At 51.6% G+C, this 136,349-nt stretch overlaps 18 protein-coding genes across 20 annotated transcripts; 7 read left to right on the forward strand and 11 right to left on the reverse strand.

Annotated features, from left to right (window-relative positions):
* The first annotated feature begins 2,481 nt into the window (after positions 1-2,481).
* Positions 2,482-8,096, forward strand: LOC131214047 (uncharacterized). The gene is made up of 4 exons (XM_058208396.1): positions 2,482-2,566; positions 5,641-5,906; positions 6,107-6,207; positions 7,956-8,096. Exons 2-4 carry the CDS (start codon positions 5,717-5,719, stop codon positions 8,094-8,096), a joined length of 432 nt encoding a protein of 143 aa, XP_058064379.1. The 5' UTR covers positions 2,482-2,566; positions 5,641-5,716.
* Positions 8,097-8,129: 33 nt separating this feature from the next.
* On the forward strand, positions 8,130-8,724 carry LOC131214056 (uncharacterized). The gene has a single exon (XM_058208408.1). The coding sequence runs from the start codon at positions 8,130-8,132 to the stop codon at positions 8,298-8,300; it is 171 nt and encodes a 56-aa protein (XP_058064391.1). The 3' UTR covers positions 8,301-8,724.
* Positions 8,725-8,785: 61 nt separating this feature from the next.
* On the reverse strand, positions 8,786-16,741 carry LOC131205465 (PAN2-PAN3 deadenylation complex subunit PAN3). The gene is made up of 16 exons (XM_058197572.1): positions 16,541-16,741; positions 15,319-15,398; positions 15,155-15,250; positions 14,781-15,069; positions 14,546-14,646; positions 13,979-14,117; positions 13,765-13,911; positions 13,551-13,694; positions 13,364-13,480; positions 13,177-13,297; positions 12,994-13,116; positions 12,794-12,923; positions 12,583-12,719; positions 12,328-12,519; positions 12,094-12,256; positions 8,786-12,025 (listed from the first exon to the last, which is right to left on the reverse strand). The coding sequence occupies exons 2-16, from the start codon at positions 15,382-15,384 to the stop codon at positions 11,909-11,911; spliced, it is 2,082 nt and encodes a 693-aa protein (XP_058053555.1). The 5' UTR covers positions 15,385-15,398; positions 16,541-16,741; the 3' UTR covers positions 8,786-11,908.
* Positions 16,742-19,692: 2,951 nt separating this feature from the next.
* Positions 19,693-21,524, reverse strand: LOC131215750 (glutaminyl-peptide cyclotransferase-like). The gene is made up of 3 exons (XM_058210145.1): positions 21,462-21,524; positions 19,952-20,741; positions 19,693-19,881 (listed from the first exon to the last, which is right to left on the reverse strand). Exons 1-3 carry the CDS (start codon positions 21,522-21,524, stop codon positions 19,694-19,696), a joined length of 1,041 nt encoding a protein of 346 aa, XP_058066128.1. The 3' UTR covers position 19,693.
* A 2,110-nt stretch (positions 21,525-23,634) lies between these two features.
* Positions 23,635-37,402, reverse strand: LOC131208471 (organic cation transporter protein). The gene is made up of 7 exons (XM_058201240.1): positions 36,559-37,402; positions 30,379-30,598; positions 30,022-30,280; positions 25,668-25,860; positions 25,157-25,590; positions 24,743-25,091; positions 23,635-24,672 (listed from the first exon to the last, which is right to left on the reverse strand). The coding sequence occupies exons 1-7, from the start codon at positions 37,074-37,076 to the stop codon at positions 24,468-24,470; spliced, it is 2,178 nt and encodes a 725-aa protein (XP_058057223.1). The 5' UTR covers positions 37,077-37,402; the 3' UTR covers positions 23,635-24,467.
* A 4,273-nt stretch (positions 37,403-41,675) lies between these two features.
* LOC131206685 (ankyrin-3) lies at positions 41,676-47,206 on the reverse strand. Of its 2 annotated transcripts, XM_058199348.1 has the most exons (9): positions 46,357-47,206; positions 45,279-45,442; positions 45,087-45,202; positions 44,662-45,024; positions 44,437-44,590; positions 44,194-44,372; positions 44,026-44,129; positions 43,470-43,853; positions 41,676-43,205 (listed from the first exon to the last, which is right to left on the reverse strand). In XM_058199348.1, exons 1-9 carry the CDS (start codon positions 46,531-46,533, stop codon positions 42,819-42,821), a joined length of 2,028 nt encoding a protein of 675 aa, XP_058055331.1. In that variant the 5' UTR covers positions 46,534-47,206; the 3' UTR covers positions 41,676-42,818. The 2 variants fall into 2 exon arrangements, with proteins under 2 accessions (XP_058055331.1, XP_058055330.1); XM_058199347.1 differs by having other exon boundaries at positions 41,676-43,853.
* A 678-nt stretch (positions 47,207-47,884) lies between these two features.
* On the forward strand, positions 47,885-49,666 carry LOC131209092 (eukaryotic translation initiation factor 3 subunit I). Its single transcript, XM_058202082.1, has 3 exons — positions 47,885-47,982; positions 48,163-48,389; positions 48,450-49,666. The coding sequence occupies exons 1-3, from the start codon at positions 47,980-47,982 to the stop codon at positions 49,201-49,203; spliced, it is 984 nt and encodes a 327-aa protein (XP_058058065.1). The 5' UTR covers positions 47,885-47,979; the 3' UTR covers positions 49,204-49,666.
* A 480-nt stretch (positions 49,667-50,146) lies between these two features.
* LOC131216118 (uncharacterized) lies at positions 50,147-52,757 on the forward strand. The gene is made up of 2 exons (XM_058210530.1): positions 50,147-50,282; positions 50,358-52,757. The coding sequence occupies exon 2, from the start codon at positions 50,510-50,512 to the stop codon at positions 51,524-51,526; it is 1,017 nt and encodes a 338-aa protein (XP_058066513.1). The 5' UTR covers positions 50,147-50,282; positions 50,358-50,509; the 3' UTR covers positions 51,527-52,757.
* Positions 52,758-53,076: 319 nt separating this feature from the next.
* LOC131213275 (uncharacterized) lies at positions 53,077-58,955 on the reverse strand. Its single transcript, XM_058207289.1, has 5 exons — positions 58,689-58,955; positions 56,024-56,374; positions 55,643-55,954; positions 54,962-55,573; positions 53,077-54,625 (listed from the first exon to the last, which is right to left on the reverse strand). The coding sequence occupies exons 1-5, from the start codon at positions 58,764-58,766 to the stop codon at positions 53,621-53,623; spliced, it is 2,358 nt and encodes a 785-aa protein (XP_058063272.1). The 5' UTR covers positions 58,767-58,955; the 3' UTR covers positions 53,077-53,620.
* A 660-nt stretch (positions 58,956-59,615) lies between these two features.
* LOC131215751 (chromosome-associated kinesin KIF4A-like) lies at positions 59,616-64,228 on the reverse strand. The gene is made up of 3 exons (XM_058210146.1): positions 61,046-64,228; positions 60,392-60,747; positions 59,616-59,685 (listed from the first exon to the last, which is right to left on the reverse strand). The coding sequence occupies exons 1-3, from the start codon at positions 64,226-64,228 to the stop codon at positions 59,616-59,618; spliced, it is 3,609 nt and encodes a 1,202-aa protein (XP_058066129.1).
* A 481-nt stretch (positions 64,229-64,709) lies between these two features.
* On the forward strand, positions 64,710-65,324 carry LOC131216088 (U6 snRNA-associated Sm-like protein LSm5). Its single transcript, XM_058210491.1, has 3 exons — positions 64,710-64,840; positions 64,919-65,115; positions 65,192-65,324. Exons 1-3 carry the CDS (start codon positions 64,795-64,797, stop codon positions 65,231-65,233), a joined length of 285 nt encoding a protein of 94 aa, XP_058066474.1. The 5' UTR covers positions 64,710-64,794; the 3' UTR covers positions 65,234-65,324.
* LOC131216087 (uncharacterized) lies at positions 65,317-66,108 on the reverse strand. The gene is made up of 2 exons (XM_058210490.1): positions 66,008-66,108; positions 65,317-65,932 (listed from the first exon to the last, which is right to left on the reverse strand). Exons 1-2 carry the CDS (start codon positions 66,038-66,040, stop codon positions 65,348-65,350), a joined length of 618 nt encoding a protein of 205 aa, XP_058066473.1. The 5' UTR covers positions 66,041-66,108; the 3' UTR covers positions 65,317-65,347.
* A 1,133-nt stretch (positions 66,109-67,241) lies between these two features.
* On the forward strand, positions 67,242-68,456 carry LOC131216556 (uncharacterized). The gene is made up of 3 exons (XM_058211071.1): positions 67,242-67,607; positions 67,683-67,769; positions 67,846-68,456. Exons 1-3 carry the CDS (start codon positions 67,351-67,353, stop codon positions 68,252-68,254), a joined length of 753 nt encoding a protein of 250 aa, XP_058067054.1. The 5' UTR covers positions 67,242-67,350; the 3' UTR covers positions 68,255-68,456.
* Positions 68,457-70,286: 1,830 nt separating this feature from the next.
* On the reverse strand, positions 70,287-74,577 carry LOC131214051 (MOG interacting and ectopic P-granules protein 1). 2 transcript variants are annotated; one of them, XM_058208438.1, is made up of 7 exons: positions 73,334-74,577; positions 72,818-73,258; positions 71,935-71,994; positions 71,519-71,785; positions 71,268-71,447; positions 70,791-71,193; positions 70,287-70,711 (listed from the first exon to the last, which is right to left on the reverse strand). In XM_058208438.1, the coding sequence occupies exons 1-7, from the start codon at positions 74,570-74,572 to the stop codon at positions 70,707-70,709; spliced, it is 2,595 nt and encodes an 864-aa protein (XP_058064421.1). In that variant the 5' UTR covers positions 74,573-74,577; the 3' UTR covers positions 70,287-70,706. The 2 variants fall into 2 exon arrangements, with proteins under 2 accessions (XP_058064421.1, XP_058064484.1); XM_058208501.1 differs by lacking the exon at positions 71,935-71,994.
* A 24-nt stretch (positions 74,578-74,601) lies between these two features.
* On the reverse strand, positions 74,602-76,774 carry LOC131215752 (protein qua-1-like). Its single transcript, XM_058210147.1, has 2 exons — positions 74,680-76,774; positions 74,602-74,609 (listed from the first exon to the last, which is right to left on the reverse strand). Exons 1-2 carry the CDS (start codon positions 76,772-76,774, stop codon positions 74,602-74,604), a joined length of 2,103 nt encoding a protein of 700 aa, XP_058066130.1.
* Positions 76,775-92,986: 16,212 nt separating this feature from the next.
* LOC131216795 (uncharacterized protein KIAA1143 homolog) lies at positions 92,987-94,165 on the reverse strand. Its single transcript, XM_058211375.1, has 4 exons — positions 94,017-94,165; positions 93,549-93,670; positions 93,367-93,490; positions 92,987-93,298 (listed from the first exon to the last, which is right to left on the reverse strand). The coding sequence occupies exons 2-4, from the start codon at positions 93,654-93,656 to the stop codon at positions 93,129-93,131; spliced, it is 402 nt and encodes a 133-aa protein (XP_058067358.1). The 5' UTR covers positions 93,657-93,670; positions 94,017-94,165; the 3' UTR covers positions 92,987-93,128.
* Positions 94,166-94,741: 576 nt separating this feature from the next.
* On the forward strand, positions 94,742-99,589 carry LOC131207237 (dosage compensation regulator). Its single transcript, XM_058199850.1, has 5 exons — positions 94,742-95,340; positions 95,832-96,005; positions 96,095-97,659; positions 97,792-98,288; positions 98,372-99,589. The coding sequence occupies exons 1-5, from the start codon at positions 94,742-94,744 to the stop codon at positions 99,383-99,385; spliced, it is 3,849 nt and encodes a 1,282-aa protein (XP_058055833.1). The 3' UTR covers positions 99,386-99,589.
* A 146-nt stretch (positions 99,590-99,735) lies between these two features.
* On the reverse strand, positions 99,736-110,127 carry LOC131207215 (uncharacterized). The gene is made up of 7 exons (XM_058199828.1): positions 109,993-110,127; positions 105,674-105,869; positions 103,305-103,449; positions 103,122-103,235; positions 102,527-103,047; positions 102,286-102,464; positions 99,736-102,219 (listed from the first exon to the last, which is right to left on the reverse strand). The coding sequence occupies exons 1-7, from the start codon at positions 110,125-110,127 to the stop codon at positions 100,234-100,236; spliced, it is 3,276 nt and encodes a 1,091-aa protein (XP_058055811.1). The 3' UTR covers positions 99,736-100,233.
* Positions 110,128-136,349: the final 26,222 nt, after the last annotated feature.

The following is a 136,349-nucleotide window of genomic DNA, read 5'->3' on the forward strand; positions in this document are numbered from 1 at the left end:
ACCCAAAGGCCTAGGATGCAAGTGGGTCACCCGAGAGGAATCAGTTTCCCGTTCACTGGTTCCGATCCGGCAGATTCGTGTTAACTGAGGTGTGCTCCCGATGCTGCGAAATTACTACCTTTTTAGATGAGACTATAATTTGTAGATGGGTCGTCGGCGATTGCTGTCCTAGTCCTGTTTCGATTGCGCAAAGTTTGTGATAACCCGAGGGGATATTTTCAAAACTTTCCGTTAACTTCGAGTAGAGCAGCCTTCAGTATTCATTCGCTTCCGTGCAACTCGAGCGTTCCAAAGAGACCACGGCATCAAGAAATGAGAGTTACCTAATCGTAGCAATAATAGACGTAATGAACCAAACGAGGCGCTCCGGAGCACGGCGAGCAGCCTATTAGCAGGATTGCCCCATGAGTGCACCGGAATGCATTCGGAGTATGTCTTGTGGCTGGCCTTGTTTGCAAGCCGCGCAGATTCCGGGAATTACCGAGAGCACCAAGAGCCCGAGCAAGGGTTGTAAAATATCCGCATGAGCTTCTCATCGTGCGACAATCCACGTTGTGTGATACCGCACAGCCGCCGGTTGGGCTTTGGCGATGCTGCCGAGGATTACGGCTTACCGAGGCGCTGTAAGCCGCGATCAGACGCAAACAATGAAATCTAATTAAACGCACAACGCTCGTCGAGTGGCTTTCGGTGAAGGAATTCAGTGGGAAGGCAGACTCTACTAGAAGGGGACTGATAAACGCTGAGCCGCCCTTTCAAATCAATAAAATGGAAGTGGAGTATTATTAAATGTTTCGCGGTGGAAGTTGACTAACGGCCAAGGCTTGTGGTGGGCACCTTGAACCTTGAGGTATTCGTATTTATTTTGAGAAGTTTTTACTCTTACTATATGGCTGTTTTCTCAATTTTAAACAAACTTTTCGATTGCACTATAGTTTAATAAACCTTTGCACTAACTTAAGCTGTCCTGTAACTTCTTTTGTGTCTCGAAACGCCACAGTTAACTAGATGGTGAATTGTGCCTCACGTCAATCGAAGCAGGCGTCCGTAGGAAGTTTAGTTACCCAACCTCAATTAATCATTCGATGAACTTGATTTCGTTCATACGGTCAGGTTCAGCGAACCTGATGAGAACCTGTTGCTTTGAACAGTGGACATATATAAATAGAAAAGTATTCCTTTAAATAAATTAGTGAATTTCAACAAAAACTTCATTGTTTATGTTGTTTATTCAGAAATACTGACACTTTGGAGCGAGAAACCATTGTCTGTTTACAAACCGATCCAAAGCACATCGAACGAACGAAATAATGTTCAAGAGAATAATTGGTGAAACGGATGTGCAGAAGAATTATGGCGACAATTTTTGGCAAGCCGTGGACATTTACCTCTTCAAAGCACAGGTAACCAACAATAAACTCTTCGGTGTAAAAGTCGTATCGGTATCGTATTATCGCAATCAATCGCGCCCATCAATTGACGAAGCTGTGAAGAAACCAGAATCGAAGAAAACCTCTCCCAACTGGGTAATTAAACCAAAACACAACCAATCGGACCGCGAATTTGATTTGTCGAAAGGTTTTTGATTTTTGGTGGTGAAATTGCGAAGTTAAGATTCGATTGAAAAAGTGAACTTTATAAATAACTTTAAACTTTTTTAATGGCCGTTCACACATTGAAAACACTTTTCTGACAATTTGCTTCACCATTTCATTTCGAGTGCCACGATCCAATTCCTTGAAGGATGACCATTAAAACCATTTGAAAGCCCGATCCAACATCAAAGAAACTATTACGCTCAAATGTTTTTCCCTCCTCTCGGCGCATATGGAAATGTTTTGGAGCACAAAATCCCTCGAGGCCCATTGCCATCTCGTCGCCACTAACGACATTCTAATTCGTCCCACGGCGCCACAGACAGCGCCTCGGAAATGGTCGTTGATGGCCGCAGTCATTTGAAACAAATGTTGTATTATTCTTTTCGTCGCTCACCGGGTAAGGAAAGTAAAACAACACACTATTACTACCTCCCAGCATGATCAAAGCGTATTAGCCGGAGTTTGCATCCGCGGAACGCGGATGACTCCGTCCGAGAGACGCGCGGTGCGGGGCCTTGCCAACATCAAAGCATTAAATTAAGCGTTTTCTCGAAACTGTCGCCCACCTTTCCGGTACCAGTTCGCATGTCAGATACACACGCGAGCCAACCGAAGGTATATGTTGGGAGAAGAAGCATAAGGCAGAGCATAAGTCAGAAAAAGAAACCAGTTGTTGGCGGACTTAGAGCACCACACGCATACACTCGAACACGTGGGACGGGGACCTGGCAATTAAGTATTAACACCGCGTGGCGCGGTGGAAACGCATTCGAATGCGGTTCCCGTGGCGATGGTTGCGGTTGGTGGTGTTTGTGCCGGTGGCCCGGGTGTATCCACAGCCCTGCCGCGTTCGATCGGCGGCGTTTTCTTCATTCAGTCGTTTGGTTCGTGAAGTAAGTAACATATCCGCTGCGTGTGGCCCCCTTTGTTAGCGTTTTTCCGTTCCCATCGCAACCCGGAACCCGTGAGTGAGTATCCCAATATCCGTGAGTCGATTGCAGTGATTGCAGTGGGTGTGTTGTGTCCTTTAATTGCCGGAAAAGTTTTGAAAACACTGGGCCAGAGCGCCAGATTCCGATTCGGACCGAACCCCGCATGTGTCATCGCCGAGGTGGACGATCGATCGCGAGTACCACACCCAGATGGTTAACGCCCAACCCGGTCACGGGTTGTAGATAGATTTATCTGTTTATCGCTGTTTCCGCCAGCGCAAAACAACAAGCCAGTCTCAGTGTCGGACAGATCTAATTTTGAATTTTAATCACACCGATGACTAAAGGGCGTGCCCGTCTACAAAAAATGGCCATCGCCTGAGTGTGAGAGAGAGAGCGAGATAGAAGAATACTATTGTGAAACATGATCGTATATGATGTTGCTGGGCTGACCCCTGGGGGTCAAACGATCAGCATAAACTGGAAGTGATCCTGGGTCGAGGGATGCTCGAGGTCATCCGAAGCCTCAAAAGAATCGACGGTGGTTGTGAGACAACGGCACTTTCCAACGCATTCCGCAGTACCTTTAAGACGAAGGTGTTTGCGATGCGTACCCTCCCGCAGACGCAGGTGTGTGTCGGTGAGGTGTGCGCACCAACACACCCACAGCGGCGGCCGACTGACCGTTTTGTGCTTGTTTATGTTGAACGGCGGTTGCACTATGGGGAAAAGGCGGTCATAAATCGATTTCAAAGTTTCAGATTTCAGTAATATTTTCTTAAAATAGACAAGTTAACTAAGACCAATCCGAATTTTTAGCCTTCCAAGTTGCGTAGATTCCGAGAAATGATGCGTCAAAGTCAAAAAAGTGATGAAAAATGCTCTTTTTAGCCAACTTTTATTAACGTTACTTTTATTAACAAGGTACGTTAAAAATCTCATTTGAACGGATTTCGAACGACAAGGTACTTATATTATATATCATTGGAAAGGTTATACATCCTTCTTTGATATAAAAATATCAAATATTCATAGTTCGTATTTGTTGTTTATTTTTTCCGAGAATTGGTATAGAACATTACGAAAATAATACAGTTAAGCAACGTTGGTAGTGCAGCAAAAACATGCTTCCCTTTGCTTCCCTTAAACTAGGCATGGAAATTAAAGTTTAGGTAATTTTAAATGATTTCCAGCAAGTTTCACCACTTAGTTGTACTTAGTTTTACCGCTCCGGCCTTTTCAAGAAAACACTTCCAGGTACCAGAAACGCCTGGTCTCTTGTAAACTAGGTACAAATGGCTATACAAAACATATCGCCCTTTTAAACTTGTGCACTACCTGTGAAGCACCTGTTGCACGGGACCGTTTTCTGTCATGTCTTTTTTGTCAAAGTGTAGTCCATCCTATTTTTCTATCGTAGAGGGTAGATATTTATCCTTTATTCGAACAATCGAATGTGACTATTCGGGTCATAAGTATTTACCTGATACTGAATAGACGTTAGCATAGCATAGCGTTGCTCAATTGAAGGTATTTAAAACATGTTTGTACCTCTCGTGTCTGTCGATATGGAATATGGGTAATTTGACATGTATTTCCCTTAGGGTATATGCAATTCAAGGTAGTCGGTATAGTGAACGATTTCGTATATATACAACGATTTCTTTTTCTCAAAAGTAGTTCCAATTCTTTTACGGGATAGTTAACATGGTTGTGATCAAGATTAAACTAAGTTCACTTTCCCTAGGTTATAGACAGTCCAAAACCAAAAAGCCTAGTTTTCCTGATATAGTTAAGTCTTTTTTTATTACAGAGGAAAACATTTACGAGGATATCTCGATTGAGCATGTATCGGATCAAGTAGACAGTATCGATATGAGTTGGGATGAAGAAATCAACTAATTGATGATGCTTTGTATGTTCAGACAATTAAGTGATACTATTTTAATCAAAATTTGGATATTTGGAGATTAAATGTGGATTAGAAAATTTTGCTATGATTTCTACCGCAGTAGGTGCTATGCGGATTGCATAGCTTTAGGCGTTTAAATTTCGTAATATATCGAAAAATAGCTTATTTTGTATTCCTGAACGCGTGTTTTACAGTTAAAATCTTGAATATGATCAAACTACACCTAAAGCAAACAAAAAAGTTTGAAAAAACTGATAGATTCGTCTTAAAAACAATTAAGTCCGCCTGTCCCATACAAATTCCCCATAGTGGGTTGATGGTCGAAAGTTGCCGGTGTTGATTTTTAAACTATGATCACCCCGGGAAAGCAACAGGTGGTTCGCTTTGGGTGCGAGAGATCCCGGGTTCAAATCCTGCGCAGAGCAAGTGTCCTGGCTCGGTCATATTGACAATTTGAATTATCAAATTTAGCAATCCATATTCTCCATCGGGACCCGGCCAAAGAAGTCTCTACCAGCAAACCAATGCGCTCTATAGTTCGTAGCGGTTTCAGTGGCCGAAACGTGTCCAGCATTTCGTATCGGTCCCCTTGCCCACTCTACCGTCGTCCCCATCACTGAATGGGAACCATAATGTGAGGCATAAACCACCCGACACGCCCGACGGGGTCCACTCCGAGACTCTCGAAACTCTCTGGCCCACCACCAAAATCAAATCCAATTCAATCTTGATCAAATTAAACATTCCATTTGCGTTGAATTTTGTTATTGCCCGCCAACCTGCTGGCTGCGGTGCTCGAGGTGGGACGGCAGAGACCCCGGGACGAACCCAAGAAAACAAAGCATCCGCCCGGGCGGTGGTTCAATCAGGGCAGAGAATCAAGGATCGATTTGTTTGACAAAATCCAGGCACACACATGGCGGCCGTCGGTCCGACCGGCAGCGGCAAGAATGTGAGATATTTACTGTCCAGCTGGCAGGCAGGTCGACCGGGGACCAAACCTGGACCGCCAGTGTCCTTCAGGTTGAACAACAGCGCTCCGTTTCGCTGTTTACCACTCCGGCCGGCAGACAAACCGGATGAAAATTGTTCAATAATTGCGCCTGCAATTGCCATTGGCAAGCAACGGCGGCGGGCATCGCGGGTGAGGGTTTCGCGGAGGACTCTATTGTTTCGTTTCCATTTCGCATGCTTGCAGACAGACAGCACACGGGAGCCGAGCCCCCGAGTAAGGACACGCGCACCGGAAACCGGACCGGTGGGAATGGTGTATCATGTCCACCATCGAGGAGCGAACAGCATATCTGGATAACCCGTACTTCAAAGGGCACGTCTACGGCAACTTCAACCCGTTCTACGTCGCGATCGCCCTCTGCACCGTCTTCGGTGTGTTCGTTATTGTGCTGAACGTCATCTGCTGCTGCTGTTCCAAGTACAAACCGTACTGGCAGGACCGGAACACCGGTAGGCGAGACCAAATGATGTTTCCCGTGGGCCCGCTCTCGGCGCGATGCGTTCGAAGCGAAATCCCGTCCCGTCCGGTCCGGGGAGTCCTTTTCCGAGAGCCCTTGTTCCCGGGAATCGATGATGGTTTTGGCCCAAATTTTTCCACCCCGTCATGTTGCTCAAGCGGCTTTCCTTTTCTGTCCGTTTTTTTTTTGCAGGAAACCTTTGGTTAATGTCCATTTGGACCGCAACGCCCCACAAGCAGCCACCGCTCGACCTGACAGAGCTGAAGGACGCTAGCCATTTCCAGCCACATAACGTAAGCGTTCCGCACGGGTTTCAGTTCAGTAATTTAGTGATAATTCGTATTCGAACGCACGGTCCGACCGGAATCACGAATTGCGAATCACGTGGGTCGCATATTGGTGATAGCGTACCGCAAAATTACTCCCCGGATAGGTCACATACCAGAGTGGCCCCCGGGAGTCGGACTTTGTATCGGAAATTGTAATGCTATCACCGGAAACGGTTCCGATGGGAAATGCGACCTCGGCGGCGAGGGACGGTCCCGATGACAACCGAAAGCCCAGTAATGCCCAATTAAAAACCGACATGTTTATCATTACATTTCACCCACCCGCAACCGGTCGCACTCCCACGTGCTTTAATAAATTTGCCCTCTTTAAATGTCGGGCCGGCGATGGGTTTTCGGAATCGGTTAATTGGCGTTCGAAGGCCAACTAAATGTTCCCCCCACCGCGGAGCTTTTCGTGGAATCGAACAAGAAATAGTGTGCGCTTCCCGGAACGCTTCCCGAACCGTTTAATTTACGTTTAAGCATAACATTTGTGCCTCCAACCCGACCAGAACCGGACAAGGGGACGCACGAGGGGATAACCCCCGGTATAATCAGTTTTGAAAGTGACTCGGGCAGCGCGACCGCCGCGTCCGCCGGTGACCAATAATTGATGGGAAACATTATTTAATTAAACTTCTCATCTCCAGAGCCCGCGGGGGCGATAGGTTCGACGTCCATTTCAACCCCCGGATGGTGCCAACACTTTTCTCTCTGCTGCTGCATCCCGCCAGCCATCCGTTTGGTGATCAATATGGCCCAATTATTGTCTCTTTGCTGGCTATCCTGCTGGGGGTGGATAGCCACCCAACCCAACGCAGCATCGACCCGTGTGGTGGCCAATTTCAATTTTCGGGCTTCGGTTCACTGAACTATGCGAGGCTTCGCTCGCTCGCTGATGGCGTGCCTCGGAAGCGTGTCGAACTCGGTGGATGTAGGAGATAGATTGGAATTGCTGTGCCATGGCAGCTCTAGGGATTCTCTCGTGGTAGCTACACATGACCACACGCATCCCGTTTGATCGGCTATTTTATCCTTTCGCACCTGGGTCGCACCTGGGTGGTGTGACGAGTTTCTTCCGGAAAAGCTGCGGTGCGAGTGGTTCAATTATGCCAACACGTTTTTGCAGCGTTGATGCGTTTCCGCGTCCCCAACTGGGTCCCCTCGGTCCGTTAGCCAGCGGGCAGAAACAATCGAACCGAGTTTGGTCATACGCCCCGTTGTAAATGAAAACCCGTTTCCCGGGGGCCGGCTGGCCGTGCCATCGCTGGCACATAAATTGAAGTGCAAAAGTGTGCATAATTAAACGCATAAACCGAGCCCACGAGCTCAGTCCAGGCTAGTTTCAGATATGTGTCTAAGCCTTTTGCACCGTCTTTTGACATTTGAAATTCGAGTTCGAGTTAGAATATTTGAATTTAAATTTGAAATTAAAATTCACGAACCGGTTCGATCCGGTTCAAATTCAGTTCTCACAGAATATATCCTGTTTTGTGCGTTGAGGGTTCGAAGGAAAGAATCTGAAATCCTTCCTGGAATGGCTTTAATAACTAGAGGAAAGTTCGCTCCCTAGAGGACATCGCAACCCCATTAAACAGTGTCAATATTTTGTGGTGGTGGTTTATTTTGTGGTTTGTGGCGATGCGTTGAAACGTCTCTGCCAGCAATTGAAGGACATAATTCGATCATTCCTCTCTCCGTCCCTTCTGCAGCCCGACGTTGAGCGCCCGGTAGAGTATACCGTGTCGCACCACCGGCCCCAATACCAGCAGTCGTCGGCCTCCCGCGGACCACCGGCGGGCTACCATCGTGAGGAGTACGTTGAGTTGCAGAAGCGCGAAAGTGACATCTGAGGGGCCGAGCCGAGAGCAAGCCACAGCGCAGCCATGGTGTTTATAGTCGCGTTCCCGGCCGTGGCCATGCTGGCCATGTTTATCGTGCTGGTCATCATGCTGATCCTGCGCTTCGGTGCACGGTGTGGTCTACGCCACCACGCCCTGCCCGACGATCAGGAGCTGCGCGATAAGGCGTACGATCAGAAGGTCAGCTATGCATGACCCCTATGAATGCACCACTGGCCGGTGCATTCATGGGTGTATCGTATCGACCACAATCCTGCCTTCCAACCGTCGCTGTGCGGGGTCTTATTGCATTTTATACAATTTCTCGAATATTTTTCCACCAGATAGCATGTAAGAGACATTGTAGAATGGCCACCGAGGAGTGTTTTTTTAAAGCGTTCAAGGTAGAATAGTCCTTCCATATCCTCTCGCGAGCTCCATCCATTAGAGTAAGATTTTATTTTCTCTACTAAAACATGGAAACGTTTCCGTCCGACACGATAGGTAGGAGCTGCATTTTTGCACAACGATCGCCGCACAATCGTCACAATCTATACTCGACGCCGTAGTCTCTATTGAGGTCCTTTTAAGTAACCCTTCGAGCCCAATGTTAACCCAACACGCACAGCAATAAAAGTAAATGCCATTTTTCAGTAAATATAGTTGTTTTTTCATTTTTTATTTCAACGTCGTTTCGTGTTTGTATTTTTTTTTGTTACATTTTTCGTATTTTCGCCCTTTCGCGCCCTCCTCAAGTTTTCCTTTCAAATATAATTTAACCATATTTCCTCTCGTCTGCCCCAACTGTGGCGGATTTGCTCGCATTTCGAGACACGATAACGATTTCGATTGCGGAGAAAAATATGCGCACTAAGGGTAGTGTAATCCTGTCCCGAGTGTCCGATTCGGTTTATGTTTCTGTTTTTCATTTGTTCAGTTCCAACAGCAATTCACTGCAAAAGACGGTATCTGTTTTTGTTGTGTACCACGCGCGTGTGCGTGAATGAGGATTTGAGAGTGAAAGAGAAAGAGGAGGTAGGGGGGAGGGAAAAACAAAATATGGAAGGAAACAGAAAATGGGATCATCATCAAAGCATGCCGGGAAAGGAGAAGGTGAAAAAACCGATATTTAAAAACGCAAAATAAATTCATGAGATCGAATCGCTGTAAACGCATGCTAGTAAGTAACCCTGAATTATTGGCCCGATCCAAGGGCCCTATCACAAAGCCGAAGGTGTTTGACTCATTCGAATTTGTTGTTGTGCCCCACGGGGACATTTGTAAAGATTTTCCTGGTTTAAGTGTAGCAGGGGGCGCTTTCCCTACGCCGGACGATTGCAGGATTGAGGTGCGAGATGTGGGACCATTGTACATCGTAATTTGTGGAAGAAAACACAAACAAAATGTCTACTTTCTACACGGCCTGTTATGCGCTAAGTAAGTATGTGTAATGTATGCATAATATGTAAATAGTTTTCCAATAGTTGTCCGCAGCCGTCCGCAGCCGAACAAACTTTCACAAAACCTTACGCCAAAAAAGGGATAATACCTACACATAGTACAAAAATAATCTTATCTGGTAAAATATAGCGCTGCGGTGAGGATTGCGCAATCGCGACCCCCCAAACATCAGTAGTAGGAACCAATCGGGCGGGGATCCGTACGAGCGCGGCCTAGAATTTAGAAACTTGTTTCTCGCCAATCGGAAACGTAGGAATAATCGAAGCCGGGACCGGCGGCAAACTGAATGCCGCCGCGGCCACACGAAAGCTCTACCAAACGGACCCCGTGCTTTATTAAGCCCGGGGCGCACGGTAGTAAGGTTGCACAGAAGGTATTCTGGTAGTAAAAAATGTGTAATCAAACGAAAATCGTTGTACAACGTTCGTAACACACTTCTACTTTCGTTTCCTTCTCGAACGTGTTTTCTCTGTGTTGTCTGTCTGTTCCTCTCATTTATCGTATTTTTGTGCACATTTTCTCTTCGCCATTTTGTTTTTTACGCATTTTTTACAAATATATTTCACTTTCCTCACCACGCGCTCTTATCTCTCTAGGGTCCGGTCTCGATTTCTCTCTGTGTCGGTCGCTTCCGCCCGCGTGTCCAGCCCATAGAACGACCGGGAGGACGGCACGTACCTCAATAATGCTGCCTGCCGCCTCACGCACTCTTTCTCTCTCTCTGCCGGGATTTGTTGCACGTTTAAACATTATTTGTCACAATAAAAAGTCTTTTTCCTTTAAATCACCTGCACGGTTTTTAGTGGCTTGTTGGCCCGGATATATAGTAGGGGTGTCTGGCCTTACTGCTACTCTGTTCTGCACCCCTCCCCGATTTAGCTGCCGCTCTCCTTACGCCAGCATCGTCCACTCGTTTCCACACAAACACGGTATCTTAATGTTTTTCTCCACCATGCGCCGTTTGTTCACTTAAACGTTACTCAGGAAGTATATGAATTTTGCATGCAAAATTTGTTACCCTCAATAGTTTTCCCGGCCCACCGGCGTTTTGTGGGGGGGTTCGTTAAAAAATAACCTCCGTTTTGCTTCGCTTGATCCGTGTTGTTCATCTAAGCTGCAGTGTTGCTGATACTGCCACGTATGAGAGTCTTCTTACCTAACCTAGTCCCTCCTTCCGAGGGCTAACGGAGCTAGAGCTAATGTATGTGGTTTTGCTGTTTGTATCGTTTCTTAGTAGTACTTGTTAAAATGTTCAATTCAGAACGCTAAACCACGAACGGAACGAATGGCGCCGGGTACGGTGTAAAGGGGGGAAACTGTAAACGGAACAAACGGCACATAACGTGTGTCACCGTTGACCCACCCTCAGCGGCACCCAATACACAACCAAGCACAGTCAATTTAAATACCCACCATCGTAAGCAAAAACGCCTCTTGCAGCAATGCAGTCTTACACTCAATTGTACTAAACAATGTTCGCATGTTTGTTGATGTGAAATAAAGAGAATGGTATAGAAAACGCAGCCAAAATAAACAAAAATAATCATAAGGAAAGCTTATCAAAAGATGGGCTCTGAAAAAACAGTGAAACAGTCCACTCCCTGGTTCTCTCACAACTTCGCAAACGCTGCCGTATTAGCTTCCCTCTTGTTTTCTGCTCTTTGCATATCTTCTAACTGACATCTCTTAACCTACATCAAATCGATCTTTCGGCACGATCCTCTTCATTCTTGTGATATTTGTTTTATCGTCATCGTTATCATATGATCGTCGTCGATCGTATCGTAATTCGTGTGCACATTCACGTGCTGCCGTAGCATCGTTATTCCGGAGATCTATTGTATCAGAAGCATTCCCATCACAATACTAAGTCCCGCGCTATGCTGCTTTTGTGGCGCCAGGAACTAATTCGCTTGCACAAGAGGTCAAGCACGTCTCTACGTTTCGGTGGCGGTGGGCGGCATGTAACGATCGCCGGTTGTGTGTGCGTGTTCAGGTATGCTTTTCACGTCATTCTTTTAACACACTCCACTGGCACATAGCTGCCACTGCTGTTTGATCACAATTTTCGGTCGCAATTTTGCAACGATAATTCCCGATTGCGAATGGTAAGAAAAGAGGAACGCTTCAAAATCAAACGGTACTCCACCATCGCACCAGTGGTTGGGTTGCCTCTGCCGGTAAAAGGGGGTAACCATTGTAAATTAACCCGCATCTCGAAAGGTGACACTTTAAGGACATTTGGCCTTCACCGCCAAGGTACTGTTTAGACGCAGCAAACCGCCACCGAACGGCACGGCGAGAAGCGTGTTGGAGCCGCTCGTCAGTCACGATGCGCACCACACCTCAAACGATGGTTAGTTTTAAACGGAGCCCTCGCTAGCCGCGACCAGTTCCGAAAATGCTTGATCCAGACAGTGCTTCAGCTCGGCATAGGTCACCACTAATACTGATTGTTCGTCACGGGACATTAGTTGAACCTGCAACGAACGACCGATCGGTTGCTGTAGAGTCTGGACCGAACAGTCAGTTCCTCTTCCGGACTTACCTTTTCCAACGTGCCTGCGTCCAGCTTGTTGAGGCACTGCACTATGTGGGACTGGTTGAGCCAGGGACGCCCATCCTCGGTGACGGCGTGGAAGAGGTAGTCTCTAAATAGTTTTAGCATGTAGCGATCACCCGTCTCGGACCACGTGACATCCAGATTGAGTCTAGGGAAACGGGGTTCGCAATGTTAGGTAGGAACACATCTACAGGGTACAAACGCAACGCAAGGACATACTCTGGGCGTTCGTTGATGCAGCCCAGCTTCACGAGTAACCGGTACAGTCTACCATTTTCCATTTCCTTCGCCAGCTCGTCCTCCTGTATATCACATTGAGCTTGCAGGGCATCGAGTTGTACGTAAAATCGGGCACCGATCATCGGCATTATCTCCGTCACCGAGCGCCGTGCGGTAGGGTTTAGCAAACATCTGCCGAATGAAAAAAAAAGGGAATCGTGATGATCGATCGCGATGAAGCAGTCACCAGCTTACAGTATGATATTCCGGAGATCGGACGAATAGTGGCGCGATATTAGGTCGATGCTGCTCTGAATTTGGTCACGCTGGACCGATTGTAACGTGCGGCAGGCAAGGGCAAGTATCAGCTTGCCCAGGGCAGACAGGTCATCCTGTGGAACGAAATGGAAACGGGAATTAAACCCCAAGATCCAACGTCCACCAACAAACCCCACGCGTGTGTTACCTGCTGACGATGGTTAACCACCGTCAGGGGGTTGGGTTGGTTCGGATCGAACGTGGCAATGTCCGAGATGCCCACGCAACTGTAGCGTATCCGTTTACCCGTCACGATAATCTTGGTTGGGTCGAGCGTTCTGTGACACCGTAGAGACAGGGAGAGGATTAGCAACATGTAAAGGTGCCACATGCCGCAAAGAAACTTACCGACAGGCTAGACCCGCCTGATGCATTGCTCGCAGGCCGGCACTCAACTGAATGATAATTGACCATATTTCGTTTTCCGGCAGGAGCGATGTTGTAAGCGTACGGTGTAGCGAGCTTTTGTGACTGCAATATGAACATATTGATGAGCGCCGTCAACAGGGGAGCATTCGAAGGGGAACCTACCTAAAAGGTCGTGCCTCGCCAGCGAACGGATCGGTATAGCCGTTCGTTTCGGGAACGGCAGGAAAGTACTTCGTGAGCAGAGTCTGCGAACCGGGATGATAATCGTACACTATCACTAGTGCTGCAAACGAAGACAGAGACGTTAAAAAAATAGCTAAGCTTTGGGGTCCAACGGGATGAAACTCACAATTATCACCGAACGTTTTCGTGGTGAACACTTCGCGCAGCTGTACGATGTTGGTGTGCTGGAGCTTTTTCCACATGTCCACTACCTGCATGCACTTGGTAGACTGCAGGCGGAAGCCTACGGAACACAAGGGGAGAGTATTAGGAATTGGTCCCCTTGAGCACTGTTTCAATCGGTTGAAAAGTACCGTGAAGGCGTCTAAGGCAGTACTTCACACCACTAACGCTGTGCGTAGCTCGGTAGGTGGACGACGGTACGGGAAGCTTCGGATGAAGCGGTTGCGACTCGAGCAAACATAGTGAGTGGTAATTTTCCACCTCGAGAGGTATATCTGGGAACAGTGTTAAAAAGAGCGATGTTAGATGTACAGCGGCCCCGAGAGGACTATCAGGTCCCAGTACCTTGACTGTCGCTATCAATACTATTCACTAGCTCATTGCGTGATAAAATATCGTTTCTTAGTTCGTCCGGCATAAAGAACGCCATCGACACTTGCGCCTTCGATTGCATGTTGATAACATGCGATGCAGGTCCCGGGTAAACATGCCCTGTACCGGAAGGGAACGCACATTATAAAGCTGTACAGCAAGCCACAACGGCTAAGCGGTCCCTCACCTGGATGGGTATAATTTAGATTGATCTGTGAGCTCGCTATGTGGACAAAGGAGTTATCAGTCGTGTTAACTGTACTGCTCGGCGTTAATTGATGATTGGTTGCAGTTGGGTAGAAGTACGTGGTGCCACCGACGTTCTCCTGTGCGGAAGAAAGAAGTTAAGCGAAAGTGAAACCCAACACGCCGGGCGGAGGTCACGACGGATATGGTACGATCCACCTGGCACAGGGGATGGCGCTGGCGCTCAAAGCCAACGAACGATGCGTGTTCATGCAAAGCCAACATTGCTAAACCGTGAATGTGGTCGTGTACTTTGAAAAATAACTTAAAATAATCTTCATTTTAACGTAAATCGCTCTACTGGAAGAGTGTAAAGAAGACACACTCTGAACAGGGCCAAAGTGGAACTGAAGCATGTGGCCTCTGTCTTGAGTTCTCGTGTGAAATGTAAACAAACACCTAACGGCAAATCACACCACACTGCGCAGTGATGATGGTAAAACAAACAATCCAACACAAGGTGGTGTACGATATCTCAATTAGTTTGAGCTTAAAACGGATAGTTTACTTGATGAATGTTGGTGGTAATTGGCGGTGGTGATGGTTGGGGCGTAATACGGGGGGATGTATTAGTACTTTGCGGTGATTCGTTTCGCAGCAAGTTCCGACCTGCGTTCCGAAGGGAACAACACCCAAAGGGCAGAAAGAAAAGAGAAGAAAAACAAAACGCACACACATTAGACAACACTCGGTCTGGGCAGAAGACGGACGGCCGGACGGCCGGACGCGGACGCCGGACATACCCTTGATCGGAGTTACCGCGAAGGCGGACGTGCCGCCGGTAAGGGTGGCGGCCAGTATGTTGTTGCCGGTGACGTAGCTGGCGACACTGTTGACCGGCGCACCCTTGACCGTGGCCAGCTGAGGTGCCGTCGGTTGGGACGGTTGGGCGGCGGCCACGACCGTGCCATTGTTGCTGACCACGGGGCCACCATTGTTGCTGCTAAGTATCGAGTAGGACGAGTAGAAGTTCGGCGAGGACGATGTGCTTAACCGGTTGTTTGGAATGAATTCGGGCGACTGTGGGGTCACCTGCCAAAATCAGTGGGGGGAAGCCAAAAGAATGCAGAGTTAGCCATTAGCGAGTAGGCTGGCTGCCGGATGTGTATTGATTTACCTGAGTTTTTTTGAGCGCTATCGGAGAGTCCAGCGATATCTTCCCCGAAAGCCCCGACGCCAGTCCGTACGCGGGAGTCGTGCCATTTTGACGACTCTGGAAGAAGATCATGGAATTGTTTTAATATTTGTTTTTTTAGAGTGTAATGCATCGCAGTCACTTACCATGTACGTTGCCAGCTTGCTCTCGGATGGAACTCCATTGGAGGGCGGAAAGAACATTGGATCCATAGTATGTTGCGATCCTGAGGATGAAAAAACAAGCATTAATCTACTTCCGAGCTAATCATCACTCAATCATCATTGAATACGAAAAACAGAGCATCGAATCATTGTTGTGTTCCGCATTACCGTTTTGTTACCTCTAGAGCGGAAGAGACGCCTTAACACAGCCGGGGATACCATCTGTTCGATCCGTTATCGTTTTTTTTCCCACTCATTTACATTTCTCACCGCGTCGGGCATCGTTTCGTGTTCCTTTTCCGTGCGCTTTTTTCTAATCTGGACGCAAAGCGCTTGTATATGTGCGTCTCTGCCGAAGGGTTGACCGCCGACAGGAAGCTAGGCCAAAGGTGGGCGGGACACGGTGCCACAAGATCCCACGCAAACCAGCATAAACCGCGTGTGTGCGTTGACCGTATTGTGTTGTAAATAGAAGCTTAAAGGTCAAACGATGCGCTCCCCGCGGCTGTTTGGCGTTTTCGTTAGTGTGTTTTTCATCTCAATCCCCTTTTTGGGCACGGACCCTCCTCCCCGCAGCATTTTCTTCTGCGTCGCCTTGCGCTGCCGCACACAATGTCTGTGGTCCGGTTTACACAAACGGTTAGACAATCGTGAAACACAAGTCCGCATGAAATTGTACCAATTCACGTCGCGCCAGACACGCTACTCTAATTTCATTGTTTTTTTTCGCAGGAAAATGTTGCCCTGGATGGAACCAGCCGCTTCATCCCCAGACGATGGGATAAAAGTTTGTGTTTTCGTTGGTGGACGTAGCAAAAAAAAGAAATAAAACCAGTTCGCGCAACAACAACAACAATCGTCGCGCGTCAAGGATGGTTGGTTGATAATCGTTCCCCCCCCGCGCCGTACGCGTCCTACGCTGCCGCAACGCGCTGCTATCATAACATCACTTCGCGAGCGCGTCGTCCATCGGGGAACGCTAAAAACGCTGTCCTGTCCCCGCTGGTAAACGAACAAATGTAAACAACAAACAATTGTGTTCTAATCGCCAATGGCCTGGCGACGCATTCTCACGTGTCTCTCACGTTCAGCTCACCGTCAGCTCACGCTCACCCCGTTTGAGCGTGAGCGTGAGAAGGGGCCCGCGTATGACCCGCACGCACACGGTGAGCAATGGAAACAAGGTCAATGTACAAAAACATACCTCTCTGCGTTGCGGTCTTTCGCTTCGGTTCTGCGGTCACCAGCGCAATAGTAACACTGTCACAAGAAGATCACCCAGCAGCGCTCCGGTCCCAGCGCGGCTACTGCTCCGTGGTGTTCCAGTTCGTTCCGCTCTCTGCTCCGCTTTTCCTGCCCCGTCGGCCCGTTCCGAAAGAGTGTGGCTGCCGTCTGTGTATGTGTGGCGACGACGGTGGTGCCCGCTTCTGGCCACTTTCTCTCACGCACGGTGAACTTTCTTTCGCAACACGATCGTCCACAGCCACGGAACACCGGGGACGGTTGCGCACTGCTTCGCTCCTTGAGCACTCTTTTCTATCCCTTTGGGGGGGACGATTTTCGGGTTCCTTCCGTTTCTCGGTGGTGATCGCACGTCCTGCTGGCCGTCCTGTCAGCGTGCCGTGTACTTTCCAACCAACGGTCCGCGTCGTGCTCGCATTGCCCGCACCGCCGCCGTTCTCTGCTCTGCTGCTGGCGCTCCTTTCTGCCCTAGCAACCGACCGGAGAGAGACCTGTGTGTTACGCCGTCACGGTTCTCGTTGGGTCCTGCTCCGCAACCTCGCTCTGTCTCGCTTTTTCGCCGACGCGCGCGTACGGGTGATCTATTTGCGCACCACTAGAGCGCGGCTTGTTTGCGCCACTGTCCCCCAACACACGCGCAGGCTGGCTGATGCAAACACACGTCCGAATGCAGAGCCGCAGAAAGGCTTCGACACCTAGGCGACCCGACGGCCAAGCGAAAAAAAACAACCCCTTTCGGTGGCGTTTCGCGATCACGGTGTCATGGCTACGGGAGCGACCGAGAGCGCGCGATCGCGAGACGTTATTGTTTTTGTTTTAACAGTCCCAACGCCGTGACGGCGGGCGGCGGCGGCGGCGGCGGCGGCGGCTACGTATGACTCGCGCGAACGGAAATCATCTGTTCGCTCCGTTCGCTTCACTTCGGTCCGGTCCTCTCGTTTGCTCGCATTTGTTGCTTCACGCCAGAGAGGGAGCGAGACAGCCACTCACACATGTGCAGGACTCACCTCGAAACACTAGCTCAGCTCACACCACCGCCTCACTTGTTACTGGCTCACGCGTTCACCCGTTCGCCTTGGCTGCCCGCAATACCACCTACAACACACTGGCGCAAGGACAGAGCGGAGGTCCTTGAAAATTGTAGCTGCTCGGGTGAGCGCGTTACAGGTGTTCCTGACCGTCCTTTTCCGCGGTCACAAACGCCGCCCAAACGGTGACCAAATCTCCAACACAACGGCGGTGATTCCCTTTCACCCTTTTCTACGCACGAAACGCGTACGACGGCGACGACGGGGCAAGGACAACGGGGCAACTGCGCTGGCAAGGTTTCTGCTCACAAGGCCCTGACCGTTCGAAACAATTCCTCACGCACGCACACTACCGAAGGGAACCACTTGTTCTCCGTGCATCAACCAATAGGGCTGCCTTTTGGGGAGGAAAAGAAAGAAACATGTTATTCACTGTTACGCATCAGTCAGCATCAGCATCTTGGATCTGCCCGAAATGGGTCCTCCGATAGGCCTCCGTGTCATTTCGGGCTGATACGCAGTAGGCGATTTTTTTTCATCGTGCTCCTGTTCCCTCCGGTCGCGCTGCTGGCCGTGGGAAGCATTCTCAACAAACAACATTTGGTTGCACGGCACAACAACAAAAAACAGGCATCACCAGCAGCAGACCTCCTGCGTTGCAAAGCGTGGCGTTTTCTTTTCCGTCTCCCGGTTGGCCTATGTTGTTTTTCGCGTTTTCTCCAGCTTCTTATGTTTTATGCGACGTACTAACTACGAAATACACAACATCGCCACAGTGGCACACATCGACACGCACTTCTCGACGGACGACGCGGCGCTTGTAAACGAAGGCACCCTTTTCGCAAGACACCAACAATCGCTGCCACAACTACAACCGAACCGAGCAGGCAGGGCCAATAGAAGGACTCTTGTTTTCCTCCGTTTCGCACTAGGGGATTGTAACCCTTCACCGGGACGATGGGATTCGACGCCTTTTACTTACGGTTAGTATTTATTTTGATGATGTTAGTTATTTTGATGCTCGGCATTGTCGCAACGCAGCTGCTTCTTTACTGCCCCAACAACCTGAACTTTCAAACCTGACTTTCGACTTTCACTCGAAAGATATTTACACAAACTAAATGTACAAAGTTTCACGATCCTAGCAATCCTTTCCAAACTACTATTAATCACCTTTTCTTTTCAACGCATCCTAAAAACGAATTACCGGATCGAAATACACAGTGGCCGTGTACCAAATCGCACTAGCCGAAGGAGCACCGGGAAAACGTCAACATACACTGCTGTCAACTGTCAACTGTCAACGGCGCATTCGAATCGCGAACGGTCGTCGGTTGGCGTGTTTTGTGTTTTTGGCCCGAATTTCCAGCATGTCGGAGTTTTCGCAGTCGCTGCAGTTGGGAAGCAGCACACTGGAAGCGCTCGAAAGGCAATTTACACCGCCCGCTCCGGATCAACGGCGGCCTCTGACGAGAGCCGCGTGCGAAATATTTCCTAATCGCGTGCAACGTTCGAATAATTGTTAGCGAATAATAATTTAAATTACCAATTACATAACTAAAAATCGTTTGATGGTCCCGCGGATCCCAGAAATTGCTAATTGTTGTGCTTCCTTTTGAAAATGCCGTTACAGCATGTTTATTATAAAAAGATATTCTTCACATTTGGGAACACTACAAACTGGGGCGCATAAAGTAACGGTTCCTGATTAGCTTGTCATCGTCATCATCGCCGAAAGAGTTGACATCTGATGAATACAGGAACAGCGCTGCCTGGCGTCGGAAGGGGAATAGGGAGGTGATAATTTATGCGCCGGCATCACTGGCCAATATTCTAATTAACTGCTTTTTATGCTGGCTTTTAATGATATCGCAAAAAGACAAAAAGTACTCTGGTAATGAATGAAATCGATGCATTTACATAGGTGAGCTTACTTAAACCTGTCATCAGTCACACAGACGGAGAGTATATTTTCATAACTGAATTCTAATACTTGTATCTTAATACCTAATGAAATGATGAATCTACTACCTGAAAAGGTTCTGGAATCACAATTATAAAAGAAAACTCGAAATAATTAAGCCAACTCATTGCAGGCAACTTTGCAGCGGTCGTCCGTATTTGCTGCTACAGAACGTGAGGTACTCCATCACGAATACCCTCAGCACTGCGTTCACATTCTTGATCGTCGTGCGGCTCAGATTTGCTTCGTTGTCCTCCGGTTTGTGCCAATGCTTCGGAAACGGCACCGGTATGAGGTGCAGTATATGAATATCTAAACGCACGCAAGTATTGAAAAGGAGTTAGTTTAAAAGCCAGTCTGCCCCCCGATGGAACCCGCTTACTTCGCTTCAAAAACGGCAGGTGATCATCCTCGATGCGATTGTAGAGCGTCTGATCGAGAAACATGGGCCCGCTTTGCGCATCCTTCACCAGCAGCTTGTTGGACCGCAAACTGTGCTCAATCTTACTCAGCCTCCGGTGGTGATTGCGTGTGTTGGGGAAAAAGTTGTAGAACTTGGGATCCGGGGCTCCAATCAGATCCAGCAGCACCAGCAGCTGGACACGATCGATTTCGCGCATCGACTTGCTGAGCGTCTTAGAGGCGTACGGGGTCGTCGTCCACTTGGTGGCCAGGTGGCGAGATCCGTACAGCGAGTCTGTGGCCGACCACTTCCGGAACGCTTCTTCGCCGTCGAAAAACAGGAGCATCAAACTGAGGTCGGTGTTGTTGCGTAGCAGCTTCAGGGCCGCTTCGGTCGTTTGGGCCAAATTTAGCATCATCGCACACGGTACGGCCGAATCGACGGCTCCCACGAACGCGTGCTCCCGGAAGTACTTGCTATCGTAGTGGCAGCCCAACGTCAGATACTTGTCGGCGTCCGGGTTCAGCTTGCCGATGATGTTGGTAAATCTGAGCATTCCGAAGTGCGGTGTTTTCTGGTTAAACTCGTCTAGCTCCACGCTAAACCCGAGTGCCTTCAATTCCCCGATGATGCTGCGCTTCACTTCAACGTGCGTCGCGGTGCCCACAATCCGCGGCTTTAGAATGCTCTTGAGAACTGCATCGAAGTGCGATTCGTTCGTCCGGGTCGCAACTATGCGCATCTGATCGAGCGTCAACTGGCCATCGATCTGGAAAGAGTACGTTGGTGTGTAAAACGGGATCCCATTACGTGAAACATCCTTTCGATTTTACGCCAAGTGCTGAAAGCATATCGCACGCTGTTTCAAAACCTGTCACCAGGTTGTTGACCCGCAGCAAACGATTTCAGAAAAAATGGGAACCAGCGGGGCCGTTTATTCATGCAAAACTGCAAGCAACCCGATGCAACAATATGGGACCATTATTATCGAGTGCGCTGTCCCTATAGTCTTTCCGCTGCGATGCACACTATTGTTGCTGTACAGAACCAATTGTGACCGAATGGGATTTCTGGCCTCTATTATTGCTTTGAAAGTGCGTTTTAGTGCGTTTCCGTATCTGATGAATATTTAAAAAAATTATCTCACAGTAAATACCTTCATTAACATTTTTAATCCACGACCCAACGGTGGGATTTAAAATGGGCACACAAAAAACTGCATGCTGGTAACTGAACGCAGGACAAGGATCAACGACTCCAGCATGTGACTGAAAACGCAAGAACTTGAATCCCCGGCTTGATCGAGAAATTCCAGTTTCTGACCATAATTTTAACGATTGCCAACTCTTTTCGCAGTAAGGGTACCTCATTAATTAAACCGGTTAAATGGTCCTCTCTCAGCGCGACGATTGAATTTTGATTAGATCGACATAATTCTCGCTCTTTAAGACGGGGGATTAAAGTGCACAAAGTGCTGTGCTCTGCTTACCTGTCGTACTGGCCCCAACGTGAAGGTCATAAAGAGACAGGACAAGAAGTGTATGCTCCACATTCCGCCGCCTTGTGGGTCGTCACCTGGCGGACAAACACTTTGGCGGAACTGCTTACCGTAGCGCCAATCCCGACGGTAATCCCATACGGCACACACTTGTCGCGATAGTGCTCTCTTAGGTAACGGAGAGCCGCTCAGTTGGCCCGGTTTCTCGGGAAGGCTGGTTACTAAACTAGCGAACCCCGTGCTCCAGTATCCGGCTTCAACCCGAGAATCGGCTTCTACGTTCTGCACCGACACTCCGCTAAACACATTCACTATTCCGAACACGTCTGCACGACAGACGGCACGGCGAGGATTTCGCGGACAAGTGAAAGTTATCCAACGCGAGAGAGCTGCGGACTTGATGACGCGCAAACAACGAATGAACACACGGTGAGCCGTCTGTTTGTTAGGCCGCCGCTCAACAACGATCGACCTGTTGAATATGTGTGTGCCCACGGAGCATGCACAGTAGTGACAGTGGGGAGTCGGAGTGGGGAGTAGCTCGGGGGAGTGTGGGTTGCATACGCCAAGGAATTGACTCACACCGCATCGGCATCAACAGCCTCCGGCGACAGTGCTGGACTCGATTAGCGATCTTTATACTTTACGTACTCAATGCTGGCTGAAAAGCGGAAGTTTCCGAAACTTGCAAAAGCTCGCCTAGAAGATCCGCACATTTCAAAATTATTCACCATAAATTCCAAAATACAGTTAAAATGTCATCGAAGCAATAAAAATCGGAGCTCAGTTTGGGTGGCACCGTGGGGCACGTAGGCGTACGACCATGCATTTTCGCAGCTTTAGGACGAACCGAGAAACTGATAACCGAGCAGAGCGGTTTACACACCGTTTGAAGCTGCCAGAGTAGGACGGCGGACACTGCCGGAGCGGCAACGCAGATGAAGGATATCGGAAATCAAGAAACCAGCACCACTGTATGGGATCCGAGGGACTCGTCTTAAAATCGAATCGAAGACAGTTATCCCTCCCCACCCGGCGGTGGCGTGGCCGACAAACGACCTGTCCCCGGAGACCGTTGTTTTTCCGTTTCCGTGCGGGTGTCGATAATATAGGCGAAGAAAAATGACCCAAGGATCCAAATGACGACAACAAGCGGAATGCCGGAATGTGCGAAAGGAGCAGCGGCGGGAAGATAATGGCCTCGATGGGGGGGCGGGCCTGTTGGCTCGCTGTTGGAAATCCTTGCAAATCATCTCTGTTATTGATGGGATGGTTTGGGACGTGGTTGCCGTAGTTTTCCTGTCGCCATTGCGTCAAGTGCCTAGAGAGCAGCGAAATGGTCGTTGATCCTTTTGTATGCTTATTTTGAATAGGATAAAGTCCATAACATGGGCAATAATTCGTTCCGCAATTCAACTGCGGCAGGATAATTCTAGCCGTCAGCAACACGTGTAGCAAAGACCGACCGACTTTTATTGCCATCGCGGTTGTGCGGTAAGACCAATTGGCCACCAATGGCGAAACATGATGATGGAAAAAAGCACATAAAATTAAATGTCAAACCCATTAATGAGGGATTTGATTGGAAGCCACGGGAACGGTGATTTGCGATTTCCTGTGCCCCTGGTTATTCTGCCTGCCAGCAACCCATTGCCTCATAGTCTTTAAACGAGGCGTTAAAGGGTCAACCAAGCCCCAACCAGCGAGCGCACCATATATGTTAATTTAATTACCAAACCTCGCCCCAGATGTGCTCTCAAGCGGGGACAAATTCGGTGCTAATTGTCTGCCATGTGTGGAAAGCAAATGCACAAAAACTGATTTAAACAATCGTTCCGTCGTCATCCGGATGTTCTGATGACATGATGAAAGCGACGAGGGGAGTAACACCTATTCCAACAGGCGAATGAAACATGTTCAGCGAAGTGTAAAAATGAATTTGCATACCTTTCTCCCGATGCGTGGCCAACGGATCTGCGAAAAAAGGCCTAATTTCGATATCGACATGAAAGTATGAACCGGAACCTTCGCAACGACAACATGTTTCGGGGAGAACCGTTATTAACGCTTGAGGCAACCTACTTTCGGTTAAAATTATGTTAACATAGGTCATTGAAACAGACAAACGTGATTTTCTTTTTACATTCTTATTTCGTCGATAGGATGAGTATAAATTAACACAATGTTACCCTCACAACCATTGCTCGCATTCTCGGTATCACATTCTGACGAGCTATTTCGAGCTTAATGTTTTGTAGCGAATAAATAAAACTTTCTCGCCCTACATACACTACTGTTTCCTTCGCAATGCTTGTGAAATCTCCTGGTTTTCGGTAAAACATGGTTTCGTTTCTCGAAACCTGAACTGCGTTCTGCTCGCTGCTGTGCTGATCACGAAATCTTAAAACCATCAAGGAGAGGTCCTGACGGGCAGCGTACCCGGTCCCACTTGTCTCGCCAGTCTGATACAAAAAATAGTAAAACAACACAAAGTCTGTCGTCCGATGTCCGAACTCGGAGGAAATAATAATACTTTTCTCTCAAGTGTTTGGCCACTCCGATTGCTGCAATATGGCTGGTTTGCTGTAATGAAACGCGTTACGGTTCCCGCTCCTGGCTTCGATCGGTGGAAGGAAAGTTTGCGTTCCCGTTCACCCCCACTGCTGGGTGGCTGACTTGCTCACTAAATACTGCCGATCTGGTTGGCGCACTCGGGAGGATAATTTGGCGATTTGAATATTAACAGTTGGGTGCGGTTCACTGTGGTACTAATTCAAAAATCATCCGATACGGTTGACTAGAATCGGTACCACCAGTGTAACCCTTTCGCCCGAGTCGAGGAATTAAAGTTATCCGATTAAAATGATATTTAGACTCTGATAGCGCGTCGTCCTCGGCTCGGCATTCCCGGCCCCCGGTGGCCGGTGGTGCCGAGTGTTCGAAAACGTGCCCTAGTCTACTAGGAAGCATTACACAAATATAGAGCGTAATGGTGGCCTACACACCGGCCGACATCTGTTCCTCCTTGCACTGGGCCAGCGAGCGCACGGAAACGCGCGATCGCACCGATCGGTTCAGCATACTGGAGCGAAGTTCGCCACGTGTCGACGCCCTCAGCGATGCTCCGATCGAGGTCTTCGACGTGGACCGCGTGAACCGCTCGACCGGCAGATCGTCACAGGTGCCGAAGTCATCCACTTTCCTGTTGGGGTAAGAGCGTTGGAGAGTGAGCATTTCGGGTACCAACCGCCGGGGGGCGATAATGATCTTACTTCGTGAGACACGGGAAGTCCCAAATCTTTTGCCCACGTCCAAACTCTTCACCATCGGCAAGCGTTTGCGGCAGGTCGTGTCCAAGGGTTTCGGGCAGCATAAGGGACAGCAGTCCGCCGACGATGCCCATCACGCCGAGCACGATGAGTGGTAGCGAGGGCGACACGTTCGCCAGATAGACGACGAACGGTGCCACGATACTAGCCACGTAGCCCATGATGTGGATGAAGGCGACACCCTGCGCCCGGACCACGGTCGGTAGCAGTTCCGCCGCGTACTGTAGCCCAATGTTGTACGAAATGTTCACACTGAAGCGCCCCAGGATGGCGAGTGTCGCTGAGTAGGCACCTGGCGCGAAAGGAAACGATGGTTAGCGGTTGGCAAGAGAGATTGTCCGGGCACTCTCTACCTACCCATTGGCACCATGGTCGCGAAGAGACTGAACAACCCGCTGGCAACCATCGTGCCGCAGGCCAACCAACGACGACCCCAACGATCCAGCGTCAGAGTGAGGAAGGTGTCGGCCGGCAGCTCCGTGGCCGCGGCCACGGTGAACGTGAAGAACAAGTCCAGCCCGAGAGAGCCCACGTTCCGGACGTGCCCGTCGAACACGAGCGAGATCGCCATCCAGATCGTGATCAGCAGGATGGTGATTTTGCGCAGGCGTGGCGTCTTGAACAGATCCAGCACGGAGTAGTTGCTGTTAGCCGCCTCTTCCTCCTGGAGTCTCACGCAACTATCGCTAAACTCTTGATACACTTTGGCATCGATCGTCTTCCGGTTGATCTTCTCGAACTTCTTCAGGATTCCGATTGCTTTGTCAACCTTACCCTGCGAAACGAGCCATCTGCGAAGGAAGCAACGATGGTGGGGTGCGTTTAAAACAACGATGCCTCGTCTTCCGCCCGTCCGCCGCTAACTTACCTTGCCGATTCCGGTACCAACAGGGGGGTAAAAATGGCCAAAGCGAGCGGTGCCGAGGTGACGATGGCAAACACTTTCCAGTCCGCCAGATAGTACGCAATCCACGGTAGCGCGCAGGACGCCGTGGTAAAGAACAGCGCGATGGACATGTTCGCAACGAACGTGCGCCATTTCGGTCCAACGTATTCCAGAACTGAAAGGAAGAAAATGAATGAAGCACCGATTGCATAACAAGCAGGCGTAATCGAATTGAGAAAAAACATCGAATTAAAAACATCGACCGCAGTTTGAATTTTTGAATTAAACGTGTAATTTCGATAATGAATGCAAACGTTTGTTGAATGGCCAAAACGGCTTTCTAAATCACTTTTAATCGATCGCATGCAGATGTTCCTTACATGGACCGCTATTGCTCCACATCTCCTTTAAAAGAACTTGAATCGGCGACAGGCCCAGATGCAGGTGGAATACGCAATGCATGTAATATTCATTAGAAATGTCTTTTTAAATAAATGATTGATATAGGTCGAAGCGCTGCAACCAGTTTACAGGCACGCAACTCCACTCCTGGCAGTTGATGTCGAATCACCAACCGGCAATTCAAATGTGCCCAGTTGTTGCCAACGGTGGTCAACGCAATGCCACGGATTAATCGATAGTCGCCGTGCTAATGTGTGTTTCCCGCCGACGGAGCAGAGCAATGTCCCCGCATATTTACACACTTCGATTTGAGTTTAAGGAAAACGTGCCACCGATTCTACCTTACGCCCTCACGCGGGGACCCCCATTAGTATGTTTATTTATTCTGCCACCTCGTATTCCGCCCGCGCACCAGGATCTGTGTGTGTTATTTATTATTGGCATATTTTTTTGTATGTGCTCATTTTCCTAATTTCATGTCCGCGTTCCTTGGGCGCTCATCCAGCGTTAATAACTCGCCCTGACGGATGTGCTCCTGCGCCCTCGTCCTGAAGCTCACCGGAGCGCGGGGTATGCTAATGCACGTTACGCGTGTTAATCTAGACCGTGGCAGGTGGCGTTAGAAATCGAAGCAAATTGCATTCATGGCCCTGTGGACCTGGTGCACCGATCCGGTGACCACCTGGCATTACCGCCGTTGGAAGTGCTGATCATCTACCTAATAGCCGGGCTTTGCGACCAGACCGGGCTTTATAATTTTGCCGACGAGAACTTCAGCCGCCGGGTTGAGTAACGCACCTTACGATTTAATCGTCTCGGAAATGGAACTAAAACGATCGTTTCCTCTTAGAAACATTTCTTGGCCACCATGTCGTAGTTTATGAATGAAGTAAACTTTAACCACACAAAGGTGAGGCGAGTTGACATTTATTGAGTCGAACGGCTGTGCGCGTTCGGAATGGCACAATGTCACTAAAGTGACAAATTTTATATAAACACATCGACTGTCTGACAAACGTTTCTCCAGCTAATCGCAGGAGACTGTGAGCAAATGAATCATAGCAAACCGGTCAAGCTGCGTTACTGGTTTCGTTTCTGTGGCCATTTTCTCGTCCTGTTTCGGTCCTTGGCCGAATGTAAGTTTTTTGTGCGTGCCAACTTTGGCAGGCACACACTCTGTCTCCACAAAGCAGTATACGCAATCTGGGTTTTCAGCATTCGAAGGCTCACGTACAGTAATCATAAACGTAATGAAAAAAAGAAACAAAGTGCGAGTGCTCTTTGCCCAGAACAGTGCCGCCGCCCGGCTGGATGGCCTTCGGAGGAGCAAGAATTATTCTGCCTGTCAACTAGAAGTAGCCCCCGCCGACACCATTCCGAGTTAGAAGAGTGACTCCAAGGAGCGCTGCGTTGTGTCCTTTCGCAGCAACCTGCTCCTAGCGTCGCACCGTCAAGCCACTATACAGCTTTATTCGCGAATAGTGAAAGGCGACCAGCGAGAACGGGAAAACCGAACCGAGCAAAATTCAAATCAACCCAAAGTGACGCTGACGTCCTCAGCGGGGTGGGGTGGCCGGCGGACCGAAAATGAAGCCCCTCGTCTGCATGGCTGGGCGACCTTGAGCACCGCGCTTCGCCGCCACAAGGTTCGCGGCCACCTGATACATTCACTCGAAATTGGAACGGAAACCACGAAACCGGAACCGAAAATCAGACCTTAAGCAGTGCGTGCGCCCGCGAAGTCACTTTTCAGGGAGCCGAAATCATCCGCCACTGCTGAGGGCAATTACTTCCGGTGTGCCAGAATTGTCGGTAAGTAACGCGCCAGAATCGTAAACTTGTTTCCCAGGATATGACGCGGCCTCCTTGGGGCAGAATGGAGTTTCGCACTCACCGTCGACATTGACACCTTGATTTTGTCTGCCATTAATTGGGCCAACCGGATGTGGTGGATTTGTGAACGCACTTGAACCCGCACTTACTGAGGACCTGATTAACGATGGCGGTAGGGTAGTTCGTCACCAAGTCGAGCGCCCCGGTGGTTGACCCTACTAAGGTTTTAAAATTCGCCACCCGCAAGGTGAACTGGTCCGAAAAAATCTCAAATGAGTTGCAGTGGAGCTCATAACGTGTATTACACAACCGTAAGCGATCGGAAGCACTTCGATATCAATACGAGGGCTGTTCAAAAACTTCTGCCCATCGTCAATTTTTCTGTACTCCAAAACTAATTGACCACGAAGAGGTAATTTATGTTTTGAAAACAGGAAAATATCACCAGGAGGTAGATCTAGGGAACACGGTATCGGTCATTTGTGGGCCAAAAATTCGAAGTAAACTGTAGGCAAAACTGTTATCATTCTACCAAAAATTGTTTTGCGACGTTCACCTCTTCTAGGCCTTCTAAAAAAAATTTGAAACACCGATAAGCGCTGCTTTTTGTCTTAATAGCTTCACCATAAGCCACAGTCAACATTTCGGATGCGTCCGTGCTTCTAATTTTATTTTTCACAAAACATTTGAGAAAGATTCTGCGCCATCTTTTTTACGGAGTAGAGTAAAATCAACTATCAGCCAAGACACGTTCACAGTAAAAAATTGAGTGATTACTCAAAATGGTCGAACTTTTCACCATAAGTCACTGACATATGTAGCAACCTAATGCCATCATAAATTTTGAAAATCGGATATACGTAGCCCGCGGAAATACAAATGTCGCAAAAATTTTTGAACAGTCCTCGTACAATCAAAGTGCAGAACTTAGCTCCCGCTTCTGATTATGTTACTGCAATGAGTTCCGATGAAGTCGTAAACGGAACACTTTGAGCCTCGGACAACCCCATTAACAATAGTTGTCGCGAGTCAGCTCGGGCGTCCATTGTTTCGCCCGGACCGCAATGTGCCCTCGAGAGGCGACATATGAACCCCGGTGGAGATAAAGATTGTATCTAATTTTCATTCATTAGCATCACTTCTTGGGGCTATCGGGAACGCCAATTTGTCGCGTGCGGTGGCTACCTTCGGCGCGGTTCCCGCACAAAGGGAATTATCATAAATCTGTCAGATACTCAGACCTCAGACACGATTTGTTGCGGGAATAAAACATCGAATGGGACACGATAATTGCTGTGTGTCAGACTATTTATCAACAGTCAAGTGGTTAATTTTAGTTGCCACAACCGTGGTACCTACGATGCGGAGGTCAGATCCGCAATCCGCTAGGGAGCAAACGCTTCTTACCCTGAGACAATTGGGTTACGATTAAGTGAAGCATAAAATATATGTTAATCCGTGTTAAAACATGCCACGGAGGGTGTTCCACACGATCGGTGCAAGTCCGTGTGGCGGAGCAACGGATCACGATCCGCTGGCCGATCCTAGTTGGCCCGAGGGGCAATTAGGTGTAAAAATTGTAAAAAACCGTAACCGGCTACACAACTAATTACTGAACAAACACGACACGCCGCCGTGGTGCCTCAGGTAGCTCCTCAAGGCGCCCACAACCAGAGGAGCTAGATACTGAATGGGAGTCAAAGCAAACACCTTGCGGGGAGATCGAAGTGATAGAATCGCCGACTGGAAATGATCAACACTCAATCCGACACCGGACCGACACCGGGCCGACTCCGGCAGGTGTGCCTACGACATCAATCACTCAGGTCCATTTCAGGTTACATTACGTAGCAGTACGCACAGTGGTCAGGCGAACAGGACTGGAGGTGAAACCCACTTTTCCTGCAGCTCGACGCAGTGCCAAACGCAGATGATCACCTTCACCCCCGAACCCCAACGCCAGGGAACCGGCCAGAATCGGTTCACAAGAAGGACACCGTGAGCGTTTACTAAGTTGCGCTCCCAACTGTGGAACAACATGCCATATTTTGTATCGTGTGACTACGCGATTGTGGCGATCGTTTGGACTTTAGTAACTTACCCAAGATGTACATCATGGTGAAGCAGTTGTCGAAAGCGAATCCGACCAGAAACCGGCACAGGCTGAACTGCCAGAAGTTACCGACGAATGCGGTAGCGACGCCGGCCGCGAAGCCAATGATGTTGCAGCCGGCCAGGGCCGGGATGCGGCCGTACCGATCGGCAATCCAGCCGAACAGCAGCCCACCGACGATCGCGCCCAGAAAGAAGATAGACTGGGCCAGCGTCGGCAGATAGGCATGGTCACAGACCCACTCGAACTGGAATCGGCGAGCAGCGAGAAGCAGAGAAAGGATGGAAACGAGAACGGTTAGCTAGAACGTGTTCTAGAGATGACATCGGAGGGCGCTGGACGTACATCAGTGGCGGCCGTTGCATAGGGTACATCGGTGTAGTTGTACTCCCAGCCGTGCCGGCAAGGCTGCGTTGGCCAGGACGGATCCGGCTTGCGTATGTTGTTGGCAAGCACCTCGGTGAAGTTAACGGCATACATCGAACACTTGCTGTAGCTGGTGGCTTCACCCTCCAAAGTCGGGCCAAAGTCGAGCGACCCTTCGACAGGAATCGCCAGTGCCCGTCTGTGAAGAAAACGGAAGGATTGAAAATGTCACTACTCTACGATCTAGGCAGACACAATAAGGTAATAGATTTATTCTTGGGGTAAAACATAGTATTTAACAAATGACTAGTCCGAACCACCGCTATGCCATTCCAGGCGCTCGTGGAAACGATCTTCCTTTTTCTTCCACTGCTTCGTAGTGATCGTTATGCTCACCGATCGAAGGCTTCGAACGCAACATTCACTTCTATCGAAGGTCCAGAACAAAGGAAGGCCCAGAGCATCGGCCAGAGCATTGGCCACACAGAGCCCCTTCCCTGCCCTGAGCCGCGTATCCTTGAGATGCTCCGAGAGTCAATGCTCCTCCCCGGGACTGGTTCCCGTTGGGAGTCGCTGCAAAATAGTGCTGAATGGGCAAACACGGCCTGCACACACCTCCCGGACACAAAGGCTTCGCCAGGTGCCAATTCGGGGTGGCCATTAAGCACAGAAACAGAAGTTTGTTGTGTTTCGCCAGCTACCGTTAGCTCCTACATTGGCACGGAATTCACTTCGCGTGTGCTAAATTGGCAGCATTTTGGTTTATTTATAGCACAGCAGCAGCAGAAGCATTTGCACTCATAAGAATGCATGCGAATTAATGCTGCAAATTGCCGACTCACTGATCGCGGAACTTTAACGCCACAGCGAATCGCCTTGAGCACGTACAACGCATTCGCGGGGGCACCAGCATTAGCGGTGCCGTCACGTTAAGTAATAAGCCATCAGAGTGGATTGCGGATCTCAAGATCCTCGAGCCCGGCCTCTCGATCAATCCCACCACGGATCGTTAGATCAAGTTCCGTTTGGCAGAGAAAAGAACCATCATAGAAGCGATTGGACTGTGTTTTTTGTGCGGGTGGTCCTTCGCTGGTTCGCAACACGGAAGTCCGTAAAATGCTTTCAATCACTTCCAACGATCTGTGGTAGGTGTCATTGTGGACCTACTTTTTCTTCCAACTCGACAGCTCGCTTAGCAACGCTGCTGCGCGGAAATAATTAATGATCCTTTTGCTTGGTCCGTTAGAAGCGAAACGTGTTTTTGAAAGTTTTGACAGATTGACAAGAAGAACTCGTGAACCTGTTATTAGGGGACATATTTCTTGTTTGTTGGTTCGCCTCACTCGTTCCGATGGTTAATCATCGTCGCGATTGAAGCGGAACTCGAAAACCTTTGCCTAACCCACGAAATTGCCGCTTGACCGAGGGGGATCTCAAATTACAACCTCCAAACCACAGCGTCAATCCGGGAGCCTGTTCACTGCCTAATTACGTTCTACCGCAACGTGTTTGAAATTGATTCCTATGCCACTTCTTTCGAGGGCGCCCATCAGCGATCGTGATGTGCCATAATCGGTTTGGTTCCCCATATTACCCCAAACATTGATTCTTATCCTGCGGCGTGATCTCGGGCGATGATGGAAACAAACAAAACACTGGACAGCAAACTCATGCTCTCGCGATTTAAGAAGACGGAAATTGAATGTAGAACTACAAGTGGTTCGGTCGATTCTGTCGTGACGGAACCGTGGCAGGTGAACAAAGAACATAAACCAACGGCCCAAAGCCACCCCGAACACACCCATAGCATAATCGCAAAACACATGACTTCCGATTCGGCGCTCCACCTTGACGGCACGGAACCGTGACCATTCAGCCGGATCTGGCAGGAATAGATTTAAATCGATTTTCAAGGTTAGTTAGACAGAATCGATCGCGGCGTCGATCGGTAGCGTGCGGGAGTCGCTGGAGCCTTCGCAGCCGGGGGGTCGCGTGCTACAGCCGACCAGCGCGCAGGGCCAGCGATCCTCTGAAGGGAGACCCTTTTTCATGGTTACGGTCACTCCACGGCATCGCTTCGGCCGACCGGCGGGGGTTGTTCGGTGTTTCCGCATTGTGCCGGTTCACCAGCACCGGCCGTGGCGATCGTTTCCGCCGGGTTGGTGGAATTTTCGTTCTGTCAGATTAAGATTTCGCACGCCCCCGAGGACCGACACAAGTACAAAGGGTTCTGTTTCAATCATAAATCACTTGAATGAATTATGTTTGCTACGCGCGAGTTCTTGATGGTGATCTATGGAACTCTGGCCACGAGCCGATGGAAACGCCGATCTAGGCAATATTATCGACAAAGAACAACTTGTCATCTGACCAAGGACCAAGGACGTTAAAAAACTAGCATTTTAATCAACAGGTAGATGTGTTTTGTGGTAACGTTTCTGATGAGTGTTGGCTGCGGCCTAAGATAATGAACCACAGGGGATTTGCTTTCCTTGATGATTCGAGCCCCACAAATACAACTATACATTCTGTCAAATAAATACCGGGAATTTGTGATTTTTAAAAAAATGCTTTCTTTGATTTTCGATGTTTTTGTTGTGTAATGTTGCTACATATGTCACTCACTTATGTTGAAAATCGGCTATTCGGCTATTTTTAAAGCCCAGTTAATTTTTTACAGCTGTTTTGCTTGAACGTGTTTTGTCTTATCAGCGATTTCTGCCTTCTCCCAAATAAATTAACCACGAAGCGGTAATTTGAGTTTTTGAAACAAGAAAAGGCCACAGGGGGCCAGATTTGGGCAATACGGTAGCTTTGGCCATCCATTTTTTGGAAGAGCAAAAAAACCGCCGATGGGCCAAGACACGAGCACAGCAGAACAGCTGTCAAAGATTAAGTGATAATTTAAAGTGGCCGAACTTTTCACCATAAGTCACTGACATGTGTAGCAATCTAACGCCACAAAATAATCGAAAATCGAATAAAGCACATATTTTTTTAAATCACAAATTTCCGGATACTTTATTGTCACAATGTATTCTTCATTCATTTCTAAGCGGCTAAACTAAACCAAAAGTTTCTGACAGGCCACCGAACGATTCATCATTCTGTTTTCTGTTTTCGGGAAATGTCCGCAGCAATACGATGCTGGTTCCGGCAGACATGCGTCAGCCTGATCGCAATCCTCCCCGTTCGCAGCCCGGTCGAGTTCATGTCAGGAAGTCACGACTTCACTGACGCAAGCAAAGGTCCGGATCCGTCCGAAAATTAGATCACTCACTTGACCGATCGGGCACGGAGTTCAATGTGGGCCATTCTTCAGTTCGAGCGGTTCCAGCCTGGCAAACATTTCCATCAGCGTGTCAATTAAATGTGGACATGGCTTCCGACACGGGCGGCTTCTCCTATCAACAAGCGTCTGCCAGCGCTCCTTTCGCTTCCTGCGACCGACCGTGACTTGTTGCGCGAAATGGGTCGACTTCCTCATTACCGGCGGTGGCGGCGACCGGAACCCGATTATGTCATTCTCGATCACCCGCGCCGTTGGCCGTTGGAAGCCTCCAGTTCTAGAGTGGGGCTGATCGCACGCGTTCAGGACTTTCACCCGCTCGCCAGTGGACTGACCCTCGAATCAAACCGGTGCGATGAATTTCCACCGCACCGCAGCCGGTGGCCAGTTTTTCGCTACTCCATAAAACATTCGGCCAAGACGCAGACACACACCAACACACGTTTGTGCCGATGCTGCACACGCAAAACACACAGACACATGCTGCGCACAATTTAATTGCGACCTTCAATCGGGCGGGCGGACGTCAAGCCGTTCTCAATTTTTCCGCCGTATTCTACGCGAACACGCGCGCTCGCGCTTCAAAACGAGCGCATTTCTGTGGCGTGTGGCGGGGAAGGCTTCGGCCACTCCAGCAGCAGCAGTCCGGTGGCCACGAAAGCAGCTACGACCACCCCGGGGGCCGGATCACCTGTACGTGCGCGGTACCAATAGACCATGAGAACCGCGCTCTTCAGGGCTCTTGGAGCTCCTGCATTTTTGTGCGCCTCAACCTACGAGAACGCAATTCACCGTACTCCGAGGCTTTACACTTCGCTGCTGTTATGGGACGCGCTCGTGGCACGTGCCACGTACGGCGCATGGAGAATGATTGATTTTGACCAACAAAAAAAAAACGGCTTCAACAACTCAAGAAGGGCCAGTAATTGACCAGTAATTGAGCACTTAGGACGATCGGTGAGTGAGTCCAAAGTCTATCGCAAAGAAGACCCTTCAGTCGCTCGTGTTTTGGGTATCTATCGTCCACTTCTGTGGACAGTCCAAGTCCAGCAATTGGCACTGGAAACATCGAATGGGATTAAGGGGCCGATTTGTGTTGTGGAAACCATTTAGTAGCTCATCACGCCAGTGCACCTGAAAAAGGGTTGCACGGGATCAGGTTTGAGCCCCGACCCAACAAATCGATTTATGGTATTTACCCATGCCTTGCGGTACGTACAGTCGGTCGGTCCTGGAAATGAGGCCACCTCACCTAGCGTTCGTGCCGAATGGTGATCGCCACCGCGCCCGATCGAGTGGGCTCTCGAGGCATACATAATGTGATTGAACCACGTAAACGCGTTCGATTGCATGTTTGGTCGGCGGATTGGCCTTAACCCGTGCTGTGCTCCGCGGTTTACAATTACGACTACGCCCTCCCTAATCAACCGCCCGGTGTCCGTCCGGATGGGACCTTTTCTTCTGGCCACTGTCACCCCAGCCTGTGCCAGTTTCGTTTAATTGCCCGGCCAATCAAACCACTGTCTCAGGAGAAGTGCGGGCAGTATTTATGCGTCTTTGAACTTGGATGCAACTTGGAGGCAGCGCCAATTAGTGCGACACGGGCGGGGACATTGGACTAGCGGTGTATTTTGTCGCGTAACTCGCGGTGGACTCAAATTTAGGTCAAGTTGAAGTTGAAACTGTACGCTCTGACCGCGAGCTTGGGGTCTGCGGTTATTACCGCATCGCGCTCGGTTTCGGCTACCGGCCCGTGGCGCTGCTAATCGCCTCGCCTCTCTCGGTTCCACAAGTGCTCCATCCTCGAAGCATACTGGAGTTAATTATTGGGCCATCGGTAATGAACATTCCAAGGCCGGAGTCGGTTTCGGAGGCAGATCCTCACCCAAAACTCTTCGTTCGTTGGCATTTGAAGCCCCCGGGGCCGTACTGACGGTTGCCACAGCAGCAGCAGCAGGGTGGCAAGTGGTAAAGGCCACTGCCACACCGGCTGTCGGAATGTGCACGCATGTAACACGTTGCAGCATGACGCAGTTATTCGTAGAATGTACATTAACATGTAGGGGCCCCCAAGCGACGATGAATCAGTGCAGTTCGCGGCAAAGTGTTAGACCATACCGTAGGTCCGTAGTCCGACTAGGAAGTGTCTGGCCGGGCTGGGAAAGAACCTGCGCAGCGCGAACCACTCAATGCATCCGTTTGTTTAGTGTGCATTCTTCGTCGGTGTTTTTATGCCCCTTTCGGCTGAAATCGAGCTCGGGCTTTTCCGAGCGCAAGATCGCGCCGTGCCGTGCGCCGGAGACCTTCCGCGATCAGGAAGTGCACTGCGTGTATGCGCATACGCATTCGCAACATTAAAACGCGATTAAAGGAACCCATTCCCCGAGCATGGCCGAGGCCAGAGGCTCTACAATGTTGCGAGCCGCGAGGTCCGCGAGCCGGCGTCACATTGGGGCCCGATCGGACACGATTCGATTTGAATTCATCACACACCAAAATCTGCATCACCCACGATGCACCCGCTACCCGGGCCATGGCGCGAAAAACCTTGATAGAGCGCGACTCGTCGAAGGAGGCTTCGCTTTTTCTCTGCCTCAGCTTTATGGTCAAAACATCCGATCGCGCATCGAAGCGATCGCCAGCCAAAACCGGCACACACGAGTCGACGCCATGGCCACCATCACCACCAGCACCGCTAGGAATGGCGGCCCAACGCGGAGAGCTGAAGACACTTTCCGTCTCGGCTCCTGTCAAGCGTGTCCGGGGCGTTACCACTACGAACGAGGAGTGGAGCTTGACGTCCATTTTCTCCTTCAGCAGGCACTACTACCACTACTACTACTAGTGATCGAATCGGTGACGCCACTTACCGATCCTCCACGGACAGATGCTGCAGTTCCGGCACGTAGCACCAGTGCTCTTCCGGCACCAGGGTGATGAAGATCTGCGAGAAGTACACGAACGCCACGAAGAACGCGAACGGGATCATCAGCAGGAAGAGGATCTTCTGGTAGCGCCCGAACTCGCCCACGTGCGGCAGCAGATCATCGAAGTCGACGACCGGCTTCTCCACCACCGCCATTTTGCCCGGGCTGGCCGTGGCGCCGGCGCGCCCCGGAGCGTGGCCATCGCCCCCGGTTCCGCCGCCGCCACCACCTCCGGCGCGACTGCTGTTTTTCGTTCCCTTCCGGAGCGCATCCTTCGTGGTGGTGGTGTCTTCCCGCAGCTTCATCGGGCACTCGCTGACGAACGCGTTGTTGATGAAGGCGTTCAGCTTCAGGTTGCTGCCACTGAGACTGCCCAAACTGACGCTACTGTTGTTCAGCTCCCGTTCATCGACCGCATGGACGACCGGGATGCTGCTGGCTTCCTCTGGTTTGGGCGACATTTTGTGTCCGTTCCGATTCCCGGCGGGTGCAGCTATTGCCCAGGAGCAACACTTTCACCTTCAGTCCTACCGGTACCGGATCGAGTGCGGGGAAAAACTGGAACGATCGCACTTTTCTCACTCACGCGCGCACGGGTTCACAGGATTTTCACGAGCTCTTTTTCTAACTGCGTTGCATCTCGCGCGTCGGATCGTTTGCTAACAAGCCACGCACTTTTCGTGGGGTGTTTGAGACTGAGACCCTCCGTGTGCACCTAGGAAGCACACAAGGCCAAAGAATTTTAGTGTGACCACCACCACGCAAGTGTCGACGGGGCTCGAAAACTCAAACGCTCCTCAAACGGACTCGTCGACTTAGTGTCGCCTTAGCGGATCGGACGTACAATGGAGCTCCGATCGGTGACTGCGCGCCGATTTATAATGCCTTTTTTTCTCCGGCTTCTCTCCCTCTCACTCTCAGTGTCGCCGATCGACCGATCGACCGATCGCAAGAGAGGTTGTCGCGCGCCGGAGAGGTGCGTGAGAGAGGTGCGTTTGTCGCCTGCAGGTCACAAGGATACGCCCGCAGAGAGAGAGAGAGACTGTGAGAGACACCGGGCACGCGGGTACGGGACCGGACACTCTTCTTCGCTGCCTCGCCAACACACAACCGCTGCCGAGCACTCAAAGCCAGGTACTAAGCCCACCGAGTGGACCGCCGAGACCGAAGGCTCGGCCACCACCACCACCACCACCGACAGCCGACTTAGTGCGTGAGAACGAGGCCCGTCTCTGGCGGGCGATCGCTACCCGATCGTACCGCGCCGTAGACAGTGCACCGAAGTGCCCCGAAAGGGTCATAAACGCGGCCAGGCTCCGGCATCTTGCCCAGACACCCGGCTCAACCTGGGCTCGACTTTGTTGTGTTTCCTTCTTCAGTTCTCCGCCCGGTTCCTGTAGCTGTCGGGTTCAAGTGCCGCGCCAAACAGGAGGTTCATTAGGCAGGGGTAGAGTTTATCCGGAGCAGTGGGAATTTCCCGCCGTGGCCGAAGGCAGACACGCATGAAGTCGCATAATCGATCGTGAATCATCGCCCCCCCAGGATGTCCGACACCTTCGGTGGTGGCCTCGGGAAAATCACAACCTCACGGACTGGGAGACTGGGAAAGCATCCGCGGCGATCGTTGGCCGGATTGTTGTCCGAAAAATCCCCGATGCGTCAGTTAGTGCGCGCTACGTACACTACGCCGGCCATTCCAAGCAGCATGCATTTATTTCCATTTTTGTTACTGGCGGCGGTGATGAAGGTCAGGTCGGGCCCACTAGTTACTAATTAACTTCGGTCCCCTTTTACGGCGGGCCACCAGTACGAGGAAATTGTTTTCACTTAATGACATTATTTTGATTACAATTTTTAAGAATTAGCAACCTGATTGCTTGTTGCGAAAAAAGAAGGGATCAAACAGGATCTGGGTGGCGCAATTATTATTATGCTAATTCGAACGTAATTAAGATATTACGCACAATCGGCGTCGGGCAGGGTTCACAGAGGTCACAGAGAGTAACACACGGAAACGGTCGGTGGCGCTGTTCACACATGGAACAATGTTGTTCACAGCATAAGCGACTGGGGAACCGGGGGGCCCACGTGCGATTAATGTACGGCCGCCACGTGTGTAGTGATTGCGATGTAAAAAGGTTCGTTTGAAGGTGTTTTTTTCGCGCTAATCGAATATAAGCTTGCGAACAATTGTTCGGGTTCACGTGTCATAATCCTGCTCAACATCCACACTGGTTGAGGTTTAATTTAGCCAAATTGCGTATGGCTTTGTGCCAAAACTCGGACCCGTAGTTTGTCCGGCATGATCGCGTCACAAACAAGCCCCCCGGATCATTCGTTGGGCCATGAATAATGGGGGAGGCTATAAAGGCTTGTCGATTTGTTTCCTTCGCGAAGCACACCAGAGACATTCACCCAAAAAAACTGTTGGCCCCAAATGTTGGCCGGAGTTTTTCCACTTAAATCACCCCCGAGACAAAGGAGTTTGACGCACGCGTGTTAAGCTTGGCTGCGCGCAGATCGATCACGATTTCCTTGTTGGAGTAGCCGTCCAAAAGTGAACCAGCACGGACCCGTGCGTTACGGGTTTTCGCCGGTTTTCCCTACTCCGAATCATCGGGCTAGGGCGAGGTACATAAGCTAATCCTTTCTTTGTGGCTCTACGGGGATCCTCTTAACGGAACGGATTGGCAGAACTTCGACTAACAAACAACCAAAGCCCGTGCTTCCTGTGCGAGGATTTTCAGAAGCAATGGGTTATGCGGCGGTCCGCACCGGTCTGTACCGGTCCATGTAAGGTCTTTGCAAACTGACCGAAACAATCGCTCACAAACGGTCACAAAGCTTGCAGCTGCTCTAGAGTAATGTAGCCTCTGCCCATCACGCTCACTGCCCTGCCGGTCGAAGGTAAACTGCCCCTTTTATAGAAAGTGCCAATTTACGTGCCCGTGAATTCGGTGGTGCCACTTCTCTGGCTGCAGGTTCATTTCATGCTGCCTCCGCGGGGAGAAGCATAAGTCGCAAACGCTACCTTCTAAGCTGGCCCAAGTCGCACAGTCTATATGGTTAGGGTGCAGCAGGGGAAAAAAAAGGCCCCCCTTCGCGTGGACTTGGAAAGAATCAGATCATCGCATCTAACTAACTAATCCCATTGCCAGCTGCCTGAAAGCCACCTATAATGTCTCATTAAACGACCGAGCGCGTGCAACCGGATCACACCGGTGCCAAGAATCCAACCGCTGGACCGGTGGCGGTCTTGCTCGAGGACAGAACGAAATTGCCATTGCGGACCCTCCTCCTTCCTTCCGGTTTCCCGGCCGGTTGCGGCTGCGCTCCGTGGTTCCCGCAACCTTCTACGCTGTCGATCGTCAATCGCCGATCCTCTCACAACTCGCTCCCCCCACGAATTGCGGTGACCGTGTGGGAGGACAACGCTCACAGCATTATGCTTCTTGTTCTCGTTTCATGGCCCCTGGAGGGATGCTTTCGAACTTTTTAGTAATTTGTAAAAAAATATATCTAATTTTCAACTAAACGTAGTGAGTTTTCCATGCAGCAGCAAACCCAAATAAACTCAAGCATCGTGCTGTCCCAAGCTGTGTGAGTTTTGTGATCTTTTCCTTCACTCGTTTCTCGATTCGCCCGTCGGTTTTTCGATGACCTTGTTCCGATGAAGCTGTGGGAGCGAATCAACGTCAGCAGGGCACTTGAAAGTGGTGCAGCGCCCTGAACCTGACCGTGCCACATGGCTTGGCTGGCTTTGGCAAAAAAACGGTCGCCGCCATTGCCGAAACATAGCCATCCCTCCCATAGCCGTGCCGGTTGCAGTGCGCATTTCCTCCCAAAACGAACCGGTGTAGTCCACATTTAGCGAAGGTTTGCGTACTCACGCTTTTGGCTGGGTCGTAGATTTTCCAAGGATTTTTTACACGCGCGGTTCTGTACGCCGAGCAGAACCAGGAACTTTGTGTCAAGATTTTGTTTTACAAGGTCAGCTCGGCGGTGCAGCAGAACCTTGCAGAACCGACAGCACCGTAAATTCTTCCAATCACGAGGCATTTTTATTAACGCACACCTGACATTGAGAGGAGGAATAACAGTAAACTTAAGTTGCTTAGGAGGTCGCAGGTTCCAGCCAGTGGTGGTCAAATAAAATGATTAAATTTCTTTACATTTTCTAGTTGCTCGAAGCTGCTGGTGTCGTAGTAAACGATGCTATAAAGCTCTCCGTTAATGGCCGTTCCATGTTGAAGCAACTAGCTTCGTGGATTCGCTTTGTGGACTCAGTTTCGATACATTCATTTGGGTGTTTTGTTGTAAATGCCATAATCGGCTTTTTCGGTTGAGTGAGTACCTGACGTATGCTGGCCGCGTGATGCACGCGTGTCGTAACCCTTCTAGCAATTAAGCTGATTGATTCATTGTCACCGGTTCCACCGGTGTTTAAGAACTCTAATTAACGTCAATGGAAAGCAACCGAGTGTTCCATTAAATCAAAAATTACCAGCTGGCTCATTTTATAACCGAAGCAACAAAGCAACCCATATTCAACACCGACGAAAGCTATTCAAAGGGGTTTGAACGCGTACCTAAGGATAATTATATTAGTTTTGTTTCCATATCTGTTTCACGACGGTCCGATTTTAAGTTGTTTCCAATCTCTCCGTAAACCTTTCCTCTATTATTAAGTGGATTACAGAGAGAGAGAGAGAGGGTTCGTTTCGGGCTCGAAGGTGACCATTAGGCCAGGTACTGGAAAGTAGCAGCCCAAGCGCTTCCCTCATTCACTGCAAGCATCACATCGAAGCAGGCCGGCAGCTGTGGCATTGTTACATGAGAATGTATAATGCATTTTCCAATTACACAGCCAACTGATTCAAGACCAAAGTTCCAGACACCAAGCTGCGATAGCCGGTTCGCCGTCGTCACTCAGCGAAGAAGTGGGCAGTGTCCGTAAAAGCGTGTGGCCGTTGTGGGTTCATCATAGCGGAAGTACAACAGAACGAACTAGTAAAGACAAAACAAAGGCAGTTCACATTTTCAACAACTTTATTACTCTCTTACACCTCCTCCAGCACCAGACCCCGTTCGATACGGGCTCGACAGACGGGTTTTGCCGGATGATACGCTAACATTTTTACATTCGCACGCAAATACAACATTCTCTTACATCTTGTGGTTCGACGTCCGGTTACTACTTCTCAAAGGTTTGTTCGGTTCTCGGTTCAGTCGCGTTGGTAAATTGAAATTCGGGTTTAACATTTAGCAGCGGTGAATAGAAGAGCTTGTCTTTTACGGCCCTACGGATCACTGTCGGCCCTGCCCGGCGGTGGATCCGTTTGGTTGGGTTTTCTTCGTAGATAAATGGGTTCATACTTTGTTCGTTCCACAGCCCTCCGAGCCGGCTCCTCTCTGGCTGGCGGCGGTCGTTAGTTTGTATAAGATGCTTATTTCGTTATCATATCTAACTCAGTATCGCGCCACATTAAGAACCCCGCGCACCGCTCCGTACTAGCGATGTGTGGTGTTCTTACTGCAGCGCAATGCCGTATTTACAGTATGCACATAAACACGTGGGTTATGACTCAGTGAAGTTCAGTGCCATCCCCTTCGCAGTGGCCGCCTACCGGGGGTGCCGTTACCCTAAGCCGCTAGTTAGCAGTTAATTTTTATACGTTTCGTCGACGGCCTCGTAGCGCGGCCTTTGAATGTCGTACTGTTGTGGGACGCTTACGCACCACCGGCCGATACTTTGGGTAGATTTGTTGATGCCTTAGGCGGAAGCAAAGCCATTTGGTATCTAAATCAGTGGCAGAACTAAAACGGGATATTGTTTTATTGAGGAATGAGCTCCTGTAACTTAGATGCTAATAGCCACATCGTTCGTAAATGCCGCCATAGCCAATATGCATCAGCAAAACTGTGCTAAAAACAAAGCAAAATCAAACCATTAAATAATGAAACGATATTTTATAAAACACACAAAACACTGCAAACACACACACATATAAACACACGTGCGCAAAGTATAGGGTCAAGTACAGTAACGCTTAAGGGGTCTTAGTTGTCTATCTACTTAGCATCTGAAAACCGGACCTTCGTTCGCAACGGAACGCAACAGAGAAATGAGAAAGATCGCAACCCATTCGCAGGTGCACACTATGTTGGAGATCTTGGAGTGAGTGGCTGCTCGGTGACCCGTTTTACGTGTCAAAGTTCATGACGTACTCCTTGAGCGGGCCGGGCAGATTTAGGCGATTGATGTTCGGCGCAAGCTTCTTCCCGAGACTGTCGTAGATGCACACGCGGCACAGCTGCTTCAGGCTGCGTGGTTTCTTGTACAGGGTGATGATCAGATGACGCAGATTGTCGATCGATTTGTGGGGCACCTGGGCGATGAACAGGTTGTGCAGGGATTTCAGGCAGTTGAACAGCGTGTCGTGCTTCATCGAGTAGTAGAACAGATAGATGATGCGCTGATACGTTTGCTCGCTGTCGAGCAGTATGAACTCCTTGCGCGTGATCAGCATAATGTAGTAGAACAGCAGATAGTTGCGAGCGTTCTGGCGGAACGAATTGCGCAGATTTTCGTTGCCATTCGTGGCGCCACCCGACGACGTTCCGGGTCCGGCCGAACCGCCGTTAGACGATGAGCCACCCACCGTACCACTGCTGCTGCTTCCCGCTCCGCCGGAACTGCCGGCACCGGAATTGGCACCACCAGGACCTCCCGATGTGGTGCCAGCACCTCCGGAAGATGGCCCTGCGCCAACGACCTCTGCCACAACTCCACCAGCGGGCGGCCCGCCCCTAATGCCGCCGCCAAAGTTGATGAAATCGTTTACGAAAATGATCGACGAGTTGCTGCTGCTGGCACCGTTCATCATCAGCTTGAAGCTGAGCGATATGTTCGGATCGATGCCGTACTGCATCAGCAGCAGCAGCAGCTCGTAAACGCACAGGATGTCCGGACAGGTGCGCACGTTCACGATCATGTCGATCACCGACTGCAGAATGTGCTGCGAGGTGATGTTGCAGTCAAGCCCGTACTGCAGCAGCAGCAGGAGAATGTTTTTGATAAAATCGAAATTGGCCCGCTTCTGGCCATCACAGTTGAGCGTAAAGTTCTCCGACACGGTGAAGATCAGCACGTGCAGTGGCGTCAGATTGGAACGGTACGAGCAGTTTGGGTTCGCCCCGTTCTGCAGCAGTATCCGGATGCAATTCAGGTAGCAAACCTGCGGATGAATCGAAGGATTGGTTTCGTAATTAAAGCCATTGGCCAACGAGTTGTGGACGAAAAAAGAACCAAACCAACACCATACGTAACCCGAAGCCCAACAAATTCTCATCGATTGCATAACGTGGCGATAGAAAGTCGCAAGAACAAGGCTCTAATCCGACTCTTACCTTCATTGAGTGTGTAAAGTGGTGCAGCGGATCCTTGTTGATCAGCGGCACCAGGCATACCATAATCGGGACGGAACCATCTCTACCGACGATGTTTGGGTCACCTGTGGGGATAAAAAATCGTTTACATTTCAAATTCACGCCACATCATCACTGGGCAGTGCTTACCTCCTTCTTTGATAAGCATATTGAGCAACTCGTAGCAAACCTCCCAGTCACGGATGTGGCGGAAAACGCACGCCAGTGCACTGTTGCCACTCTGATTGATCGAGCTCTTTGCACCATTCTGCAGCAGGAAGCGCACCAGATGTAACACGTCCCACTTGTTCCACTTGTCGTAACCGTATCTGCAAAATCAAGACCAAGACACACGTTAGCTCCGGCATACAGGCACTGGAAAGTGGATGTTACCTCGCTTCCTCTAGCGCGTACCGTACGATGATGGCATGCAGTGGCGTGTTACCGAGCGAGTCAGGACTGTTGATGAGCTCTTTGCAGCCCCTCTCCAGGAGGATGCGGATAGTGTTTAGTGTATCTTCAGCCGACTTCCTCGCCGCCAGTATAACTGTTGAATTCGAAATCAAACTCCCTTTTAGGACGAAGCTCTCGTGCTACTCCGCGTGGTGCGTCACTTACCAACGTGCAACAAAGTCATCTGCTGGGTACAGGTCCGTACCGTTGTGATGGCTCCATGCTGTATCAGTAGCTCCAGGAACCGCCCGTCATGCAGGACAGCCTGGTGGATCGGGTAGTACTCATCCTTGATCAGATTGATCTCGTCCGATCGCGTCTGCACTAGATGCTGCACGCACTTCCACGCACCGCGCTCACAGGCAATGTGTAGCAGCGGTTTGCGCACCCGAAACAGCATCCACGGTTCCTCCAGTTTCTGTGCCAGCATGTTCAGCACACTGATCTGATCACCGTCGATCGCGTAGCACACCGCATTCTGGAGCTTTGTGTTGGGTCGCTCGCAAACCCCTACATTATCGCCTTGATCTGCCGCGGAAGAAGAAATGGTCACAACTAACGGCCAATTGTACACCTCCATCAGGACTTACTCTTATATTTTCCACTTTCTTCGCAGTTGTGCGAATGGGCACCGGGAAAGCACATTCTCGCCTCCGTGTCTATCCGGGCCCCGTGCTTCAGCAGCAGTTCGACACACTCCTCATAGCTGTGCGAGGCGACAAGAGTTGGGAATCGATTAGATATTGGAAAGAGAAAACTTTTACGCTCTGCCACCTGCTTACCCTTTGAGGCACGCGATGTGCAGTGGCAGCGAACACGAACTCCGGTTCACGTCTGGCCGATGTCTTTGCAGTAGCCACCTGGCTAGTTCGACGTGATTCAGTCCTACACTTTTCTGCAGCAGATTGTAGCCCGTTTCATCGTGAATGGCGAGGATGTTTTCGTACTGCACGTGGAAAAAAGAGAAACAAATCATTACATTTCGGACAATGTTGTTTATGCTTTAACGGGCCTTAAATTGCCTGAAACACATTACATAGGCCTAACAATTGGAATTCATTATTCTAGCCTTTCAAGTCAATTTTTGCTTTTCATGAGACTCTTTTTCCAAAGCAAAGAATCCACCGGAAGGATTTTGGGGATGGTTCGCAAGAAGATGACATGAATAGCATCCATTGATCAACCGTTTGGCATCGGTCAAACAAATCAAGACACCAACGGAACGCTCGTGCTTGCAGGGCGCGCAATAATGATGACGCAAAATTGTGCCACTACCACCCAGATGCAGCGTGTCCAGCGAAATAAAAAATCAACAGCGCATCGACAATACATCGAAGAACGGAAGCAAACTTCCCCGAGATATGGCGCACAACTCGTTTCGCAGAGGATCGGCTCTGGGTTGCGATCGCGCTCACGATAGATAATGAATGCTGGAAGAGGCCGTGTCATTAATGCGTGCGTCATATTCGTCTCGACAAGCGCCCAGCGCTAACAACGGGTCGTCCGTCCCCAGCATAAGCTGGAATTCAAATCACGCCTCACGCAACAACCGCGGGCTCGGCGATCGCGCGCGCACGACAGAGACCGACGATGAGAATAGAGGCAGCAAGGGACGTTCTTAAATGGGGAAGATCGCTTCGATAGGGGCGATTGACGCACGTACGAAAAGGCGCGAATCACATCGCCACGGTTCGAAGCGCTGGCCGAACGCTCGAACGCACAAACCGCTTTGCCGTCCATTGTAATCGATCGCCCGGTTTTTTGACTGTTTCGCGATCACGCTGTCCTTGAAGGAAGATGAGAATGAATGTCGAGCCGCGAGCAAACGCTCAAGAACCGGCGGACCGCGATTCCACCTACCTTCGGAATTTGAAGCAGTAGCGGTTCGAGCCGATTGATTGAGATCTTCGGGTTGGCTCGGAGCGCGTCGAAGATGGTGTTCACCTTGTCCACTGTCGCTTCGGAAACCTTGTGGCCATCGCGATTCGAGAGCAGTGCGCTTCCAGAACGGAACACCTGACTAACGGAGCCACCCATACTGCGCCACGCACCAACCCCACCGAGCCAACGTCTATCCTTGACGACACCAGGGAAGGCAGAAGGATTGCTCGCGTTCTATGCGATCTTTTCGGCAGTTGATGGGCTGATCAGATGCGAACTCTCTCGCATAGTAGGCAGTGCAAGGCAAGGAACGGCACGGAGGACACTGAGCTTTGTTTGCTTCTTTTTCTTAACAATTTCACTGAGCGGTAATACTTCACCAGGTAACCAGTTGCAGCACCTTCCGGGATATACGCGGCCCGAGCGCAGACACACGAGCCTTCCGATGTGCGATGCGATGTGATGTGATGCGATGTGATCCGAACACCGACAACACCTCTTCTTCAGTTCATCGCCGGCAAACAAAACATTTCGCGGACGCTACGATTTGTTCCCTCGCCCGACCGAACGCTTTATGACGCAAAACTGTGCACATCCGACGATTACCTCCGATTGCCGGACCCTTCGCCACGGTTACTACCACTATTGCTGCTGCCGCTTCTACTGCTACTACTACTTGCACTGCTAATACTATTATTGTGGCGACGATTGCGAGGACTGCGGGTGCGGGGCATGGCAGCTGATCGGGCCGCTTTCATTCTCGTTACGCGTTGCAGTGCGGAACCGCTGGGTGTTCCTGGCGGCCACTAATCCTTCCGCTCCATTTCCCGTGCCCCTACGGCGACTGCATTATGCAATTATGTCCGAGGTGATGCCACACAAAAACACTTCACGAAAACGGGGCCCACTTTAAGCTGCTCAGGTTTCGAAAGTGTCGCTTTCGACGTCCTATCCACTCCGCCGTTCATCAGTCTGTCTGACCTGCGACATTTCGAACGAAGGCTCCGGATGTTACGGCCGGGGGAAGGGAGATATTTTGGTTGGCTTCCGTAAGACCACCTTCTCGTCACCTGCACAGTGCACGAACCCGTTTTCCTGCGGTAGAAATGTCCTTTCACCAGGTTTTGTAGTTGGTGGAAGGAAAATCGATACCAAAGAGATTTGTAGCAAAACATCAACACACAATGGAATCGCGACTGTCAGAACTCCGTTTGCACGCGCGGCTTGGCTTCTGGGTCCGTTTATACCCGCGGCTTTGTGGCTCGATGACAAACGACCAACAGTGATCGTTCGCCAATAATTGTGAAATCATTCAATGTTTTTTAACCGACAAATTTCGATAGTAGTTCCGATAGTTTATGCCGAGCTACTCCGTTATGCTGCTGCAGCACAAAACAAGTTGCCTTGGAAATTTGCTGCAACGGGCCTTTTTTTGACACCAACAACAATGACAGCAAAAATGAGTGCCGCGGTGAGCGCCTGGTTTGACAGGAGCGCTGTTTGCCAGATCGGAATCCCTTTTTGCAGTTTGCGTTTCACGGATCGCCTCGCCGTTTGCGATTTATTCCATTTTTCGTCGAACGCACGGCGTGAGGAATCAAGATGGTAAGTTTCGTTCGGTCGCCGATCAAAGGCGAAAATTATTCCTGCTACGGGACCGGGTGGCTTGCAGCGTAGAAAAGCGTTCGCTCATTTGTGATATACACGTACCCTAACCTCACAAAGTGTTGTTGCAACAAGGAAACTGGATTGTGAATAACGAAAAGAACATCGCTTCCTTTCCAGAAACCGTTGATGCTGCAGGGACACGTGCGGGCGATCACGCAGATCAAGTACAACCGGGAGGGCGATCTGATTTTCTCCTCCGCCAAGGATAGCAGTCCCAGTGTTTGGTATTCACTGAACGGTGAGCGTCTCGGAACGTACAATGGGCACATCGGAGCGGTCTGGTGTGTTGACGTGGACTGGACGACGACTCGGCTCATTACCGGTGCCGGTGACATGAAAACATTGTATGTTGGTAACCACACTGAAATATGAAGTTGATGTTAATGCCTTTCATCTTGTTTTAGCTTGTGGGATGTGGAAACGGGAAAGTCCCTCGGAACGATCCCCTGCGTTTCGCCCGTGCGTACGTGCAACTTCAGCTACTCCGGCAACCAGGCCTCGTACTCGACCGATCGATCTATGCAGCAGCAGAGCGAGCTGTTCATTATCGACGTGCGGAATATTGACTCCAGCATCAGCAGCGCCGATCCGGTGCTGAAGCTGACGATGGGCGAGCAGCAGAGCAAAATTACGGCCATGCTGTGGGGTGCACTCGATGAAACCGTCATAACCGGGCACGAAAATGGTTCGATTCGCATCTGGGACTTGCGTGCGGTGAAAGAGCTGAACTCGGTCAACGATCACACGGCCAGCATCACCGATATGCAGATGGCGAGCGACGGTACGATGTTCATCTCCTCGTCCAAGGACACCACGGCGAAACTGTTCGACTCGGACTCGCTGATGTGCCTGAAGACGTACAAAACCGAACGGCCCGTGAACTCGGCCTCGATCAGCCCCCTGTACGAACACGTCGCACTCGGCGGTGGCCAAGATGCGATGGAAGTAACGACGACCTCGACGCAGGCCGGCAAGTTCGATACCCGCTTCTTCCATCTCGTGTACGAGGAGGAGTTTGCACGCGTCAAGGGCCACTTTGGGCCCATCAACAGTTTGGCCTTCCACCCGGATGGCAAGAGTTTCACCACCGGCGGAGAGGACGGATTCGTACGTGTTCAGGTATTTGATTCTTCGTACTACGAGTTCCAACTGGAGTAAATCGAAGCCAAAAGCCAATCGTCTGGAATCTGGTGGAACGAAACGTGTCCGTGTGTCGTGTGATCGAACTAACGGTGTGAGAAGGAAGAGGAGAAACTGAAAGCGAAACGAGAGAAAAACATCTACTCGATAAAGAACTTGCAACCGTAGGCCAACGGCAACAATGTCCCCCGTGGCTGTGTGTCTGCGGTTTATGAAAAGAAATAAATACAGGAGGGAAGAAAGGAGAGAAAACAGCTGCATCTAGTTTGATATTTATTGAATTCAGTTGTAATTTGGCAAGAAAATGCTTTACGATGATATCTGTCCCGTTTATGATCCGATTCGTCAAAAAACTATCTTTCATTACGGTGCTTTATTTCTAATATTTCAAGCTGTTTTGCAAGATAATTTTTAGAGACAAGGCGTCACAAATTGAGCAGCAACACAAATGTAACATCGTGTTATATATTGCAGAAGTAAACTTTCAGCAATTTCTTACATTTTCAGGAAAATTAATAGTTCAAACGAAATCAGTCTTCAGCAGTCTCTGTTTATTATGGTTTTCTGTCTCTTTCTTGCGCGAAACTGTCAATGAAAAGGAAACTGTCAATGAAGCGCTCAGAGTCACTCGCCGACCGTTGCGGTGCATCGCAGAGTTCAGTGGTTCCCAAAGTGCAACGGGTACACAATTCACTTGTTTCCATTCATTGAACTTTCTCGCATCATAAATTGTCGTCCTTTCATAAATTGTAACAACTACGGTTTAAGTAGGCCTTGAAGTTTGCTTGATCTCTTGCTATTTTAACAAAGTGCACTACCCAGTCTATTGGTAAAAACGGGCGGTTTGGGAACGAATGACGTACGTAATCCGTTCCGCGTTTTCAACCTCCGTGACTGCGCGCTGCAGTGAAATGTGTGGCGCAGAAAGAAAAGGAAGCATTCGCATTCTGTAGTTCGTTTGGTTGCTGTCGTTTGGTTTTTCCGTTCGAAATTGCTGTCCGTGTTTTCCATTCAGTTTTCGGCTCCTTCGAACGCCGTTATCCCGTCCACCAGCAATCCATGACACCGCGCACACCGCTTTAATGGTTGGTTCTCCGGTATGCTAAGGATCCTATGCTTTCTACCCGGTCAAGGCTAATCGTGCCGACGTTTGCTGTTTTGCCTAATTTCAGTGTTACACTTGAGCCCTGAGCCCGCACTTGGCACACTTTGATCGATTTCGTTGGCAGTTTGGCACCGTTGCTTTCGTTGTACCACTTTCTCTTCGAACGGTTCACCCGCGACGCCCGTAGTTCAGTCTCTGCGAAGAGTCCTGTGCGGTCAAATGGAGCACAAGCACCTGCTGGTAAAAAATATCGTAAAAATTCTGCTGACCACCTCCAAATACTTCCACTGCCCGTTCTGTGCCGACGAGTATCTGTTCGAGTTTACGCTGAAGCACCATCTGCTGAAGCAGCACGACCGGGATTTGGAGCGGATCGTCAAATCGCCCGACGCCAGCATACGGTTCTGCGAGAGCAACATCTGCCCGTATTGTGGTGCGCTGTTTTACTACATCTCGGCCCTTCCGAAGCACATCATGAACAGTCACAGCCGCGAATGTCTGCACAAGTGGCAGGCCATCGAAAAGGAGAACAGTTTGGCCCGGAAGATAGCGGCCGAACCGAGCATCCGTTGCGTTCCGTGTTCGCCCGGGTTGAGTGAGCTGTTCGATGAGCTCAGTACCAGCGGCACCAGATACGGTGGTGGCGGCGCCAGTGGCGGTAGTGTGATGTTGACGAAACCTTCGCCACTACTGAAGACGGCCTTACGCAACATGAACCGCATTACGTCGGGTCCGACGGCCAGTGGCTCGCAGCATAATCTGATCGAAGAAACCGCTCACCAGCAGCCCCCACACGCCCACGGAACGGCGTGGTCCAGTTTCGGTTTCGATAGCTCCATGCCTCGCCGCACCCAGCATTCATCCGTCCGCCGGGAGCTACAGTTTGACAATCATTTCGTGGGTCAGGCGACCGCATCCTCGCCGGACGCGAACTTTGTGCCCGGTTCGCTGGCCATCCGGCAGACAGAGCTCATCGGAAGTGGCTCATCGTCACCGTGCAGTGAGTCCATTTCTTCCGTGCGGAAGCCCAAATTCCAGCGCAAACGGTTCAACCTTCGGTCGATCAAACCGAAGCTCAACTTCCGGAAGTACGTGCTGTCAAAGTTTTCGAAAAAGTATCACTGCAAAATCGTAACGAGCACGCCGAACAATTTTCTGGACGACTCCGGCAGTCGCGACTCGGTGCGCTTCCTGGCGCACAATCAGGAGCGCTGGAACCGCATCCACTTCGAATGACGGCGGTACGGTTCGCCGTTTGCCTGCGTCGTCGAGTACCTGTGCGGACTGCTGTTTTGCTGCGTTTGAGGGCCAACTTTGTTTCGTGTCCGTTCGGTTAGTGTTTCAGTTGCCCGGTTCAAGCTGTATTTTTCTTCAAACTTCATAAATGCAAACGAATAGAATACTAGGATTACAACGATAAGCAGGCTGTGCAACGTTCCGTTCCCGTGACCAATAGGTCAATCTTGATGGAGCACATTTTACTTACAGATTTTGACCGTTCAAAGTATGTCGTCACTGTGCCACGAGAAGCACTCGGAACATGGGGCACGTCTGTCGTCTGTGATCTCGTTAGCATCCCGCTCGGAAGACGATCGCTATTTTATTGCTTAGTAGGCGCGTAGCAGCGACCCGTTTATGCGGAAGCCTTATTAAAAAACGGAGTGAGTAGACCCTTGCCACGGTGCCGGAAGTGAGCAGAAATTAGGCCAAAGGAACGACACTTTGTGCGTCATCATAATGATAATAACATAAACACCAAAACCTATTATAGATATACGCGAACACTTTGGACCAAACAACAAGAAAAAGCCTTTCAAATCTTCGGTCACTAACGATTGCTCCATCTCGATAAACCAGACCGCGCCCTCAGCTTGTGGGCCGCGATCGACTCATTAAGAAGCGTACGATATTTAAAAATCATTAACACAAACGAAGTGGGTGCGCCAAACAAGCGAATAGCACTGTGACCACGAACTCAGAATTAGAACCTAAAAAGGGACGCATTTTTCCACTCGTTAATTTATGAACCTAAAATAGATTTACCAAACGATTTAACGTAAAAACAGCGAATAGTTTGTAGGGAGTAACACAAAAATCAATCTCATTCTTGCCTTCCATCGAATCTAACAAGCGAAATGAAGCAAACGAAACACCAAACTTGTAGTTCTACGAAAAATGTTTCACTCGCAATCTCGTACAGCAACTAGCGTGTTAGGACACGAAAAGCAGACCCCGGCGATGGGACTCTGCGCGGAGTCTACTCTACGACTAAAGCAATTATCTCTCTAGCCTTAAAACCCAAGAGTACACTTTTTATCCTACGCAACCAGTTATTAGATATCAATCGATCGCTACCGACTCGTTTGCTCCTCGAAAAAAAAAACCGGCGAAACATTATGCTCAAAAGCATAACAGTGTGGTGGGAAATATAAAGTATTTACCATATAAATTGTGGTCGTTGACGCGTTGCAACCGAACCGTCAGCCGAAAGTGCGTAATTTATCATACCGTAACGAATGCGAATTGTAGCAAAAATACTTGTTAAACTATTTAAACGTAACTAATAAATTTAACTGTTTCTCATTCCGTTCATATCTTACACGCTGGCGAAGCTTTCGTTTTCTCTGTCGGGAAAGCAACAAAACGGAGCACCGGCGGAGTTTTGTCCTCAAGAAAATGCATGTATTTATAATCTCATTCTAAACACTTACACATCACGACAAACGCTTCCGTCGTCCCCGCGGAATGTCTTCCGGAATGTGAACCGGACCTTCTCAGCCGACGGATTGTGGCAGCTTTGGGCAACCAACCAAATGGACGCTAAGTAGAGCACGTTGCCAGTCAAAATTGTTATTTTTTCTTCCCCGGAGAGCCTTGTTTGCAACACTACATCTCTCCCTACGGAGCTGAGCAATAGCTTGTCGTGCCCTAGTGGTTCGCTTCGTGGTTTTGGCTTCAGTTTTTGGCTAGATCCATTCTCCGCTCCGTTACGTTTCCCGGAAGCTGGTGCGTATCCTTCTCTCCACATAAACGGTGCTGGTCTACAGTAATTAGAACATTGGAAGTATCATAAACGACGGAAGCACCATCCCCTTATCTGTGGGAACTGAGCATTGAGTGGAATTCATACTGTTAATATCGCGAGAGGGAGACTCGGTGGCCGAGTTGCAACCAGGAACCGTGAAAGCCTGTCACTAGGTAGGTGACACACCGAATCAGCCGCAAGCCAAATCGGCAGCCGTCGTGGTCTATGATCTAAGCATTTTTTTGGCTACGACAAGCTTACGGACTGCAACTGGGACGCTGCCTTCGCCTGTGCAGGACGCCGCTCTAGAGGCGGGCAATTTCCGTGAGACTAGAAATGGACTTTTTCCCTCCACTACCGGAAGCTCCGGAACTTCCGGAACCGCCGGCCGCGAGACTTGAGTAGTAGCCGGATTTATCGTGCACGATCTCGAGCGCACCTGCTGCTGCAGTGCCTTTGCCGGCCACCGAACAGCCGCCACCGCAGACACCGGTGACGGCAGCAGCAGCGGCTCCACTGGATCCGGCCACTAGTGGAACCGTTTCGAGACACTCGCACTGCGACAGGCTCGACTCGGACCGGTTGTACGCGGCCAGCAGGTTCTCGGTCGATTTGGTCGTGATTGTAGTCGTGGTCGTGGTGAGTGTTTCGTGCAGGAACTGCGTCGGAGGCGGTGCGTAGTTTTCCACGTCCAAAAACGCGGCCGAGTACCGCTCGTAACCGTTCTTCTTCGGGATCGAGTTGCGGTGCTGGATGGTGATCGTCGTTTGGGTGCGCGTTTGCGTCGGCGGTATGTGACCCGTCTTGGCCGGTCCTCCTACTCCTCCGACCTCCAGATAGCCGTACCCGTACCCATACCCACCGTATCCCTTCATGGCCAAATTGTCCCAGGACTTTGGTTTGTGTACCGGTGCCATCGGTGGCACCGAGTAGATGGCAAGCTGTTGCTGTTGCTGCTGCTGCTGCTGGGGCTGCTGCGGCTGCTGGTGTGGCTGGCCCAGAAGGTGCTGCGGGTGGACATACTTCTGGATGTAGTAGTGATGCTGATGGGTATGCGGCGGACGACCGACGGCACTAGCTCCGGTCCCACCACCGGCCGGAGGTTTTTTGTGCAGCGAACCGGAACCGGAAGCCGTCGTGGACTCACTGTGGGGCTCCCAGTAGAGCGTGTCGGTACTGATCGAGGTGCTGTACGAGGCGGGCGACGGGTTTTCGCCCGCCGCGTTGAACTCACTCGAGGTGCACGAATGAAGACTACAGTGGCTGGCGAGACTAGCGTTTAGGTCATACACCTTCGAATGGTGATGATCCTGTGGGGAAAAGGGGAGGCGTGCGACCGGCAGATGGCGGGGAAGCGAAAGGAACGGAACACGATGCGGGGCCGTGGTGGAAAATGGAAGCAAAAAACGAACATGAGCGAATTCGATTGGCTAGCTTCAAAATACAAACGTGTGTTATGGGAGTGTAGCGCCTAGCGCGAGCTGGCCGTAGAACGGAAACTCGAAGGAAGGGACTCGATTGAAAGGTCTGCCGTGACCCTTTAATCGCGAACTTCCCGCGAGTCCGCACGGTGCTCGAAATTGGTTCTGCTCGGGAAGCAGACGTACGAAGGGCGATGCGAGCTACGGATGGGGATCGAAACTTACGTGCTTATCTTTATGGCGATAGAGATAGCTAGGCTGGGACTGCGGTGAAATGTGAGGCTGGGACTTGGGGCGCGGGATGCGATCTTTGCCGCCATCCTTCGCGTCCCGGTCCCGGTCCCGGTGTTTGTGTTTGTGATGGTGATGATCTTTATGGTGTTTCGACTTGCGCCGCGACGGCACGCACTGCGGATCGCAGCACGGACTCGCGAGATCGTACGCATCGAGACTGGTGTTGTCCTTGTCGGCGCCCCGCTGCTTGTCGCCGCTGCTACCGCGCAGCAAATGCCCGATGCACGGGTTGCACGAGTGCCCGTGCAAATGGCCCCGCCGACCCGAGGAGCCCTTCGAGCCTTTGGTGTCGTAGTTGTGAAGACTTTTCGTTGGCGATGCTCCCGACTGTTGCTGCTGCTGCTGCTTGCAACCCGCCGCGCTGTCCAGCGATGATCCCCGCATCATGTGCTGGGCGTGATCCTTACACAGTTTGGTCGTCTGAGCATTTTGAGCACAGCCGGGGGGATTCGGATGCACGGTGGAATATTCGTTGCCGGCATCGCAACCGCTCCCGGCCGTTTGGGAAGGATGGATCACGTACCGATAGTTACTGTCCAGGCACTGCGAAGGGGATCGATTAGTTTCGCCGTTAGCGATCGGTTAGGAAAAGAGCCCTAATTCCCTCCTTACATGATAGGCCAACATGAACTGTGCCGGCGGTGGGACAATGTACGTCTTTTGGCGCAGCAATTTCTTCACATCCTCCGTCGATGAAGCCGGCCGACAGAACGAGGGCCCCGATCCGCTCTCAACGTCGGTGGTCGAACCCGGATCAGCGTCTCCGTCGCCGGCGGACACCGTGGCCTTCTTTCGCGCCGGCAAACTATGGGTTTTCCACTTGCCCTCGAGTAGTTCGCGCTCCCGCAAACAAACTCGCTCCAGGTCGGCCATCTTACACTTGAGCAGATCCTGCAGCTGAATGTATTTGAGGTGCAGCTCGACCTGAAAGTGGAGTGGAAAAAGAAAGGGGGTTCAGTACAGCAACCGGGACAAAAGACCGGGCGGTCAAACCTTGCGGCAGCAGTCCTCAAACAGCACCACCATTCGCATCCGATTATCACAGTTTTTGATAAAGTTGACCAGATCCTTGTGCTCGGTCTTTTCCATGTCGTAGCCGTTGATCGACAGGATCACGTCGCCCTCGCGCATCCCGGCCCGGTACGCCGGACCATCGTACTCGACGTAGTCCACGTACGTGATCACTTCCACCTCCTGCTCCTTCCGGTAGTGGATCCCGTAGCTCTGCAGCGTGAAGCCGTACGAACCGTTCTTCTTCTCGACGATGATCGTTCGCCGGCGCCGATCTTCATCGGGTTTTGTTGACGTTACCCTGTCCGGCTTGACCTTCTCCAGCACCTGCGACTTTGGAGAGCAAAAACATGCCGTTAAAATACCGCTGGCGAAAAATATGTCTCAGTGTGGTTCAAGTGGCCCAGTACGGAACACAGTGTAATAGCACAAAAAGCGGTTCTCCGTGGCTCTTGCGATTTTAATCAACTAATGTGTGGTGGGCTTTCCGGCCCGCCATTGTTTCACTCCACAGTTTAGTGTCACATTCCTACAGGTTGTAAGATACACCGAGTGCAACTTCAATGCACGACGCGACATCCATTGTGAAGAAGATTCTCATCTAAAACATGCTCGACTCGAGCGGGAAGAACAGCAGACAATGCTGGGGCTGGTTTTCCCCAGCGAATGGGGAACCACGGGTTTCGGCTTGTGAAAAGGCTAAGCAGAGGGCATTTTCTCCTTGTTGGTGCTCACTTTCTTTTGTGAGCAATGGGTGTCCGGGTCGCGTCCTTTTATGGTGGTTACCACTTCAAGTGTGAAGTGCCTTTGAGTAGTCTGAGGTCGCCGTCAGGATGAAGTTGTTTGAAGACGGTTTTTTTGTAACGCAGAACAAGTTCCTTCTTTTGCCATCTCCGTGGTTTGAAAAGTAGTGCAGCAGAAGAACAAGCGTGTTAGTGGCGAACTATTGGCCTCAGATAATCAAAACCGAGAACACGGGAGAATTCAATTCAAAAGAAACCCTAGAACAAGAATAGTTTGTCGTTTAAACGTACAGCGCTTTAATGTAGGCCATCTGGGGCCGCACGCTTTCGCGAGGGGCCCTAATTTACTGTCTCCCCTCCCCTTACTGTGTTGAGACCGTTTCATAATGGATCGATTTCCTTAATTCTTGTCTATGCAATCATCCTTTCAACGGATGAGGGAGAGCTTGAGCTCCGCCATATCGCCCCTCGTTCTTCACTGATCCGTTTTGGAACTAATCTCCCTAAACGACACAGAAGAACGACACACGAACGACACACGAACGACAATGTGCCACGTGAGCCCCTGCTGGTAATGCTTTCTGTCTATTGCTTCTTTCGGAACCGCCGATTCACGTGTCACGTGAAACGGACGCTCCGCGGCGCCCCTTCTGGCCCCTCCTGGCTTATTCTCACCTTTACCCGTAGAAGCCTTAGCCTCGGGAAAGAGGTCAATCCATACACTGGCTGGCTCGGGGAACGACTCAGACCGCAGAACGGCCACACTCTTGGCGCCTGTATTTGGCGACTGCAAACGCCGGTCTCGACAAGCTCTTGGAAAAATCAACAAACCAAAAAAGGAGCGTCTGATGGATGAGATGGGTACTTGCTTCATGTGCAAGACAAGTATCGAGGTGCGACTATACGAATACCGGGCCCACACGCTAAGACGCGGAAACCTTAATCCGAATGGCAAGAGGGCAACAAAACTACTCCCTTTTCAATCTCCGCCGTGCGCGAACATTTTCAATCTTCAGCGCACCATCGTGGGGTATGAAAGGCATTGACTGTCTGCCTTTATTAAAATGGGCACCCCCAATCTGGACCCCAGGTTTTTATGGTTTCATGAAGCGCACATGGCAGGTTTTATCGCTAACAGGTATTACGGGGGGAACGGCAATATGACTTCTTCGGCCTTAGCCCCCGGATCTAATCTGCTGATGGGGTGCGCCACACGACTCAACCAGCAATTTGCACTCTGGATTTTTTGTAATAAACCACGGTGTCACGATGCGCAGATCTTGCGAGGGCTTTGGGCCGTGCACCAACAGGGCGGCAGATAATGATGATGGAAAATCCGGATTCGGAATGCTGTCGATGGTGTGTACACAGGATCACGATTTTTGCCTTTCAGTGAATGGCCCTAAATTTGAACTTTCTTTATCTTTAAATCCCACAGTCTTCTACGAGCCAGAACACGGGTGATGAGTTCTCATTCCAAGAAGACTACTAAATTATTCCATTTTTTAATTACAGAGTGGTGAGCTTTCAAAAAAGAATGTTAGTAATGTTCGTCTCGATGCCCCCACTCGTGCGCTATTGTGTCGCATTTGGCCGTGTTACGGTGGCGGCATACTAATGGGCTGCCATTCCCCGGACAGTAGATACTAAAAAGTGGTGCATGACATCAGCGAAGAAAACGGCGTTACGAACGAACCGCGACTCGCACGACGCGCCGTCGTCTGAGACGCCTTTTCCGCGAACAAAGAAACCACGCGGCGTCAGCCCGGACGACGCGTGCCGCCGACGACGATTGGCAAATTGAGTTTTGATAATAACTGCCACTTCCCGTCCCGACTGGTCCGTCCGTATCGGTGGCATAAAATGGAGCTTCGGATCCACCGCTGGCCACCCCTTCAACTTACCGACGATAGTTCCAACTCGTCATCGCTGTACAGATTATTTCCGGAACGATACTTCCGGCTGTTCCGGTCGGGATTCATCTCGGCGGCTGTTCGCGACCCAAACGGCCAACGGTTGTCAGAGCTGCACCAATACTAGTACGCTGCCTCTAATGTGTCGCCGGCTGCTGCGACTGCTGATTTTTGCCTCTGTTCGCCAAGAATCGATTGGCTCTACGACGGCAGGAAGCGTAATCTGGCGCGTTGATTCCGCAGAGCATTTTCCTTTGTGTTTTCTTTGGCACTTGTTTACCGGCGGAAATGTTTGCTTTTTAAGCACGCAGAGACGCACACGGGCGGGCAGTAATATTTGCAGTAAAATGGAAACACAATTGGAGGATATGTTTAATACTAGAGTGGCGTTAGTGGCTCGCCATTTCTAAACTACCCACACCGCACTGCACTCACGAATACGGTCGACACTTTCGCTTATCGATTTTTAACCACCGACCAACATTGGGATGGCCTCTTCACGTGGCTAGACTACTTTTGTTGTCGCCACATCGCCGCGGACACAGCCCACATCCGGGCTGGCTGGCGGGGAGATAGAATTTCGTTCGCTGAAAGCTTTCCGGCCATCAGGTGATGATGCTTCTAGTGCAAGCGGTTGCGTTCACATCGTCGCCTCGTGCACACTACACCCCGCCATCGGCTGCACTATCAGACAACGCCATGACCGCGGGCACATTTTCTCCACTAGCGCACTGAAACACTGAAACAATAGCACACTGGGATCTCGGTGGCGGTCGCCATGTTTTTTTTTGCACAGCAACCAACACCATGCAACGTGCATGGTTTGTGGAGTGCTCAAATCGCGAACCTAGGGCCAACGATCGCGGTTGTGTTGTGATGACCCGGAGTGTGTAGCGGGCCGCGTGTGACCCATGATGTCTACGCGACACTACCGTGCGAGGATTGGTTCCAGGTGAGTGCGGCCTGCATCCTTTCCGGGATCGGACGACTGCAAACGGAAGACGGAAAGGAATAAAACTGCAAACGGCGGGCAAACCGCCCACGGGTTCCTAGAATGGTAACCCGTTCCCTACGAGCGATGCTTGGCCATTGGTGCCCTACGAGCGAGGGCTCGGTTGGCCATCGACCGAAACCAAGTGGGAACCGATGACCACACGAACAATGACATACCGAGCGAACGGGGGATTTGTAGCCGAAGTATGGCCGCACGTGCGAACGACGCATGTGCCAGCATTTGCATCGTTTGCGGAGCTTTCTCGCAAGTCCCACCATGGGCCCAGTGTGGCTGCCCGATTGGACAAAATTGGCGTTCAGAGGGTTTCGCTGCACCATTCAGCCGACTATAATTCAACAAAAGCTGCCCATTTGTCTTGGAATGGAACACATGGAGAATACCACGGTCTTGAATTGCACAATTAATTTGAGTAAAAATGGGTACATTTTATATTTGAATCGTATAAAACTATTGAAGCACGATAGTAAAATAATTATCAACAATATGTAAATATAACGCCAGTAAAATAATTATCAACGCCATCTCCCAGCATCGTTCCATTGTTCCGTCAGTCATTCAAAAGTGGCTTACGCTTGCGGTGGGTCGCTACGTGGGTTAAAATGTCCATTTCTTCCCCGCTGCAAACAAAAATTGTATAAAAACATCGCATCGCAAACAACATTGTCATCGTATTCCTTACTTTTGGGCACCCTGAGGAGTACTCAGCTTCTCCAGCAGCATCGTGTCCCGTGTGATTCTCTGCTGGATGGTGGTAGTGTTTGCCACGAACGTATTCTCTTTGTTATCCACCGCACCATCGTCCGGTGGATCCTGGCTCTCGTCGATCATATCCAGCGGCTTGTTAACGCACTTGGATGCCACGCACCTGCAGGATCCCGCCTGGCAGGAGATGCCCGTCTTTTTACATCCGCACCGCAGCGTGGAGCAGTTGCCTTGGCAGGAGCAGTGTGGCTGGCTGCTCGTGTTGACCGTTTCGTTGCTGCTACTCGTCGTATCGTTTGCAGAAAGCTTCGATTGCGGGAGCACCACGTTCGGCTGTAAGTTGGGTTCGGATTCGGATAAAGATTCGTTATTCATTAGGGTGCGACAGAGCGATAGTTTCTGGACGAGCACGATCAAGCTTTTCCTTTCCACTGTCCTTTTTCTAGCCGACCGTCTCTGTTCACTGTTCTGCTGTTTTACTCTACCTCTTCGCCCGGTGCTTAGCGAATCAAAGCGAACCTAATGGGGAATACAGGTTGGGCCGAAGACATGTATCTCTGAACATCTTTTACAACCCTTCTCCCGCCGTCTAACGCGCCCCTATTTACGCCCACGTGTCCGCTTACATTACCTTTCTTCGCTTACTGATCGGCGTCCCACGGAAGTCTGGATCTCGCTCACGATCGAAATCTTCCGCCCCGTCGTCCTCAAATTCCTCGTCGTCCTCCTCATAGTCAATGATGTCAGCAGCGTCAACGATCGGTTTCGGTTTGGGCTTCTGTCGCCCGCCACCCACCCGAGGTATGTTGTTCGCCGAAGCCATGTCCCGGGCGGCGATCAGTTGATTTTTCAGCTGCCGGTTGCTCTCCTTGTAGAGCTCGAGCTCATCGCGTAGCGTTTCGATGCGTTCTAGCATCTGGTCCACGATCACGTTGTTGGTGCTGCTACTGTCCGACGCCTCGCCCGAGGGCGGGTTCTGGGCAGCAGCCCGTAGTTTCTGCTGCTGCTGTAGTAACAGCAACGCCAGCTTGTCCTCGTACGTTCTCTCGAACTCGGCCAGCTCCACGGCGTACTGTTGCTCGACTTGCTGCCGATCGGCCCGTAGCTGGGCAAGCGTTTCTACCAAACAATCGTTGGCCGTTTGACACTCTTCCAGCTGGAAGCGCAAGCCGGTCAACTGTTTGCGATCGGCCACGCTTGCCGCCAGCACGCGCCGAAAGGCTTCCTTTTTCTCCGGCAGCGTTTCGATCGTTCCACTCAGCGCTTCCAGTTGCAGCTCAAAGTCGTGGCCCCGTTGCTGCAGGTCTTTGATCTGTGCGTTCCGGGAATCCAGCTCATCCTCACACTGACGAATTTCGTCGGCCTGGCTCGGATCACTGCCGGCGGTACGCCAGTGCGCTATTTTGGTCACCAGCTGCGTTCGGCGCTCCATGAGCACATCGAGCGTCACGGAGGCCTCGACCATACTGTGCAGCAGCTCCAGCTCCTGCTCGATCCATCGTGTTGCTTCCGGGCCGCGCAATATCGTCCGATCGCCACCAAGCTTGCTATTGTTCCGCTGCTTCCGACGATCGAGCGCTGCCTTCAGCCGCTTGTTGACCGCCACGGTTTCATCCAGCTTGCGCTTCATGATTTTTTGCTGCTTCTCATGCATCGTCTCCATCGATTGCAGCTCGTTCTGGCGCTTGCGATCCTTCGCCTTCAGCTGGCAGATTTCTTTTTCGTGCGTCATGCGCCACTTGCGGAAGTTTTCGCTCTCGGCCCGCATCGACTTTAGCAGCTTCACGCGCGTCCCCTTCATCGTTTGGATTTCGCTGCTCAGCGATTCGATTCGCTGCGCGTCCTTTTCCTTCAGCTTTAGCAGCTTCGCCTGCCGGACACTCTTGTTGCGCAGCTCGGTCAGTTCGGCCTCGAGTTGCTGCACTTTTTTGCGACGCTCCTCGGACAGCTTCGACTTCTTCTCGCTTGCCTTAGTGTTCTCGAGCTGCCCATTCAGTTCCGCCAGCTGTTGCTCCAGGTCGGCGATGGTTTGCTGGTAATCGGCCAGCACCTCGGTTAGTGGTTGGCCGCCCGCGTTAGAAACCGCAGCGCTGTTACCCATGCAGCGCCGGTGCAGCTCTTCCTTCAGCGCCAGCTCCATGTTTAGTTGTCGCAATTGGTTGTGGAAGTTGATCTGCTGTGTCGTGTGACTTTCCGAACGCTTATGGCCATCTTCGGTGAGAGGCAGGGCGGAGGTCTCGTGCGAAGCCGTACCGATCACCGATGGCGCTCTGCTTCGTGTATCGCCTTCCGTGGCCGATATCACGCCGAGGGCAATCATCTCGTCCCGGTAAGAGCTCAACACCGATCCGATATGCTGCCGAATGCCTTCTTCATCATCGATCTTTTCGTCAAGCATGTCCAGCGTTTTCTCTGCCGCCAGCGCCCGTATCTCGTTGGTGGCCAAATCCTGGGCCATAGCCTGCAGCTGTGCCTGCAGCAAACGGTTTTTATCCTGCAGCTCCTGGGTTGCCGATTTTCGGTTCCCGTTTTTTACTGCTGCCACATCGGCTCCACCGCCAGCAACAGAAAACAGGTTTCCTGAGGATGATGACCGTTGGATGGATCGCTTCGGTGGCACACCGGTAACATTCGATGGCCGCACCGCCGGTGGTGCTTTGGGTGCCCGAAACTCCGCACCTACTTCGCCGCCTTTCAGTGAGAGGATTTCAACCCGCAAATCCTGGATTATTCCTTCCAGCTGCTTGATTTTGGCTAGCTGCGGGTCCTGGTTGACGATCGGTTTGTTCTTAATCTTGCGCACCCGGTCCGCGTACCGAAGCGTGCTAATCGTTTCGTTCAGATTGTAATCCGCTGGCGACACGCACGCAATCATCAGCGTGTACGAATTGCCTCCAAGAGAGTCCTGCAGCAGGCGTGTTAGCTTCGAGTCCCGGTATGGTACGTGGCTGTTTGACCCGGCCGGCACCGATGTGCCGAGGGCCGAGATGACGTTGCCAAGGGCAAGTAGTCCCTGGTTTATTTTGACGCCTTCCCGAAAACCGTCGCCCGTTGTTTTGGTTTTTTTCGAACGCTCCGAACCTGCCAAATCGACCAACTGGAACTTGGACGTGAGGAGCGACTTGGGATCGTCGGCCGATGGTTGCTGTAGTGTGATGGTGAAGATCGAGTGGCTCCGACTCGAAACGGCATTCATTGCCGTTGCGCGCACAATCCGACCGGCCGCACCCCGGACGAGGCAATCGAATGTTTCGCTCACGGAGGTCACGCTGATTTCAGTCAGTCCCTGCAGTAGAACGACACCCCCGGGACCCTCGCGGATATCAAGGGTCTGTCTTTCTGGGCCATCCTTTACCGACAGCAGATCGTACACATTCTCCTGGTACAGCTCCACAAACGAGCAAGATGTCCTAACAGAGTGCTTCTGTGTTTCTTCCACTTTTTCAAAAATATCCACTATGGCGCGAGGGATTACGCCTGTCCGGTCTCCCATGTCTCCGCCGAAGTCCGTCCCCATTGTGTAGGTTTTTCCCGATCCCGTTTGACCGTAGGCGAGGATCGTCACATTGAAACCTTCGAACAGTTTAGAAAGCAATTGCGACACGACACTCTCGTACAGGTCCTCCTGGGACGCATCCGGAGCAAACGCGAAATTGTAGGTGAAAATATCTGAGGGTTTGTTTCCACCGCAAATGACGACCTGTGGCTGGTCGGGGGGTGAAATCTCCACCACGCTCTGGCATCCGCGTATCGCCTCCGACGAAGTCATCGGGCGGATGCGGACCGCCACCTTCACGCACTCGGGGTTTGACATTGTATTGAAAAACTACACACTATTCCGAAATAACTAACTTGATAACTGAACACGGGCGACGGACAAAACGAAAGTACGCGTTTGTGACGCTTGCTGAAAATGGCGGTTGGAAGCCGCTGCCAGTTCGAATTGGTTGCTTTGACCGGTCGAATGAAGAGACACAAGAAAAAGAAAAACAGGGATGTGCGAAAAAAATGACACCCGTTTCGGGTAATGTCAAACGTCAGCGTTCAGTCGGCGGTTTGATAGTAAATTTCTATTAAAAACATGTTGGTGCAGTATTGTAAAACAACAATAAAACTTCAGAATTCATCCTTAAAACATCTGAAGAACAACCATCGCCATCGAAGCCTTTAAAATATTCTGGGTCTTGTTTCGATCACCATCTCTTTGTGCTCTACGAACGTGCTCCGCTCGCGCTGTTCGAGATTTTGACATCGGCAACGGGTACAAATTGTAAACAAAACATTTCAACCGGCGTCTGTTCAGTTGTGCACGCGTGAAATTTTTACGGCCAAAGTTTTGCGGTGTATTATTTAATATCGTTCCTCACTCCAGTCTTCATTATGACGCAAACAAGTGTGGCAAACCAATCGACACTTCTACCACTCGGTAAGTACGGTGGCTTGGCCTCGTTCGTCGCTGTTCTTTTAATAATTTGCCTGCTTTTCCTCTGGTTCCCGGTCGCAGAACTGGTCGACAAGTGTATCGGCTCACGGATACATATTATCATGAAGAATGATAAAGAGATCGTGGGCACGCTGCTAGGATTCGATGACTTCGTTAACATGCTGTTGGAGGACGTTACGGAGTACGAGAATACGCCCGAAGGCAGAAGGATAACGAAGCTGGACCAGATACTGCTCAACGGTAACAACATCACGATGGTAAGCGTCACACGTAGCTCACCTTTAGGCCTGTAATGTTGTAATGGTTGTTATTTATGTGCCCTATCGTTTGTAGCTTGTACCCGGTTCTAGCGGGGACCTGCCCGATGCATCGTAGGACGGTGGATTGCTGCGAAGCTGGAAAATTCGTATCACTTTCCAAAATGCTAATTAAACTAATGAAAGACCGTGTTGGGAGCGGATAAAACTTAAAAATAGTGCCTTTATTTTGCTACACTCCTCCCGTCAGAATAACAGGCATTGCTTCCACTTCCTTGATGTTTTCCTTAATTTTCTCCTCCTTTTCTTGATCGCCCTGATCGCTGTGGATCACGGTGATCACCGTGACCGAGGTAGCGTTTTTGGGCACCTGCGTAGTAGCGACGGTGGTAAACATTTCCGTCTCCATTCCGGTGGTTGACTCATACTCCGTCGTTTCGGCGGTGACATCTTCGTGATCTTCTTCCTCATCATCATCATCTGCAACCGTGACGTTCGAATTGCTGGCCACTAACACAACAGTCAGCTTCACAACACCCGCGGCATCCGTTTCGTTGGAGTACACCGTGTTTTGTGTTTCAGCAACCACATTTTTTCCTTCCGGGTTGACCCAAATATGTGCCAGCGGATGGATGGCGTTTACCGATTGTAAATGTAGCTCAGAAACGTTGGCCGTTTCCAACGATCTATTGCTCGGGGTACTAGGCTCATCGTGAACGACAACCACACTGTTTGCCAAACTGTTGAGAGCAGCACCGAGACCGGTACCGTTCTGAGGGATAGGAATCGCTACGGTCACGGTGCACAGCACCCCAAACTGCAATTGCAAGCGGTAGAACTGTTAGGAAGGCAACAAGATGATCGAAACATTATCACAAACGACTCCACCTACGAGAAATAATGTTATTCCGGCGATTATCGACATTCTGCAATCGGTAAACCACTGGTTCTAGCTGGCCGTCGCTCCTGGTGGCTAGTATTGCACTAACTTCCGATGATAAGATCGTTCGCGGCGCACAGTGCCGCTGGTTTTATGCGATCCGAAGGCCGTTAATGGGTAGAGTACCCAAAGAAACAAAGCAACAAAAGTGGCCTCCAGTGAACCAGTTCCTGCGCCGGCCTGTTTCACGTTGACATTGATCCGTCGCTTCACTCAGTGGAGCCCGTGGTACGGTTAGCGACAAGCGGTGCGCTGTGCCGTGAAAATTAGCATCTGCCCCGCAGCATCACATGTCGTGACGGATTAATTCGTTGCTACGCCGTGGCAGCGCAAAATGTGCCATGGCTTTTGGAAAGGCACGGGTTGCATGTCTTCATTGTATTTATTCTTAACAAAATCCGATTACGAAATGTCTTAAATCTTACAACAAAATTGTTGTAAGAACATGCTTCTCGGTCGGTTTCTTGAATGCCTGCCGCCGGTTAACACAAGAGCCAACGAGGGCAGTGACCCATGCGGTTGGGCAATAACGTAAATTGTGTTGAAATAACAAACAGTATTTGTACCAGATGTAAAGCGTAACGTCGAGATTGCTAATTTCCCTGTTTCCTAACAGCCTGATGGCACGCTAATTGATCTTTAGCGCCGTTTAACCGGATGAAAGCCAACGTATAAACAGTTTAATATATTACCAACAAGTGCGTAAAGGAAGCATTTTTGTCCTCCACCGAGGAGACAGAGGAGGTCTGATCTGAGGAAAGAATGAGGAATTTTCCGGCTTATCCATTAGCACTTCGGAACAAACAAATTAGCTTCCCGGGGCGCTGTGGCTAACGAAAACAACACAATAAACGCACACCGATTGATTTTTCGGTGCGATAGAATTGCACCATTGCGATCGTATCACGAAGAGTTTGAGATCCATCTGACGACGGGCCGGTTCGATCTCGCCCATGTCACTTCCGTTGTGGATGATAATTAGTGCTCCGATTTGTGGCGCAAAGATCGGTTGAAGCCCATCTAGGCGTGATGGTGATGACGTCGAACAAAATGACGAACCTTCGGCACGGCCCACCACCGTTGAGGTGACATCCGTGTGCTAAACGATGCGAAATAAATACCCGTATAAATAGACCTGATGGGCCGCACGGGAGGATGGTGTCATTTGCCAGCGCACATCCGAAAGGATCAGTGATCATTAGCCGGGTTTGCTTTTTGTAACACGCTCCCCTCAAAATCGAACGAGACCACGGCTCTTCGAGTGCCATATTTTGTGAGAAACTACCTGTGAAACAATGGTGCCGATGGGAAAGCTGCTTGTGACACTGTGCTGCGTTTGCTGGGCCGGGCGGCTGTGTGTGGCGGTGCCAATCCCGGACAGTGATGGCGGCTCAGTGGATCCGTTGTCGTCATCGTCGGAAGATAGCGAGGGCTTCTCGCTCAAGAGCCTCTACAGCCCGGCGGAGTACGGGGCAGGTGGGGTGACGGTGAATGAGCTGGGCGATGCGGTGGTGGCCACCAATGATAGTGCTGCCAACACCACGAAGGAACTGTAAGCCAAGCTACGAGTCCACGAGCAGGATTTTTTTAATGATCGCGCATCATTCTTTCTTTTTCGTTTGTTTAGCTACGTGATCAAAGCGGTAGTATACGAAATTGGAATACTGGTCAATACGCCAGATAATGAAACCCTGGAAGACGACGAGCCAATCACGTATGTATCTTAGAACCACCAGGGGCGAAAAGAACTGTAGCGATTGTATTCTATCCTTTATCTTGTCTCTCACCAGCCATCAGCAGGTGGACCTGTCGTTCTTTAGTCACAGTGACAACGGAACGCACTTCGATCTGGGCGATATTCCGGTCCCAGTTCACACGAGCATACACGGCCAGGTATTCACGGGGATCGCACCCGTACACCTTGGCGCGGTACCAACAAACCTGACTGATCTGCTAACCGCCCTACCGATCGCCGGCACCGTCGTGAACATTACGCAAAGCAACAGCTCTTACGTGGAGCTCCACAGGCACAACATCAGCGATGCGCCTGTGCTGCTGTCCCACAACGATCTGGCCACTCTGTCGTTCGCAAACTCGGCCAGTGACCCGCTCGTTCCGAATGCCGTCGACGAAACGGTCCTTGGACTGGCGGCACCCGGCATGAAGCAACCGCCCGCTGCAGAGGACAAGCACGACTAGCGGCGGTGTGCCACGTGACTTGTAAATTAGTGTCTAAGGTTAAGCTTACTTTTAATCTGTATGACGCTTGCAACTGTGTGTGATCTTTGTGGGCAGCGATCTTGTCTGACTAGACTCTAATATCTTCGAGAGAAAGCCGATTATAGTTTGGCAAAGATAGCGCCCAATGTATGCCCGAGAGACTTTGTCACGTATTTAAATACACCTTTCTGTTTAAGATTTTAAATTTTTCTTCGTGTACTTTATTTGCTCGTCAGGGGCTTAATGCTGAAAGCATTTTTTTGTAAAGTCGATGCGGAATTATTGTAGACTTTGGTTGTACAGTCGAAGATCATTCCAGAGCATGAATCACGTTTTGCGCGCCTATTAACATAAAGCCATCATGATGGCGAGTGCCGAATGCTTTTTCGCACAATCGCACTCCAGTTTGGTCCAGCTCCTGGTCCAGCGGTGGTCAAGCTCCAGCTGTTGACTCACAGTTTCCTCGCATAATGTTGCCAAAGCAACCGAGGCGTATGATAAACAGCGTACTCACGCGTTTCTATAGTAACAGACGCAGTGCAGCAGTATGATCGCGAAGAGAACAAAACATTGCGTTTGATCATTTCCTCCAGACCTTCCAAGGCGACAGGAATTTTCCGTTCAATTTCCACGCTCCGGTCGATGGAGAAATTGTGTCTCGTTCATCAAAAGAGCACGATGATATTTAACAAACACCAATGATTCAATATTTGATATTTGTTGCTTAATGGCGTCTGGCGATCGTAGAGGTAAACAATTGGTGGTAGAGACATTCGAAAAATCGGTTCGCGGTGAGGAAGTGCGACTTCCGCAACGTCTCATGTGAGTCAGACGGATGACTTGCACTGAATGCGAAATTACTTCCCATTTCGAGAAGGTGATACAATTTCGGTATTCTTCCACTCGGAGCCGATGTCGCAAACTCTGTCGGCAGTGGCTAGATCATCGACGTACTGCGAAATTTCAGCTAACGTAAGATGCCCGTACTCCGGAAAAGAACCACGCAGCAGCGACGAGGATGCGCCGTAACGAGGATTCATAATCGACAGTCATCGTTTCGCGACATCGTCAGTGATTAGCATCTGACGGGGTGTAACGATCAGCAACTACGGCAAACAACTTGTTGACCGAGGGGTAAACGATAAAGAGTGAAGTGAACCGAATAGCGTAAGGTATGTTAGGCGTTTCGCAGATCAATTAGATCAACTAACGGAAGCACTTGTGCCGCGATATAGGGTCATCGTCAAATAGCTGCGCACGTTTACCAACGTTTATACCAACGGGAAGCGGGAAGGGAAGCCGATCAAGTACGTCACCGGGAATCGTGATTGTCTGACGGAGGAATAACGGGAAGCGGGAAGGGAAGCCGATCGGACGTCATCTGGAAGTCCGATCCTCTGAAACGCCGGGCAGTCGAGAAATGAGAATGAAATGGAGCGTGGCGAAGCTCGCCGGGACCTGCTAGTTCTGTATAAATCTTACTAATTAGCTGAATTCGCTGCACACAAAATCATCCTAGTGATGCAACCTCGCGCGAAGTTTATTTCTTTACAATAAATTATACAAAACTTAAACCACGAATTGAAGCAAAGTGTTACAGTGATATTCGTTTCGGAACACGTCGTTGTAAGAAATACACATTTTCTTATCAACTGCGAGAATAAAATGCACTCTCTGCAATCGCACAACCAAATGGAGAAAGGATTCCGAGAAAGAGGTTTGAAAGGAAGCTACATCTACAACCTCGCGGTCGAAGGTGCTAGCAATGTTTTTTCAAAGGGGCCGCGAAGAATTCAGATCATTACATATCACATATTTGATGCATAGGTATGACAATGAGAGAGTTTACAGAGGTAAAGAGAATGGCATTGCACCGCAATCTCTATCCAACGGACGCAACCGGAGTTTCTTTACGCTTCCACACACACGCTGATAGTTGAAAAAGAAAGAATAAAAAACGACCGAAAATGTTTATTGTTCCTGTACAAGTTTTACTTTCTCTTTATAGTGTTGTGTATGTATGAATGTGTGTGGGTTGGGCTTTTGTTCCGTGAATTAATTATTACATTTTTCACAATCTTTACTTGATTATTAAGTTACCTAATGAAACATTACAAAGAAATTGTTGGAAAGAAAACGTGATCATTATCATTTCTCCCTTAGTTATACACTGTCGTTATACATGATGCGGCGGCCGCCATATCCGGGGCTTGCGGCCCGGACGTGCTTGCTGGAACCCTGCTGCGCGGCCTAGCATGCCGAGGGAACGCAGTGTGTGTTGCGATCCAGCAGCTCTATACAGTTGGCCTATCGCTGTCTGTTTTCTTTCCGTTTTCCACCAACGAACGGAGCTCACACACGAGACTAACATCCTCCGGAGCGGGGGGTGTGTAGCTGTGCACAGTCCGGCACAGCAGTCTGAAGTGGATTTTTAATCTATAACGAACGGAAGCGAGACACACCAGGCAATGTAGATGGGATGATCGCAGCATTTACCTTCCGGTTTTGCACATACCTATAACGTGACTTTCGAGCTCGATCGTTTTCATCATTTTGCTGCTGTTGGAAGTGGGCTGCGGGATGATCGTGATTTCGTCGTTGATCTTGAGCGGTTTAAGCAGCGAATCGCCACCGCCGCTGCCGCGCATCCCAGACGAGGACGTTCCACTACCCGCCGACGATGCCGCCGAGTTGCCGATGAGGTTCATGGCGCTTTGCTGCACGTTTCCCCCACCTTTGCCCTTGCTGTCCACAGTCTTCTTCGCTACCGTGCTGTGCGCCGAGTAGACGTGACTCTCGAACTGTTTGTACATGCCGAAGGTCGCGGTGCAGACGGTACACTTGTACGAAAGGTGGGCAGGTTTCAATGTCATGCTGTGATCGCGGGACACGTGGTTGAGTAACTTCCATTGGTACACCTGCGGGCGGAGACAAGTTAAATGAAATAATAATGCTCCAATCCGAAGACATCATGTGCCGTCGTCGTCCGTACCCTGCCGCACACCGGACAGCGGCCCGCATCCTTTCCCTTGTTGGCGGCCTCCTGCATCGAGCTGGTGACGAGACCGTGCGAACCAAGCAGATGCCGTTCGAGACCCTGGTCGGTGAAGAACCGATACTGACACTTTTGACAATTTAACGGTGGCCGATTGTAGATCATTTTCGGGTGTATCTGTAATCGAGAAACCAGCTCACATGAGCACGAATGTACACGTCTACTGAGGGGCGTCAGAGCAAACTTACCTTCACTTTGTGTATCCACTGCATATGGTTGCGCAGCTGGTCCAAGTCTTTGATGTATCCGTCGCAGATTTCGCACACCACGAACGCGGTCTTGCCTCCGCCCGGGATTTGACCCGGCTTGACGGCTGTGCCCTGGGACTGTAGCTTTGATAGCGCGCCGGCAATGTTCGCCATGTTTGCACTGCTCGACGACGATTGGCGCGGGAGTGGCGTGATCGAGATGCTGGGCGGTTGAGCCGTTTTCGTTGTCTTCATATTGGAAACATTCTGCCCAACGACACGGGGAGAGAAAAAGACCGATTAGATAGAGTGCCAATCTGCGGGATGCACCCGACTAACACCGCAACCTTCCTAACAAAACTCAACAAAATTACGTACAGAAATCAAAAGCAACGGAAAATAAAAGGAAAACCAACCTGAATTGTTATTGAGGAGTTGGTATTGGCAAGAAGTGATCTTCCGGCGTTGAGTGAGTTCTGTGGTGTGTACACGCATTCCAACGAGTGTTTTTGTGTATGAGTTCGGGTGGTGTTTGTGTGATTGCAAGTCAAGCCGTGCGCCGTGATGGGGATGTGACGGCCGTGGAAACCGACCAACAGATGGGATGGGTGTGGACAGAGAAAGAGAAAGATAGAACATAAATCAGAAACAATATAAATAATAAGGAACAATGTGGAAAAATATACAACAAATTTAACAAAGAGAACAAGAACGGGCGATGGCTGACCGTCGGGCACAGGCCGCGTTAGCGGTGGACACGATCAACACAAACCACATTCTATCGGTCTAAAGAGGGAAGCTATTAAACCATTGACCACCCGAGTTTAGGAAATTTTACAAAAGTGTTAACGCGCTTCGAAGTAATTGAAAACAACCATTCCGAATATTAATCCTGGAACACACAACATCATGCGCTGCACAGGCAGTTTGTGTTTCCACCCCCCAACAGTCCCAATTTCAAATCCTAACGATTAAAATGTCGAGCTCTACCGAAAAAAAAACACAACAGTGAGAAACCGTTACACCGTTAACAGTGGGAACGATTAGGAGGCGCAAAGCCGGGCCGCCGGGTTACTTGGTTAGTAGCGGGTACCATATAATACAGGGCGCGACCCTTCCACAAACTAACCACAATCCAACAACGATTATCGCTCAAAACGAGCGGAATGCGAATATAGAAACGAAGAAACAAAACCGAAAAAACGGGTGGCAATTTACCGGCGCGTATTTACTAAATCCTCCCGCCACTGCGGCAGCGGCCAGCGCCGAAGCCGACAGCTGAAGGTTATTGGGTATTACCATTCCGGCACCGGCCAATGTGTTGCGGATAGCGGCGGACGCTGCGGCCGCCACGTTCACACCGGCGCCCCCGGCCGTTCGCAGGCTGGCGGCCGCCGCCGCCGTGATGCCCGTCGGCGACGGAATGATGGACGGTGCCCTGCCAACTCCTCCCATGTTGCCAGCACCACCGGAGCCGACGGCTCGGGCCCGCATGGCGGCCGCCTGTGCGGCGGGCGATAGGTTCGCTAGGTTGTTCACGTTCGCGGCGTTCACGGACACGATGCCGAGGTGCTGTTGGGCGGCAGCGAGCGATTGGGCGTGCTGCTGCTGTTGCTGCTGCAGGGCCTGGTGTGCGGCGAGATGTTGCTGCGTCAGCTGCACCGACTGCTGCACGTGCTGCTGATTGATGCGCTGCTGGTTGGCAAGGGCTAGGTTCTTCTGCTGCTGCGCGGTCATTGCCTAAAAGTGGAACCAAACGTTGCGTTAGCTCAGAGAAGATACACGTGACCGTACCCTCGGCCTTGGTGAACGTACCTGATAGGCCGTGGCGGTGCCGACGAGACCGTGCTTCGGTTTGATGCGCGGTATCTTTGCCGGCGGCTCCCAGTCGACCGGAGGATTGAGGTTGATCTCGGGCCGGAACTTTTTCGCGCACGCCACCGCGTGCCGGGCGAGCTTCGATTTGCCGTTGTCCTCGAACAGACAGTTCGGGCAGTGGTGGTACGAGAGCGCCTTCTCCATGCGCCCCTTGATGTTGTGGACCGCCTCCATGTGGAAGAGGATGTCGTGCGGTGGCCGCGTCTCGTACGCACAGAAGTTACACTTGTAGACGAAGTTGCGCATGTGTGGCGTCTCGTAGTGGTGCGCCATCACTAGTGACGACTCGGAACGGAACGGGCAGTACTCGCAGCGCTTCACCTCGAACTTGTACGGTTTGTTGTTCTCCTTGCTCTGCTCCAGGTTCTTCATCAGCGAGTTGATCGCGAGCTGCGTGCTCGGTGACGGCTTGCCCTCCCGGTCGCGCTTTCGCTTCTGCTGCCGCAGCAGATCGGTCTGCACGAACTCCTGCACCAGATTGATGCCGATGTTCATGAAGAACTTGCCGAGCGGGTTCTCGAAGTAGTTCTCCGACTTTTTGGCGTCCCCACCACCGGCCGTGCTCCCACTGCCCACGCCGCTGCCCCCACCACCGAGGACATCCTTCTCCGACGACGGCAGGATGATGTGCGACTCGATGTCCGCTTTCACCTCCTTGATCAACACCTTCGTCTTCTGCTCCTCGTCCGACGCTTCGTCGTCGGTGGACGTGTCCAGCTCGTCCCACTCGTCATCGTCGTCCGTGGGTCGCTTCCGCTTCCGGCTGGTATCGGCGGGTGCCTTCTCAGCCGTATCAGGCGCCGATGCTTCGGCGGTCGCACTAGCGTCCGCCGCTGCCGCTGTCTGTTGGTTGCTGGCGGCGTCCTTTTTGTCCGGACTTTCCGCCGCGTCTGCCGTCTCCACGCCGTGTGGATCGACCGATCCGCCGGCCTCTTCCAACGTTTTGCGCATCTCCTTGATCTTCACCTCCAGGTCGTCGACGATGTCGCGCAGATTGTCGACCGGCGGCTTCTCGTAGATGTACGGAACGATAAACGATGGGGCCTCCAGCACGAACATATCGTCGGTTAGGGCGGGCAGCAGGGGAGTGACCGGGGTCAAGGATGGTGGCACAACCTTGGCGAAGTTTGAACCAGCACCCGTCATCAGTACACCCGCCGCACCACCAGCACCCATCACCGACGACGCAGATGGTGAAACGGAGTTTAGCAAACTGCGCGAATTGCCCACAAACTGACCACCGGCGGCGGCAGCGGCGACAGCGAGAGCATTGCCGGCCATACCGAATGCTCCTCCTCCCACGGGACTTCCTCCCGCAGCCATAGCAGCGGCTTTGGCCAGTAAGGAAGCATTGCTCCCAATACCCGACGTTGCCGCTCCGGCAGCTCCGAGAACGTTCGCCGAGCGTTGATTGTTCATCAGTGTGTTGGTGTCGATGATGACCAGTGTCGGTGGGTCCTTTCCGGTTCCCGATCCGCTTCCCGTCGAGCCCAGCATCGATGCCCCGCCGGCACTGTTCATCAGGAGCGATTTTTGCGATGACCCCTTGTATGCCAGCGGGTACGAACCGAGCTGACCGCCACCACCGACCGCCGCCAGCAGCGATCCAGAACCCCGCATCGCCCCACCGACCGTCTCTGGCGCAAGTGGATCGTCGATGATCTCCTGTATGTCGTCGTCGTCGTCGTCGTCGTCCTCATCGTCCGTGGACACCAGGGAGGGTGGGGCTCCACCTCCCGTATGCAGCATGGTCACGGGTGGTAGCGACCTTCGCGATCGGGACGCGCTCGATCGCGAACGCACCGTACCGGATTCGGTGACCATCGGCGTCTTTGCGCTTCCGGTCGTGGGCGGCAACTCTCCATCCACCTCATCGTCCTCTATCACCACGCAATCGTCCTCCTTGTCGCTCAGGAACGTTACGTCACCATCACAGTCACCACTACCATCACCGTTCTGGTTGCTAATGGCAACAGGAAACCCGCCGTTCGCAGGCTTACTGCTGCTGCCGCTGTGGAGCGATTTTTGGACCACCTCTGGCGTCGCCACTCGAACCGTGTCCGCGGCCGGGGGCCGATCACTACCTTCCGCCTTCTTTTTCTTCTGGTTCTCCGCCACCAGCTGCTGTTCGGCTTCGTCCGTCACTTTCGGTTTCACCGTGGATCGGTGCTGGTTCTCGGATTCCGCCGGCGCCGCCACCACGCCACCGCCATCGGAATCGGAGTTTATACTGACCGGTTTGTCATCGTCCTCTTCTCCCTCATCTTCCTCCTCATCCTCCTCGCCGTCCTCTACCTGCTTCATCATTATGTCCACCACCGGTCGGTTTCCTTTCGGCTTCCCGGGATTCATTTTCTGCGCCACATCGCCGTCAACCTCCGACTCTTGGTGACCATTCTGGGTCACGCTGGAACTGCGATCCACTTCTGTCGCTCTGACGACGGAGCGATCCACTGATCCGTTGTCACCGGAACTTCTCGCCTTCCCGGAGGAGTTACCTCCGTCCAGTTCCCTTCCATTTTGCTGTGAACCGCCTTGCTTGGCCTTACCATGGCCACTACCATCGTGTGCCGCCGCCTCCTCCTCTTCATCGTCGTCATCGTCCAGGTCGAGATCGATGACCCCTACTCCGTCGACCTTCACCTTCTTCTGCGTCCTGGCCTGATCGTCTTTTCTCTGGGGCAATTTTTCAATCGTCACTTCCGCCAGGTTTGGCAGCACCACCGGCGACGACGATGGAGTTTTTGACGGGGCGGGTGGTCTCTTGGTACCACCATTTTCTGCACTCGACCGGCTGCTGTTCATGGTGGTTGCCGCCGTTTCGCTGCTACTGCTACTGTGACGACGTTTGTTGCTGCCACTACTGCTGCTGTTGGGTTGCTTTGATTGCGTACCGTCGCCCTCACTAGCGTCTGTCACTTTTGGGGAACCTCGCTCGCTAGATGGCGCTCGCGCTGGCGGCGTTGTTGTGCCACGGCCACTGCCGTCGGTTTGTTTTTCCTCTTCTTCGTCTTGTTCCTCGGCAGCATCCACTTCCTTGGCCACCTGGTTCACCACCTTCTTCGATGCCTTTGACGTTTCTTCTTCTTCTTCTTTTTCTTCTTTGTCTGCGTCCGGTTCGCTGCTGGCAACCGTTTTCTGTCCGTCGACGTCACCACAGCCGCCGTCCTCAGCGTCGTCGGCAGTCTCTTCCTCACTGGCCCCTTCGGTGCTGCGCCTGCTGCTGTTTCCCTTCGGGTTCGCAGCGGCCACTACTGCTGCCTTCTTCAGGGACACTACCTCTGGTGCCACCGTCCCGTTCACCTCTCCGTTTTCCTTCGGCAGCTCATCGGTCGCCGCCGTCGTCGTTTCCGTGGCATTCGCGCCGACTTCGCCCATCGCTTCCGTGCCGGTGTCGGAGGATGCCACGTTGGACGAGAGGCGCACGTACTCACGCACGCACGTAGCCACACACGGGGACGACGATGCTCACGGTTCGGTTCGGTTCGATCTAGTAACCCTACAACGAGAGAGAGCGAAGGATCCATTTTAGATGAAGGATTTGAACGGACTCGGTGTCAAGATACGGAGTGCCACCACCCATCGATCGTCCGGCTTGGGAGCGATGCAGACTACAGCTACTACTTAGTATCAGGTAACCGAAGGGTTCACTTTTTTCGACATTCTCCAGGATTTCCGTTTCTTTCAGTCGATCCTTTCCGGTCCATCTAGAGCAACATTGACCATCACCATTGACCGTGTAAGAATGAAAATTGTTAAACTGACCATGTACCCCCCCTCGCTACCCAGCACACCATCAGGCAGACAGGAGGTTAGTCCAAAGTCAGACAGCACACCAAAACCCTGGCTGGCACACATACAACTAAATAAGAGGAATGGAAAAAAACCCCTTCAGCCCACCTCAGGCCAGCTCCCGCGGCATGCGGCCGCCCACAGTCAGTCACGCCAGTTCTAGAACTAATCGATAAAGTGACCTCCTCTCTGTGGTTCCTGGGGCAGGCCCACATACGCCATCACACAAACACATACACACTAGAATCGGTAAAATCTCTCGTTTGTGCCACCGCTCCCAGGCCGAATCCTTTCCGCCGGCAAAGTGCCCACCAACCAGTAGTCCTTAGGACAACGTAACCCCCGGATGTTGCAAGCGTCTTCCCGCTCGCTGCCTGGCGCACAGTGCAGATCCCCCGCCGCCGCCTCCGCCGCAACCCTATCCCCCTCGTGGCGCCACCCAGGACCGGTGTCAAATCCCCACTAACACACTCCATTCTTCCCACTTCACCCCCCGATCGACCCCACAAACTTGGGCCACACGAGCCCCGCTCTGTCGATCCTCTCTCTCTCTCTCTCTCACTCTCTCGTTGGCTCGCTCGCATTCTTTCAATAGAAGCGCTTACTGTGCTCTCCTCTCGTTGTTGCACCTTGGCCTACCGTTTTGTGACTCTCTCTTTCACTCTCTCTCTCTCTCGCTTTTCCTCTGGCACGCAAAAACAGTGCTTCGTCGCGCCACACCGGGGCTTGCTTTTCCCTGCAGGCCTCCTGCCCTGCCCTGCTTTGTACTCTTGCTCCTCGCCCAGCTGTCAGTCCTTCCTCCGCGTGCCTCTACCCTTCCTCCTTGTCATGGTTTCGTGTGCGGTTGCTAACACACACATACATACACAGAGGCGCGCGCGCGAGTTACGGCGAGGTGTGCGCGCGGCGGGCACACTCCGCCGCTTACAACTCTGACGTTCCTCTGCCCTCCCTCCCTCCTGCTGCCGGCGCCAGCACGGACAAAGATCCCCTCCCCGCATCGTCGTCGTTACACAAAATGGTGGCCGCGTCCGGTGCTCGGGTTTTCCGAAGCCTTCCATTGTTTCACACACGCGGCGGCCACCTCGTGTCTCCTTGGCGACACACAATAATGTGAGGGCGCAAAATCTATCGATTCCAGAACTGGTGTGTGGACCGGACCCCGATCCCTTTCACCAGTCCCTAGCACCCACCTCAGCAGCATCCATCATCGTGTTTTGATTGTGGGCAAAAATCACAAATTTTCATTTCATACACAGGCGCGACTCATCCTCTTTCTACAGGTTCCCTACTTCTTCGCCTACTGTCCCCCGGTGCCCTGCCATCGGATGATGATGACGACGGACATTCGTTGCTGACTGCTAGGAAAAGAAGAAGAAAAAACTACGGCATTACCGCCAACCCCCGCCAGCCCGGCACAGGCCACCAACCCGACAACAGTGAAAACCAAATGCGTCACACATACGTACACACCGTCAGACACAGGGCGGGTATGGTGGTGTGCGGTAAGGGCGTGCTGAGCGCAGCGAGCAGTTTTGCTGGTGGTCGCCACCAGATGGCAGCAGCGGTACCTCTGGCGAGCGTGCGGGGCCCAGCAGGCGGAGATGACGATGATGATGACGATGATATCGCTTAGCAACAACGCCTGCCGCCGACACCACCGTTGATAGCCGCGCTCTTGACACGGACGGTTGATGATGGGCGGCGAAGAGATGATGATCATCATTGTGAGGCATCATCATCGTCATCGCACACCGGACTATGTGCGTGTCCCTGGGTTTGGTACCAAAATTCCCGCTCTCGTTCTATTCTATCGCCGTCCCCTGTTCGCCTTCTTGGGGAGCCCGCCCCACCCCACCCCACTCCCGACGATGATGCTCTCTGTCTCACTAGAGCCCGGAGACGCATCAAACCACGCACGACAACGGCGCGATAATAGAGAGAGAGAGAGAGTAGTAGTAGAGACCCAAAATAACGACTACGAATTATGAACACGAAACAGCGAAAAACGTGTTAAATAATCCTAAGAGAAACAGCCGGGTGATGGGGTGCGCCGGCGGTCGAGAGGATCACCGGAGGAAACGCAGCGACGCTGGTGGTTGGTTGCTGGGGCCAGGACATGGGGGAGACCCCAACATTTGACTGCCAAAAAGACACTCCATCAGATCATCAGGCGAAAAAAGGGAGGGTGGCGGACAGGACAGCAGGAGCGGAACATTTTCCGAGGAACTCAGCCTGACGACGGCACGCCGCCATTTTGAATTGTGTGCCAAAAGCCGCTACACGCCGACAATCCAGGACGTCTCTGGCTCTGTGTCTGTGTGTGTGCGTGCGATTTAGAGGAAGGTTCTAGCAATCCATTATTCAGTGGGGACCAGTTTTTAAGCAGAACCCATAAATAAGAAGATGGACGGCGGAAGGAAATTTAAATCCAATCTGGAATTATCGCTACCGCTCCGGGGCCTGAAGCCGTTTGACTTCGGTGTGCAACGTAAAATTTAGGACCCACGAGGACTCATCCGTCACTCTCGAGAGGTTTTGCCGCCCGATCCTGGGGTCGGAAAATTGGGCCACACAAGCAAGCGGTGGTCTCAAATGATTGCATGCGACCGACTGGGAAATGGTGTTCGGTGGGTCCTTACTTAACACATGCAAAGCATGCTGATGATGATGCTGATTACCGACACCCAGCATTTCGGAGCGGTAATTGTGAAAATTTGAAACTCTTATCGGAGAGTTTGCGAGTCCTACAACACTAAAACAACCTATCTTCGTTGGTGCGGTTGGTTATCGGAGTGTTCGGGGTTGAGATTGATTTATGGTCTTATATCTTCCGCTTTGAGTGTTTCATGTTTTCACATGTCTTCCGTTCTCATGCGTCTTCGTTGTCGACATTCGTGTGCCGAGGAGACGGTAAGAAACAAATCCCTCTGCCTGGCTTAGAGATCTCGGACTCCCGGGGGGAGGAATGATCCATTTTCTCCGTTGGGGAAACCAGAGCCAGAGTGAGTTGGCCGAACGATCACAGCCTCAAAAAAGTAGGCCATACAAGTTACGTCACTTTGAAGCCTTGAGTAGAAAGGTCCTCCTTGTTGGGACCACATCAAACGAGGTGGCTTCTGGTACATTTGGATGTCCTTTCATCCAGTGTTCGCCCAGCCTCCCACCAGTGTATCCGATTTCCAGAAGAATCGCTCTTTGGATGAAAATTCATTCGCCACAAATTTTCCCCAAGAAAAACATGTTTTCCAACCAACCAAATCCCTTGCATTGTACGAGAAGAGTAGGCTAAGGACTGAACAACATACACATACACACTGGCGCGTACGGACACATGGACATTCTTCGACAGAACAGTTCGAGATCCGATTCCGCGCGCTTCCGCACCTCTTCCGACACAAAGGTTCAAGGGGGGCTGGCTGCGTGACACTGCGGCAAGGAACTGCAGGTCAATGTGCGAAGACGGGGGGTGTGGAAGTGCGGAAGGAATAGCCACTAGAAGGCAGGGTCGGTGGCCACAACTGGTAGAGGCGTGCGAGAGAGGCAGCTACCAAGAGAGAGAGACAGAGAGAGAGAGTGAGCTGTGAGAGAGTAAGTCGCTAAATGTTGTGAGAGAGACAGAGAGAGGGCTGCGTGACTTATCTGGAGAGAGCACCCGAGAGAGAGAAAGAGAGAGGGACCCCCCGGGCCCAGGAACTCCCGCCCCAGGGCAGCGGGGGGTGTAATGCGAGGGGGCGGCAATTGTGTGCAGCGGGCTGCCGCCGCCGCCGCGTGCATCACCCCTTGGCTCGACGGTCTCCACACCAGCAGGAGTGTGCCAACAGAGTGAAGACCGAGAGGGGCGACGCATGGGGACGGCGGGCTTGGCTGAATTGATTTTAAGCCCCTAGGAAAGGCGAGAGCGGAAGGAGCCGAGTGGCGGCGGCGGGGTTCGGCGGACGCGCAGCGCATGTTCCCTTGGTGGTGTTGGTGAGGTTTTCTACTCCGCGTACTCAGCCACCTCCTCTGCCACTGCTCCGCTTCCTAGCTGCTTCCACATGGCCAGCTCCACGCAAGCAAGGTGGGGACGACGATGGCGGAGGCAAAGTATTTCGGGGTGCCCGATCGGGTTCAGGTCTGCGGGAGTCACTGGGACCGCGGAGAATCATCCACGAAAATGAGATTCGAACCGCGAGGGGAGGGGAGGGGGAAAGGATTGATCGGGAAGGAGCGTGCCTCTAGCTAGGCCCGGCACGGGGTTCTATTCTGCAGGAGCCCGGAGAAGCGGTCACACAGTTTTCGATAGTCATTTTTCAAGTATTTCCAAGATAACACGCGGCATGCGCATGTGTGTGAGAGAGATAGAAAGAGAGTGGCGACATCTGCAGGAAAAGTTTGGCAAGAAAATCACTAAAAAGAGTTTAAAAATAGTATAACCCAATAGTCGCCATTGTTCATTCACTGAGCCGTGCTTTTGACAGTTGTGTGACGTTTTGCTAAGCAATGCCTACTTGGGCTTTGGGCGCCTATCATTTGCCCATCACTTGGGGGTTCCCAATGGTTGCTGTTTAAGGACAGTGCGCAACAATTCACCGATTGTTTGTTCCACAACTGACTACGATCGATCCAATCGAAGGAATTCCTCCGATCATCTTAGGGTTTCTCTTCTGGGAACTCTGTGAAAGTCCTGTGAACGCACGCTCGATGCAGAACACAGTTACGTAATCACAAACTAGGTAGCTGCCCTTTAACAGGTTTCGAGAGGTCGTTCGTAATAGTTAAACAACAGCGTTCGCTCATCGCTGTATGAAGCCTTCAAGGGGACCTAGAGTCCAAACGCATTCAGACGCATCGCGTATTGCGTTTCAGACGCATCGCGTATTGGTCCTTTTTCTAATATAACTCTACCACAAAGAGAGAGAATTGCAAGTCTGCATCTTCCTTGCTTCCCCAATCAAGGGCCCAGAGTTTTGAAACGGGACCACAGTGAATCTCTGAAATCACTCTCCAGCAACCGACCTGGCAATGTACGGAGTCGTTTCGACCGAGTTTATCGATTTTCGCCACCACCGGACACCGGCAGATCGCCCTACCCCCGCACGCCACACGTAGAATGGGGGAGCCCAACAACTGTGCAGACGCTGACTCTGTTTATGGGGGAGGGATAGAGGGCCAAGAAAGATGAGTCCGACTTGCAGCTTGTACACTTTGCCAGATATCTGTTGTCTCTTGTTCGCAGCAACAGTAGTGTGTCCCTCCTAGAAATACGAAACATCCTCCGGGAAGGAGACATCTGTATAAGGAACACCACAAATGCAATGAACCGGTGGAACCGGAACTTCCGGAGGGTGGCCATTAATTGTAGTGAATGTGCGAACCTATTGCGGCGCTGCCCCTTTCTGTGGACTGAGTGTGGCCACGTGTAGTACGCGCGGGTGTGATGAGGATCACCCATTAGGCCCACTTTCCCAATTAATAGATACGATTTTTCACGCCGCCTCACGCATTAACATTTAACACCGCGGTTTCGATGCTGCCGAACGTCATATGCTACAGCCCTCGCCCGCGCGGACAATTTACGTGTATTCGTTCGTGTGCCAGAAGAAGCCAAAACACACAAACACACCCACATTCACGGGGGGTAGAGAGTGTTATAACAACAGCATCATCGCTCGTCACTCGGCAGGTCAGAAGCCTTGCACTAGCCCCGTTGCGTCTGTGTGGGAAAGATGCTCTTAGGCCACGATGTTGTACCTCGACGATTTTTTACGCTTCGCAGCGCGCCACACGATAGAACAGACGGTTTCGGTACTTTCTATATTGCCAACGTACTACTGTGGCCAAACATTGTCGGGAATTAATTTGTAAATCCAAAAATCTTTATTTCTTCTAAATTCATTTCATCCCCTTCAAAGTAGTGTGCCTCCCGGAAACTGTGCCAACGATTTTTCCAATGTTCTAAACCTGCCGCAAAGTCTTCGTTCGGTATATCCTTCAGTTCCTTCTTTGCTTTTCGGTTTCTATCTCTGCTATCGATTCAAAACGGTGTCCACGGAGTGTGACCTCTTGAGTTTAGCGAATAGCCAGAGGTCACATAGAGTAAAGTCAGGCGACTGCGGCGATTGCGGAACGACATGGGTCGAGTTTATGTCAAAATGATCACGAAAGTGTAATGCAAAAACTTTCTCGCGAGACAAGAACCCAGAATTGTCCCTCCACAAATCAGGTGTTGTTTGACTCACAACATTACGCGAACAACGCATATTATTCAGATTCGATATTCTAGTAGTATTCAGATTCGTAGTATTCTTTGTCGATATAGTTTGACCCATCACGGTAACCAAAAACAACTGTTTCCCTTTTTTGTTTTTGGTCATAGAAGTAGTGGGGTCTTCATGGACAAGTCATGTCAATTGTATTCGTTAAGAATTATGTTCTGTTAACATTTGATCATTTTTGAGGAAAGTTCCGCTCAATCGAAGCAGAACTTCTTTGCTATATAGACTTTCTCTGTTTCCAGTCGTTTGCGAAAGATCGTTGTGAAGGAACTCTTTAACAACGAAGATCGTTTAACTCTGAACTGAACCCATTTTTGAACAGGATTGAATAGTATACTTTATATCATCTTTTTATGCCCTGCATTACAGGGTACGACACTCTTCGCAGCATAGCCCAAAAAATCGCGGGTCAGCGAGAAAGACGACGCCGGATGTGGTTTGATCTTGAAGAAACTTGTTAGTTACCCTCTGCCACGGGGGAAGCTTTAAAACACCGAAGCAACACATACTGTCCAAGGTCCACAGAGTAGTCCCTTCCCATGGTGATACTTTCCGTGTTATCAGTGAGCGAAAGACCCCAAACAGAGCATAAGACAACGTGTTCTGTCGTCTTCGTCGTGGAAGAGAATGAAGTCAATCGTTGGCCCTCTGTTTTTTTTTAACCTCTATTAGATATCCTTGTAGGACCTCTTGTCCCCTATCGATCGAGAGTTCGAAACAGCGAACAACAAAAAATCCAACATGGCCGCTGCCGCGAAAAACAACGGTGCTGTGTTGTAGTGACGCAACAACACGCTAGAGTGCGCGACCGAAGCAGAGTGTTGGTTGCTTGCCACCGCTTCAACAACGGGTGCAGCACCGCACAGGGTGTGTCTTTCGGGTCCACCCGGCGCTGCTGGTGTCCATCGCAGCTGTGGATAATAATCACAGAGATGAGGAGGCGCGCGAAGCAACGGGGTTCGGTTTCCCGTCTGGTTCCTTCTGTCGGCGACGCGAGCTTCCGAAGACGAACTCGTCCGATAATGGTCATAAATAAGTTTATCATCCGACAATTATCGCCCGGATGTTGATGGCCGTAGTAGGGGCCCCACAATTTCATTGATCAATGTTAAGGCAGGAGGATGTTTACACTGTTTGGGTTACCCAATGCGGTAGCAACAAGAAGTAACACGCAAGTAGCGTATTGTTTGGCTCATGACGCCATGGCAAGAGCGCTGGAGGGTTTCCCTGAGATCCTGAGAACTCGGAAGGTTATTTCCAAGCTCCAAGGGATCAAAAGGACAAAAGATAGGAACAACTTTAAAATGGCCGACCTGGGAAGCTGAGGCACCGGTCCTCGAGGCATGGGATTTTGGACACAGTCACACACATCCACACAGAGACAGACACAAGAGTAAGAGGCTCCAGCTCGACTCTTTCTGCCGTTGGCCAGGACAGAAAGAGAGAAAGGGGACGTTGATCACACACATCGATTGAGCGCTCCGGTTGCGAGTGTGTTTGTGGGCCACCATTTGCTGTACGTGTGCCCAAACAGCACACGGAACCAGTGCCGACGACGACGGTTGCGCTTTTGGGTCCAACGGACGGTGAGCGACAAAGATAGAAAGAGAGAGCGAGAGCGAGAGGGAGAGAGCGTAGTGACGATCGAATGATGATCAGGATTGGGGGTGTGCGTGAAGGGTTGATGAAGGGGGGGGCGCAGTAGTGTCCAAGTGACGAACGATGCGCGAAAGTGAACGAAGAGGATGGTGGTGGAGCGACCGCGCGCGGGGTGGTGAAATGAATAGAAGTGGATGAAACCATAACACCACCCGGCCTCTCCCCCGCCGAAGCAGTGTCCTTCTGGCAAGGAAGGCACTAAAACCGAAGGGGGTGGGACCATCCGCGGGTGGTGGTGTAGGAGGTCAGAAACGGGCTTCATGACGAAGAAAGGCTGATAGAACTCACTGAAGGAAGAGAGGGAAAGAGACGCAGCACTTGGTTCGATGGGAGTGACCGAGAAAGGGTGAGAGATTGAGTGAGTGAGCAGATGATCGAAAGCATTAATAGACAGAAAGAGAAAGAGAGAGAGAGAGAGACTAAGGAAATACAAAGTGACTGAGAGAGACCGAGCGCCCAGTAGAACAGCAATAGAAGTGCAACAGAAAAAGAGAGAAAGAGAGAAAGAGAAAGAGAGAGAGAGAGAGAGAGAGAGAGAGAGAGAGAGAAGACGAACGAATGCCTGCTCTGGCGCATGATTGTTGCTTTGTTTTTTGCATCAACTCTTTTTTTCGTTCTGTTGTTTTTGCCCCAACAGCAACAACGACGCCGAGCAATGGGCTAAATGTCAGCGGTCAGTGCGGGGGGAATGGTTGGCGTGGAAGACGGAACGGAACAGAACATGGATTATGCTGAGTTCCAGGGAGGCGGGTGTGCTGCGGGCGGGCTGGGTGGCGTGGCAGCAACGCGGGAGGACACGACGCACGACGCAGTGGCGCGCGGACGATGTGTCAAGGGATGCGCGGCGGTAGCGAGAGAGAACGAGAAAGAGGAGATAAAGAACACATCAACCTCACACAAACGCACACAAATACACACGTGCGTGTAGTATTTATAGGAGATGCTGGGCTCTGGGTGAGGGATGAGGCCAGGAATGGCCCAAGCCGACTGTTAGCTGGGGACGCCAAAAGCGGGACGACGTCGAATGTTAGGGGAACGGTGGACAGAGAGAGAGAGAAAGAGAGAGAGAGAGCAGGAATTTCGGTGCCGAAAAATGTGCTAAAGAAAAATGGCACTGATTACGCGAAGAGGCTGCGAAGAGAAACAAGAGAAGAGACAAGGGAGCACACCAACACGCGCGCACGCACACACGAAGGCGGCGTGCCGAGGGAAATTGGGTGGAAAAAGGTGAAGGGAAGACGGAACTTGACACCAACCACACCAGGAGGACACTCCAGAGGACAAATCGGCTGCCGTCGGGTCCGCGCGGTCGGTATCCTTTTCGCGGATTGCGGCTAGCAACATAACCCCAGTCGGTGCAACCCCGGCAACATAATGCTGATCAAAGAAGGTCATGGTTTTGGTTGCGCGCCCTAAAAAATACGCTCACGATGTAGGGATTGCAACACGACAGCAAAACAGGGCAACGGATGGCGAACCACTGGGTAATTGAACGAGGCATGATAATGATATTAATTTTAGATGGATTAAGGGTATATTAGATGAATAACAAAAAGGTTGAATTGTATTGTAGGCGGGCTCTGCGAGTAATCTAAGCTCATCTCTCAAGATGAAGAGACTCGAAAACCGTTTCCGCCAGTCCGTCCTTCCGTTATAGTAGACTACACAATAAAAATGTCACCAGAACGAGAACGTGTTGCGATTCAGTCACGTACGGGAAAAAGGACGAAATTGGCCAACACATTCTACCTACATACACGCCCGCCAGAGGCCAGAAAGGCTGTCGAGGAGGAGGCTGTCGTTGCCCTCAGCCGGAATTAGGTCTAGACTTCGCGACAGGCAATGCATGCGTCTCTCATTGTTAATTTCCCGGCTTACAGAACAGATGCTGGACGCAACGCCATCACAGAACACAGCATTCAACGAATCAGGTCATAGAGTTTTCGATTATGTCATAATGTGAGCGGTGGCTGTTCGAGGCCGAAACTTTAACAAGCAACGCTATTGACAATCGATAAACGTCACCGAAACGTCACTTACTGCCAATTGTTTAAAACCCCTTCCACAGCCTACTAAGATAAACCGCGTAGTGCACGAGGTTAAAGAACTCGCACAATACATTATCGGTGGGTAAGCCAGATTACCACTACCAGAAGTGGGCTGAAGAAGGAAAGTTAGGTTTTTACTCATTCCGATTCCCTCCCCGTTTATCTCCGGTGTGCGCCAAACCGTGCCCCGAGAAACACACATATACACGTGTACACATGCATAAACAGCCACGAGGGGACAACCCAAATCATACGCACGTCCATCACAACCAACAACTGCACTGCCGTAGTCGTGCGAGTTTGCGTGAATTTTTGTGTGTGTTCGTTACAAGTCGTTCCTCTTCCACCTCACGGCGCGGCGGCGGTACTACGCACGGAGACGAAGCACGGTTGTTGTTGGGTGCCCATTTTCGTGGCGCACTATCTGCTGCCGGGCTAATGACAAAATGCGTACGCATCACGGGCTCCTTCGATGGCAAAGTCTCATACTGCTTAGATTCGACCAATCAGGGAGCAGGGTTTTTGGCACATTTAGACGCCAATCAGATCGCAGCGTTTTCGAATGTAGGACTTCCAAAGCAGGCCCTTCTCGTTTCGGAATTGAACGCGATCACATGACGTTACACGCCAGAAAGGTGAAGTGGCGAATGGCATCATCGGAAGTGCATGCGAAGAAACTATCGGCACGCACCCACCAACGGGCGGCGGTAAGGTGTGAGTCATCGGAAAATAGGTGCCTCCTGCTTGGTGGTGAGTGTAAGCTGCAGCACATGTGCATCAGTTATACTGACTGTTGCAACGTTCTAGAAAAGGGGTTTCCGATCAACCATGCGTGGGGGATGCAGCCCATTGATCTTCGGCGGTTAATGATCACAAGACCAGGACATTCAGCGCAGAAATAGAAGACAGTTTTAGCCATTCGGTGGAGATGATCGAATTCGAGCCTTAGAGAATGATCCTTCTCCACATGCTCACACTGCTGATCGGTGTTCGTGATTTGGTTTTTGTTCTTTAAGCACAGGTCCTAGAAGAATCGATTTAAGCACCAACAACGTCCTTCTCCAGGACCTTCGGAAAGAGTATAGCAAGAATAGCAGAAAGAGACACCTTTCGGCGACCAAAAACTGTTTCTTGTTTCGTACGCTTTTATCGTCGTTGTACACCTCGTCTTCTACTACCCCGCGTCCGGCACCCGTTCGTTCTTCAACCCGTTTGTGCCAACCTACGGCTTACACAAAAACACAAAGATTCCGCTTTGCTTCGCAACACTGGCCCCCCCGTGTTCCATGCCACCCAACCAACCGCCCCCAAAGCCGTCACCCGCCTCTCCGTGCGTCTCTTTCCTCTTGCCACTGTTTTCCCTCTCCTAAACCTTTTATTTCTGAATTTCATCCAAGCCCCGCGCGCTCTCCCCTCGCAACCCGATCCCGCTGCGCACATTTCCTTCCATCAACCGCGACCACCAGTGCTCACAGACACACACATACACGCACACGATGCTGCTCCGTATCCAGGCCGCACACTCACACTCAGACGTGCGGCGCGTGTTCGTACGAAGGAAGAGCCTGGTAGTTGCAGGCGCTGAGCTTGGGAACCCGCGGTTCTGCCCGCTCGTCTCTTCCCCACGGCATCCCACGTGCGACATGATCGTCTCTCCGCATCTATTGCTACCGACGACTTCCCTTGCCACCACACTCTCCTACGCACCTACGCGCGACTCCTGGTCCACCAAGAGAGCAGACGAGATGACGGTGTGTGGCAGCTCGCATAGGCTCGCGGCGGCGGACGGAAAGTTTGCCGATTTGCCGCCACCCGTCGCCACCACCGCGCTGATGCCATTCACTCTCGCACTCTCTCTCTCTCTCTGTCTTTTTCCGTTCCGTGCGAAAGTGTGCCCATTGTGTCCCGTTCTCTCTTTCGGTTTCGGTCGGCTTCTCCCGCTTTCTACCCTCTTCCCAGCGCTGGCCACTCTTTTCCTCGGGGGTCACCCCGAACACGCGGCCAGGGTCCACCTCATCGGTACGGTTTGCGCCTGTCGGGAACACGACGACGGCGGTACAAGGTTTCCCCGTCCTCACAAGGATCCCGCGCGGACCTTCCTTCGGCGGGTCACAAGTGAAGAGTAGAAGAATGTTCAGAAGCAGGAGAGAGAGAGAGAGAGAGAGCGACTCTCTGATGAAACTGCAGGGTCCTGTGTGGGGCCACGCCAAGTATGTGGTAGGGTTTTGGTGGTCATTAGGTAATTGTGGTGTGAAAGAAATTTCAAATTGAACCAACCAATTGCAGGCACTGTGGACCGGGCAACTATCATTTGGCTGACAAATGATTCACATCGAAACCGAAAACTGCTTGCAAGGAGCAAGGAGACCCCACCGAACAACGAGAGTAAAAGATACTCCCGAACCGTGGAGACAAACATAACCTAAAATATGAGCCCCTTCAATCTCTTAAGGAGCGTTTCGCGGGCAGTGTTGCCAGCGAAAAATCGATTTTGAGAACCGTTTCTGTGTTCACCAACGGTGGAAAGGTTACGTTGATCGTCCACCTCAATTGTGCTTCTTGAGAACAATCAGTTCACAGCGTCACTGGAAAAATGCGGCAGAACCAAATGGAAAGTAATTATAAACACCGCATCGCTTTGCTTACTTACCCGGTCTATCGCCCCGCTGGTGAAAGGATTGGTTGGTTGCTGACGAAATGATGGCGCGAGAGCGATAAAGCGTTTGTTTTTTGTTTCACTTTGAACGTTTAAATTCTCACAGCCAAACAGCTGTTCCCATTGGGCGAGAGTGAATGTTTTCCGTTCACAAACCACACCGAACACAGCACCCGGGCGGTGTAAATATTCTGTAATCCTTAAAGGTGACTACTAAAACGAGAGAGAGAACACAATCAAGCGGCGGCGTGTTAGAGATGTTTACTTTCCCAGCTGGCAAAGAGTCACCACAAAAGCAGGCAAGGATGCAATCAATATGCACAACAGTTTGTACATTCGGGCACCGAACGAAGAACGAAAACACACCAAACAACGGGGCCCCTTCATTAATGAGCCGCGGGCCGGTGTTTTGCTTTTCTCCGCGCGACACTGACCGATCCGTTCCCGTCGGGGGAATCGCGCGAGAGAAAGAGAATAAACAGCGAATCGGTGCCACGCACACGACCAACCCGAGTACCCTACTCACATACACCAGCCGAGGAGAAGCATGGATCGCGCGAACAAACACATGCTCTCTCGCGAGCCGGGTGACAGCCAGTGGCGCTCGTAAACAAATTGTACCGCGAGGCGGCACGTATCAAATTTGGGTCTCTTCCGGGGCCGGTCAGCCAAGAGGGAAGCAAACGGCCACCACCGGTGCTAAACGCGGCCGTTGTCCCTCGCGGAAAATTCGCGTGAACAAAAAGAGAAAACTGCAAAAAGTTCGCTCGCTCTCTCTCTCTCGCGCCCGCTGTCGTGTAGGCTGTACGCACACCAGTTTTCATTTGTTTTCAAACGGTGGTCGCTCTCGAGCACGCCGCTCCGTAACTCTGTCGCTGTCACAGCGCGTGCTGAGCACCACTTTCGATCATCCGCGCGCGCCTTCAAAGCCGCCGGTCAAAACCCATTATTTACTCCGAAAACCACGAGAGCACTAGCGCTGCTGCCGGCTCTGTTTATGTTCCCATACACGCGCGCTCGCGCCAACCTTGTCCTTCGTTTCCAGCTGTTTTGGCGGCGTTACGCTTGTGGTTCACAGAAAAGTGCGCCGCCATCCCGCCGCTTGACACGATAGTTCCAGTTGCGTTCTCCGCCCTTCCTTCCCATTCTGCTCCACGCCGGGCGCCATATTGGATTTGCTTGGAAAATAGCTGCCTCAACCCCGCCGACCGCACTGCACGCACGCTCCACCGCACGGTGTTGTTGCCTCCCCACCGACCACCCTGCCAACGAAAACCTGCTTCGAACGATGGCATCACTGCTTTCTGCGGCCAAAGGAAAACACAGCAACAACCAACAACAACTGCCCGCCTTCGGGTGCTCGGGCAGCACAGGCACACGAACGCACACAGACACTCGTACGCGCACCGCAGCACGACGGCCCATACTTCCCCCTGCGTTCCACATCTTTTTCTTTTTCCTGTCAAGCGGTCGCTCGCGCACAGTGGCCGGGAAGTGGTGGGCTTGTGTGTGGGCACTACTGGCACTACGTACACGGGGCCCGTGCACACAAACACAAGCGCGCCGCTTGCTCTTCGCTTCACTCGCATTTCTTGCCTCTCACTTTCGCGTTCTCGCTCTCCGGGTATCGGTATCTCTCTTGCCCGCCCGTCGCAGCGTTTTGTGGGAACTAATACACGAACGGGCGGGGCACCGCACCGACCGCTCCACTCGCCCTGCCCTACTTCGGTGACGCTTTTCTTGCAATCGGAATACATCTACGAACCGCACGCGCGCACACTAACGCACAACACCACCATTGTCGTTGCTTGCTTTGTGAGGAGTGGAGAGAAGAAAAAAAAACACTAACCCTTCCAGCCCCAACAGCACACATGCCATCCGATGGAAGTGGCCGGGGCAGGGCGAGCGGTACACAGCGGAGAGGAGGTCATAAGCTTGCTCCCATTTTCATTCCCTCGCAGAACGGACACTATCGGCCCCTAGTGGCTAGAGCGCACAGACGCACGGGCACACCGTTTCCCTTCCCATCGAGGGCAAGTCATTGGGAAATCTTTTCGGAGCGAAACTGCTGCCAAAGGGCGAACGGGGAAAAATTCACGGCACGCACGGCATCGGTGCCGATCTAGCTCCCGGCGGCACGCTCTAACCTACACTTTTCAGTATGTGCTCACTTTCTTCACCGTTACTAGGAATCGCGCATAACGCGTAACGATGCGAACGGTACGCGTGTTTGCTCGGACGGTCGGCTCCACATTGAAGTGAGCAGCTGAGCCAAAGTTCTCTCGAACCAACGCACACTACCCCGCCGCCAGCTCTCTCGCGTGAGTTTATAGTGGTTCGTTCACGGCGCCCCGGACCGCTTTTGCACGCTTTCGTCACACCGTAACGATGCACACGCCCGGTCGGTGCACGGCGAAGTGACAAAATCTGTCGGTAGCATGCATTTTCTGTTGCCCGATCCGAGTTGAACGGTTTACTTGCGCAGAATAAAGCCTTTGCCAGTTACCGAAGCATTCAACCATGGGCACAAAACGGACGTATAAAAATGCAGTGAGCGAGAGAGCGCGTGACACGGTGGGTAAAAAAAGAGCGCCGAGAGCACCATCGAATGATTGGAGAGAGCCACTAGAAGGCGGCAAAAAGGAAAGACAAGCACACGCGGCGCGGGGCACGAAAGAAGGTCGCAGCGTAAGCAGAAAATACCCTCGGCGGCAGCGGCGGGGGGACGCGGGTGGTTTCTCGGGGGTGACTTTTCTTCACTGGCTTCGAAAATATCGCCACCAATCTGGATTCGCTTTCGATTTTCCCCGAAAATCGCTCGCCCTCTGGAACTTGCGCGCCTCACCGGTGTGTGCACGTGTTCCGAGTCCTTCGCGAGATCAACCGGTACGATCGAGCGTTGTTTTTTCTCGTGCTCGTTTTGCGCAGGACTTTCTGCAGCCAATACTGCCTTTCACTGTGTGGCGCGTCAGAAAATGTGCAAACATAAAATGGCGTCAACGATGGGCAACAGTCTGGCGGGCGGAAGTGGTAGGCGGGTGGGGCGGACGGTGCGAGAGAAACCACACGAGCAGTGCGGTCTCTTTCGCACATTTCGTTGTTGTAACTATTTTGTTCTGCCGATCGAATCCCCCTAGCTACCCCGGTGGCAGGTTTCCGTTTGACCCGAATTCGGCCACCTGGCATTTTATTTGCGTTCACTCTTTTAAACTTTATTTTGGGTATAAAATAAATCGTCGACGGAATATTATGTACACTTTGTACGGGAGTCAGCCCTTCGAGCTTGGTAATTAAATGACCCTGATACGCCAACATAATCTTTAATCTTCTTCATCTTCCACATCGAAGGAAAGTTTGCTGTGCTGTTTCTCCTTGGCTTTTCTAGGCCTCTTTTGGTCTGCCTTTGGTTTGTCGTCTGGCTTATCCTGCTTTGCCTTTTTCGATTTGAACACAATTTTTTGGCTTAAATCCGCCGGCTTCTCACTTTCCTCTGAAAGTAGTGGTGGTTGAAGAGTTTAAGCTTATTCACGATAAGCGTGCCGTGTCCTTAGTGGTTACCTTTGAAGGCTTTTGCGGCCTCTGCTTCTGTAAGATCACCTTCCTTGATTACCACTATTTGTGGTCTTTCGTCTTCCTTTTCTTCGGCGTCTGAGTCATCGGAGTAGTTTTCTATCGCTTCACGCTACAAAAAGAAAATGTACTTTATCTTTACGCGTCGACAATATGGTTCTGCTGAATACCTTATCGTCTACCGAAGGACCTTCTTTATAGCCAATTTGTTCTTTCATTTTCTTCAAAAAGCTCGGTTCTTCCGGCTTGATAAACGCGACGTTGTTGCGTTTCGGCATTTTCAACGCGCTGACTGGAATAAAAGGGGTTACAAAGCATTTTAGTTGAGTAAAATGAAACGCAACCTAAAATGAATTAAAAAATAAACAAAATAATCTAAGATGATCCCATCGTAGAACCGCTGCCGATCGTACCCCACGAGGGAGCGCAACAGGGTTGGTAGTTCCGAAAAGCGTCCCTGTGCCCTTTGGCCATTTCGCAAGCCAACTGGTGTGCTTGAGGATAGATGCGTTGATGCAGAGGGGCAAATAAAGTGTTTACTGAAGGTCGCTCAACGCAGTAGCGTCTTCCTATATCTAATCGAACGACCGGTCGAAATAGACTTCTTGCTGCAAGCCACATTGTGCTCTAATCCTTACTCTTATTCTTCTGCAGTATCGGAAGAAACTCAGTGGGAGGGTATCGCTATCGTTCACAATGTTTTCCAGCGCCAGGAACTGCTGTTCAGTCGTTCGTCCTTCAGCGCGATTTTGTTGGTTGATCCTGAATAAAACACAAAGGCATTAAAATTAAATTAGAATGAAAGCAATTTGCTGCTGTTTACTCACAACATAGAATTTGACATTTCGAACTGTTATACGCCCTGTGCTACAGAATACAGTCGAGCAAGGTGCTTATAAGTTTGAAAAGCGCACTGCGGATAATTGAGATAACTCAATTTCAATAGAAATGAAAGCAATGAGTAAACAATGAAGAGCAAAAGTTTCTACGGAAACTTTTAAATAATATTTGGTGGGAATGCTCAACGAAATCACTAGAAAACGTAATAGATTTTTGTCTTGTCTTTGTTTTTACCTACACTAACATTTCTCCCTCATTTCGCTCTAGTTACCTTGACGTTGAGATCATCTTTTCGCCGTCAATAAATCATAGTCGGCATTTTAGAACGTGCCCAGGAGAAAAAGTTTTCTCGCGCGTTGTGCAGGAAACATAATTCAATCCATTAGTTTCAAACTTTTTGAGCAGCCTTGTGATAAGCGATTTAAGCGAGGAAACTAACGAATTGTGCGTGGCGGTAGGATATCACTGGTAGGAATCACCCGGCTCCATCGTTAATCGAAACCATCCGTATAGCTGCCGCAAGATGGACATCAAGTCGTTCTTCATGATCTGGTGCCAGAAGAACGTCGCCGAGCCTTCGTTTGAGGTACGGCCGACAGGACCCAAGCATCGGCAACGGTTCCTTTGTGAATTGCGTGTCACAGGCCAGACCTACGTTGGCGTGGGCAACTCAACCACCAAGAAGGACTCGGAAAAGAATGCATCCAGAGATTTCGTAAACTACCTTGTGCGTAGCGGAAAAATACCCGAGGAGACGGTTCCAAAAGATGCTACCGCGGAATCCGGCACCGATGGCACGGATGGCGGCGGCGGATCAAACGATAACCTGGGCGGTGCTAGCGCTCCTCAGAAGATGCCCGGACGCAAGAACGTTTTCATGCAAGGCTTCGTGCCGCAGGACCTTGGCCAGGCGTACCGACCATACGTTCCGTCGCTGCAGGATGAGAATCGCGAAAAGGACAACATGGAAAAGATGGAAGCGGCGGAATCGCTTGACGTGAACGCTTCGATCCACGGCAATTGGACCATCGAGAACGCAAAATCCAAGCTGAATCAGTGGATGCAAGCTAACAAACTCAAATCGGAGTTCAAATTCATTTCCATCGGACCGGATCATGCCAAGTAAGTGGACAAAATAAAAAAAAGAGCACTCTTGAACTGAGAAAATAATGAGCATGAAATTGGGCCCAAACACACTGCGGTTTTCTTCGATCGCGCGGCAGTGTGTATGGACACCAATTTCTGCATAGAACAACTTCGGAAGGCCATTGAGTACAGTTTCGAATCATCTCGAAATACGCCGAATAATGCCAAACGGAGGAAAAGAAAAGAGCAATCATATGATTTTCAATGCATATTTTGCATTTCGCACTGCAGTGTGCCAAGAGTCCAATCCTTAATCGGGTTACATTATGCTCCTTTCTTTTCCTCGTGGATCGTAGCGGGGCGATTGGTCCCTAGTGGCGTCACTAAGATTGAGATGATTGGAAAAAGTACCTCCTGGCCAAGTGGGACCGGGTATTAGCTGTAGTCTCCAACATCTGCGGTGAGCCAGCATTACTGTTCGGGGTGTCAAAATATCGTTTAATTAATCGTGACTCGTGACATATTAGGAGTTTTATTGCGGAGTTGACGGTTTATGTAAAGGAGCTGAACCGCAACATCACGGGCCGCGAGTCCGGCTCCAACAAGCAATCGGCCAGCAAGTCCTGCTCTCTTTCGGTCATTCGCCAACTGTATCATCTGGGCGTAATTGAGGCGTTCAACGGTTCCATCAAGAGCGTAAAGTAAGTACAATTACCGACGGATTTCTGGTCCTTTCGCAACAAGCTTTGACGCCCCGTTTTGCGTTTCATTCTGTACCGTATGGTTTAAGGTCGTCGGAGCAAATGGCTCCGTTTCAGGTGCGCATTGAGAATCAATTAGCCCAACGCATTCACGAGAGTTTACGCGAGCTCAACATTGAGCCTGTAAAGCTGACCAACACCGAAGTAAACGAAGACCATCCGGTAATGCTGTTGCACCCTTCGGACGATGTCCACCGTAAGCCGAAGACGCTGAACTTGCAGCAGCCGTCTTCGGTTATTCCGTGGTCGCCACCCCAGCCGAACTGGAACGCCTGGTTGGCGTGCAACATCGACGAAGGGTACCTTTCGACCGCGACCCTCGATCAGCTTAGTGATGACCTGCTGCGTGATAGTCGCAGCCGTCTTCAGGAGGATAAAGCGCTCCAGCAGAGCATCGCGATTCGCGGTAAACTGCCGATCGCAACGATGCGGAATCGTATCATGACGGCGATCAACGAGTTTTCGGTGGTCCTGATACGGGGAAACACGGGCTGCGGCAAGACGACCCAGATCGGTCAGTACATCCTCGAGGATTACGTTAACTCGGGCCAAGGGGCGTACTGTAACGTGTGCGTCACGCAGCCTCGCCGCATCAGTGCCGTGAGTGTTTCGGAGCGCATCGCCAACGAACGGTGCGAGGCACTTGGCGTGAGCGTCGGGTACGCAGTGCGCTTCGATACCGTTTTGCCGCGTCCGTATGGTTCGATACTGTTTTGCACTATCGGTGTGCTGCTTCGCAAGCTCGAGTCCGGTTTACGCGGTGTGTCGCACGTCATTGTCGACGAAATTCACGAACGCGATGTGAACAGCGACTTCCTGTTGGTGGTGCTGCGCGACATGGTGCACACGTATCCGGACTTGCGCGTGATTCTGATGTCGGCTACGATCGATACGACTCTTTTTTCGCGCTACTTTGGCGACTGTCCGGTCTTGGAGGTCGAGGGGCGCACGTTTCCGGTGAAACAATTCTTCCTGGAGGATTGCATTGAGCTGTTAAACTTCATGCCACAGCCCCAGCAAGGGAACGCGGCCCCGAAGCGGAAGCGTTCGAAAGATGACACCGACGATCTGTTGCCCGGCAATGGCGGTGACGATGGTGGCACGGTAATGCTTGGCGCGAACGGGGAGGTGGTGGAAAGTCCCAACTTGAACCAGCAGATCGACGAGAAGCGGTACAAAGCTAACACGAAGATGGCCATGGGGATGATGAACGAAGAAGAAACATCGTTCGAACTGATCGATGCACTGGTGGAGTATATCGATCGGACCGGGCCGGACGGTGCCATTCTGATATTTCTGCCCGGCTGGAACTTGATCTTTTCACTCATGAAGCATCTGCAGTCGCGTTGCGGGAATCTCGTGGTTTTGCCATTACATTCGCAGCTACCGCGCGAAGATCAGCGCAAAGTTTTCGACCACTACGGGCAGCGGCGCAAGGTGATCCTGGCGACGAATATTGCCGAAACTTCGATCACGATCGACGATATTGTGTACGTGATTGATGCGTGCAAGGCGCGCATGAAGCTCTTCACATCGCACAACAACATGACCAACTATGCCACGGTTTGGGCCGCGAAAACCAATTTGGAGCAGAGTAAGTAGTGGGTTCGGGAAGACCATTTTCTCCATCAAATGGATCCTGTTTAAAATCATGTTTTTCTACGGTTCTCGCCCGAGCTGTATTAAGTTGACTAAATTTTCTTTTTTAACTTTCTACTCCAAATAGGAAAAGGACGAGCGGGACGTGTTAGTCCGGGCATGTGCTTTACGCTCTGCTCGCAGGCACGATTCCGGCGTCTGGAGGAAAACCTGACGCCGGAAATGTTCCGCACACCACTGCACGAGCTGGCCCTCAGTATCAAGTTGCTTCGGCTGGGTGGCATTGGCCAGTTTCTCTCGAAAGCAATCGAACCGCCGCCGCTGGATGCGGTTATCGAAGCGGAAGTGCTGCTGAAGGAGATGAAGTGTTTGGACGAACAGGAGCAGCTTACCCCGTTCGGGAGGATTCTGGCCCGTCTGCCAATCGAACCGCGCCTCGGCAAGATGATGGTGCTCAGCACACTGTTCGGCCTGTGCGACCCAGTCACCACGATGGCCGCTTACTCGAGCACATACTCCGAGATATTTCAGCTCGACGTCGGTCAGCGTCGATTGATGCAGCACCAGCGGGCCCTTGCCGGACGCATGAACTCGGACTACGTTGCGATGCTGATGGCCTTTGGGGTGAGTGTTAATTGCCCTTTTTTGGTCCCCTGTTGTGTAGATAGGGAACTGAACCTTTTCCGTTGCTTCGGTTGCGGATCTAGATGTGGAGCCAAAAACGAACCCAAGGGGAAGATGCCGAGATTCGGTTGTGCGACTGGAAGGGTCTGCAGCTGCCGACCTTGCGTACGATAGCCGAGGCGAAGCGTCAGCTGCTCGATAACCTCCACCAGTCTGGGTTTCCCATGTGCTCGATGGAGTATCAGCATTTTGATGCGCAAGATCCCGATCCGAACCTTGAGATGGCGGTTGCGCTGCTCTGCGTCGGCCTCTACCCGAATGTGTGCGTGCATCGTGAACGGCGACGCGTGCTGACCACCGAGTCCAAGTCCGCCATTATCCACAAGACGTCGGTTAACTGTGGAGGAAACATGTCAGCAAAATCCAGCAGCTTCCCGTACCCGTTCTTCGTGTTTGGGGAGAAGATTCGCACGCGTGCCGTGTCCTGTAAGCAGATGTCGATGGTCGCTCCAATTCATCTGCTGCTGTTCGGGTGCAAGAAGGCCGAATGGCTCGGAGGCTCAAAGGTGCAGCTCGATGGGTGGCTGAATCTCGAGATGGATCCCTGCGATGCCGCGCTCATCGTGGCCCTGCGACCCGCAGTGCAGGCCTTGCTGATTCGTATCTCTGAAAACCCGGACGATGTGCAATCGCTGGAACCGAAGTATGGCAATATGCTGGGAGTGATTCGCGAGCTTTGTCGCTTCCAATCTGGAGACTTTGAGATCAGCGGACGTTGGGATGGAACGCATCCAATGGAGTTCCGTAAGCAGCCACGGTTGGACCGGAACGATGAAGGCGGTATGGGCGGCGATCGTGGTGGCGGAGGAAACTGGTACGGTGGTAGTTCATTCCGAAACGAGGGCAATTATGGGCCCCAGCGTAATCAAAGCAGTGGCCGATACTTTGATTCTGGGGCGTGGGGTGAACCGTCAGCAGGTCCGTCGATGAGTCGCAACCAACAGTGGGGCAACGGTAACCAGCGGCAGTACCAGGGGAGCGGAAATGGTGGCCAAAACTTCGGTTACGGTAATTTTGGTAATAATTATCGCAACTAAAGCATCGAAGTAAGATGCTGCGCTGTGGACACAGAAGCAGAACTCGACCGATAGTTGGACGTTTCTATTGAACTACATAACATTTAAGATTGGATGCATTCACTACGGTGCAACCGCCATTTCGCTGAATTCAAAGAATAGCATGTATTAACCGTAAAAGGAGTTTTGTAGCTATTCGTCAGACTTTTGCTATTCTACCCGATACGCGTGTTAGTGATACAAAGTATTAAAAGCTTAAGCTGCAATTTAACCCCTCTTATGCAATTATGTTCCAACTTTTTCTTTGCTATCGGCGAAAGAAACACTCTGAGAATAATGACCGGCAAGTCCCGGCCGAGGTTGGTTGTTATAAGAATGCTTTTGTCTTTATTACAGGCGGTCAACCGAATGTTACGCACAACGTTCGCAGGACGCAAGACTGCCACGGACAAACAACCGTCGTTAACAGTTTTGTCTGGTAGCGAACTCATGGCGATCGTGGTCGCTCGCTCGGCCCCCTCTACTATCTAGCTCGTTTCAGTGACCCTTAAAATACGGCTACAATGCACAGTAAAGGATGAAAGTATAATAATATTCATAAAACCGAATGTACAAACTTATGCCATCGTCACCACGGACGATGCACGACGCTTGCTAGCCATCGGCGCTTCCCAGTGTTGGGAACCGAATCGGGCGAATGCCAGCTGCTTCTACCTCCTGTGTACATTAAAGAGCGAACGATCAGCCAACGCCGCGCCCTACGCCCGGGGGCCTCCGGTCCCGGCTACCGCGTACGTGAATGTAAGCTCCTAAGTATTGGCACTTTAAAATGGGTGTGTATGTGTTCCGGTTGCGAATGCTAAAATGTGTTAGACCATTCCGAAGTCGGTCATCACCTTGGGGCCGGAATCACCGGGATCGCCGACCGAGGACGGCGACGAGGCGGTGGTGTGTGCGGCGGCCAGCAGGCACGCATCGTTTTTGAGCCGCATCAGGGTCTGCTGCTTCTCCTGGTTGATGTTGAGCTCGACGAGTGTGTCGATGCTGTTGAGGCTGGCGTCACCCTGTAGGATCTTTTGCGCCGCCAGCGACGTAAAGTTGAAGCTCAGATCGGACAGGCTGGGAAATTCGTACATCTCTTCGAGCAGCTCCGGGGCCGCTTCGTCGCGGCTCTGGAAGCTGAATCGACGGTCCAGCTCGGCGCCCGGCTTACCGGCACGGTCCCTGCCGGCCCCGGCCGGTCCCTGCGTGCAGCCACCGTTCTTTTCCTCCTTCACCAGTATCGTGATCTGCGACCGTCCCGTGTCTCCGTTGGCCAGCAGGTTCGGTTCACTCGACACCGAGAGGCTCTTCTTCATCACGATCAGACCGCTGCGCTGTTGTGGCGCCGGGGGCTGTTCCTGCTGCTGATGCTGCTGCTGTTGCGGTGATTGCCGGTGATACGACGTCCCGTTGTGCTTCGGGCTGCCCAACAGCCCCGTGTACTGCTTCGCCGGTGGATCGACGTTCGAGTTCAGCTTCTTGATCTCCGAGTTCGAGCGGCGCAGGTTACTGCCCGCCCCGAGGCCTCCACCTCCACCGCACCAATCGTCATCGTAGCGCGTCTTTTCGGTCGCCAGATCGCCGCAGATGTTTTTACTGTCGTGCTGGATGTTTTTCAGCACGTTTTTGTAGAAAAAGTTGGGCACCGGTGGCGCACTGCCCTGCATCACCTTGCTGTTGTTCATCGTACTGTTCTTGTTGTACCGGTTCAGCTCCTGAATGGTGCCGGTCGGCGCCAGGTCGGTCTGAATCGGAATGGTGCGGATCACCGGTGCACCGTCGCCCGGGAGCGAGCTGTCGGCGGTTCGGTTTTCGCCGGCTTCTCCGCCTAGCCGGAACTGCAGCAACGACTCGCTGAGGGCCGCCAGGTGGTCGATCGGTTTGGTAAGGCTAATGCGATGGCCACCACCGCCCGGTGGCGCTCCCGAAGGTGTGGTTGACTTGCTGCTGCTGCCGCTGCTACTGTTGCTGACGGTTGATGACGGTGAGGTGCGCTTACTGCTCCCGCCGGTGCTCGAGTAACCGAACGTGGTCTCGAAGCACTTGTAATTGTTGTTGTTATTGTTGTTGTGGTTGCTGTTGTTTGCCTTGGTCGTAGTGGACGAGGCGACCGCCGTCATGACCGTCGTTACGGTGCCGATTCCGGGCGTTGACAAGGGTTTCGCCACCGCTCTGCTCGGGCTGGAGGCCGATCCGATCGAGGGTGGCTTCGCCTCGAACACTCCGGCCGGACTCGCCTGGTGGTGGTGCTGCTGTTGAATGGCCGTGGTGATCGTGGACGAGGAAACGTGCGACTCCAGACTCGAATGGGTGCTGGTGCGTGTGGACGAGAGCTTCTCGCTATCGAAGCTGGACGGGCCGGACGTGGTAACGTACGTCATCTTGCCACTGTCGATACTGGACGGGCCGGAAGCCGGGTGGCGACTAGTATGGTTACCGGCGCGGCCGCCAGTGTGGTGTTCCATCAACTTTGCCGGACCGGGATTGCTGCCACCGCCGCCACCGTGTAGTAGCTGGTCGGCGGACGTGAGCTGCTTGCTGCGGGACGCTTTGTAGTATGACGACGAACCTCCGGAGCCGCTGCCGGGTGTCGAGTGGATCGATCGCGGCAGACTGCCACAGTAGTACGGGGCGGGGCTCTTACCACGGCGCACCGGCGAACAGTCGCGGGACGAGATGAAGAACGTGGACTCACTGGACAGGTTGCGCCGGTGATGGTGCCGCCTGCGTGGCAGTGACAGCGATCGCTGGCTCACGTCCGAACTGTCGTAGAAGGTGGAGTTGAGCAGACGGCGTGACTTGATTGGAAAGTCCTGCAAGTGGAAAAGACCGGCATCAGTACGCAACTGCGAACCTCACTGAAAACATCGCTAACGTACCAAATAGTCCGTCGTCTGGGTGCCGACACTGTGCAGGTGCGTGGTCTTCGAGTTGAACCACTCCGGCGGCGGGAACTGGGCCGAGTAGGTTTCGATCTGCTTCGTTTTGCTCTTGGAGCGCGTACTGCGGCGGAAGATCCGGGACAGCAGCGACTGCGACGACGACGACGCCTGTTTCTCTGTACCGGTCGAAGGTGTGGCTGGTTAGAGGCGGTTGGCGGAGTACGTACGAGACACTTACTTGCGTCGAGTGTGGCCGACGTCATCTCGCTGGTGTCGGTGGTGGCAGCGCCCGTTGTACCGGTCGCACCTGCCGTACCCGTCACCGTAACCGTTCCGTCCTTCCCGATCGTCTGGGCGTAGTTCTTCGAGAGGCTGCGCGTCGAGGAGGATCGCTGAAGGCGCTTGGAGGAACCGAAGAAGCGCAGGCTGTGGCGCCGCTCGAGCGTTTTGCCGTTGCTCGGGAAGGACGAACTGCGGAACTTGCTGCTGCTGCTGCCGCTGGTCGGGCGTGCGTACAGGATCTTGTCGTTCGGGTTGCCACCGCAGATTACGTCGGCCAGGTTCGTCTGGATGCACTGGTGCGTCTGGTCGCCAGCTCGCTCGGTCGATATCTCGCCGTACAGGCTGCTGAGCGCTTCGTGGCTGCTCATCAGCAGCGTTTTCGATTCCTTCGTCGCCGGGCCGTTCGATCCCGAGTGGTCCAGGTCTCCCGGGAAGCCCGAGTACTCCAGTGTGCTGTGGGCTTTATTACGCCGTTTCCTGTGGTAGAGAGGAACAAACGGGGTTAGCTGGGAACCGGCCCAGAGTTGAAGCACCGGCTACGGGCCACTTACTCCGGTGTGACGATGAAGTATCCTTTGGACGTTTGGTAGATTTTGATTTCCTGCATCAGCTGGACGAGCGTGTCGTAGATGACCTCAACCGACGGTTGCTGCATGTGAGTGAACCTGCAGGTCCAAAAGAAGGATGGACATGTGAGTGAGACAATCAGTGGGTCCAGCCGGTGGGACCATTACCTGGAGCGCAATCGATTCCGTATGTTCTCGACGGTGGCCGACTGTCCCTGGGACGTTAGCTCCATAATGACATCGCAGAGGGCTTCCGTGAGCGGCGTGAACTGCGTCTGCACGATCGGTGTCACGATGCAGTCGTCGATGTCACCTGTAGGAACACACCCGAGGAGAAGCCCGAGATTAGTATCGTTTCAGGTCGGGATGGAACATTGAAACCCAGAGGCCGGGTTTGGAGTTGGTGCACCGCTGGAGATGTACTTTCCCTTTTCACGGCGGAAAGACCTTCGCCTGTGCCTTAATGGGCCACATGATGGAGCAATTAGTGTATGCGGTGCGTTTGTCCGGACAGCAGCTCCCTGGGCCTTGGCCTTGTCTTGGCTGTCTGGTGTCTAGGCATTGGCGGTGACACAGGGCACGAAATCGGAAGCAAGTTCCCGTAGAAAGTGCGACAAGTGTCTCTGCGGCTTTCGAAATCTGTCCCCCGACTGTCGGTTTGCCTTGTACAATCCCGGCCCCGGACAGTTCATCATCATTACGGCCACAACACGGGAAAACTCCCCAAAAAATGGTGCTCCCATCCATCATCTTGTAACAACTTCATTAGCCTCCCGGGTGCTGCGGCTCTCGGTAGCCCCGTCTCGGACATGTTTTCGGTGGTCGTAAACAAATTTGTCTTAACGTTTTTTTTTCGGTTTCCGTTCCGTCCCGCGGTTCCGTATGTTTCGGAGGCTCCCCTCCGAATGGGGAAAAATTAGTATACGTCGCGATCGCGGCAGGAGTCGCGAGCACAGCCGCGATCAGCGCAGCTTCCGGGGCCGCTACCGTCGCCCGTTTACCACCGAAGCGAAACGTGATGATCGTGTGCCTTGGCGCGATTTCCGATCACCGTGGAGAAAGGTTAAACGGTCGTGTCGGAGCGGCAGCAGCAGCAGGCAGAGGTTACGGCACCCGGCGGGTGCCCGGTTTCATCGAATTATCCAATTCCGGACGGACCGACGGGCGGTGTGCTAATTTGAATAACCAGAAACGTCTGAAGTCGATTTAATCGGCTCCATCAGGACCCGTGGTCCACCAGATGGCATCCGTGGGTTGGCATCACTCGTGAAGATCTCGTGACCCCTGGTAGACCTCGAGCAGACCCCAGCTGCTGCTGTCAGCGCGAAACCGAGAGTGCATCGGGGCGATTAGATAAGCTCCCGCCCGGTTAGTTCGGATTCCGGAACTGTGATCGGCAGTTCCGTTTATTTGCTTTAATATTATGCTCCTCCTTTTTATGCACCTCTGGCCCGGCCAACGCGGGCAACTTAATTTCATCGGAGAGTGACAGTAGCGCGAGGTGTCAATCGCTGGGTCGGAGAAAATCGGGGAAATGTTCCCCGATACCCGGCGCGATTCGGATGGCAGGCAGGACACGGACACGCACTGCGTTTTGTTTGTTTTAGGCCGCTTCAGTTGGTGGCCAACACGCACACGGCCCGCCGGGAGGCTATTAGGGCCAAGGTGTAAGTTCCGCCGGGGTCCGCTGTAAACGTGTAATCCTCATGGCCGATGGCTACCGGAGGCCACTGGACCAGCGCTCCAGCAGAAATGGAAAGTTCACTCATCGTCGCAGTATCAGCAGCTGCATCGATCGGCCATTGATATAGCGTGTGTCGCCGGTGCCGAAAAGATTCGGTTACACGTCCGGCTTGATTGACGCGCGGTGGTTTGACAAAAATCATCGGCGGCCCACCTGGGCCTGGGATGGGGACCCTGTCACTAGCGATTAGGCTGAAAAGTGAACGAGCCCGCCCCGCGCGTTAAACGCTAGATTAGCGCAGGAGAAAGCTGACGGACCGGGTGGGGCCTTTCCGTGAATGAAGTCAATTCTGGCCCGCCCGAGCTAGGCTTTTGGTTTCTTTTGGAATCACGCGCATTGTTTATGAACCCTGAGAGTGAGACCTTCACCGTTTAACCTTTATGCGGTACGCCGTTGATTGAAACGTCGAGCAGCCCGTGGAAGAAGCGATGGGCCATAAATATTAATCTTCAATTAAGCGCGTTCCCGCGATCACTTCTAGGCTTGAGTTCTCGGAGCACTCCGGCACCGGTGCAGGTGGCCCACCTTGGAGCAAAACGTAGAAGATAAACAAACGGCCTTAAAGCGGCCATATCTATTATCAAATAATGTTGCGCTCGCTTCGTATGCTAATGCGCCCCGGCCATAAAGACCGATTGAGGTGGCCGCCGTAAAAATGCGGCATACCGAGGGGCCTCATAATCTGATACGTACTCTCGTCGAAAGCATATTGGGTTGGGCTGGGGTTGACTGTGATGACACGAGGGATCTACTCCAGGTCCAGGGATGGCCGCACTCACAAGGGGACACTTACCGACGGAACTGATCAGATAGGTGGCCGGTGGCTTGAGGACGCTGCGGGCGTAGGCACTGCGGATGATTTCGAGCGCACACGGCTCGGCCGTTATCAGGAGCATGCCGGGCGCGATGTGGCCGAGGTACTTCAGCACCTTGGTGGCCGCCGCCAACGGTGCGTTCCACCAGCACTGGAGGTTAGCTGACAGGAAGTTCTGGAAAGAGAGCAGTTATTTAATATTATTTTGCTAGTTTCTTCATTTTTAAGTCTTTTTATTAATCGAGTTGAACGAACATTTAATGCCGTGATGGTGCCCCCGTAGTCGGTTCAATTTAAAAATCAATAAAAATCATCATTTTGGAGACTGGGCGGAAGTTAGCTAGAGTCTCGAAGTCCCGGATCCCGGCCCGTGTGAATGATTATATGTCTCCCCGGGCGAATTGACATCCAAATAATATGTTACGATTTGATGACGATAGCCATAAAGACATTTGGACGCTCCGGAACCCCCCGGGTCCGGTCGACGGTTGTGCCGTTAAAGGTGGCAGTAGTCGACACACGAGCCACAGGAAACGCTTCTCCACGTGGCACGTCCCGGTCTGCGGTCTCCCGGTCTCGGGTATGATGTAATGTAGAATGGGATGTGATTTGAATTCATAATGAACGGCTGCCGCACGGTGGCAATTACAGTGCGTGCCCAAATTTTCGCCCCACGTCCGTCGTTAGATAATTCGTTCGCAGCACGAACGGCGTTCCGGTGTGGCCAACCGTCGATCGCACTTATCACTTTACATTGATTTACAACAAATAAAAAGCATTCCAGCTGTTTCGTCACTGTCCCCTCCCCTGCGGGTGGGCCAAGAAAAGGGCGATTTAATCTGCCGACTCGTGTCGAGTCGAATTAAGAGCCAGCCAGGCCCGGGACGGAGTATTCCCGGACCAGCAATGTGGAGTCGAGATGATGAACGTTTTCGGCTCTCGGGCTCCCGGGCGGGGAAACTTTCGACCGGATGCGACCGCAGCGTCGAGGCTGTCTGGCTGGCCGGCTGGCTGGGGTGGCCACCACTCGTCACCCGGATGAAATGAAAATACCAACATATGCGCGACCGAAGCGTGGAAGGACTCACTGTCTGCGGATGGAATTAATCGTTGTGGTCTGCCGTTGGTTGCTCCGTTGGTTGGTTGTTTGCCAAAATGGTTTCGGGTGCCGAATTAGGCAACGGGACTCGCTGCCGGGTTTTGTGAACCATCGCAGTTCACGAGCAGCGATGATAAATTCGACGAAAGGAGTTAATGTAAATTAAATAAATTATTACAACTCCTTTTTGGGGGAAGCCGTCGCCGTGTGCCGTCAGCGACGACGATAATCAATCTCATTGGCGAAACATCCTGTGTCCCTTGCGCACTGCCATCACCGGGCGGCATTTAATTCGCTCAACATTAAAGGGAATAGGCCACTTGCGACATGACTGCGGAGGGAAAGGAAAACGTTCGAACGGGCCGTTTCCCCTATGCTCGGCGAGCAGCGAATCGAGCGCTAGGGATCCGTCGTTTGGCAGAAACACAACAACAACAGCGGATTGCAGACCAAGGGAATGAGATCCCTGAAATCGGATTACACCGGAAGAAAGCGACGGAAAGGTCGGTCGAGAAAAATCCTGCTCTGTGCGTTGGTGAGCGGAAACCGCAAACTTGGGCTCGACCAGACGGAAGTGAACTAAAAATCAATAAAACCCTGTTCCGGGCACACTATTTCCGCCTTTGCCCAATTTGGTATTTAGCCAAAAACCGTGGCTGGCGTGGCTGCGCTGCGATGGTCGAGGACACCGTGTCCGGTACGCACACCCCTTTCTGCAGACCGAAGTACCATTTGTTTGCTCTCTCATCGTAGGGGTGAAATCATCCCCCTGGGGTCCCGTTTCCCAATGCCACGGGCACCGTTGTTTATGCTGCTGCCGCGCTGGTCGTTCACAGCTGTGAGTCATAAGTAATCTCAAGACGCCGTTGGCCACTTCAAACAGCCAACTGCCGACGGCTGTTTGTGATGGTCACTGTTTGGCGAAAGAATTGCGGCGAAACACTTGTTCCAACGATGGCCGAGTGATGTCATTGGAAATTCGTTTCGCCTCAAGTACGGTGTGTATTTATTTGGGCGCGTGGCCCGAGCGGGAAAACCCGACCGATTCGGATGATGATTTATTTGATGGACTGTGGGTGAGGATTGTTGGAAAACGCATAAAATAAACACCGACTGCCACGAGCCACAGCACGCAGCGATTTATTGTCGTTAAATGTTCAAACGCCGATGTAACGGCCGAGGCGATCGGTGCCGAATATTTTTCCGCCAACCGCCGGCCAACTTTTCCGCGGAATAATGGCGTTGCACAACGGTGACGACAACGATCAGCATCACCACCATCGACCAGGGGGCTAATTAATTTGCGCCACGGCACGGCAAAATGGGCATGAAATCGAGCAACGAGGCCGCGGTTTTTATCGTTTCCGTCCAGGATTGACATACCGAGCGTGAAGCAATCGAATTAAATTAGCGCAAATAAAGCCCCGGAACCTGGCCGGCGACGGAGATTGAGATGCTTCGTCGAGTAATTATTTGCCACGATCGGATGGATTGAACTAAATTATCGTGCTAGAACTCCCGCTCACTTTCTCCCGGCTCCCCGCGGGGGGGAGGGATTAAGAACCGTTTTTCCGGAGCGGCCCACGAACCGAACCAGCATAATGACGGAGCAGGATTAATCGTTGATTCGCTCTTTTAATTGTCCGATTGATTTAATCGACCGTCGCTGGCGGAAAGTGAGATAATTTTACGTTGACGCTAGACGAGTGAGAAAAATTAATGATCGCCCCGGCCCCGGGACCGGTTTAGGACCTTTCGCCGCCTTCGATTGGAGGGCTCAAGAAACCGCTCTCAAGTTGTACAACTGTGCGGTGCGGACCCCCCAGGCAAGGCGCAATAAAAATGCCATCAATCAACGGCAGAAACAAGTGTACGACATGAGTCGATGATGATTGTGTCACCTGCGCCTGCGTTCAATTAAAAGTGTTGTTCGCGTGTTTGGGGATCAACTATTTGATGTCGCGCTGTTGAGTGAAGCTCCAACAAGCTGCTTGATCGATCCCTACCGACCTACGGAAACCCTAAACCCGGCTGTGTCCCAACTGGCTTCACGAATACTTTCTTCTCGCCGGAGGAGCGCACGCCGGGTCTCGAATGTGGTTGAAATGAAAGCAAAATTATGTGGGAACGCGTGAAGGGCTTCCCACCTGGGCACTGGGTTCCTTCACCGCGGTTCAAACGGTCCAATTAGAAAAGCGCACTCCGGTTGCAGCACCACTCGGACCGAAGCGAAAGAAAGAAAAGCTCAAGACGGCTTCCTCAAGACGGCTCGGCCGTGTGTTTATCCCGGCCGTGCGCATTAAATTGCATGTAAAAGTGTGTAAATAGTGATCACTTAGGCGAGGTGCCGTTCCGAGTGCTGATGCCGTTTCTGGTTTGCTGTGCTGTTGCTTTTCTCGGCCCGTCTGTAAGCGTCATCTCGTGGCGATCGCAGCGACGGATCGCGGACTGGGCTTTCCGTTGAGATGTTGCATGGAGATAGGTTTTCCCTTGCGAAGGAGCTCCGATCAGAATGCGAGGCCCTTCCGTTTGCGACTAACGCCTAGCGATCGGGTGATTTAGTGGCTGGATCCGGTAGCTGAGCGGTGTGTCTTCCCGAGTTCCGAGGCGAAGAATAGCCAGGGGAACCGGATTGCATAACTCATTCTGTGTGCATTCTGCACGCTTGCCTTCCGCAGCCGATCACTTTCGATTTAAGCACGACAGCTAAACGACGTCCGTGCCGTGTTTGGCCAGAGATTTGCATTCCTGATAGTGGTGGCCCCTATTACGGCTACCTCTCGGCTACAATGTTGCAGCGGAAAGTCAAGGTGAAAGTGTCTTCGCACGTTGTTGACACATCCCACATCCCACGGACGATCGCACGGCAAGTTTAATAACAACTAAACTGGCCACACAAAAATTGATTATTTTCCATTTTCGCTCTCCAACTGTTGGCAAGCTCCGGGGTAATGGCTTAACCGCTCGGTCTTTTAAAATGGTGCCATCAAATGAAATTGCGAGCCCCGGCCGAGAAGGGCAGGGAACATAATTATTGTTTTACTGCCGCCGCGCTTTGGCTTGACGGCGACCTAAAATGGGGACGCGCCAATCGTCGATAATCACACGGGCGACCGGCGGCCACGAAAAAAAAGGGCCAAGCCCTGCGCAACTAATCTTCCGATCGCCACACCCATCCCGGCGGGGGATGGAAACTCACCTGGAAGATCGTGTAGCCGCTGTCGTACATCCAGAAGTCCTCGGGCGGGCTGCCCGGTTTGGTGAGCTGTATCGCGAGACATTGTTGCAGTATCAGCCGACACTTCTTCGGCGTCCCCGGTGAGTTCGTGCCCATCCTGGCGGCGCCCGCCGACGTGCGGCATATATCCGGTTGCTCCGTGGCGATCCTCCCCCCCGCCCGCGGGTTCTAGGCGGGCCCAATCCGTTCCGGTGTGGCTTCGTGCGGTGCGATTACTGGCCAGGTGGGCCTGCTGCTGCTGCTGCTGCTCCGGACTCGGGCGATCGTGTGCCAATTTTCGTTGCACCCGAGCGGTGGCCCGCGGTGATTAATGCTGGCTGGCTGCGCCTATGCGCTATCAGTGCATCCCTCGCGGCGGTCAGATACCCGATATCGTATCATTAAGCGGCCGCGGTGGCGTCCCGGGGCGCTGCGACGATGATTGGCACTGCCGTGACGGAAGTGATCGGTCCCGGGGAGTAGCGGCGATGTTTTTGTGCGGAGCGCGCGTGTGTTGCGGATCTGCGGATGGAACGAAAGGAGGCCGATCGGAGATCGCCGGTAAGTAAGATGAATGGTTTTGCGGGATGATTCGGGATGAGAGATATTTTTCTTTGTCCGCGCATCGAGCGCGTCACATCCAGCTGACCTACATTTGGGCTGACGGCCGCCCGCGGTCACAGGAAACAGGTTGCCCACCAACAGCACACGAGCGTTCTCGAACCGATCGCCTGCGAGGACCACCGTAAACTGTCGGGGACGGAATTTTCGCCGAACCAAAGTCAGGTGTCGGGCGTGACAATCCGCAGAACCAATCTGTGATGCCCGTCAAATGACGTAATGAGCGTCGGACACAAAAGTGCCTTCCCAGCGGAGCGCTATCAGCGCGAAACGAACAAAAGACTCCAACGCCGCCACGGGAAGCGACGAACCCTCGGCTTTCGGGTGGTTTGCATAAAGATCGTTTTATTTTCGGTCGCGCTGTGCGGTGTCGGTCCCCTTATGCAAAGAAGCTGTGTGTGGGGCCATCTTGGCCACGTCAGGGTCACCGGTAGAAAATGTGGAATGTTTGCCAAACCTTCGCCGGTTCTGCTCGGGGCCCGCGTGTCGCGTGGTAAAATCGATCGATTCCACCTTTTTTGCCCACCGTCAGCCAGCATCAGCCTGGCCACAAAAGCGAAAACAAACAAACCGAACTCATGAATATTAATTTGTGTTGTGTCCCCGTGCTGTGCGCGATCGTGCGGTTTTCACAGACAAATTTCGATCCCATCAGCAACGTGCTCGGCACAGTAGTAGGTCGCTACAGCACAGGTGTACTGCTTCAAGTGGCCACTCAACGGGCACCCCTTCTCGAGTGGTGTGCCCCTTCGCCAAACGCGGTGGGGTGCCATTTTTCACGTCGCGAAGCGATTTGTTGATTTTTCGGGGCCCACTACAGAGATTGCCGAAGCCCGATAAAGCCCACCGTTTGATGGGATAATTCGGAATGCAAACAGTCAGCTACACACCGAAACTGCGTTACGTGCGCTGTTTGATTGGATCGTTTGCACCTCGCGCACTGTCAACTCGCGATCGCTGGCGATGATCGCTGGCGATGACGCGGCTCTCGAACACGGAACGGGACGACCTTTGCGGCGGCGAGTTCCGGGGGTCAAGAATACAAACTTGACACCGCGCGCTCGATGTCAGAACCGGCCATGCACTGGCTGATGATGGTGCAACTTTTTGTGCCCGTGTCACGATCGTGATCGAGTGCGGCGATTGTAGTGTTGGTTTTGTGAAACGTTTTAACTTTTTGGTCCGCTCACAGTGTATATTTAACCCACTGCGGGCCGATCTTTCGCGCGAGCCGATCGAGGAGCGCTCGAGTGGTGCGCTTCTTCAACCAGCTTCGACTTGTGTGCCCCATTATGAGATGGCTCTCGAGCGCCAAAACTCCCCTCGAAGTTCGACCTTCGAACGACCGGCCAATCGACAGAGTTTGCCGGCCGACGGAGGCTTCATCAACCGAAACACCCCAATGTTGCTAATCGGTGGGCAAATGAAGCATCACCAGCATGCTCTTAAACAAACACACTTCAAAACCCCTTCTTGGATTCCGGGTTGAAGTGTTTAAAAATAAATCCCAAAATTTCCCATCATTAGCCGCGAGGAATCGTGAGCGGCGCGGAGTCGCGATTTCTTCGCACCGAACGGGCCGCCATTTTGAGGCGCCGTTTTAGCGCCTAACGAGCACCCGGGCCTGCCTCACAACACCGCTCGCCATTATCCTGATCATCATCATCACCGTTGAAGTCGCACCGTTTTGGTAGAATGAGCGCTGCGCTGAGAACGTGGCTCGATTTGATGGCGATCGTTGGCGATCGGTTGCGGTGGGCTTATGAATTAATTATGGAACCACGGCGGGTGCCCATTTCGAGAGAGTCGGATCGGTGGTTCGCGAAGTTCCTGTGCACCATGGGGGCTCCGGGGACGCCATTTGGCCATCGTGCCACGTTTACACACGCTACGTTTGCCGACGCAATTAGAAGGGACGACACAGTAATGCCTTGGCAAACACAGCCCGTTTAGAGGTGTGAAATAGTTGCGTCGGCTCGGTCCGTCGGCTCTATCAGAACTCTGCCACATTGTAAGCGGCCGAAGGTCCTCGTAACACGACCATTGCCGCGAGTGGTGACAAAATATTGATTTCGTTGCCATTTTGCATACGTGTTGTGGCCGATCGGTCGTCAGATCAATTAACCCGGCCGTGTTCGATTCAGCTCCACGCGTTGCCTTACTTCCAATGCGGAACCGACCGGGGTTGGGCTGGCCGCACCTCACCACAGAGAGCTGACCCCGGTGCCCGGTATGGTGGCAGAGTAGGTAGAACCATAAATGGGCCTTGCCGCCTCGCGACCAGATCCGGATTCGTCGAGCCAGCCAGCGGGGACACAGACCACGCGTCGCGTCCTTGCACGCGGCACGATTTGGAAGCGGCGCAGCCTTCCGCAGAACTCTCGATCCCACACAGCCGATGCCGATCAATCACCGTTTCGGTGAACAACAAGTGCCTCGCACCATATCGGGTACGGGCGAGGGTACGCGGGGTGTCCGGAGTCACTACGCCAAGCTGTCACCGGCGCGGCGGTGGCGCTTCGGTTCTCGTTATGGCGCACGACCAACCTCTGGCCGCAAGGAAGTGGCGAATTACACAGCGCTTTGCTTCGGAACCGACACCGGGACCGGGTGGTCCGGAGATCCGGGGGCCAGTTTTTCTCTGGGGACGGGCCTGTCTCGGCAAACGGTCGGGCTGAGGCAAATAATTGCCTCTTCCGGAAGTAATCTGCCGAGACCGAGAGATCGAGAGATCGTGTGATCGTGGTACGTCTCGTCGATCTGGTTCAAGTGCCCGCTGCACAACCGTTCCGTTTTTCTTGGGCCACTTTTGCCCTCTCTCTCTTGCGCGCGCGCTGTGGAAAGAGTGCCGCACGATCAGAGGGCCTCAGATCGATCGGTTAAACGGTTGGTCCTACCGTTTGATGTTGGCAATCGATTTATGTAATGATTTAGTGATTTGTATCTCACCGTAGTCCGCTCAATAGAACAACGTTCCAGTTGCGGCCGGTCCGGGCCTGGGTTGGGGCAGCTGATAGCTATCCGATTTTTTGCTCGTTTATCTCTCGCAAGGCTCCGAAGGGTTGATGTGTTGTTTTTGTGAGTTGGAGTTGCTCTGGAGGCAAACGATCATCTCGACGATCTCGAGTGGCTTGGCTTTGGCTTCGGAAAGCCTTGTTTTGATGTTCATATTCAAAGAACGCACCTGGCGGCACTTCCACTAATTGGATGCATCATTTGATCGATCGCTTCGATGGGAAAACGGTGAAACCATCGATCGAAGTGACGGCCCATTGATTGATTTGCCATTTTTGGGCGCACTGATTGGCGACGTTGCATAATTTGCAAGGGTAATGGGTTGGCCAAAGCCGACCGACCAACCCAACCGGACGACCGGAACCTGCTCTATCGGAGAGCCCTATCCGATAAACACTTTCGAAATCATTGGTTTATTTCTTCACCACAAACGGTTCGATTTTTCTCAGACCGTACCGAAGGACCGCTGTGCTAAAAGGCCACTAGTGGGGCCCGCAGAAAACAACGGCCGCTGGTGGTGAAAAGAGAAACGCTTGATTTACTTTCGCCTGTGTAACTCGATTAATTCGTCGTTTTTTGCGCCTTTTTTCTCTTCGGGAGCCTTTTTTTTTGCGCTCCGCGGTTTCTTTTCTCTCGCCTCTCGATGGTGCTGTAACTGCGCTGTAGCCGCTTGCCGGACACCGTCCGAGCCGCAAAGGCACGAATCCAATAACATCACATCATAGTCTTCTTAAAGTGAGGTATAAATACTCGAAATGGAAGAACTTGGAACCGAAAATGGCAACGATGAATCGCTCGCTCTGCCCCACTGCGATGCAAATGAGGCGTGCGACGTGAAAACAAATCTCATTAATGGAACTTTGCCGCCGATTTGCCTCAATTTGCACCCGGCTTCGCCGTCGGTCGTGTGAATTATTTAGCGAATCGGATAAAATTAACACCTTCCTTCGGTGGCTTTTCCTGCTGCTGCTGCTGCTGTCGTGAGGGGCAAGACAGCCCGACATCGGGCACCCGGTCGATAGGAGATTTATGTAGGGGTCAATCTGGGAGCCTGGGAGAGGTTTTGCTACCTCGGCCTCGGCGTCCCCTAATTTCGCCGCCCAGCAGCCGGCCTCCGGTTGATCACCGGTGAGGCCGGCGGATTTGGTTGTGTAATCGGGTGAACGGTAGAAATTGAGCTCCGCAATGTCTCGTCTCCGGCGCCGTCCGGTGTGCAGAAATGAGAGTGTTTGTGGCCCGCCCGGGAAGATGGGCTGTTTTATGGGAGATACGGTAGGGGCCGATAAATCCCCGTGGTTGACAATAGTTTACTATCGCGAAATTCACCATTTTCCCACAGCCCGAAAAAAAAAGTGAGAGACATGTTGTGAACGTCCACAAGATGTCTTGAAGCAAATGGAAAAATCGCAATGTGCTGGGCAACTGGGAAACAATGAAGAAAGGTGGGAAACTATTAGCATAAATTAACAGGGTGACTTATTTGGGGTGTTTTCTAAATATTGCGCACATAAAAGTGTAATGGTCTTGCGATATTGGAAAACTGTTATATTCAAAGCATATGCTGTCTTTCTAACAATTTGTGGAATCCGCATAAAAAGAACTGCTCCTCTTGTGAATGTCAGTTGCTGTTGGTAGCCAGGCATATCAACCGTTTGAATAGGTTTCAGTAGCTCATAGTAGATCCTCCTCCCTTCCGATCCCACCAAGCACACGGGCCGGGCCGGGCAATCGGAATGTTGATGGTTCTCCTGCACTTACTCAAGGCCTTCCTTCGTTTGCGTTCGAAAACTGAGGTCCGTTAAAGAATCATGAATCATCGCCGGGTGCCGTCTCGTTGCCGTTTGCCAACCGGAACATCATCGGAAGCGGTAACCCACTTTGCGATTGGCTTCCACCCAGACCATGCTTCCATGCTAAACAGGATGTTGTCCCACCAACCTACACCAGCCCGGCCTTCCGCTGGCGGCCCTGATTGGCACCAGCCCCCGGTGTCCGAACAAGCTTTAGGCGGCGTGCGCGTGGGTAATGATGGTGACAAAACAATGGTGCAGGCACTGTAGCTAAAACAAAGAACAAGAACACTGGGGAGAGACCACCACCGGGTCTGCGGAGAGCCCGTGGGCGGCAAGTAGCCTCGAGGAGTAGCTTCCACATAATTTACTACCGCGTTTGGCACAAGTACATCGATCGTGTGCATGTGCGTGGGTTGGTGCATCACGCACGGCAAGGTGCACCGAAATGGCCCCGGGAGAGAGAGAGAGAGAGAGAGCGAGAGAGTTGGCAGTGGCAGTTAAAACCTGTCTTCAGGCGCAAAGTGTGAAGGTCTTAAGACTTTCCGACACGCTGGACCTCACTCACAAGGCGCTGCCGCCCCGGGGGTGACGTGGAGATTGGTTTTGCCTCATAAACGTGTACACCGAGTCCGGCACACACATATACATACACACGGAAAAAACAATTGCCAAGTGCTTATGGCCGGCGAAGTGGCTAAAATACGCGACGCGAAAAGCACTCGCCGCGAGTCCGGCGAGTTGTATGAACTCTTGCCCAGCCGAGAATGACGCATCCCCGAACCCCGGCATCGTCATCGACGGACGGACGGACTGAAGGGTGGCGGGGGACCCATAACAGGTTCTTCTTAATTTATTCCGCACCATTCCGGACCGCTCCGTGTCCGTTTTATGGTGAAATTCTTGCGCCGCACTCGCCGCCAAGTGGGGTTACTCCTTGGTCCACCTTGGGCACCCCTTGGGCGACTGGTTCGGTATGGGCTGTGCAGGGCAACACCCACGGCCCGCGGCGGTCATCGCTGACCGAGCGCCACATCGGTCGATCCCGAGCCCGATATCGGCGGCATCCCGTGATAAACATCGGCGATCGGTTCTGGTGGGCCCACGGCGAATGACGTCCTACAAATTAATCCTGAAGTTACTGCTGTGCCCGAAGGAGCTCCACTGGCCGGAGTCCGGAATATCCGGTTTGCGAAACGGGGAGATGCGACCGCGAAAAGGGTTTCACATTTCGCGCAGTTCTGGAGTTCATTGACCAGCGAGAAAGAGCAGGACCCTGACCGAGTCGGGATGTATCTTACATTCTTTCGGCGAGTCCCACTACTGGTTAGTCATCTTGGGGAGTTGAATATTGGAACTGTGCCGGGGGCCCCGTGAGTTGTCACCAGGAATCGAAAGACAAGAGCGTGACGTGTCTCACGATCGACAGGACAGGAAGAGCACTAATAAAACACCGACACCGACCGACCGTCGAAGTTGGGTGACGAACTTCGAACCACCGCATGGGAACCCGCCAATGCCCGCCGCTCCAAACGGGGCAATCGAAAGTGAGATTAATCGGCGATCAACGGCACCGGCAAGGGTTGTCTAATGAGGGTCAACACCTTGGATTGGAGCCGCCGACAACGAATCAATTGATCGAGTTCGCCGGACGGAGCCCTCCGGGGATTAGTTTCCTTCGATCGATCAACCCGCCCGGAGAGGTGTGGCCGGTGGTCTAATGTTTTAATTAGTCCCCAAACGGAGACTGTCACTTCCCACCGAACCGTCTGGTGTTCGCTTCCTGCAACACGGTTCACACCTTCTTTTCTTGTTTTTTTTTTTTATATTTTGGGTGATGGCGAATGATTTTACTTTTATTGTGCTGTGAATGTTTTCTAAAACATAAAATAATATGCAAACGGTCATATACTACGTTGCTAATTAAATTTGGAGCCTGGACAACAGAGGGCACTGCTACGAGGTTTTTTTTTTATAGTGGTACACTCTTCAAATGAACGTATGTGAAGTTTCATTTCGATCGGTCACTTAATTTTTTTCACAAGGCATTTAGCACCGACGTGTCACAGTATATTTTACAATGGAAAAATCAAGTGTCGTGGAGTGATTGAATGTTTTTTTGTTGGTTTAAAAGAAAAGGAGATTTATGAACGAATGTTGAAAGTGTACAAGGACTCTTCAGCTTTAATTAGTGGGTTAAAAGAAGGGTTTCTGAATTTAAACGTAGCCGTACTAGCTTTCAAGACGATCCATGTCAAAAATGTCAAAAAACAGACAAAACACCTGAAATCATAGAAAAAGTACAGGACATCGAACTGGAAAATCGTCGAATAGGGATTTGGGATAGGGATTTAGTACAAGACCTAGTCTGTAGTCTATTGAGCAGTATAATCAATATTTTTATTGAAGTTTTGGGTTCCAGAAAGCTGTTTTCAAAATGTGTACCGCATTCGTTAAAAAATGCATTCGAATTCATCTTTCTTGACAACATTTAAAGGGTTTTCGGTATGATAAAGTAGATTTTGTGCGTCAATTCATCACTATAGATGAGACTTGGGTCTATCACTATGATTCTGAATCAAAACAAGAGGCTAAGGAATAGTGTTTACCTGTTTCTTCGGCTCCGAAACCAGTTCGTGTGCAGAAATTGCCCAAAAATTGTGTTAACATCAGGTTTGGAATTTTGCTACCGGATTGCTTGCAAGCTGGTAAAACAATAAATTTAGATTTTTTTTTAGAAATTTTTAGACCAACTGAAAGAGAAAATTCGTGAAAAAAGACCCGGTTTGCAGAAGAAAAACATCATCAGGACAATGCTCCCTGTCGCAAGAGCATTTTGAAAATGACAAAAATCCATGAATTAAAGTTCGAATTGTTGGAGTATCCACCATATTCCCTAGATTTGGCCGCTAGCGGCTTCCATCTGTTTTCAGACCCAAAAAAATCATGCGTGAACAGCGTTTTTCATCAAACGATAACGTCATAACACCTGTGGAAGCGTATTTTGAGGGTGTTCCAGTTTTTCACTTCAGGAATGGAAATTGGAGTCTCGTTGGAACAAGTGTATTGATGTTCAGGGAGACCATACTGAATAATAAAGTGTGTTTCGAAACATAAAAATGTGTCCTTCTTATTGAGACTCCGGATTTCTTTGAGCAACCTAGTATGAACCTTGACCGAGTCCTGTGCAGTGATTTTGACAGCTGGAGTCGGAAAATACAACCGGACAACACGTGCTCATCTGCTTAGTGTTCGGTTACTCAATAAATATGAAGCACCAATAGCTTAGCTACGAGTTTACAATCCGAACCCTGAACCGAAGCGAACGAATCCGTGGCCCGTGTAATTGCAAAACGCCGTTTGTGTGGTGCGAGAAATGGGAGGTCACAGGCACCAACCCCTCTTAAGGCCACGGACGGAGCGGAAGTGAAGGTATTCGATTCGAACTGAACCCCCCAATTCTTGGCCCACATACACCCGGCGCACATAATGTAGGGCGAAGGTTGCGTACCGCGCTAATGCATCGGCCACGGGTGCAATGCAAAAGGCGCACCGGTGAAAGAAGGTAAAGTGCCAGAGCCTCGGGAATCGGCTTGCCCCAGTGATGCTGATTGTTATGTGCGTACGCGCGTGTGTAATGCAACCCGCCGACGATCGGATCGGGTGGTAACCGATCGGGTGCCCGGTTGCATGATTGGATTTCACAAATGGGGTGGCCCCCCCGATAACCGGAAAGGTTAAGTGCTGGTTTCGCAAAACCGATGCACCGATGGCCGTTGGTGGTGGCCGTTTTGGGCTCCCCGTTTTTTTTTTGCCACGCACACTCCCGGAGCCGGGCTGATTCGGGCGCAGCATAACCGGTGGCCCTTTTTTGGGGCGGAGAATGTCCACCCTAAGCTAGGTTAAAAGCTCGGCCACGTTTGTTTGAACATTCACCAGGCCAATCGCCGGGCGCTGGCTTGCGATCGCACACGATCACATCTTATGCTCGTTTCGATTCACTTATGCTGCTCGAAATGGAACGAACGCGGAGTGGAATTATCTCCGCTTATCAAATGTTTACGATCGATTCAATCAACATTAGGCCGTGGCCGGACCATGTCGGCAGCCACTTATCACCAATTGACGGCGACGACGATGTTGTTGTTGATGGTTTCGGAAGGGGTTCGTTATCGGCCCTACTTTATCGGCAACATTAGCGATCCTAATCCGAGCCGAAACCGAAAGGGGCCTCTCGGCGTGATACGTAAGCGCGTGCATCTTTCTGCTTCGATCGACAGCTTCTTCCTGCTTCGAACGGAAAACCAACATAAAAATAACATAACGGGTGGTCCAAAAATAAACGGAGAAACGGGGCCTGCATAAGCCATTCAACAATGAGTGCCAGTGTTTATCGCGGGTGGTGCTCGCCATTTTTAGCGGACCAGACCGTCCGTGGCTTTTGGGCCTTTGACCGGCCATTTTATGTAAATCGTGGCCGCGATGTTGAAAGTACTGCGTGGCGCCATTTTTTCCGCTCGAAGCCGCGCTGTTTTGGTGGCTAAATTACTGCGGCGCGTGTGCGGCACCGGGATTACAATGATTAATTAGGGGCTCCGCCAGAAATGTGGGCCGGGTGCGCCCATACTGTGTCCCCCATTGTTTCGCACCCGGCGCCCCGGTGGTTTTGTTGTACCTGTGTTGTTGCCAAATGTTGCCCTGGCGGGGCCCGCATTTTCCCAGGCACGGCAACCCCAACAGAGATGTTTAGCTAATTTGCGGCTGCGAGTGCGAAGATCGTGAAGATCCCATAATGAGCTGCGTTTAATGCTGGCACTCGGTTCGCCGATGGGAGCCAATTTTCCCGTATCGATTCTTCGCGCTTTTTCCCGCACTCTGATTGATTGTGGCGTTCGGCGAAGGTCGAACATTTGCCGACTGTTCGTCTTAATCCGCGTGGCTCTCTCTCTCTCTCTCGCTCCGGCTTGGCCAATAGCTCCCCCCCGCCGCCGTAACTAATGAGGGCCTGATTGGGGAATGGTTTGTTAGCGATAAGTTTCCCCCCCACAAATTGGTTTAAAATGGAAAGCTTTGTTGGGCGTAGAGAAATTGGCATTTTCGTGGCCCGCCTTTCGGAACTATTTTTGCCACATTCGAACGTTTGGCAACGAAATGTAAACCATCATTAATGGCCCACCATTGTTGGGGGGTCTCTCAATTGAATTTGTAACAATTTGGCTTCAATCGAAACCGGTAACTTTCGGTTTCCGGATTTGCCGGACCAACAAGGGCCGCTTTGTTGACCTTTTGGCAGATTATGTTGCCGGCCTCGGGGAGGTTTATGATTGGGTGTCAGTATGTTGCTCTGCTGGACTCTGAAGACAGGACACTCCGATAACGGTCACGACAACTAGTGAATGGAAAATGAATAGCAAAAATAGTAATCAGTTGGTCTTCGGACTCATTGACCCCAGTGCCTTAAGCATCGAATTCGGACAACACAGTCGTTTAACTTTTCCCCATTTTGATAAGCTCCGGCGAGGTGAAATGCTCATAAATCCATCGGTCTGAGCTGCGGCTGGCGAAAGCGCTGGCCCCGCGGTGGTGGTGATGGCTGACAGGCGTGACCCTGCCGTGTGGTGGCACCACATAATTCGTTTATAATTTGTTTTGTATTCAAATTTAAACGCGATCAACGCGCTGTGGGCCGTCAACGTCAATGTTTCCGTGTATCAGGGTTCGGGAGGCTGCCGGCGTTGATTCCGAAAGTTATTTGGGCAACCTCACTTCCGCCGACGCCGACGCCTGTTGGCGAAGGCTGTTGAAGGTTGACGGTATGAGTGGCCACTTCATTCCCCCCACCTTCCTCACTCACGCTCTGATTTGTGGCCTTTCGAAGCGAACACAGATTAGGGTGGCCCGTGTGGCGGGTCGCAGTTCGATCGCGGTGAGTTGATTTACGGCCAGCAACAGCTGCGACCGACCGACCTGCAACCCTTCGTCGTCGAGGGCCGTGGCCGAGGTGTGACAAAATGCTGGGGACTTTCTTCCGCGGCAGCCTCCGATCTCCGGCGTCCGGTTGCACAACGAGCCGCGTGATGATGATTTGGATTTTCTATTGTCCCAGGGGGCGAATCGTTTTCGGTGATTGAATTGTACTTGGCTCTCGCTGGGTGATGCTGTGTTTGGGGCAGTGTTTTGGGGTTGGTAATAAAACGGTTACGTTAGGGGTGGGCCCGTCGATGAGCCGGTCGATGACGAACGGGTTTTCCCGCCCAACAGAGAATCGGATTGCTGTTTACTCGGAATGGAATTGTTTGGCGTGCGCCTAATTCGATAATCGGTGGGATGGAAATTGAATCGGGAACGAAGTTTATCTGATGGACACTCCACGGGTTGGTGTAACAATCGACCGATCGACCTTCTACGAGGCGGCATAGTTCAGGTAATCGAGTTCTGCGCCGATTCCTTCGCGCAATAGACGACTTTTAGGAGACTTTGTAATGTCTCAAACGTAAGACTTTCTAATAACCTTAAGATGAAACACAAACATTACTACACCAAATCAGATTACGGGGCCTATTATTAGCCTCTCCCCCCCCTGATGGCACCATATTGCGCTTTAATGATGCAACCCCCTAAATGAAGTCCTCTTCGATAGAAATAGCAACATAAAGCCCACCGCTAATTAGCAGTAGCATCTTCGCATGAAAGTTCGCAATACAAATATGGGTTCGCCTTTCGCCCGGCCACCCAACGCCGGTCGATGATGATCGAAAATCTTCCGAACAAATTCCGCCGACTGGCGCGGTGCGCACTTTCACATCTTCGCCTGCGCCGACGGGAGTCGAGTTCATTGAGTTGAACAATTTTATGAGCCACGCCACCGGTCGCCGCGATCCCATATACGACCACACGTTGCGGCGGATCGCCTCGGATCGATCGGCGGGAAAATGCGCTGCAATTGGTTTGGCCGCCGGAATCCGATGTCCTGACGATGATCACTCACGGGGCGGTTGGATGGACATTTATGCCCTTGGCTCGGGGGATCGGCACACAGGCGGCACCGTTTGCCGGGTTCGAGGAAATGGTTGTTTGAACGACCGCAGGAACGTTTTATTTGAAATTGCAGCGAAACGCTCCGGCGATCGGTTCCAGCTTCCAGCGCATGGCACCATTCTCTCTCTCTCTCTCCTTCTCTCCGCCCCGTTCGCCCCGTTCACTCGGGAAAGCCCCATAAACCGGCGCACGCTTTTATTTGGGTTATGATTGGCACGTTTGTTTGCCCTGCCGTGCGGCAAATTCCGATGGCGTGTCATAAATTTATCAATTTACGATGCGACAGCTCTCTCGAGTGTGCCATTTTGTGTGCTTCTTCTACTGCGATCCGTCTGCGGACCGTTGTAAAATGGGTTCTGCGTTTTTCTGCACCCTTCGGCGACGATGACGGCGTTTGACCCAGTGCCCTGGCCGCCGTGTCGGTGGCTGTGGGTAATTTGTGGTTTGCATACCCACATCCCGTGGCTTCCGATGTGGGGGCTGCCGTTGTCGTGCGTCGGCCATGATTAAACGATTTGTGGTTCGGAAGTGTTCCACGAACCGAAGCCTTCGTGAGTCTCGTGTAACGATAAAGTTACGACTAGAATGGGGTCACATGGAGCAGGGTTACCGGATCACTCGAACCGTTGCTAACTTCAGGTTTCTTTAGAGACAACATATTCTAATGGACGTCATGGTAAATTTGTTCATTCGATCCTGATATTTTTCCTAACCTAATTACAACAACAAAACGTATGACTACCTTAATGAAAGTCGATCCCCTCAGAGCCCCTTTTTCTCAATACTTTCATAATAAGTTAACCCCATAATAATTTGGTGAATGCAGCGTGGGGTTAACAATTCCCATCCGGCATTTTCGACATATCTTTTGACCGGTTTTGCGATGTACGGTCCGGTGTTCTCCTTTTGAAACATCAGTTTATCATGTTTTTTATCTCATTCTCGTCGGTTTATGACCAAAGCTTTGATTCGAATGCATTAAATGTCGATGATGTCGATTCAAATTGATGGGATTGTCCTTCAATAATTTCATTAAGTTTTAAAAGCTCAAAGTACACCACACCTTTCACATCCCACCATATGCACAGCATAACAGTTGCAAAGTGATTTTCTTGCTTTGGTTACGATGGACATGGTTCACCAAACTGTATATAGGCCTTTTTGGGTTTAGAATTCTTGTAATAACTCCCTTTTTCATCGCCAGTGAGGATTCGATACAAGAATCCCTTTTTTCTGCCGGGCAAGGTGTTGTTTACACTTTAACAAAAAAACCTATACTGCGTTAGATGCGTAATGACTGTAGCTATCAAACACATATTTCTTTAAAAAATTATGACAATTAGTGATTGACGCCATCCATTGTAAAACCGCACGAATAGATGATGAAACGCTTCAAACGCTTCAACATTACCCCACAGAATGTGGACTCATTCATTCATATTGGCGAACTCAATGAAATACTCATCAAATAAATAAATGATTACATTATTTCCTCGTAACAGATTAACTGCCACACCGTACGCAGAACGGAACGTATGGATTGATTCTCTCCCAAGCTGTATAAATTAGCATGCGGAACTTCCGTCTGCCATCACAGGGGACGGAGACATTTAAATTCAGCACACGAACGTAACGGAGGAGCGAACAGAGAAGGTCCCAACCAAATGGTTACATAACGACCGAGAACGTGTGTCAGCCGCATCCCGCGTACGCGTTTTTTCCTATCTGCCTCTCCGAATAACCTTGTGCCGTTTACGGTCGGTATTGCACCCGCCACCGCCGCCGCCATCATCATCATCATCATCGGGTTGCAGCGTTCCGATCGGCCGCTGCATCTTCCCGCGATGCGCAACGAGCGCGACTGCACACGCCCATCTTCGTCAGCTGCGCTGTCACTCAAACCGAAACTCGCGGGCCGGAGCCACGGTTCTTCTGGTTTCACGCTCGGCAATCTCGCTCACGTTGCCCGTGCACGCGGCGCGGCGCGTGAAAAGCTGCGGCTGCGGCTGGCGGCAGCTCCGTTTGAGAAACCTCAAACCCAGCGCGAAAGGCGTCACCGAGGCGCGGAGGCGCGTGTTCAATCGAATTCGGTGCTGCGCGGATGCACTTTTGCACCGGCGTGCACCGGCGCCATGTGATACAGCAACCCACGGCACGGCACAGAAAGGTCGGGCGCTACCCACCCGACAACGGCTCATCGAATGCTAATCGAATGATACGGGAAATTTAATCCACCCCACCAAGGAGGAGGGATCATTGTTGCCTGCACACACGTTGCTTACTGGCGTTCGCTGGCAAATCTTGCGCTTGAATGGGTCTCCTTAATCCGCAAACGGTTAAACCGATTTCGGGGGTTCCATACGCGTTTCGGCCACAACAAAAGGGCTTGATTCCGAGTGGCCGAATCGAGTGGATTAGCTATGCCCCGTGCGGGAAGGAAGAGTGTGGGCTTTGGGGGCACGCATAATCACCATGGCAATGCTCGCTCGAAATAAGATAAAATTATGTGTAAAGCGATTGGCCAGAGTGGGATTTCCATCCAAACTCTGCCATTACACCTCGCTCCGAGTGTGGCAATCGCGTGTGCCTCGGTGGGGTCTGAATCGTAAATGGGCCGACGGCGGGCTGCTCGTGAGACGAAATCGGTTAACATTCGCATTCGCAATGCCCCCCGGGTTTGACCGGACTGGGCTGCCCCGGTGATCGATATTTTTCACATCGTGTTTGGCGCGTTGTGCGTCGTTGTGTTTTTTCTTCTTCGGCGGGCTTCTGCGAGCCCTGGTTTCGTGGGACGCGCCACGTGGGAAGGCCGATATGCATGCGCCAGTGCCACCGAGATCGAGGAATGCAAAAATCTTGCGCAACGCCCGGTGCACAAATCAATCCGACGGAGCAGCAGGTGTGGGACAGTTCTGGCACCGGTTCTGGCAGGCAGGCAGGCCAGGTGGTTGCCAGGCACAAAACGGTGGCCCACCAACGGGCTGCAACAAACCGAGCGGGCCTCAGAACGGGTTTGTCGCCTGCTCGCCACTAGAAGTCTTTCGTACCGAGGCCTGGCGGCCCGTTTTTTTTTCGGTGGGCGTAGAAGATCTTAGATTTCCCAACCCGTGTAGGGCAGGCAGGCAGTTTGATCGATTTATTCGGCGGCACATTAGGGCGTCGACGGCGGCAGAAGGTCGACCACAGGATTAGGTTGGGTTCCGGAGCATAAAAGCGGTTTGCACCGTGGGTCCCCCCGGAGTGTGTTTAGGGCGACGTTTTGGGCCAGATCGAGTTCGATCTAAATGGGCGGGTGCCGAGCAAAACTTGGCCCCATTATTGTAGGATTTGTGCACGGATTCGATGCGGCTCGGGTTGACCCGTTTTATCGCTGTGCTCACTGACCACCGTGCGGAAGGTGCGAAGTCGCTCGCTTTGATGGGCCATTAGAGGTGCTTGCGCCTGACCTAGAGAGACTCTCAGGGAGCAGGTGCTCTAGTCTATCATCCATCATCACGGCGGGGACCCGAATGACCGCAGCGAATGTGCAACATCGTGTGCCGACGTACGTGGTGCGGTCTGCGGTTTAACAGTTGAGCAATCGCTGGCGAGTGACGTATGGAATGTTTGTGGAATATTAATTTGTAGCCCCGGCCCGGTGCGAAACTCGATTCGACGATCGGCGGGCGAATAATTCTATTTGACACCGCAGCGCTCGCCGTGTCATGTTGCCACGAACTGGCGAACTAATTTTCTTTAATGTCACCACCCGCCGGGACAATGGGAAACGGGCCGGAGACAGTATGGTAAATTGAGCATATGATTTATGTGAGTGTGTGGAGGCCACAGAGACAGAGCGTGTCAGGCAAAGACACGATTATGCAATTACACGGTGCATTACTCCGAAGGAATCCGACCGACGGGATCACGTCATGCCGTTCGCTTGGCTGGACCCGAGTGCAGGAGACAGTGTAATTGACAAGCCACAATCTTCGGACCGGTGCACCACTCATGGCAGTGATGTATTAATTCCACCTGGCCAGGCCCGCTCGGGCATTAGTTTTAATGCTAATTTAAGTACGGTACAGCTCGTGAACGTGCGACTCCGATCTTGATGATCATTATGCTGTAGTGTGCAAACGGGGAGGGGAGTCCTGGTTTAATATCGTTGACCTTCCACAGCCAATTAATCATCATTTAACGGTGGGAATCTCGGGCGAAAATCTTGCGCTCCACATTCTTGCCCTCCCGTCCGTCCGCGGCTCCGTCACGGACGTTGCCGATCTATCGCACGGTGTAATGGCACTTCTTTGACAGGTTGCAATTTATTTCACTTTCTTCCCGGTTAACGGGCTCCCGCGTCCCGATCGCGTCCCGGTGTTTAAATAAATCATAAAAATAAATCAGTGCCCCGGTCAACGCGCGGGATCACGCCAGCAGGACGCCAACCCGATCGGCAGTACAAGATCAGAAAAGTGATTTTCCGTGTATCCGATCCCGGGCCGCGGCTCGAAACGAAAGTAAAACCGCCCCGAGGACTGCTCGGGTCGGTAAATAAATAAAGTCGGAAGTCGACGAACCTTGCGAAGGTGGACCAGTTGTGGCCGGGCGGCGGTGTTTGGGCGAGTGTTTTCAACACCCGCAGGCCACGGCGATGCGATCGGTCGAGAACTGGTGCCCCTGTCGGGAGCTGGCCGGGGCCGGACCGAGGCTGACCTGGTTCGGGTGGCCGGCCCGGCGGAAGCGGGTTCGGTTTTCAACACCCGTGGCTGACATAAATTTTAATCAACCGATCAGGCTCATAATTGCCGGGTGGGTCGGCTGGGTGGTGTTGTTTTCAGCTCCCGCCGAGAGCGATGCCGAGAATTTCTAATTTTTCTAAATTAAAACTCGTGACTCAAACGGTGTCGGTGGCGATAAAAAGAAGTCCGATCCGACGGCACCTCACAATGGCCATTGTTTGGTAGGAAGAAGTGTTTCGGAAACCACGGACCACGGTGATCGATTGGTCAGCTCACACTCCGAGGAGCCCAGTGCAAAGGTTACGGTCACCCGGCGCGGTGTTTCGCAGGCGGTCAGTCATGCGAAAGGGTGTTAATTTTATTTGCCGACATCAAAGCGGCTCAAAGTGGTGTGTCGCAAACGGTTTGGGAAGTTCACGGAAGCCGCGGTTCGGAGTTGCCCCAATGCTGATTCGTTGCCAATGTTTGAGAGTCAATTTTAGCAACCTAGCTGTTGAGTTGTTGCAACTCCTGTATTTATTGACCGATCGAACGCGAAGCAGATGAGCGCATGAGTGTTGTCTGTCGGACCGTTTGTAATTCTCACTGTGAGGAGGCCAATTGACCAGCGGCTAATCACACGAATTTTGGTGTCACTTAATCACTACCTCGCGAGGTCCCCATAAGGTGGGTCAAAGACACTTGCCGAGTGCACGCTGTGGGAAGAGTTGGTACACGGAATTAGCGTCCTCTTCTGTCTGTAAAGTGCCGCCTGCCGATTCCCACACCCCACCGGGTGTCATTCGTTGGCATTTGGACGGTTGAACATTGAGCGGTTTTTTTGGGGCACCCCATAGAGTGCTTGCCCAACGCTTCTGCCACGCTCCGTTTGCGTAAGGCCGTACGCCCCCCGAAAATGCAACCCGCTATGGCCGGGCTGTCTGGGGTGTTAAAATTAGCGTTCAAATTCACGATCGGATTGCGTAATGCGTGAGGACGACCCGATCGGCTGTCCGATATCTCCGATCGATCTCCGAATTGGCGCATCGACGATCTTATCGATTTGACACCGGCCGAAGGATCATCACGAAACAAGGTCTTCCCAAAAGGTCTTCGTTTGAAGCTCGTTCGAGGGGCCCGAAACACTTGCTGCTGATTCATCGCGCCGTGCCAGTCACGCCGAGAGGTCTGGCGTGGGAATCCTCGTGGGGCCATTTTTGGACCAGTGCCTTGCGACATATGTAAATGCCACCCTTTGCCTACCACGGTTCTGGCTATGTCTTTATGCTAAATCGCGGCACTGTTTATAGAGTTGCCAAAAACAATTCTCTTGTGTTTATTTGGTGAAGACGATCCATTAGGGAATCCGCTTCTGGACACTCTGTGTAGGTGTGATAATCGGAAGAAAGCAATAGAATTTACCTCAATCGGAACTCGCCGTCGCCGGAACTGTGAATGGGTCTCGCTGAAAAGACAAAGAATACACTAAGTTAGTAACCGTCTTCACCGACTTCGGGGTCTCTGTCGACGGTCAAGACGTGCCCCTTGAGCATGTTTACAAAGTGACGGGCGCACATGAATGAAACACTCCTGCCGGGCTTGACCGATGTAGGAATGCAAATATAAAACAAGAAAAAGATAGAATGTTGTGCACTTTTTACTTAAAAGAAACGAAGGAATAACACGGAAATTCGTTCCTTCTCAACAGGCACCGGCTCAGCGGGGATGGGCGATGTTTTTTTTTTTGGGGGCCAAAACAATGCACCTGAAACAGCCACAAACAGGCGCAACAGGCAGCCGTGGCCTCCGGAAACCGTGGGAAGGCTGACCGAAAAGTGCAACAAACAAAGCACGGTGCATGGTGCAGTTTGTCCATCTCGGCTCGGGCTTTGTACCTATTCTTGTTTACCTACTTGAGCCCCCCTGGCATGTGAAATGTGCACTAAACAAACTGATTGAGATATGGCCGGGGAAGCATAAACCGGCCGACGGCCCGGTGCCGTGCGTCGCTTCGAACGAAGACGGTGAATCCCCCAGATCGCGATTGTGTGGAGCGCATCAGTTCCTTTTTTTTCTTAAAGCCCTCCCGGGGAGTCATTTTTGCATTTTTGGACCCACCAAAAAAAAAACACGAGTGAGCCAGTATGTTAGACACGTGCACACAGTGTACGAATCGTACGAGTCGGGCCTAGGACGGGGGAGCTAGGATTTTATCCATCCATCAGGGCCCGGCGTTCAGGCGTCCGGGCTGTTCCGAAGACCCGCAACGAGAGGCGGGTGATGTAACCGGTGGCCCGACCGAGGGCTTCTTTTTGCACGCCACGGCTCTGGCCCCGCTCCCGTGTGTCGCTGGGCGCTATGCTAAAAAAGTTAGCTAATAAAATAATGATCCCATTAAGATCGCGTCCGAAAGATAGTGCCGCGGTGAGCCGGAATAATTCACGTGAATTATTGGCCCGAAGATGGAAGGTGATGGTGGTGGGGGGGCGGTGGTGGCCGCGGTACCCGGCAGCATGCCCCCGGTTGCAAATGGTTGCGGCAACCATGAACGGTCACGAATTTCACAGCTCGTTATCATCGCGAGCGTACCGGGCGGCGGCTTAAGGGTCGATCCTCATCCTCGCTCGGCCTAGTAAAACGGATCGTGTAGTTGATTTGTTTAGCATGATTTTACAACCATTTTAGGTTAGGTTCGCAATCGGCACAGGCCCACTTTTGAGCGGCACTCGTAAGATATTGCACACGCCTTAGGAAGTCATTAGCAACCTCGAGCTCGATAGAGGGGCCCAATATGAAGCTACATTTAACTTTGCGGCGCTGTGAATGCGATCTCGAATGGAGCGGAGCGTGAGCGGAACCACTGGAAATATGGGTTAAGACCTACGGGGCTATCCAGTTTAAGCGAAACCGAAGTGTTCTAATGGTACTTGGGTCACGAAGGCGCTCTAAAAAAAGGCTGCGACTAAAGCAAAATCCTCCAAAGTAGAACAATTGCTGTTTGAAAATTATTGTTGTAGCAGGAAAGATATTCAAGCTTTGGATGATGGTGTCCTATGTGAACCTTGTTCGTTCACAGGATGATCCGGACAATACAAACGGACAGCTCTCAGCTTCGATTTTACAATAACTCCAGCGACCAGGATACGATATATGGATCAACAACATATGCGAGCTTGAAGCAACACTTTGAATGATGGTTTTGGAAATTATTCGCTTTGCAGCGGACATTGAGAAATGGCCCTAGAAATGTTCCGTTATGTTGAAGTTTTGCCCGTGGATTGGATCATTTGATGGCGTACGCCAGATGGGGCTTACATCGGAAGAAGCGAATTCTATTTTGACAATCCTTGTTTGATGATCTTTCAAGTTTCGGATACTTGTTAATAACCAAATTAAATTCCTTTCTTGTTTGCATGCTAATAATAAATTCGCTTCAATTGTTTGCACCCATTTGAGAGCCATCAAATTGTTGTGCTCCTGAAATTCTATTGTTTGCTCGGGCGAGATCAAAGATTGGTGGATCCCACTGCCCAAACTTGGCGCAACAATCGAGTGCAATTAATTCAACCGATGTCCCCCGCGAAGATGCTCAAGAGTGACCAAAAATCAGCTCTGACCCGGTGGTTGAGCACCCGAAAGTGATTGTCACGTGTCGTGCGCGAAGGAAGGTCGTGAAAATCGCCACCAAAAAGCCAACGAACCCACCCATTTCGGGGCTCGATAATTCCTAACGCCTCCCAAAAAAAGGCCAGTTTCGTAACCCGCGCGTGGTTCGGTCGCACCAAACAGTCCCACCAACAACGGCAAACCGTAACGCATCATCATCCCGCGGTCAAAAGCCCCGGCTTTCCGGTCCGGGGCGGACCGACGACGGTCGGTTCCGTTCCGGTGAGCGGCGGCGGTGTCTTCCCGCCTCGACTAATCGGTGGCGGAATCGGATGGCGATTTGTTAGGGACGGGAAGAAAAACACCACGACGACGACGACGACCACGCTGATGACATGCGTAGTGCGCTGTGGCACCGCAGGAAGTGAGATTTGTCTTCACGAGGAGGGTTTCTCCGGATTTTTCCACTTCTTGCGCAGCGTGCGCCCGAGACCGTGCCATCGGATTTCCCATTTTTCTTGTGTCGATGGCTGGCTTTTGTTTTGATTAAACGTTCCCACCGAGTGAGGGAAGTTCGGGAACCGGGTCTAGAAGAACCCGAGAACCCGGATTGCGGAGGTTGATGGATTCGTTGTTGATTGGAAACCGGCGAGACGCGATTCATATGTCGCGTGGGCCCGGCTTTTAGGGCAAACGATGTGACACCTGGCAGGCCCCGTGGCTCCGGACCACTTGCGCGGATTGGAACGTTACCACAAACGCTCACCATTCTGATTAAAAATTCCCTGGCAGTGGCCCGGCCATTTCTTCCGCCATGCCGTGGAGATGGGTTAAATGGCTTCACGGAAACTGTGCGGGGGTCTGTGACTGTGATGGGAAACAGCTCACCCCGCCGAGGTGGGGCAGGTGAATTTGTCCAACTGCTTTTAATCCAATTAAGCCCAGCCAGTGGGGAGGTGGGCCCACAAAATGTGGGCCGGCTTCGGGGCGTTTTCTGTGTCGCTTCCGGCGCAGGAAGTAATGCTTAGTACGCAGCGGGAAGAACAACAGTTATGTTGCGCTGGGCCCCGTGCTGGGAACCGATCTCCGGCTGGTGGTGGTGGCCCCATTGTACGACGTGGGTACGACGTGGGTACGAGTGAGTTATGCGTGGCGCACATCTCGCATTAGGTCACGGAACAGCCGCGGCCCGGGGAATTCGGGTAGCCTTCCTTTCCGATGCCCCTCACGATGACGATGCCGATGATGAGACGGCTACCGAGACGTCGATCACGAGCATCGTCGTCGTGTCGCATCTTATGCAATCTCATGCCCGTGTCGGGATCGATCGAATACCCAGAATACGTCTGCCGACCCCCCCGATGGGTCACGGATGGGGAACGGAACGCTAACGGTTCTCGGACTCGGAGCGTGTGACGACGTGAGAGAAACCCCCCAAAATACAGGTTAATGGACATTTGTTTATTATGTTTTAAAGCGAATGCAAAACATTGCCACATTTCCCACGCGTGTGAGTGGCCCTTATGGCCGCGATTTATTTCTGGCCGAATATGTTGCCGCGTAATGCACGGGTTTTTCTTATGTTGCCGGCGGACTAAGGTTCCCTCATTTGTATCTCATTTATCGACGATTTATGTAAACGGTTTGTAACAAAGCCGGTAAAAGATTACGAAATCCCATTGCGGGCAAGTGAGAATGAGTCTCGCGCTCACGCTTTAATAGCTCACAAATCTTATCGTCAAAGCGCGAGAAAAACACATCAAAACGCTGGCCGGCAAACCTCCTAATATTTGCCTTCTTTTTTCGGCCACACTTCACCAGCCACGGAGTAGCCAAATTTGCATAATTATCCGAGTGTGGGCCGGAGTACCCTACATGTCGAAGGCACATAAAACGAAGACGGCTCAAATTATGATCGTTCGTCCGAGCCGACGCTTCATGCTCGTAGTTTTTGGCACGGCTCATCCGTTCCCTAATTCGGCCAACATCACGGATCCCACACACGCGGCACGCGGCTCCGGTGGTCCTCGTGCCCAACATACTCGTACACGGCGCCATGATCGAGCATCGAGCGTCGGGAGGCCAACCCGTGAGGTCAATCGAACTGCTCGTGACTCGTGTGGAGCGTGAATCGCGAACGACAATTCTTCTATTCCGACGCGGGGCCGATCGCCGCAGTTCCAAGTGCTCATTAGCATTGCGCTCAATTATACAACCCGAAGCCCGGAGAGAAGTCAAAGTGTGTCGAAACACACACCTCCTCCTAAGCAGCTCTTTTGGGGAGAAATTTTCGCCCCCCACAGACCGATGTTCCCTTTTTGCTGTCCGGGACCGACACTTGAGTCCAACGACCCTCACTGAAAGGGTATGTTTACCCAACCAGACGACGCGCGTCCGTTTCGATTTCATCAAACATCTCTCGGGGCTCTCACTTTCGAAACCATCGAAGGGACCACAAAAGGGGTAAGGTCCACCCCCGACCCGGTGATGCGCCTGCGGTGATTGAAGTTCGGCCCGATCGGCCCGCGATGATATCGATTGCGGCCCAACATCGCCATCGGGTCATATTTGGACTCCTCTTAAAGACTCTCTTGACTCGCCTGGTGAAAGGGGACGCATCTCGACCCCTTCGGCAACGGACAGGGTCAGCAAGAATTAACTCCGGGGTCAGCGTAATGAGCCGAGCTGCCGACTGCCTGATCGGTGGCCGATCTGGCACGTACCGACCGAGTCAGGCTCCGACGGACTCCGGTAGGAAGCTGCTGCTGCTGCCCCGGTTGGTGTTCTTAAAAATGTTTAATTACATCATTAAAGGATCACCAGCGAGCCCGCTTGGAGAGAAAGTTTTCCCGGCCCGGGCCGGCCCGGGCGGCTCATCTGCCGCCGACGGGGCCGGTGTGAACGAATTTCCGATTCAATTTCAGATAACAACCCTTGGCGGGGAAGTATGCAAAAAGTACCGGTACAGAGGCGGTGGCCAATCGGTGATCGGCAGCATGATTTATGATCCCGGGCGGGCGCGCGCGCGCGAAAGCATAGCCGATGGTGTTATTTGTCTTCATTAGCCCGGACGAGCCCGGACATCGGCCCCCGGGTTCGACGTTAGGCGAAAGGGTTTCACCCAGGGTTCACCAGGGCTTATGGCTACGAATTGGCAAGCGCTAGCAGCATCACGGGAAAAGGCGATAGATTTGCCGATTGTTCTCTTTGCCGTTAATCCCTGATGTTGGTTGCGTTAGTCTTTCAAACGTGTTTCTTCTCCAGACACTCCGATTTTGGGGTCGGGCCCAAGAATTGGAGATGCATTTTTTTCGCACCGTAATCAGTGCGGGTCGGGCTTTGGGAGTAAGATTAATTGCTTCGCGTTCGTGCGCGGAACGTAATAAATCACTCGTGGCCCACACGAGCGCGAACGGAAAGGATACGCGATCACGATCACCTGACACATGTCGAGTGTCACGGTCGGCGCGGCTCGCTGCACCGTTCCATTCGGTCACCAGTTTCTGGACCTAAGGTGCATTCCACGCCAGAGGTTGTGTAATGGATCGCGTGCAGTAGCCGTCGTCCTGTGCGTGCGTGACACAAATCCGGTGCTGGCACTTTATGGACCACGATAAGATCATGACTGATCTATCCCGGGGGGGGCGAAACAACCGGGTTTTTTGTTGACGCGGTCGAGGCCGTCGTGACCTGACGGTGGACACTCGAACACCGATTTGGGCACAAGACTTAAGGTTTGGAAGTTGGGTATCCGTTATCGTGCCAAATGGGACTCAAATCTTCAACAGCGGGCGCCATATTTGAAGCAACACAAGATAACAGACTCCCCAATTCGGCGACCGGGCGGGGAACTCATTTTCGAAAGTTGTCACTCTCGGTTAGGAGATTAAGCCCAAGCCCGGCCCGAGAGTTCGAACCGGATGACATTCGTTCTGATTTCGACCCGCTTCGTTATGGGGTTGGTCGAATGCAAAACATCGGCACCACCGGTTGATCCACTGACACTGTAACCCAAATTCGCTCGGCGTGGGGAGGGGTTGGGTTTCTTGCGGCAAGGAAGTCAAAGATCGGGTGCGTAACGCAGCAGGAAGTGGGTTTATGCGTGATAAAGCACCCCGTCGAATCCCGGGTTGAGCCTTCCGGTGCCCGCCCGGATCATCTCTCGCTCATCATCTTGACTTCCTTCGCAGGTGAACCGATGCCCAGGCGGAAGTGTCGCTTTGTGTTGTGAGCTCACACGGTTCGAGCTGTGGGCAAGTGCACGGCGCACGGCAATGCAAATACCACGTGGCCGTGGACAGCCCTGTCTCTCCGTCACTCCGTCCACGGGTCTGTCTGTCAGACCGGGTGACACACTGGGAGTTGGGCCACTGTGGGTTGTGTGGGGTTGTCTTGTGTTTTACGAGCGGCGCTCATCAGTATGCTAATGTGTGGCCCGGGCCCCGCCATGCCGTGCCGTTTGCGGCTGGGAAACATTTTTCAAACCGTTTAATATTAATCTTTGTTTGGCATAAGTGAGTTACGGGTTGTGAGCGGTCATGCGGCATGCTGATGCTGCACCACCGTACGCTGCTTGGCCGGGTTAACCTTCGAGCGGGCAATCTTTTCGAAAGTGCACGAAACACGTCCCCGGTGCCGGTGGGAACCGGAGACATTCGCTTTGCCCAACCCAAACCTATGCTGTGTGATGCTTCGCTGTAATGATGAAGCGATTTGCAGGTTAGCTACCAGAAGGAGTTTATCAGAAATTAAGCGATTTATCAGAAGTACTGCGTTGTTCTTTACGAGCTTATTTTTTTGGTTGGATTGGTACACTCTTCATATGAACGGATGAGTTTCGTTTCAATCGATCAATTCGACTCTTCGCCTTCAATTAGAAAATAAAAAGAAATATCTATGAGTTCAAACGTAGTCGTACTAGCCTTCAAGACGATTCATGTAAAAAACGTTGAGAAACAGACACAACATCTGAAATCGTACAAAAAATACAGGACATCGTACTGGAAAATCGCCGAATCACTGATAGGGACTTAGTACAATATCTAGCCAACTCATTGAGCTCTATACACAATATTTTCACTGAAGTATTGTGTTTCAGAAAGCTCAATGCGAAATGGATATCCATTCCGAAGGGGTAAAGTGAAGCATCACTGTGGATGAAACTTGGGCCTATCACTATGATCCTGTATCAAACCAAGAGGCTAAAGAGTGGTGTGAACCTGGATCTTGGATCCTGGAACCTGGGGTCCAAAGCGAGTTCGTGTTCAGAAATCTCCCAAAAAGATGTTTTGTGGGATGGAAATTAGTTTTGTGGGCTGCGAATGATATTTTGCTAGCGGATTACTTGCAAACTGGTAACACAATAAATTTTGATTGTTGTTGTAACTTTTTTGTTGTAACCTTTTTTCGTGAGAAAATTCGTTAAAAAAGACCCGGTTTGCAGAAGAAAAACATCATCAGGACAATGCATCCTGTCACAATAGCATTTTGAAAATGGCAAAAATCCATGATTTAAAGTTTGAATTGTTGGATTATCCACCGTATTCCCTAGATTTGGCCGCTAGCCAAG

Source organism: Anopheles bellator, chromosome 1 (assembly GCF_943735745.2).
Source record: "Anopheles bellator chromosome 1, idAnoBellAS_SP24_06.2, whole genome shotgun sequence".
Taxonomy (NCBI): Eukaryota; Metazoa; Arthropoda; class Insecta; order Diptera; family Culicidae; genus Anopheles; species Anopheles bellator.

Coding starts and splice junctions, on each gene's coding strand:
- LOC131215750 (XM_058210145.1), bottom strand. CDS start 21,524: ATGTGGAGCATACACTTCTTGTCCTGTCTCTTTATGACCTTCACGTTG. Junction 20,742..21,461: donor CGTTGGGGCCAGTACGACAG/GTAAGCAGAGCA, acceptor TACTCTTTCCAG/ATCGATGGCCAGTTGACGCT. Junction 19,882..19,951: donor CCTGCCGTTTTTGAAGCGAA/GTAAGCGGGTTC, acceptor GCGTGCGTTTAG/ATATTCATATACTGCACCTC.
- LOC131216556 (XM_058211071.1), top strand. CDS start 67,351: ATGGTGCCGATGGGAAAGCTGCTTGTGACACTGTGCTGCGTTTGCTGG. Junction 67,608..67,682: donor GCCAACACCACGAAGGAACT/GTAAGCCAAGCT, acceptor TCGTTTGTTTAG/CTACGTGATCAAAGCGGTAG. Junction 67,770..67,845: donor GAAGACGACGAGCCAATCAC/GTATGTATCTTA, acceptor GTCTCTCACCAG/CCATCAGCAGGTGGACCTGT.
- LOC131207237 (XM_058199850.1), top strand. CDS start 94,742: ATGGACATCAAGTCGTTCTTCATGATCTGGTGCCAGAAGAACGTCGCC. Junction 95,341..95,831: donor ATCGGACCGGATCATGCCAA/GTAAGTGGACAA, acceptor GTGACATATTAG/GAGTTTTATTGCGGAGTTGA. Junction 96,006..96,094: donor GGTTCCATCAAGAGCGTAAA/GTAAGTACAATT, acceptor GTATGGTTTAAG/GTCGTCGGAGCAAATGGCTC.
- LOC131215751 (XM_058210146.1), bottom strand. CDS start 64,228: ATGTCAAACCCCGAGTGCGTGAAGGTGGCGGTCCGCATCCGCCCGATG. Junction 60,748..61,045: donor CGATCAGTAAGCGAAGAAAG/GTAATGTAAGCG, acceptor CCCAACTTACAG/CCGAACGTGGTGCTCCCGCA. Junction 59,686..60,391: donor ACTCCTCAGGGTGCCCAAAA/GTAAGGAATACG, acceptor TTCCGTTTGCAG/TCGTCCGATCCCGGAAAGGA.
- LOC131216118 (XM_058210530.1), top strand. CDS start 50,510: ATGGAGCACAAGCACCTGCTGGTAAAAAATATCGTAAAAATTCTGCTG.
- LOC131216087 (XM_058210490.1), bottom strand. CDS start 66,040: ATGTCGATAATCGCCGGAATAACATTATTTCTC. Junction 65,933..66,007: donor CCGGAATAACATTATTTCTC/GTAGGTGGAGTC, acceptor TTGCAATTGCAG/TTTGGGGTGCTGTGCACCGT.
- LOC131209092 (XM_058202082.1), top strand. Junction 48,390..48,449: donor GCCGGTGACATGAAAACATT/GTATGTTGGTAA, acceptor ATCTTGTTTTAG/CTTGTGGGATGTGGAAACGG.
- LOC131206685 (XM_058199347.1), bottom strand. CDS start 46,533: ATGGGTGGCTCCGTTAGTCAGGTGTTCCGTTCTGGAAGCGCACTGCTC. Junction 45,203..45,278: donor CACATCGCGTGCCTCAAAGG/GTAAGCAGGTGG, acceptor CGCCTCGCACAG/CTATGAGGAGTGTGTCGAAC. Junction 44,130..44,193: donor TATGCTTATCAAAGAAGGAG/GTAAGCACTGCC, acceptor TTATCCCCACAG/GTGACCCAAACATCGTCGGT.
- LOC131214047 (XM_058208396.1), top strand. CDS start 5,717: ATGTCCACCATCGAGGAGCGAACAGCATATCTGGATAACCCGTACTTC. Junction 5,907..6,106: donor CTGGCAGGACCGGAACACCG/GTAGGCGAGACC, acceptor TTTTTTTTGCAG/GAAACCTTTGGTTAATGTCC. Junction 6,208..7,955: donor GCCATTTCCAGCCACATAAC/GTAAGCGTTCCG, acceptor TCCCTTCTGCAG/CCCGACGTTGAGCGCCCGGT.
- LOC131213275 (XM_058207289.1), bottom strand. CDS start 58,766: ATGAATCCCGACCGGAACAGCCGGAAGTATCGTTCCGGAAATAATCTG. Junction 56,375..58,688: donor ACGAGTTGGAACTATCGTCG/GTAAGTTGAAGG, acceptor TGCTCTCCAAAG/TCGCAGGTGCTGGAGAAGGT. Junction 55,955..56,023: donor TTGAGGACTGCTGCCGCAAG/GTTTGACCGCCC, acceptor CTCCACTTTCAG/GTCGAGCTGCACCTCAAATA.
- LOC131205465 (XM_058197572.1), bottom strand. CDS start 15,384: ATGGATCCAATGTTCTTTCCGCCCTCCAATGGAGTTCCATCCGAGAGC. Junction 13,298..13,363: donor GAAAACGTTCGGTGATAATT/GTGAGTTTCATC, acceptor CTTCGTTTGCAG/CACTAGTGATAGTGTACGAT. Junction 13,117..13,176: donor GGCGAGGCACGACCTTTTAG/GTAGGTTCCCCT, acceptor TTCATATTGCAG/TCACAAAAGCTCGCTACACC.
- LOC131214056 (XM_058208408.1), top strand. CDS start 8,130: ATGGTGTTTATAGTCGCGTTCCCGGCCGTGGCCATGCTGGCCATGTTT.
- LOC131216795 (XM_058211375.1), bottom strand. CDS start 93,656: ATGCCGAAACGCAACAACGTCGCGTTTATCAAGCCGGAAGAACCGAGC. Junction 93,491..93,548: donor GTCCTTCGGTAGACGATAAG/GTATTCAGCAGA, acceptor TTCTTTTTGTAG/CGTGAAGCGATAGAAAACTA. Junction 93,299..93,366: donor GGCCGCAAAAGCCTTCAAAG/GTAACCACTAAG, acceptor CACTACTTTCAG/AGGAAAGTGAGAAGCCGGCG.
- LOC131215752 (XM_058210147.1), bottom strand. CDS start 76,774: ATGGGCGAAGTCGGCGCGAATGCCACGGAAACGACGACGGCGGCGACC.
- LOC131216088 (XM_058210491.1), top strand. CDS start 64,795: ATGACGCAAACAAGTGTGGCAAACCAATCGACACTTCTACCACTCG. Junction 64,841..64,918: donor ATCGACACTTCTACCACTCG/GTAAGTACGGTG, acceptor TCCCGGTCGCAG/AACTGGTCGACAAGTGTATC. Junction 65,116..65,191: donor ACGGTAACAACATCACGATG/GTAAGCGTCACA, acceptor TATCGTTTGTAG/CTTGTACCCGGTTCTAGCGG.
- LOC131208471 (XM_058201240.1), bottom strand. CDS start 37,076: ATGTCGCCCAAACCAGAGGAAGCCAGCAGCATCCCGGTCGTCCATGCG. Junction 30,599..36,558: donor CATCTGTCCGTGGAGGATCG/GTAAGTGGCGTC, acceptor TTTTCTTCACAG/ACGGGCACTGGCGATTCCTG. Junction 30,281..30,378: donor ATGCAACGGCCGCCACTGAT/GTACGTCCAGCG, acceptor CGCCGATTCCAG/TTCGAGTGGGTCTGTGACCA.
- LOC131214051 (XM_058208438.1), bottom strand. CDS start 74,572: ATGGGTGCTGGTGGTGCGGCGGGTGTACTGATGACGGGTGCTGGTTCA. Junction 71,786..71,934: donor ACTCCTCAATAACAATTCAG/GTTGGTTTTCCT, acceptor GTCGTTGGGCAG/AATGTTTCCAATATGAAGAC. Junction 71,194..71,267: donor GCTGTCCGGTGTGCGGCAGG/GTACGGACGACG, acceptor CTCCGCCCGCAG/GTGTACCAATGGAAGTTACT.
- LOC131207215 (XM_058199828.1), bottom strand. CDS start 110,127: ATGGGCACGAACTCACCGGGGACGCCGAAGAAGTGTCGGCTGATACTG. Junction 103,450..105,673: donor CTATCTGATCAGTTCCGTCG/GTAAGTGTCCCC, acceptor GTGTTCCTACAG/GTGACATCGACGACTGCATC. Junction 103,236..103,304: donor CGGAATCGATTGCGCTCCAG/GTAATGGTCCCA, acceptor TTGGACCTGCAG/GTTCACTCACATGCAGCAAC.